The sequence below is a fragment of the Emys orbicularis genome, chromosome 10 (assembly GCF_028017835.1).
Source record: "Emys orbicularis isolate rEmyOrb1 chromosome 10, rEmyOrb1.hap1, whole genome shotgun sequence".
Lineage (NCBI taxonomy): Eukaryota > Metazoa > Chordata > Testudines > Emydidae > Emys > Emys orbicularis.
The window spans coordinates 9,744,927-9,888,806 of record NC_088692.1 but is presented as its reverse complement, the minus strand read 5'-3'; the positions used below and the strand labels follow the sequence as shown (position 1 = coordinate 9,888,806).

Sequence of the window (143,880 nt, the reverse complement as noted above, 5' to 3'; positions counted from 1 at the left end):
GATTTTAGCCAACTCACTGCCCACCTAGAGGCATGGTAAACTGTTGCTGTATGGACAGAGCTTAAAAAGGGGACAATCATTTTTATCTACACCAGGGTGTAGGGAAGTTTTATTAATGCTTAGAAAGAATTTGAAGGGTGTTATAGAAATGATAAGGAATAAACAACTCAAAGGTACAATTTGAGTTTTTTTCACTGCATTTAGGGAAAACATATTGGAGCTGTTCAAAAAATGGAAAAAATCCATTTTGTGGGAAATTCTGAAGTGTTCCATTTGTTTCCGTTTGGCAGGGTTTGGGGCAGAACAATTTTTTGTTTTGTTTTCTAAAATTTTCACCAACTATTTTTCAAAACATTTTGAAATCTCAACATTTCAGAAATTTTGGAATTTCAAATTTTCTGAAGTTTGCAAATTTTCATTTTCCCTCTCTCTTACAACCCTGTTGCTTTTTTTTCTGCTTTGCCATTAAGTGCAATGAAGTGAATAATGTCCAGGCTCTTTTCTCCACACTCCCACACTTTTTCCTTTTTCTACTCTGTAACTCCTCAAAACTTCCTCAACTTCTGAAATGCAAGAGTGGCAAAATTACCATGTTTCGTTTTTTCTTTGTCCGCTCTTTCATTTTCCAGAGTTGGAGAAATTTTGAAACTTGCAGCATGGGAAAACGAAAAAAGAACTCTTAAAGCCCTGGACATCATTCTTTCTGTTGCATTCAGTAGGAAAGAGGGAAAAGGAAGGAGAAGGGAAAAAACATTTTGAAAATTTATAATTTTCAGTTTTCCAAAACTGAAATAAAGCAAAACTTGTGATTTAGTATGAAACAGAAAATGTTTTGTTTCAAAATTTCCTCATTGGAAAAAAAAAAGGCAAGTGATATTTTCTGGGGAGGAAAAAATTATTTTCAATAAAACACCATTTTTCAGTGGGAAAATTTGTTGATTGAAAAAATTCTACCAGCTCTAATTACTATAGAATCATAGCCTTTCCCTGAGTGCTTAAATTGTTTTTAAGGAATGATAAAGTGAGTCCAAAGGAAAGGTCAGAGTCCCTTTAACTTTTATAGATATATCCTTTAGTCACGAAAACTTAGACAGCTGAGTCGCTAAACACACAGTCCTATCTTATGCAAACAGTAAAAGAAGATATGAGCGTATAAGAAAACAGGAAACGATAACTTTTCTCACTTCCAGACTTAGGGCATATCACCCCTCCTGTAGAAATGCCCTGGGGAGGACATCTGGATAGCAGAGAATTCCATGAGCAGGGGCTCCCTGGGATTCACTAGACTCCAGGGCCCGTCATTCACAGGCTCTGTGTCCCAACTCCTGGTTCAGCTCCCTGGCATTGAGCTTTCTTTGAAGCCTCACTGTCAGGGCTTCCCCCCATTGCTGCTGCCTCTTGGAATCCCCCTTAAAGGGGATCCCTCAGTGTAGAAGGGGATATGGAAGAGTTATTGTAATGTCAGGCTGTGTTAGCTCCCTGTGCCCAGCCAGAGTTTCCCCAACCACACAGATGGGGCACCACAAAGGCAGAGACTGGGGGAGTAAGTGTTGTGAAAATATGACTGCTCACCATGGAAAGTGTGTGTGTGTCGGGTTGGGGGGAAATCTACAAGGAAAGTACACTCTGCCCCTTCCCCCAGCCTAATACTGGCCAGACAATCTGGTCCCTTTTGCCTTATTTCATTGGCAGAGGGACAGTGATCACAATCCTTTGTGCATTCATGATAAGACACTTGCCTCAGGCTAGTGGAGGACCGAGAGTCACCATTTTGTTCCCTGAGGTGTAGAGTTCTCCCATGAGGGGGGATGCTCTGGGATTTCTTGTTTTCAGACACAGGACTCCAGTTTTAACAGTGCAGAAACTCAGTGATTTATGCTAAGAAAATGAGAGACCAAACTGAAATTCTCACTGCTTCAGAGTTTCCCACTTCTCCTTCATCCCCACAGACTGCCCCTTCATTCTGCTCAGCCACTGTAGGTCGGTCTTTATCCTGGCACTTTCAGCACCATTGAGCGTTTTGATACACCCCTCTCTTAACAGACATTTTCACGCAGGTTTGTATCCTGTCAAAGCCCAAGTCTGAAGTGCTTTTAAAAGCCATACTTTACAACAAATTTCTGGAGAGACTTGAGCTGCCTGCCTACCACTAATACCTTGAAGCTGCTCAGGCTAATATGATAGTGTCTTTCAGAAAAGAAAAATAATACAGCATTAAAGTGTCCTGAAAGCATCCCAATTCCCAAATAACTTTTTATATGCTAATTTGTATATGTGTTAAGTTGCTTCCATATGCTTCACTATCTTCCCATACTTAATTGGTTCTCTCCAGCCAAGCCATAATATGGGATTCAGTTGCTGCATAGGCAAATGCTGATGGTTGGGAGGGGAAGCAATTGATTTTCCCCTGGCCTCCGCAAAGTTTTGGTGAGCCATGGTAAAATATTTCATAATAAAGACTAAATCTTGGTTTAAGTGATAAAAATATACTGCTTCTGGACACAAAGGAAAGGAAAGTTGCTGTATATCTGAGGGTCTTTAATGATAATATATGATCTTCTAGCTTTAGATAACGTCAGTACTCCCACTCAAGTATACTTCCTTGGGTTTTAAATCCTCCCTGAATATGCAGCAAAATGTAATGAAATCCCCTGGACGCTAAGGACCACATCCTGAGCTTTGGAGCTATGTAGAAAGTAGGACATTTGTCAGATGTTTTGCCAGTTAAAGTCATAACTCTGAAGCTTACCAACCTTTTTTCATTTCCTTAAAAGATGTAATTATATTCTCTCTTATTCTTGAAACCATACCATTCTCTGGATAATTCAGTAACTGTCAGCAGCACATTTTGCTGCCCAATCCAGTACAAATGAGTGTTTCAGAGTCTCCAAGTTTAGCCTAGTAGAATTAACTGAGAGTAAGTAAAAGAAAGAATTTGTCTCCTGCTATCTCTGCATCTGAACACCTAAGGTATGATACAATAAAATACAAGGTGCTCTCTCAGAAGCGAGCAACTGGAAATATCCTGCACATATGCAAAATAGATGAGATCACCAACAGGGATGTTAGGTTGATTAAGCAACTGTGGTCATATGTTGGGTTTGTCTAGTCAAAAATGCTCACAAGGCAGGTTTTCTTAGTAGCCACAGAACCAGACCATGTGAATAAGGCATGGAAGAGTGTGAACTGTGAGGTTCCCAGGATATTCGTGGAGACTGGTGGTTCTATGGTACAGCATAGGGTCATCCGTTATAACCAGCCTGATTTTTTCAGGGACGATGGAATACCTCTGTCAAACGCAGCAGCCGACATCTGGCTCTGGAATGTGAGGGGCTGGACCAGGCAGGCAGGACTTCTGATACCAGGCAGTGTGGGTGGAGGTGCGACAAATCTAATTACTGGCACCCCCAGTGGCCAGTTTCCAGTGTGGTTAAAAGAATAAAACGAAAAGTTCCCAGAAGTAAAAGACCTGGGATTTTGCTGATGGGCTTTGTGCCCATGAGATGGGGGAGATCTTGTGACCTTCGTGGACCGAGGTCCCCCTTGCGGGGGATGGTGGTAGGACTCAGATAAGCAAGCTGGTCCCAGGAGTAGGCTAAGGGGAGTCTACCCTGAGTTATGGATAGGGCCCTACCAAATTCACGGTCCATATTGGTCAATTTCACGGTCATAGGATTTTAAAAATAGTAAATTTCATGATTTCAGCTATTTAAATTGGAAATTTCATGGTGTTGTAATTGTAGGGTTCCTGACCCAAAAAGGAGTTGGGGTGGGGGGGAGGTTGCAAAGTTATGGTGAGGGAGGGTTGCGGTACTGCTACCCTTACTTCTGCACTGCTGCTGATGGCGGCGCTGCCTTCAGAGCTGAGCAGCTGCAAAGTGGGGGCTGCTGGCCGGGTGCCCAGCTCTGAAGGCAGCGCAGAAGTAAGGGTGGTAATACTGCGACCCTCCTAAAATAACCTTGTGACCCCCCCAAAAAAAACCTCTCATTTGGGTCAGCACCCCCAATTCGAGAAATGCTGGTCTCCCCTGTGAAATCTGTAGAGGATACTGTGAAAGCACACAAACGACCGGATTTCACGGGAGGAGACCAGATTTCATGATCCACGACGCGTTTTTCATGGCCGTGACTTTGGTAGGGCCCTAGTAATGGATTATGCGATAGGAGCCCTATAACCTCTCTGCTGGAACCACTTAAAATGCATCATATGTGAGAATATGGGTGACAGGGCCAGTAGTGCCCCTCCCCTCTGTTAAGTTTAATATAGTTGTGGTCTGCTGCTTAAAATCCATCCCTGCATTTGTCCTCATTCACTACCATGTCCAGGTCAAGTCTCAGCAGTATTTCCCAATTCCAAGATCTTCATTTTACAATCATTGTTTCCAGGCAGTGTCATCGTCCTTCCCAGATGGAGAGAGGGTGTCAGCCAGGAGGGCTAGGCTATTATTCAGATGGTTATTGCTTTTGGGTGTATAGGGCCATAATTTCAGCCGTGGAAGCAATTATGAAAATGCTTTGTTGTCATTACACAAAGCAAACCTCTTCATGTGTATGTTAAAATCTGGTACAGTGGGTGCACGTGAATCATTCAAAATGGTGGATCTTTTAAAGGGTGCCAATTGTAGTTGCTCAAATCAGATAGTTAGGCATGGGATTGCCCAATTTCATATGCAAAGGGATGTATATTTTGCCCAGAGTATGAATAAACCAATATCTTCAAGGATCTAGGCACAAATGACTATGCGTTATTATTATTCATTTTCCCTACCATAATTCCAGTTTCCCACAGTATGGCTCACCATACTATAACCATAGGGGAAAGGTTAAATTTCCATTCAGTCATGGTCACAGTTCTACTAGATAGTAAGGGTTGAGTGATTTTAAGGCTTTATAATAACAAATAAGTCTGGTAATAACTGTAATAGGTGGGATTTTAGGTCACAGATCACTTTTATATCTAGTTTTGCCAATATTTTTAGCTCCTTTCTGCCTTTTGTAAATGTAATGGCTGTGGGTCACCACTGCCCTCTGCTGGATGAAATCAGACCTGCACAAGGGATTGTAATCATGTCACTCTCTAGCGGATTGCTTGGGGAAATACACACACACACACACACACACACCACTCAGTGGAAAAGGCATGTATGGTTTGTTTTTAAAGTGAATGTTCAGAGGGGTATTCTGTCCTATTTTGTTCAATTTAGCTGATAGCAATGGTTCAGTTATGCAGAATTTTGCAATCAGTGGCCATTTTTAAACAAATTCATGTGCTAGAGAACAAAAATAATTACTTATAAAGTATACACGCACATGAAGAAAGCCAAGCTGAGAATCCTGGTGGTCGTGCCACTTCGGAAACACTACTCTCTACAACCTGGCTAGTTGCAGGGATAGGTCTCATAGCTTCTCTGTGGTCCTGCCACTAATGGGTAACCTCACTCACTCGTCTGCACAAGGCCAGTACATTACAATATCCTCCACATATACAAGGAAGATCCAGGTATGCTGTACCCTCTCCAGCAATGTGTGATTCTACATGGCTTAATACACCACTGGAGTTATATATCATCCTTCTATCCTTTTGGGGCCCAACCTTGCAAACCCCTTACTGCCAACCATCATCTCACTGAAGTCAATGGGACTGAGTATGGTAGTAAGTGCTATGCTCAGTAGTACAGGTTTTGTATTGTGTGTCACTATCACAACAGACAAGGTAGGTTCATGTGTTTACTCCCTGCCTCCAACTCTTTCCTGGTCAGCTACCTAGGTCTGCCCCCATGTACAGGTAATGTGTACAGGGTTATTTCAAGGCATTTTCCATCACACACTAATACATCCTGGCTGATCTTTTCTTTAAATAGCGCTGCTTCCGTGTCTACAGTTCTGTGCAGCTTTAGATTAGATCCTCTTTTTGTATTCAATTTCATTTGGGGGACTCTAGCCTTGCATACGTTTATTTTATGGTAGTTCAGGTAATTCAATCTATGTGGACTGTTATTCAGATAGCCTATAGTGGTCCCTTCTATAGCATATATTTATAGTAAGGTGGCTATATTGTAGGAAGAAGGCTGCGTCTTGGCGATTGCAGCTTATGAATGAGTCTGAAAGTTCAAGTGAGTTTGTGAGTACCTGGACAAGTGACTGCAACTCATTTAACCTCATGGACCCAGTTCATGAGGTCTCTGGAGTTTATTTATTTTAACCTCCAACGTTTATGTAGTTACTGTGTCCTGTTGGAGATCAAAAGTGCTGATCTGATCTCACTTCTATCAGTAAGCACATGCCTTGCAGCATGATGTGCCTAAACAGCCTGTTTCTTTGTTTAATATTTCATTGGTAACCAGAATGGTCAACAGTATTACAAAATCATAGAGGGCGAGGGGGAAAAGATAAAATAGCTTTTGGCTGAACATGCCAAAGGATTCCGAAAATAGAGATGTCAGAAAAGATGGAAATGTCTACTCAACACATTATAAGAAATGAAAAATCATACCACTCCAAAACAGTAGCATTGTTTATGGGATCCCTGGATTTGGCATTTCAGGCCTGTTTCTAGATCTGTGTCCCTCCAATACTCCCCCACACCACCACTATGCCCACCTTTTGGCTTGGTTCCCTGGTAGAACAAGCAGCCCTGTCCAGGCTACAACGCTCTCAGCAACAGAGAACATTTGACTGTGGTTCTGAGAAAGTCCCCAGTTACTTCTTCCTCCCAAAGGAATAAAGTCCACAGATCTTTCGGGCTCTCTGAAGAGTTTATCTCTGTGGTAAGGACTCCTGTGCTGCCCCCAGGTTGAAAGACTTTTATTGCTGTTCTTTTAATTTAAAGAGAAGTGTACTTTAGAAAATTGCTCACTGTGTTCTCACCAGAGAGCTGTGGAGTCTTTGCTGCCTGAGGCTGGAACTATACATTAGCTGGTATTGATGCCTCTGAGGTGAGTTCAGGTGCAAATCTGACAAGACAGGTATAAATGGCAAGAACAGAAATAGAAGCTTTAAAGCAGATTTAGTCCCCCAGGTTGACGCTTGTGCCTGTGTGCCCAGCAGCGGTCAGGCTTTCGGGGCGGGGGGAGGAAGCAAAGCGGGTAATAGTGGCTTCAGAACCGTTCTTTGCAGTTTAAGGGCCTGATCCTGTAATCCTCACTCCCATGAAGAGTCCCACTGATGTCAATGCAGCTGGGTACTTGAATGAGGATTTTGAATCAGGCTCTAATTAGGGAATTCTGAGCTCATTCATTACGAACAGTATCAGATTTTGCACGGCTATCATCAGTTGCCTCAGGCAGCTCTAAATTCACCTTGACGTTGATTTACCCATTTTGAGAAGCCTTTTAAAAAAATGTTGCGCTTAGTAGCTCTCATATCCTGAGTCAAAGGTCCATTTTATTCCTTCCCTATGCAATCAAACTCTAGAGTGGGCTGTCTCCTGTTATCTACTGTTTTCCAACCAATCAATGAATTTATTAATGCTGAGTTCCATTTCAATTTGGACACTGTTAGGAGAATGGACGCTTATTCCTTCCTGTCTCTCGCTGGGCTGTATCTACAGTCCCAGCAGCAATCCTCTGCCCTGTTCGCTAACTCTCAGCTTCCTGGGGCCAAAATGTATGACAAAGACCTTTATAATCTAGGACAAAGACCTGAACTGAAGGGCAATGTGATAAATAATGGCAGAAGAAGCTTGACATGATGGGGCATTCATTTCTTCAATATGAATTATTTTCTGTGCTTTTCTTTTTGGAATTCATCATTTTACCCTTTCTCAGTGATAAACGGTGAAATATAACATTATCTGTTAAACTCTTCTAATGGGACATAAAACTAATGATGCTCTGGACAGCTTACAGTCAGAAGCATAAACACAGTGAAGACAAGACACACTGGAAGACCCAGAGGAGGGACTTAATTTTCAGGCGTTCTGTCTGTCTCTGTAGTTCGTACTTCCCAACTGTCCCACATTTTGAGCAATGGAGTCCCAGAGTTATTTACACAAATTTGGGGTCCCCTCTCTTTTAGGGTGCAAAGTTGTTTCCGTCAGAAATGCAGAATCACGTCACTGAGGTTATAGAAAGAGTTATTTGCACTGAAGGAATTAATCCTACAGCATATTTAGTTTCCTGAATGAAATTTTGGGGGGACCCTTATTTTGAACACATTGCAACACACATTTGGGACTTGGCAGCATGAAAGGTATGCTTTAGTTACCCAACTAAACTTCACTTCTCAAGATGCAATAGAAAGGAAATTTGATGTGGGTTAGGGCTTCTGGGCTAATTGGAAGCGGCAATCCAACTCCAGAATGATGTGGATCCCAAAGGAACCATGTGCTGTTGAATCCACTTGAGTGGAATAATATGAAACTCTCGGTTGTCCAGCGGAATTGCTGCCTCTGGAAATCCCAGCACTGCATGTCAGGAGCAGCAGCCCGAAGTTGATAGAGAAGTGAATAGAAATCAATATTATCAATATCTGTCAAAATTATAAAGACTAAGAGGTTCTGTCAGCAGTAACAAATAATCAGCAGGGAGTAGGTATGCTGTCTTGTAACACCACACATTGCAGTCTTAAGTGCAGATTCATCCCTGTGCTGCTGTGCAGTGACAGTGAGGAAATTGTTTGCCCCTTCTCTGGTCTGGGGAAGTAGGGAAGCCCTGAGACTCTCCTAAGTTATGCCCCTCTTTGAAAGGGCCTATAATGCTTTATGGAGGAGCAGAGTCACTGAGGCATCAATCTGCTCCAGCCATGTCCCCATTTCCTTGCACTTAACACCCCACTGCTATCTCCATCTCGCATCCACTCTGGGGATCCCTGGAGGTGGCACAGAGCTGGGCAGTGGAGCTGGGTCAGCAGATGGGTCTAGAGGACCCCAGCCCTGGGGTAGTGATGGGGGCCTTACTCTTGCCTACCTTGAGCAAATGGCCACAGAGCAATCAAGAATCAGCCCTGAGAGTTTTGCCAATTATTTAAATGGGAGCGGATCCTGTCCATTAGAGTATATTGCAAAGGCGCAATGACGTGTTTTAATCACCCTCGCTCTGTCTGAGATATATAATATCATTGCACAGTGAAGTGCACTTTTAGTATGAGAGAGTGTTCATTAATCAGGTCTCTGGAAAAGCTGAATCCACTAACCCTGTAATTTTCCAAGCTGGGAAGTCTCAGGCTGGGGAACTAACTATTCTTAGATTTGCTTGTAACTGTTCAGCTCCATTTTAAGGTAACAGCGAGCAGAGGAGAGAGAGAGAGTTCTCTCTTTTAATAAAATAAAACTTGAGCAAATATTTTAGTGCTTCATAGTTCACTCCATACCACTGCACAGGGCTGCTGTCCTGTAACCCAAGCAAGAAGCTTGGAGCAGGAGCAAATCGATTCATATTATAAAACGGCTGTGTTAGAACCAAACAATGCTGCGAAGTGCTGAGGGACCTCCATGCCTCATTGACTTCAATGGGAAATGAGGATGCTCATACCATCCAGAAGGAACTCAGCCCCTTTCTGGATCTGGGACAGATGTTGGTGTTTGTTGCCTAGATGAATTAAAGGGCTGCAGAGGCAGAGAATATGATTCTCTTCTTATCTCGTTTCAAAGTCCAGGTAATAGCTATATTGTTTCAAAAACCAAATGATTTTTTTTAATTAACAGTAGTAGAGTTCTCATTATCACAGCCCTAAAAATAAAGCAGACAGGGGAAGGGTAAACACTAGTAAGAAAACAGACTTCTCTTTCAAATTTGCAAGAGATTATCTTAGGCAGTGAGAAAAAAGAGAGTCTGAAAAATTACCCCAAAAAACCCCCTTTTCCAGCCTCCTCTTAAAGGTCTGGTTCCCCCTTGCCCTCCTCCTCCCCCCCCCATGTTAAACTGCTGTGAATTTTTTTTAAAGGTAATCATCTGAATGTGGAGCAGTGTCTTTCAAAACAGGAAGCCAGCCAGACCAAACACTTTGGCCTAGATCATCTTGCCCACTCCTGTCCACAAGGGCAGTCCAGCTGCTTTGGCAACGCCGTTCCTCTACCAACATAATGGTACTCCTTGGGTCCACGCAGGGGGAGGAGCAGAGGCAGAGTGGGCCCCAGGGGAGAAGTAGACGGACCATGAAGGATGCACATAATCCCCTCTTGGCCTTGAGAACTGAGATGGAAATGATAATACAGCATCCTCTTTTCCATGTAGCTTCCCACCTCCCCTAGGGATCCAAGGGAGTCCCTGGTAGTGAGGCCCCCAAATAATTAGCAATGTTGACAATTGAATCGACATCATTAGACTTCAGAGTAAACGTGCCTTTGAGATGAGTGGAGTAATTTACACCTCTTTTAGGGGCAGATGATGCTGTCCTTTACCCATCGCATGCAAAGGCTGAGTAAGTGGACTTTGCACAGAAACTCGAATTCTTCACTCCACTGCTACCCTGGAACTCCTGGGGGTTTGGACAGGGTAAGACAGCTTTTGCTGTACAGTCAGGGCTCTGCTGAAGCCCTCCTTGCAAAAGCCCTCCGGGGGATGTGGTGAATTGGTGCATCTCCTACCAGATCAGAACTGGTCAGTCTGTGGGCTCCAGGGCCATGGGCATAGTTTGGAGGGACATGGGGGGGGGGGGGGGGGGATGCCCTCCCAAATGACAAGCCTCCGGCAGGCGTGGAATTTGCCCCTCACACGCAGCCCAGTTGGCCTAGCTGGAGCTGCCCCTCCCCAGATATAGAAGTCAAACTATATGTCCAGGGCCCCATGTTGCAGTGGGTTTCATGCACATCTTCTGCTGCTGCTCCTTCCGTGTGGCAGCTTTAGGGCCACGACAATCCCACGGTCCTGGTTGCACCAGCTCAATCCCAGTCCAGGTTGTGACTCAGGCCCAGGATTTTAGCATGTCAATGTCCCTTTAAAATTGGCATAAGTTACCATATGAAGCAGTGAGGTCAGTGGAGTTGACAGCGATAAACACACCGTCACAAAGGGTAACACAGTTCAGAACAGACTCTGCTCTTTCTTATCGCAATGAATCCAGAACAGCTCTGAGTCAGAGCTGGTTTTGACTTGAATTCCTGACTTCCTGAACAAAGACTGGTGATGCGCCATAGTGGCCTCTATTAATCTTATCCCCCCGGAATCCTGAAAGGCTCGTGTGAAAGGCATCTCTGTGTTTGTGCTCGCTCGCTTTCATGAAGGTGACAGTGAGAAAGGAGTGACAGTCCCGGCGGAAAGGGCCTTACTCTCTGTTACATTCCATCGGTATTTAAGAGTGAATTCTATGAAACCCCAATACATTTCTCTACAAGCCTATTGGTTTAATGCTTATTTCATGTGAGGGGGCTTTTCCATGAGAATGGTTCTCATTGTCTGTGCTTGGACAAGATTGGTGGTTTGGGCAGCGCTTCCAGGTGATCAGGAAAGGTGCCGCTATATCTGCGTTTGTACAGCGTCTAGCACAATAGGCTCTTGGTCCAGGGCTGGGGCTCCTAGATGCTACTGCAGTACAAATTATAAATAATAATAATTAATAGCAAAGCCTCTTGCATTCTTCAAAGAATTTGGCTTTCTGCTACTTGCTGCCCCGTCCTGGATTCTCTAATATTTCTATAGACTTTTTGGACCATTAGCATTTTGGGGTAAAATCAGCCTCAATCACACTTGGGGAATGACATAAAAAACTGGATTCCCAGCCCCCTGCTCTCATCACTAGCCCCTGCTCTGTTCCCTGAGGAGCAAGACGTGGCAATACCTGAGTTCGCAATAATAGGAAGCTGTGGAAATTAGTTTTCTACAGAACCTTTCATCCTCCCCATATCAAAACCCTTTGTGAAGTCAGGATCTGTGGGAAGTGTGTAGGGAAGCAGCACTGCTATGATATGATCAATAAAAAGTTTTACACATAGACCTGGATGTTAGCAAAAGATGGCTAAGGAGTATAGCCGAAACAGCTCTTCACATGAAAACAAGATGTTTATTGGTAGTAGAATACCCTGCTAAGCTGCAGTCAGCGGCCGGGTCATGTAAATTGAAGCCAACACTGTTTTAGCTTGGAGTAGGGGGCAGCAGGTTAGGGCTGTGCATAGGATTCGCTGAAATTTCCCTGTCCCAGTGTGAGATCACAGAACGATAAACGTGCAGCATCACAGGACCCAAGATTGTTGATACTGGATCTAAGAGTTAGAGCCAATAACATTTTATATTATCCTGTAATACAGATTCTTCACACCATGAATTAGTTTTCCTGGATTTTTATTGAGGCAATAGACAATAAAAGGAAACTAATGGATAAGAAACCACAGAAGCAAGATAGCTAAGCTCCCCTCCCCCTATTGCATTACAGTCCTCACTGTCTTAGCGCAAAATAGCACCACCACGTGAGGCGTGACAGCAGCAAAGGATGTTCACGGAGAGTAAAGCTCACTAGATTGCAGCTAGATTTTTTGACACCCATCAGTATGTTTCTCTCTCTTTGCACTAAGGCTCACCATTGGGCTATCCCATGTAATGCGACACCGCTGGGTGAGCCATCAGCAGTGGGGATCAGATCTGGGACCTCTTGAAGCATGAGACTCTACTGTCAGAGCTAAAAGACCCAGCTCCATTAGTCCAGTCTGTAGCAGGAGCATCACTCTCTATATGTGGCCCAACCACCACTAGAGGGTGACAGAGAGCCACATGGAGTAGATGTGAGTTATGTGGTATTGGGGTCTGTGCCTTTGAGGACTCAGCTTGCCAGAAAGAAGGGCTGGATGGGGCACTGGCTACGCACAGCAGTTGGAACGGGACATGGACTAGCGCCAAGCTCATACAAGCACCTTAAACACGAACAGATCACTGACCACCACAGGTTACGCTCAGAGGAGGCTTAGATGATAAGGTGGTTGAAACACAAGTGTCTGGTCTATCTAGTGGTCTCACCATTGCTAGCACCGTTGGAATTGCACTGGTGCTGGAACAATGGTAGGAGAATTCCTGTAAGTCCTCAGCGTAGCCAAGACCAAAGAGCACTGAGTGGTCCGGTGTTTGACTAAGGTTTGACTCACCCCAAGCTGAGATGCCTCTTACAGAGAAGCCAGTTTCTTATCTGGTGGGGATAGAAGTAGGTTGAGTGTAATGAGTTTGCAGCAGTACTTTTCTGATATACCATATAATAATTCTGTAGTATTGTGCTATGATCCTCCTTGTGTCTCAGCAGTATCATGAACAGTAATACAGATTAATAGGCTGATCCTGCAACCCTGACAGGTGAATGAATAATCTGAGTAATTGCCCAGTAATTGAATTTGTCCTGGTAAATTAATAACATTCTAGCCAATGTATCAAAGAAATTATATAGCTGTCTGAGGGTCATGCTGGCCATAGGTGAAACCTCAGAACTGTAAATCTAGGGAGAATTACCTTCCAAGACTATCGTGTAGATAGAATGAGTTCAGGCAGAAATGCTTAGGCCATTCTCAATGCTCTAACTATACAGGTAATGACTAGCAAAGCAGCCATTTTGCAAACAAATATTTTGCTGGTTTAACAAGTTACTGCCCCTGTTTGTTCCTTCCCCAGGCCCATGGGTTCGTGGGAAACTCAAGTTATCTCTTCTAAAGGGTGTTAGATGGGAAAGGTCTGTCCCTGGCTGGGATGGTTTTCCCCCCTCATCCCTACGTCTAGTTCTTAGTAGTTTCCTTTCATCCCTCCTGGGCCTTTGTGAAGACAACTTTTAACATGCAGTGCATAGTGCTGGTTATAGGGCTTTAATGCACAGCTTTGGGCATGTTATTCCCCTCTTTAAATCCCTTCACTGGCTTCTCATCCCCTTCTTCATCAAAGCCAAGCTCTTCACTTTCAAAGTTCTTCATAGCTCTGCTCCAGTCCAGGGCCGCCCAGAGGGAGGGGCAAGTGGGGCAATTTGCCCCAGGCCCCGCAGGGGCCCCCACGAGAATGTCGGAGGCTCCCTCCACCTTCGCCTTCCCCCATCCCCCGGCGCCTCAGCGTGCCGCATCCAGGAGCGGCCCTGGACAGCGCTACAGCCACGTGGCCTGAGCTCCTCCCGCTCGGAGCCGCGTGGTAAGGGGGCAGAGCTGCGAGCTCCGGTGGGCTGAGCGGCAGGAGCTCCTGGATGCGGCTCGCTGAGGGTCTGGGAGGCGGGGGTAAGCGGCATAGTAAGCCCCTCTGAGCCGGGCACCCCCCGACCCCATCCCCCCCCCATCCCTGACCCCCAGCTCCAAGCCCAGCCCCTCTGAGCCGGGCACCCCCACCCTCCTCCCCCCCACAGCCCTGACCCCTAGCTCTGAGGCCAGCCCCTCTGAGCCGGGCACCCCCCGACCCAGAGCCCAGCTCCTCACCCAGCCCTGGGCAACAGTAGTGCCACCCCCAGGCAGCGACAGCCCATTGGCACCAACCATCACCATCACCCAGTGACAGCCCATTATGTAATTGCAAATGTATACATACCATTAAAGCATTTAATGTTTTTAAATAATGTATTTTGTGTATTTTCAAATTACATTCAAAATTTCACTGGTTATTTTTTACATTTCCAAATACATGTTACTATAGTATTGCAACTTTTTTTTTATGGAAGGGGCCCCTGAAATTGCTTTGCCCCAGGCCCCCTGAATCCTCTGGGCGGCCCTGCTCCAGCCTACACCTTTGTTTGCCTTTTCCTCCTGCTTCCCTTCTCATTGCCTGTACCACACTTCCTCTCTGTTTGTCTCTTCACACCTCCTACGATGCCACTCTCTATGCTTGGGATTTATTTCCCTTGCTTGCTAGGATCCCTCTTGCTCCACATTCAAATCCCTTCTTAAAACTATGTCTTTCTCCATGAAATGAGGAGAGACTATTTCTCCAGCTTATCTCCTGCCTCCTGCCTGTGCCCTTATTATGTCAGGTAGGGCAGTTTCAGACCTAAACTTCATTCCTGCTGATGATGTCTCCCTTTCCTTACTACAGCTTACTGGCCTCAGAAACGTTGAATTAGCAAACCCAGGCCTCCTGCACACAGAAGACATTATTTCCACCTCATTTGAAGTTTACTGCTCCACAGATTTTTGCTGTGCTCCTTCCAGATCCCTAGTAATTTTGCTCCATAATGATTGGAGCGGTGCCTTGTAATTAGTTTGAGCGAGGGTGCCATTTCCTAGAAAATGAGTTGTTTTGGGAAGGTACTGACTGTTCTCTATTCCTGGGAGACATTAACCCCTGAATTTTCAAACTGGTGCTTGGGGCTTTAGTTGTGCTAATCACAGTGAAATTCAGTGCTTTGAAAATGCATCCCTAAGTCTTATACTCAGGTGCGCCCCAGCATTGTTCTCACAGGGCAATTTATGCTTGATGCTGCAAGTCCTTGTGAGGCACCCAGCTGCATACACAAAGCAGTTGTGCTCCAGTGAAAGTATGAGTGAAGTCCAAACATGGGTACAAGTTAACGTAGGTGGTAGGCATGCTACTGTACTATGAGCAACAGCTAGTCACAAGTCCCTTGTGCACTTAATGCAGGGGCGGCTCCAGGCACCAGCGCAGCAAGCGCGTGCCTGGGGCGGCAAGCCACGGGGGGCAGCCTGCCGGTCGCTGTGAGGGCGGCAGTCAGGCGGCCTTCGGCGGCTTGCCCGCGGGAGGTCCGCCGGTCCCACGGTGTCGGCGGCAATTCGGCGGCGGGTACGCCAAAGCCGCGGGACCGGCAGATCACCCGCAGAAATGCCGCCGAATCCGTGTGACCGCGGACCGCCCGCAGGCATGCCGCCGGAGCCTGCCTCACTGCCGGGCTTGGGGCGGCAAAAAACATAGAGCCGCCCCAGACTTAATGCGTGATCCAAAGCCCATTTAAATCCTTCTCTTTGTTTCGGGGGGGTTGGGTCAGCCCCTCGTACCCTTAACTCAAAAATGTGCAGGGTGAAAAAGGCACAGGGCAGGGACAGGCTGTGTCTGAGCAGATATAGGCTTAAATGTGACCCTCACCATGCTCATGAGGTGTGTAGCTACATGTTCTCCCTTCTGCCTCACTGCTGCTACTAGGCAGGAGTAGCTTGGCAACTGTGCAGCGTTGTTCCCATTAATGAAGGCTCAGGCTCCACTGCACGCTTTGTCCCGCTCACCACTTTTACCTTGTGCTTATCCCCTGCCCTTTACACTGCAAGCCCCTGGTGTTGCTCATGATTTCACGCTTTACTCAGCCACAAACTTCCCCACTTCCATAAAGCTCTTTAGGAGCCTTGGAAAAAGGGCACCATGAGAATATAATGTATTATTGACATTTACGTTAAGAGTAAGAGCGTGTTACTTAAAAGTCAGAGGATGCAAAATTAAGGCCGCCTGTGTGACTGAGTGCCACCCCCTTCTGCAAATGCACCTCACTATCATTCTATACGCGATCCCATTCTATTTCTCAAACCAAACAATATTTTCCTACAGCCTTAGGGTACATCTATATTGTAATCAAAGGTACGATTGCCGCTCAGATAGACATACCCACTCTAGCTTTGATCTACCTAGCGAAGATAGCAGCAAAGCTTCACCAGCACAAGCTTCAGCCTAGACTATACAAACCCTCCAAGAACCTTCGGGACGTAGTCACGTTCCTAGCCAATGCCAAAGCCCATATTGCCACAGTTTCGCTGCTATTTCTAGCCGGGCTACCCAGATTACAGCTAGCATTGGTATGTCTCCCCAAGATGCAGTCACACCCCTAATTGCAGTGTAAACATACCTTTGGTACACCTGTAAAAAGCAACAGAGAGTCCTGTGGCACCTTTAAGACTAACAGAAGTATTGGGAGCATAAGCTTTCGTGGGTAAGAACCTCACTTCTTCAGATGCAAGTCGTACCTTTGGTACACCTGTGTAGTTTCTTGTAACAGTTAATTCTTGTCAGCTCAGGCTATTTTTATTATGATGATTCTATAATGCCGTTTCAGGAAGGTGCGCAGGGACTGACACAAGGGCTATACACCTTACAAGGAGGGAGCCTTGCTTCAGTCTGTTGCAAAGTTACTGTGCATTTTAGCTTAATCAGTATGTGGATGCAGGATGGAATTCACCCCATGCAAATGATGTAAGGGCCGGTTTGTGTCCTGCCCTGTTTGTCATGTATTTAGAGCTGTGCCATAAGTTCTGCACATTTGGCTGTGCTTTATTTCAAAGTTACATCTATCTAGCAGTAGGGCTTGAGAACAGATGCTAGGGTGGTTTTTTGGTTTTGTTTTTTTTAAACACTGTAGAAGAAAAACACACTCATCTTTCAGAATTGGGAGTTCTTTTGACAGCAGAATAGAGTGATGGATATGCCAGGGCATCAATTCATCAGAACATCAAGGCATGAGGCTGTCTAGTGCCATTCATTCTTGTCGTTCGAATCCTCTTGATGTGTAAGATCATATTAAAATCCTGTAAAAGAGAGGCGCTGCGTGTCTTCTTGTCAAAGATGACTACCCTGGTTCATCCATCCAGCTCTGGTACACGGGAGGTGGAGAGGGAGCTGTTAATTGGACAGTTTGTTCAAGGTGAAGCAAAAAGAAAAGTCTGCTGGCCCTGGGTTCCAAAGTAGTCCCATTCTACAAGCTGTGTATATAAGATGTGTGGCAGTGAAGACACCTTTCAGTTACCATTGGATTAGTCGTGCATTTTAATGGCATTTATTGTATGCAGTTTCCCCCACCCAGGTCACTATAGAATTTTGCGGCATCTTTCTTCATCTTGGTGATGACAAAACAAATTTGCCTTTCTCTGCCTTTTTGCTGTTTTCTGTCCCTGATTTTTTTTTTTAAATGTATTGAATAGTGAACCCAGGGCTAGATTTTTTAAAAAAGGTATTGAGCTGCCTACATTGCAAGTAGGTGCCTAATGGGATTTTCACAAGTGCCTCATTTCAGTTGGGTATGGTATTTTTCACATCCTGTCCCAAGCGGCTGGGCAGTGTTGCTATTACTGTGAAGTAGATTAAATGTTTTACTCCAGAAGCAACTGTTTTTCAGTGTTCAGTTAAATTCTTCCATTGTTGTTATTATTATTAATATTACTACTGTAGCACCTAGGAGCTGTACAACCACCGAACAAAAAGACAGTTACGGGTTGTTGGTAATGTTTAAGTCTGTAAAGGCTTTGGGATCCTTGTGGATAGCAGTGGTGTTGGTAGAGGTGGTGCAGGGAAATCCATGCCCCCATTTACATCTGTAGAACCCCCAATATAAGTTAAAATGTATTAATATACATACTCTTGTTACAAGAAAGATATAGATAAATCAGCTACTTGATCCCTTTATGATACTTCTTATATATTAAACCCCCCAAATTTACCAGTGGATTTAGGTCTTCCATTTATTTTCTTAATATGAACAGTTAATTGTGGTGAGAGATTTCTCAGAGGTTTTGGCACAGTTGAGATTATATGGTTGCTATAAGCTCCAGTGGTTCCACTGTTGTTATGGTTAAAAGTCAAGGTAAAAAATGTGAGAGAAATTTTAGTCAGATCGATCTGAAACTAACCATGTTAGTACAAGGCAAATAGTTCTGCAATTTTCATCCTGTGCTGCCATCTATGGTACACTGCTGAACACAGCAAAATGATCAAGGACTAAAGAACTACATTAGTGAAAGAGTGTAAAAGACAGAGTGAAATCAACAAACTAACTGCAGCCAGCAAGTTCATTTGTGGTTCCTAAAGATTCCTGAATGTTATGGATGAAAGTGTTGATTCACCAACTGTTGCTTTAACACTATGATTCAGTTTTTGTTGGACTCAAAAATGCTTGGGATTCACTTGTGGCATTAAGGCATAGGCCTGGATAGGGGGTGGTGATGTGGAGATGCACTGTCCCTGTGAGTACTCCAGGATGTGCCCAGAACTCCCAAGCATGCAGTGGGGAGCAAGTCAAGCAAGTCTGTGACAAGTCAGCTCTTCCATCTCCTCCCCAGCATCCTCACCCTCCCAACTCATTGGGATGCTTGGTGCCGCTAGCCAGGAGCAGTCCTTGATTGCAGTTGAGGGGAAGTTCTCTTGGCACTTCCCCCCTGTTCACCAGGGCTGGCTCCAGGGTTTTGGCCACCCCAAGCAGCCAAACAAACAAACAAAAAAAGCCGCGTTCGGGATCGCGATCTGCGGCCAGGGCCGGCTCCAGGCACCAGCTTAACAAGCAGGTGCTTGGGGCGGCCAAGGGAGAGGGGCGGCACCTGTGGCAATTCGGGGGCGGCAGGTCCCTCACTCCCTCTAGGAGCAAAGGACCTGCCGCTGAACTGCCGCCGACGATTGTGGTTTTTTTTCTTTTTCCAATTGCCGCCGCCGATCGCGATCGCGGCTTTTTTTTTTTTTTTTTTGCTGGGGGCGGCAGAAATGCTGGAGCCGGCCCTGTCTACGGCGGTAATTCGGCGGGAGGTCCTTCGCTCCGAGCAGGAGTGAGGGACCGTCCGCCAAATTGCCGCCGAACAGCTGGACGTGCCACCCCTCTCCGAAGTAGCCGCCCCAAGCACCTGCTTGGTAAGCTGGTGCCTGGAGCCGGCCCTGCTGTTCACACCCATGCAGGCATGGCCAGATTCAGCCCTTTGCTGTTTGATGAGTGCTTCCAGCAGGAAGGAATGTGCTGCAAATACTAGCTATGCTCTTGTGCATGATTTTAGGCATCCCTAATTTTACTTTGTAACCTTAGTTCTTCCTCAGTAAATCAATAAAGCCATGGCCTGCATTCTCCAGGCAGGGCTGTGTATGCGCCACATTAGGCGATATAAACCAAAAGCCATTTTTTTGACTCTGATGAGCAAAGGGGGAAAAAAAGTGGGAATATTTTTTTTTAAAACCAGATGTTACTTTCATGCTCTGATAACTCAGAAACAGCTGAATGGGTTTTCTTCAAACTTCTCTCACACAAAAATTTCACCTTTAGCCTGAGAACAAGCATGAGAAATTGCAGCACATCGGGGATTTGTAGTTATTTATTTATTTGGTTTTTTTTTAAAGTTATAAGGATCCCAAAATAGTCAGTTCAGTTCTCACTGCTGCCTTAGTGTTAACACCAGCGTCACTGCTCTGACTCTGTAATGATTATTTCTTAAGAGCTTTGGGGCCTGTATTTCTCACAGTTCTACCTTCAACTGTGGTTATAATAACTGTATGTGGCTACATTGTGGTCCAGTTTATTTAGTACATGATCTCGGGATAGAGTTGCCAGGTGCCCAGTTTTTGACTGGAAAGTACAGTCGAAAAGAGGACCTGGCAGTGTCTGGTCAGATGTACTGACTGGACACCAAAAGGCCGGTTACCATGGAGTGGGGGGAGGCGCCAGGTCATTATCCTGCACCAGCCCCTGCTCAGCCAGGGCCGACTCCTACATTCAGGCAGGCTTCTTGTCAAGCTGCAGCAGCTCCTGTCCTAACCCCGGAGCTGGGGAGAGGGAGGGAGGTGGAGACGTGGAGACGATTCAACGAGCGACGGGGGAGGGGAGTGAGCTATGGGGGTGAGGACTTGGGGGGAGAGGCGGAGCCTTGGGGAAAGAGGCACGGCCTCAGGGCCCGGTTACTAGGAATTAGAAAGGTGGTAAGCCTATCTCAGGATGGGGCTTTGCTAATGCACCTGAGAGAGTGACATCCTTTGGTGAGCCCAGTTTAAGTGTTGCCAACTTTCTAATCGCACAAAACCAAACACCCTTGCCCTGCCCCTTCTCTGAGGCCCTGCACCGCTCATTCCATCCCCACTCCCTCCGTTGCTTGCTCTCCCCCACCTTCACTCACTCGCTCATTTTCACGAGGCTGGGGAGGGTCCCTGGCAACCCGCTATCTAACCTAGAAAGCCGGGTGGGGGAAGAGGACTGATTTGGTAGGGTTACCATATTCAAACATTTAAAAAAGAGGACACTCCACAGGGCCCCGGTCCTGCGCCCAGCCCCGCCCCAACTCCACCCCTTCTCTGCCCCCGGCCCCACCCCCGGCCCCACCCAACTCCGCCCCTTCCCCACCCCCATTCCAACCCTTTCCCCAAAGTCCCTGCCCCAAATCTGCCCCCTCCTCTGAGCACCCCACATTCCCCCTCCTCCCTCCCGCTCTGATTTTGGTTGGGGGTTGCTAAGTGCTTCCCTGCTACCCACTCGCCCTGCAGCCTCTGCACCCCCCCCGCCCCTGCATCCTCTGTGACCCCTGCTCCCCACTTGCCCTGCAGCCCCTGCACCCCCCCCGCCCCTGCAGCCTCTGCGCCCCCCACCTGCCCTGCCCCTGCGCCCCCCTGCCCCTGCAGCCTCTATGCCCCTGCCTGCCCTGCTCCTCCTCGCCCTGCAGCCCCTGCACCCCCCCGCCCCTGCAGCCTCTGTGCCCCCTGCTCCCCACTCACCCTGCAGCCCCTGCACCCCCCCCACCCCTGCAGCCTCTGTGACCCCTGCTCCCCACTCACCCTGCAGCCCCTGCACCCCCCCGCCCCTGCAGCCTCTGTGCCCCCGTCTGCCCTGCCCCTGCGCCCCCCTGCCCCTGCAGCCTCTATGCCCCTGCCTGCCCTGCTCCTCCTCGCCCTGCAGCCTCTGCACCCCCCGCCTGCCCAGCTCCCCTGCTCCCCCGGCAGCCTCTGCCTGGCGGGGGCTTCAGATGCTCAGTGGCGACCAGGGCAGCGCGGGTCCCTCCAGCCCCGGCACACGCCGCACTCCCTGCCCCGCGCTGCAGCCTCCTTCCTGCCGCGCGGGGTGATGGGGCCACAGGAAGGGTCCCCCAGTGGCCGGGGAGTCCCCGCCCGCGAGGGAAGCCCAAGCCGTTGGCTGGGCCCGGCCTCCCCGTGGTCCTGTGGGCTCGGCTGGGGCGCGTGGTCCGCCCGGCCTCCGGGGGCAGCAGCGGCCCCTTCGCCGCCTTCTGCGGCTGCGCCCCCCCTTCCCCCGCCCGAGCTCGCTACAATGTAGCCGGGCGGCTGGGCTGCGCTGCGGACCCGGCGGGTCGTGCTGGGGCCAGGCGGACCCTGGCTTATGCTGCCTCCCTATTTCCCCGGACATGTCCGGCTTTTTGGCAATTCCCCCCGGACGGGGATTTGAGTACCAAAAAGCCGGACATGTCCGGGGAAATCCGGACGTATGGCAACCCTAGATTTGGGAGATAATCAACTGCTCCTTCTCAAGGAGCTGATATGGCAGCCAGCAATCACCTGGCCATGACGGAATCCCAGGTAGCAGAAGGGGCAGTGTCATAGGAACACCAAGACAGTTCTAATCCACTGGATGATCCTCCTGTGGCCAGTAATGTTGACTTTAGGGCCACTTTGTACCAGTGGTTTGGTGCAAAGTGGCAGCACATAATCTAGGCCATAATTCTTAGTTTTTGCAATTAAATGAGCACTTCACTCCAATACTTCACAATTCTGGTGAGAAAGGAAAAAGTCCCAGTGCTACTAAACACATATTTGAAGCAGATCCAATGAGATAGAGTCCCAAAAATTTATTACTTGTATGGCACCAACATTGTACCGGATACTTTAGCATGACTGTTTGAGATTGACGTGCTTAGCATGCTCCTAAGGATACCGAGGGACACAACAGACAAAACACCCAATTTGCAGACATTAATGGACAAATAAATCTCAGACTGTTTGATTTCAGGAACTCAAGCAGGCTAGAGGAGATATGAGAGATAAAAGGGGCACCATGTTGCTATGTAGCCAGCATACCTGTCCTCAATTACTTCTTTATGGGAACAAAGGACAAGAACGCCAACACCATGGAAATCTCAGACTTGATCCTTATCCATCATTCTGAAGCTCCTTCCTCTATTTTCCATTTTAACAGTTCCAGTGAAGAGCAGCTGGCAGGGCTGAAGACCTTTCAAGGAGCCTGATCCTAGCACTGATCCTAAAACAGCATGAGTTAAATAAATGCCTCTCCACTCTCCCAGCTGACACTACACCTGTCTGACTACATTTGTTGTTTATAGAGTGGCTAAATCTGCTGGACATTTTGTTCTAGTAAAATACCCTCATCTCCAAAGTAAGGGCCCAAATCCGCGAGCCCTTGCTCCTACAAGTAATTCTCACTCATGTCAGTAGCCCCATTGGTCTCAGTGGAACTACTTGCATGATTAAGGGCTACTAATGTGAAGAAAGGTGTGACCACTCGGGCCCTACATTGGGATGGGAAGAGAGTGGGTTAATTACTCAGATAGGCCATGCAAGTGCCAACTGATTTCTGGAGGCCAGGAGCACCAGAGGTTGAAAAAGAGCTGTTCATGACCTCTGCAAATGTTCTGGTGAGAGCAGCCCTTCAGTCCATATAGCGCCACTGAAGCAGGTCAGACTCTGTACAATATGATTCTTAGTCAGGCTGGCTGTTAACTGTTTGAATAGAAAATTATGTGCTAAATGAGACACTGGGAAACAAATTGTATAATTTTAGTGACTGGAGTGCCAGGCAGTCATGCTGTAGCAGTGTAGTGTGATGCATGCAATAATGTTATCACACACCCAGAGGAAAGCACAACAGACACAGGTTTTTTTTTACCAATAACTAGCACAAGCCATTTCCTAGGGACTAAGGTCCAGATGCTCAAAGGTATAGACTCTTAACTTCCAGTGACGTCAGTGGAAGTTAGGAGCCTGAATACATTTGTGGATGCAGGCCTAACTGATTAGTGAAGATGAATAGTCTAAGTACCTTTTGGGGAGGTCCCAGTACTCAACAGTTTCACCATGTACATGTTTGTCTTAATGCCCTCGAGAAATTAAAGGGAACGCGCCAGAGAGGTCACACACTAGTCACCAAAAGGTGAAGGTTCTCGGGGTTTTCCTGAGGGTGGAAAAGGAACTCATGTAAGCAGTTTGGGTGGAAGCTTTGCTTGGAGTGAAATCGAAGTCTCAGCCTTGTCTGGGGAGTGGGCTGAGGGTCTGAGTGCTTCCTCTTAAAGGCTTAGTTGGGCCATCCAGGGTGTAAATAGCGGGTTGGGCTATGACTGGCTAATAAAGCTACAAAGGAATAGCATCTCCAAGTCTTGAGCTGGAGACTGGGGTGAAAGCAAAACCTGGGTTATGATTTTAGCTAATGATGTTAGCTATAAACATTTCCTGTTTACACCTACGGTAATTCCTCTGCTGTTGTTCTCTCAAGCCTCCTTCAATTTTCCTTTTACATTTGTATATGTATTTGTAAACAGCCAATTACTAGCGTTAGACTCTGCAAATAAATTGTGTTGTTTTTGTCTGTTTTGCCTTCTTTACTGAGGCTGCTTTATCTAAAGTAACAGTTGTAACATACAAAAGAGGTTGGGGTGAGGAAATGGAGGCTAAGGTGACGCATGCTACTTTCAAGCATACCACTTATTCTTACAAGAGGGACCCAGGGAGATGGCCCTTACCCCTGGAAAATGTAAACAGTTAAAATAAGGGTAATTTGGTGGCAGTGAAAAACCTCATTTCACTTTGCCTTCTATTGAGAAGAACCAACCAACTGCATTTGATCAGCCAGCTGATCGGTCCGGGATTAGAGGCAGTCACATCAGCTACCACATATGTATGTATTTTTCCATAATAATTATTTCTTCCAAAAGAAAATCAAAATCTAAGTGTAGCTAGAACTAAGAAACAAGAATCCCCGCACCCTGCTTCTCCGTCTGACACTCTGACCCAGGCTTGATATGCTCACTTAGGCTCCTTTCAGTTCCCGGCATTCTTCTTGGTTGCCTAGCAATCTTTTTTATAACATATTTTATGAGACTTTATTTCAGTGGTTCATTTTACTAATACTGAATTTCTGTCAGAAGCTGCAGGGGAAGCATGGAGGGGGCCAGAGATAATATCGTAGCAATTCATTACAGTCAGTAGTATGGCAAGAAATATAATAAAACAATCATGATGGACACTTAACAACAAGGACTTAAATTGGATTCCAGGGAGCCAGCACAATGCTAGAGATAGTCCCTATTCCTCGAACCAGCAAAAGCAGTGCCAGCAAATATTTGCTAATACACTGAAGCTCAAAAGCAAACAATTAAAAAAAAACCCACCCCAACTGTCTTGCCCACAGTTGCTACAGGCCCTGTGTTTGTAAGTTGAATATTTTTAAATACCTGAGAAAAAAAGCAATTACGAGCAAAACTGTTTTTGGTAAACGGGACCCAGTAACAAGGGATAGATACTAAGTGACCACTTCAAATCCAGTTTAGGTTGGTAGTAGCCAAAAGTTATCATCTCATGCTTGTTTAGTGGCCTATGCAAATAAGCGTAGAAGTTTCAGTCAAGTCCCGGTGGACACGTGGACACATCACAAAATACAGCACCAGATGGCTCCTTTTGTGTCAGTCTCAGTGGAAAGGCGGAAAGTTGAATAGGGTACAAAGGCTGAACAGCCTTGTCCCTTCATAGGGCTGGAAAAAAACGCTGCCTCCCCTCGGGGAACGCTTGCTGTGTTCTCCATGGTACGAAGTGAGTTCCTGTTCCCGTCACTGGGATTTCCAGGTGCCCTCCAGCCCCTTCTACGGGAAAGCTGTGCCCCAGGGTGAAGCCAAGCGACCTATGGAGCTGCAGGGGATGGTATAATCGTGCCTCCTGCCCCAGCCATGGGGCAGCGGTGGTCCCAGCCCCAGAGACCCCTGCCAGGAGAAGGGGACTGCCCCTGCAGGAGCTCCCAGAGGGCATCAGTGGTTATCTAAGGACCGAAAGGGAGCAGATGCTCTGCATCCTCGCCTTGACGGGGGCCTTTCTTCTGGGGCCAGGTGCAAGGAGGCAGAACTGGCGCGCCAGCTGGGCAGACGGTGACCAGCCAGACAGGCTGACTGACCCCAGACGGCCAAGGGTCATGGCCTGCCTCGGCCTTGGGCAGCCCCGTCCGCAGTCAGCCGGGCTGCAGGGAACGGGGTTGCAATGGCAGCCTTTGGCCACCAGAGGTCGCCGCGGCGCCTGGCCTGCAGGGAAGCGAAGCAGCCGTGAGGACTCTGGTCTCTCTCTCTGCGCGACGCTCCCCCTGCTGGGTCGCAGCGCGGAGGGAGCCGCTCCGAGGGGGAGGAGCCGGGGGTGGGGCCCAGGGCGTGGGCTGCCCCCTCCCCCAGCCAGCGAGTCCTCCTCCCTAGTCCCCCCTCCCCCGACAGCCCTTCCCAGCCCCCACACTCCCCCTCAAACAGCCCCCCCAGCCCTTCTAGCCCATAAAGGGCTCCCCAGACCCAGGGTGGCCAACATTGTATTTCAAAAATAGGGGGCTGTTTTCTTAGCCCCCCCTATGGGGGAGGAGTAGTGCCCTGTGCCCACCGGGCCGTGCCCAGTGCCACAGGAGGCCGGGAAGGAAACCAGGTGGCAGTGGAGGAAACCCTGCGCTCCCTGCCGCAGTCAGGCACGACCCAGGCAGGGCAGTGCGGAGGCCGGGGCTGGGGGCCGGAGGCGAGTGGAAAGATGGATCCGGGAGTGATGGCCCCCTGCTGACTCAAGCCCTGTACACGGCCCGTCTGCTTCCCCCACGCAGGCTCTGTCTGGCAGGGGAAGTGGACCCGGGACGGGACTGTGTGCCCTGGGGCTGCGCTGAAGGGCCCCCCGGTCAGGAAAAGGCTCTGGCTAGTACTCCCGGGGTGCTGCTGGTACAATTTGTAGCATGGGGGTGCTGAGAGCCATTGAACCAAACTGTAAACCCTGTGTATAATGGAAACCACTTCACGCCCGGGGGTGCCTCCAGGCCGCCCACACCCTTAGTTCCAGCACCTATGTGGCAGAGTCTCTCTGCCAACATTCCCAGCAGAGGAGCATAACGGCTGGTTGGTGGCTGCTGCAACAGTGGGGGAGCGAGGCGGGCAGGGAGCCTGGTCCTGGCAGCTGAGACCACCTGCAGAGTCCCATCCGCTTCCCCTGTTGGATAGAGCCCCCACCTGACTCCAGCCTTTCAGCCTGGCCCCATCAGATCCTCATGCCCGCTGAATAACCTTGTCACACACCCCTGAGGGAACCACACCCCATAGTTTGGGAACCTCTGTGCCATAGGGAGAGGGGTTCAGTAAATCATGGGACCAATTTTGTGTTACTATATTGTCTAATTTTACAAACTTTATAGCATTGGAAGGTAAGGTCATGAGAAAACTGGCTTTGCATAATGATGATATTTGAATACGTTGAAATACGGGATAAAAGGCGTCCCGTACTGATTTTGTATGGGATAGGCAATTTCTATTTAAATAAGGGACGCCCCTATTAATACGGGACTATTGACAACCCACCTGGCCCCCCACCCCAAACAGCCCTCCCCAGCCCCCAGCATACCCCAGACAGCCCTCCTCAGCCAGTATACCCCAGACACTCAGCCCTCAGTCTGACCCACAAATTGCCCTCTAGCTGCCAGTTTCCCCAGACAGCTCTTCAGCCATGAGATTCACACACACACACCCTCCCCAACAGCCTCATTTTCCTCAGGACACCTCCACCTCCTCACCCATCCCTCCATCCGCAGACACCCAGCACCCTGTAACCCAGGACCCTCAAACACCCATCAGCAATTCCACTCCCCTCTCAAACCTTCCCCTCCAGTCACTCTCGAACACCCACCGATCTACACTCTCCAGATACCCTCCAGTACCTACCCACTCGTTTACCCTAGTTGCCCCCAGATTCCCTCCCACCTTTCCCAGCCACAGCTGGCCAGCTCTGAGCAGCTACATGTCTTGCCCATGCCACTGTTTGGGGAAAGATTTGCTCACTTCAGGCTGGTGTTCATGGTCATATGCAAATCTGTTTCAAATATGCAAAATAGCTCAGTATATACTTTGCATAAAATATCACACCTGGACCCTAACAAAACTTGGCAGCGATGTCTGACCTGTAGTCAAACTTAGCAGGGCTTCTAAGCCTGCCCAGCATTTTCCCTGTTGCTTTCTTTATGGGAGCAGCTTGTTTGATATGTGGCCAATAGGTCAGCTTTAAGGGTTTGATCCATGGAGGTGCTGAGTACTCAGTCCCCAGTTGAGCAAAGCACACAAGCAGGTGCTTACTTAGTCTAATTGACGTGAGTGGGAGTGCTTGCATTCTTAAAGTTAAGGATGTGCGTAAGTGCGTTGGTTGGGGACAGTGTGTTCAGCACCTCTCAGGATCAAGCCGATAGGTAGCTAGAAAGTAAAACCTGTACAAGGGATCATTCGGATTTGGTGCCTTCTGTCTTAAAAGGCCCCCTTGAATGATGAGTCCAGTACTGCTAAACCTTTATTATAATTCACTCACTTCACTGCCGTTAAGTGGCTGATTTGTGTCTCTCCTTGGAGAGGTAATTTAAGACAAGTTCTGTACGTCGATCTAGCTGGCACAGGTTTTTTTCTCTGTATTGTATTTTTTGGTGAGCATGACACGTATTTTGGATGCTACTGTAAACTAGAGGGTCACATGCTTTGTAGCTCCTCTAGGCTGAGCTCACTGCACACCCCAGGAACTCCTTGCCTCCCTCCATTCCTGCCCACAAGCTTTCTGGGTGCCACCCTTCCTTCCCCTTCTATTTCAAGGACTTTCTGCAACTCCTTCCCCCCAACATGCCAGGGCTGTGGATGTTCCTTGTGTCCCCTTCCCCGCATACCAGGGTCCCCCATTGTTCCCCTGCTATGCCAGGGGCTCTTTGTGCCCCCTCATTCCCCTCTTCTTTCCCTCCATGGCTCCCAAGCCCCCCTTCCCCACCTTGGCAGGGGCTCTGTGTGCCTCCTATTCCATTCTCCACCACATATCAGGGGCTGAGGTGTCCCCAATGTCCGCCTCCTTCCATACCATTGTTTCTCATTCTCCCGCCAAGCCAGGAGTTCTATGTGCCCCCCCATACCCTGCTATATCAGTGTCCCTCATTCACCACCACTCCCATGCCAGGGCATCTGTATGCACCCAGCATTCTTCTTTCTTTGCTTTCTCTCTGGCAGATAACTCATTCCAGGTGTCAGCATTTTAAACTGTATGAGGATAAGCAGAGCTGAGATTGGGTGGTGGGGGGTGTTGTTGTTGTGCTGAAAGGTGTTAATGGCTGCCAACTACCAGGTTTTTGGTCTCTAGACAATTACAGAGGTGCTTAAAGCTGCAGGGTCTGCAAACCAGATGCAAAGGGCTCCATGTGCGGTCCCCCACCCCCCGTTTTCCCTTTCTATTTTTCTGGTTTTCACCAAAATAAATAGGATTCTGGCCATTGATGCCTAAAATATACCCTGAAGTTTTGGAATTGATCATATGCAGTATTCAAAAGTGATGGCATTACAGACAAGCAGAAAAATGCCATCAAGTTGAGTGTAGAACCTTGCTTTGCTCAGCCAATAAATGCATCTGAAACTTTTGGGATTTTTTTGGATTCTTGAAAACCATTGGCCTACAAAATCATGTTATGGTCCACTACCATATTCCTTTTCAGCCTGATATATACAAAGAATAAAGGCATTAAAATACACATAGCTGTTTAAAATAACATTCCCTTTGAGTCCCTCTCCATCCCTACGTGAATGCGTGACCTGTTCATGGGATTGAATTGACAGTGTGGGAAGGATGTGGAGTTCCTGATCTTTGTTTAGTTTTGTTAATACAAACTTTTCCAAGAACAAATCATTGTTTTAAATGTGAAAAAGATCTTTACCCTATTTTTTTTTAATTGAAAACCTAATTTTGCCCAGGATTCTTAAGTAAGGAAGCCTACTGTTAATATATCTTGTATTAGATTCAGCCTATTTGTTAAACGTTTATACAGTGTCTGTCTCAGTGAGGACAGCTGCTGAGCAAACATTTAAGTTTTATAAATACAAGTATTTGTTAGAACAACCAATAGAAATGTTTCCCTCGCTTTTTAAAAATTCCAATGTCATCAGTTGTTTGGGAGCAAACAAGCATTCACCTGGCCTGTCTGAAAACCAGCCACTGTAGCACTAACGACCCTGAAAGTGAAAATGACTATAAACAAAAGTGAAACGGACGTCATTGATTTTTCGTTGTTCAAGGTGAGGGACAAGCAAATTGGGTTTTTAAAATCCTTTAACTTTTAATACTATAAGGGCTTGTTAGTAAGGTAGGTAAATAAATGTGTTTACTATATGTGACTTTTAAGTGGACAGTGTGCCTTTAAAGTGATTATAAATCATTACAAGTCCAATACTGTTTCCCAGCATATGTTCTTATTGCATTAACTTCTCTAACCAAAATAATTGAGGAGGAATGGAAAGAGAATGCAGAATGGAAAGAGAAAATGGATCAACCATTAAACTAGGACTGAAGTGGGAGGACTTGTTAGTACTGTAAGTAAAAGCAATGTTTTGGATTGCCCCTCCCATGGAAATGCCCTCAGGAGGAGAACCAGTAGGAAACAGGAGTCTCTCCCCTATGGAACAAAGTCCACACCTTGCTAGAATACTCAAGAGGTTCTTCCCCCAGTATCTAGAGATTCCAAGGGATTCTCAGGATGCCTGGGCCCCTTTGGAACAAAATTTTTAATGCTGCCTTTGCTGCTCCCCAATTCAAGAACAAACTGGGGGCATGGGCGGCATGTGAACTGCCGGCTCTGGGAGGCTAGCCCCCGGCCTTGCCCCTTCTGCCCGAGGCCCCTCCCCTGCCGGAGCCCAGAGGCCCCACCACCACGGCCACCGGGCCTTCCTGCCCCAGCCCCAGGCCACCTAAGCGCCCCCAGCCCCGGAGCGCCGGGTAGGCAGTGTGGCCTCCAGCCCCGGAGCGCCGGGCAGGCAGCATGGCCCCCAGCCCCGGAGTGACGGGCGGGCAGCGCAGCCCCAGCCAACCCAAAGTCCTGGGCCACAGGCTGGTCCTCCCTAATCCCAATCCGGCCCTAGGGGAAGAACGCCAGCGGGAAGCAGAAGGGAACCTCGAGGCGGAGATTGGCCGGGGCCACACAGGGCTGTTTGGGGAGGATCAGCCCCGCCCGGCCTGCAATACCCGCCGCCCATGACTGGGGGCCAGTTACCTCCTCTGACTTAATGACACCCAGCAGCTGAGGTCTAGAGATGCTCCAGCCATACCCCCTTTCCAGCCTGGATCTGTGCCCCTTCTGAGGGCTCTTCATGAGGTTCAGGCCAGGGGGAGGCGGCTGCTGCTGCTGCCGCTGCCTCCCCAACCGTGTGGGACAGGGGAGATGGATAACATGGATAACACCCACCACATTCTTCCTCTGGGTCATAACCAGGCCCCCAATGTACAGTATACAAAATACAGACTTGTGGGATCCCTGAGCTGGAGAAGATGGGCTGTGTATAAAATCAGATAGTAGTAATACAGACACTCTTTTCTTAACCTATGTATTATATAATTTTAACATTCGCTTTACTGAAGTTTTTAAATTTGTTTCATCTGAAGGGACCGTTGTAAGCCAGCTCTAAGGCATGTTGCCCCAGTGCTCAACAGAGGCTTCTCTCAACATGACAGCTGAGTGGAAGCAGCAGAGGAGCAGAGATAAGAAATAGCATGTGTTCGTGATCTTCCCTCATGGCCAGTTAGTGGCGGATTCTTCTGCTTTCAGTGAGTCCCCCCACATCTACCCTCTGCAGCCCTGCAAGCCTACCCGGTTGTACAGTCTGCATATCTTACTCATATGGTCACGGGCAAAACATTTCCATATGGCGCCAGAAGTGCACATCTATTAGGTGAAGTACACACATAGTGCAGCTGCTGAGAATGGGTCAGATCTTGCACCTCCGAAGTCAATGGGAGTAGGGCCTGGCCCAGTGTTGACTTTTCATCTTTGTAAAGCATCTTGCTTATCATAGACATGTTGACAGTGGGACGTGGAACATTTCCTACCAGACTTATGGCATACAGTCATTGGCTCTAATTTCGAAGCAAGCACTTATAGAAGATGAATGAGATATCTGAGCTTATACGGGGGCATAGGCACGGGCTTCCTCTGGGCCTGAGGGGTGTTCAACCCCCTGCTCTGCCCCAGGCCCCACCCTCACCCCATCCCTTCTCCCAAGTCCCCACCTTGTCCCGCCTCTTCCCGCCCAGTTCCGACTCCTCCCCTGAGCACGCCCCGTCCCCGCTCCTCCCCCTTCCTCCCAGAGCCTCCTGCATGCTGCGAAACTACTGATTGCCACAGGCGGTAGGCGCTAGAAGGGAGGGGGAGGAGTTGATCGGTGGGGCTGCCGGCGGGCGGGAGGCACTGGCGGGGAGGAGGAGAGCTGGCTGCCAGTGGGTGCTAAACACCCGCTAATTTTTTTCCGTGGGTGCTCCAGCCCTGGAGCACCCACGGAGTCAGCACCTATGCCTGGGGGTAGGCAGAGGTCTTCGAGGAGGTACATCAGCTCATCTAGATATTGGCCTACTTTTACAAAGGCTACATAAAAAGCACTAGCGAAGTCAGTACTAACTAAAATTTCATACACACGACTTGTTTATACTGCTCTATATACTATACACTGAAATGTAAGTACAATATTTATATTCCAATTGATTTTTTGTAACAATATTGTAAAAATGAGAAAGTGAGCAATTTTTAAGTAATAGTGTGTTGTGGCACTTTTTTATGTCTCATATTGTGAGCAAGTAGTTTTTCAGTGAGGGGTAACTTGGCGGTACGCAAGACAAATCAGATTCCTGAAAGGAGTATAGTAGTCTGGGAAGGCTGATAGCCACTGCTCTAGAGAAATACTTTGCACTCACATAGCATAGAGGTTGCTATGGAAGTAAGACCCGTGAGGAGGGGAAAATGAGAAGAATGAGCAGGCAGCTTTCCTTTCTGCTCCCAAACACTTGTACTTTTGACCATAAGAAGAATGGGAAGTTCCTGTTCATCTGCAGTCATAGGCGCTGACTCTGTGGGTGCTCCAGGCCCACGGGGGAAAAAAAATTAGCAGGTGCTTAGCACCCACTGGCAGCCAGCTCCCACTCCCTCCCAGCATCTCCCGCCTGCCACGGATCAGTGGGAGTTTGCTAAAATAGCACTTGCACGCATACCACATGTAGGCTGTCCATTAAGGACCTCCAGATTCTGAGAAAACGGAGGTTTGAGGTTGCTAGTCAGAAACTAATGGCCAAAAGATGATACAATAATGAAATATCATTTTTGCTTACATTATCCTGGCTTGGATTATGGGTCTGATTAGAAACTTTGTGTATCATTTACACTCGAAAAAATGAGAGTACCATCGGCAGAAAACACTACCATTCTGATTTGGGTAGTGTTTTACACTCCCTTTACACAGGTATAAATTACAACTCAAGGTGCAAGGCAGTGAACAATCAGGCTGTGTTTTCACTTCAAGTGTTTTGTAAATATCACATAACAAAGTGTGTAGTTTTACTGGATTCTCTAACTTCTTGAGGGTGTTGTAAGGCAAGAGGCTTAAGATCAGCTGCCCTCAACCATCCAAACAATGCACATAGCTAGTTTACAGTAGCAGATGGGCAGTGTATGCCATAGTTGGGTTGAGTTTCAATTTCAATTCTAACTGCCTTTTCCAGTTGTTCCTAATAGCCTCGAAACATATTCCTTTTTGGCTGAGATTTTCCAAGTGTGATCTCAGCCCAAGGAAGAATGTTATTTCAATTATTTGTGTTAGATTGATTCATCCATTTTCCAGCTCTGTGTTGTAAATAACACATCGTATGCTCTGATCAGAAATGTGCTCTTATAATTTAAGAATGACTGAAACCAAGAACTTCAAACTGGGCTTGTTGTATTTATCTCACTGAGATCTAAGTTTCAAGCCAACTTTGAAGAAAATTGATTCAGTCGTTTTAAAGCTGCAGATGAAAGGGGCTCTATAAATGCTATAAATTATTATAAACACACTTCTTGAAGTGCTGTTGCTTTTATAACATTATTTTTATAATAAATAGGCTTGTCCAAGACCATCTATCATGGGATGTGCAATTCATCAGTCTCTGGCACAGGTTCTAGTAAATGGCCAGGGTATCTGCAATGGAAATGCAAACAACAGATCACATAATGTCTTAGGAATTGCAAGGTTTGAGCATTGGATTCTTCCAAGTCTTTTTTTTTTGGTTTCAGAGAACCTACTGTGATAATATATTCTTGGTAAGTGTGATTACCACACACACAGAGGCCATGAAACCTACACACACAGAGGCCATGAAACCTAAACAAACTGTGACAGGAACATTTTCAGCATGCCAGATTTTATAGTAAACAAGCTCACAGCAGAACATTTGTAAAATAAATTGCTATGGAAAGAGTAGGCTTTCTGGATGGGTGAAGTTCTCAGAGTGGAGTTGGAAGAGCAAGCATTTATGTTAGCTTTACAAAGTGTTGAGGATGCTTGGCAGGCACCTTGTAGGAAAGGAACAGCCCCTCGCAGGAGGACACTGCTAAATTTTAAATGATCTTTTTCGTAAAGATTCTGAGCAAGTCCGTGAAGAACTAACCGATCTGAGGGGACTGGTGACATTGCATCTTTCTGGCATCTTACACCAGAAATTGTCTACATTCCTTTCTTTAACTCTGCTACTGACTGTTCATTTTAGCATGGCAGGAGGAGGATTACATAGCTACTAGAACAAATTTTTAGCATTTCTTGCAGACTTTGGGAACCCTGGTGCTCCCACCTACAGTTCTTGAATCAGTATCTGCTGTTTGAGCAACATCAAACATTTTTTAACCTCTGCCGTTTAAAAGTGGTAGGAAAAGTCAGTGTATTAACATTTCACTCCTTTCATAATGTAGCCTCTGTCACATCTACTATTGGGTTCGCACCAATTTTAGGTCACAAGTGAAATAGTTTTGGTGTTGTTATGATTTATTATTTTTATTCTTGTAGTGCCTAGAGGCCCCAAACTAGAATACAGGGCCCCATTGTGCTAGGCATTGTGTTCTCGATCTACTTTGTAGAGGGCATTTGTCCACACATCATACAATGAGCACACAGGTTGGCACAGTCACATTCTTTGCTCAGGAAAGAGTCCACAACTGGAATAGTATGGGTTGCTGCAAGTCAGGACTGAGGTGCATTCGCAAAGAATATCAAGGAATTCAGGAGGACCGAATGCATTGGCAGAAATTCTTGGGGCTGCTTGTGTGTTTAATATATTAATAGAGTTGTAGGTGATTCAAAACATAAATAGCAACAATAAGTAGGTTGGTTGCATTTAGTGCTTGCATGTTGTTTATTGTGTATGTATTGCTTGATTAAAAAAAGTACCAACAGATGATTATATGATCAAAATCTTTGCCTTTATTTCAGGGTTGTGTAATTTCACAGATGGATGAGAAAACCCGGAATTAAAGATCATCCTTCTGGAACAAGTAATGAGGCTACCTTGGGGAGCAGGTCAATTAGGAAAGTAGCTTCACCAACACAGAGAAGGGTGTTCGTTTTTTACATCTGGTTCAAGTGCATCTGGGCAAAAAGCACAAGAGTGTGTTTGAAAACAACTTGGGGATGGAAGAGAAAACGAGAAAGGTAGTCTGCTGTATGTTTAAAGGGGCAGCACTGAACCAGTCAAAAGATTTTTTTTATATTGTATCGGTGTGTTTGAGTGCCAGGCGGTGTTGTTGTAGCCGTGTTGGTGTGCGTCTTGCAGTCTCAGCTAAGTCCCTAATAATCTACAGTTGAGCTGTATCACCTAAACCCATCAGAATGGCACTGTGTGCTCAGGAGAGAAGTGGGACTGATCTACCCTGGAGACAGCAGAATCTCTTACACTTCGTAATTGCTTTCTTTCACTCTTCTACTCAAGCTCCGTCACTAGGTCAAGGCTGTGCTCATTAGGATAGTTTTCATTGTTAGCATCAGTGTGTTGTCTAGCTAGTGGGTAAATACATCAAGCAACCCACACCCAGCATGCAGTTCACATCTTTCCTTTCTGTCAAGGCTGCTTTTCAATTCTGCTTTGTTTGCGGATTGAGCAGGTTTCCTGCGGTGCTGAAACCAGTCATAATTTTTTGCTGAACTGGGACTTGATAAATATGTATTCAGTCCCATACACCAGAATGGCTAGAAACAACTTGGCAAAGAGCTGTAGAAATGCACATTTAACCAGTCTGTGCTACTTATCTGGCAGAAATGGAAGTTAGTTTGTTTTTTAAGCAAACACCATACACCCAGATAAATGCAGAAATGTTCTCTTTATCACTGTTCAAAACAGATTTTTATTTGTCCAGCGTGGTGGTATCTGGGTGCATGATGCTAAGTAAACATATCAACACATTACATTCAGTTGTCCACAATAGATAGCACAAAGCAGCCACCCCCTGCAATATTCCACCCCACCCAACTATATCAGTGATATGTTGTCAGACAAACACCTGACCAGAAAGATGTGCCTTGTACCACTCACTAAACCCAGCATAGTATGGCTCTATTCCAGCCTCCCGTCCTGTTTGTTTTAACCTTTGCTCCTTCCCCACTCAGTCATCCTATCATGCTGACAGTCCCTGTGGAGCCCATCAAATAAGTATCTGTCTCAAAGTGGCCAGAGGTGTCACTACAAAGCAGCACTGCCTGGTCTGTATTAGAAAAGTTGCACAGAGGTAACTAAATCACTTTAAAGTCAATCCAGCTACACTGAATTAAACTAAGCCTATGTAAGTGAGGCTTAATCCAATTTAAGTGCATCTGCATGTGGGGTTTGCGCTGGTGTAACTAGACTGATTTTAAATAGGTTTAGTCTCACCAGGACTACTTTTTTAATACAGACAAGCCCTAAGCACTCCTTCCTCCCAAAGGCTTATGGTTGGATCCTGTGGCGGTGAAGATGTGGGTTGTGAGAGAGCGGTGGCGGTGCTGAGGCCAGAAGGGATGCTGAGCATAATGCTCTATTTACTCACTACCCACTAAGGTGAGTGGGTGCTACAGGCAGACGGGGTGGTAAGAACACCGTGCCCAGCATCACCATCAGGCATTGAGCAGCTGGCTAGGCGGAATACTGTTTTAATTTACCTCCTTGAACACATTTTATGTGAGTGCGCTTCCTACTCTTGCCATTCTCACTGAATAAATATATAATTGCACCCCGGAATACCTGAACATCCTAAAACTAGCCACTACGCATGTCCTTTGAATTTACCGGATAGATATAAACCAGGCCCATACCTGGTCTCCGCCCATGCGCGCACCTCCCGCTCCATTCACCATTTCTCATGTTAGATTGGATGTAGAAGTTTGCTCATTGCTGATGCTGAGCAAAAACTGAGTGACACTAGTGCTTTGTCTCTCTGTAGTTCTTACATCAATGCTTAGCAGCTTGCAGGATCAACTCCTTTGTGCTAGGCCCATCCAGCACTCCCATCCCTGGTGCTTCAGGATGGAAAAAGTAAGCTAGAACCCTAGACTAGGATCTCAGATGTGGCAGCATATTGTGCTGTGTCTAAACTACTGGCCGGACACATTCATGACTTTTTGGTAATAATCGTTTCTAACCTGTTATGAATAATGAAAATCCAGAAATATCTATTCAAAAGTCTGTCATCAGGGTAGCCCATCTTGGTGCTTGTTCTTGAGAGGCTTTGGGGCCTGACTCTGATCTCATGTACATAGGTGTAAATCAGAAATCACTCAATTGAAGTTAATGGAGTCACACTGGGGTAAAACCAGTGTGAGAACAGAATTAGGCCCCTGCAGCCAAATCCTCAGACTCCACTCCAGCTCGTTTGTGCCGCTACAGTGCAAGATGCCAGAAGGTTGTCCTAACAGAGCAGCTGGGGATTCTCCAGCCCGGGGGAATACCTGGCTGGCACAGAGTGGTTGCAGTTGGTTCTACACCATCCCCTCTTAGTTCTCTTCCCAGGATTGAGGTTGTGCATTTCAGCAATCCCCAGGCTGCCAATGGCTGCTAGGGGATAGTTGGTGTAGGTTAGAGCAACCTTAGGGCTTCTCTAAGATGTGCCGTTAGAACTAGGGGAGCACAAAGGTGGTTTAAAGCCACCTTTGCCCACTCCCTTAATTCCTGCACTGAGTTTAGATCATCTGAGTTTAGATCATCTGGTGTTTTGCTATTCAGGTGGGCAAGGCTGGCAGCACTAATGTTTGTGCATTAATTTATTTCCTGTGATAGGGTGGCAATGTCACAAAAGATTAGCAGAACCCTAATTCAATGACAAGGTGACTCTGGGGTGATAAGTGGGATGTACTTAACTGGCTCTTTAAAATGGGTAGCCTCCCTGTGATGGAGAAAAGAGAGGTATATATTCTGCATAGTAGAAAGAGCGTGACATTTTCTTATTACACATGGCCTGTAGCTATATTACATTGAACTGTGGTTCTATCGCATCACATAAACAGGGTTAGGTTTGGTTAGGAGACTACCAAGAAACAGCTCTGTAGTGTAGGAAGTGGTGGTGATGATTCAACAGGTGGTATTTTTTCTTTTTCTTTCTTTTATTCTTTCAGTTGGTACTGAACCAACTACATAGTGTTAGGGAGCACTGTGCTGCTGAAGGTGGTGTCTCAGATGAGATGTACAACGGAGGTCTTGACTGTTCTGTAGTCATTAAAGATCCCATGGAACATTTTCCAGGAATAGGAGTTTGCTTGCTGTCCTGGCAAAATTCCAACTCAGATAATTACATTCTTTGTATCTGAAATTCACTCTCAACTGGTTATGGGATTTTTCTTCACCTCCTATTCCCTGTTGTGTACTGGTGCTATTAAACAGCTGCTACATTCTCCACACAAATGGGTGACATTATTTCTACCATATTTAGTTTGTAGATCATCTTACCAGATTTTTTAAACCCTTAGGAATTAGGGCTCTCAAGGTTTCCAAGATCATTCTGATTTTTATTTTTTTAATACCACAAGCAGTTCTTAGGTCTAGAAATTGCTATCAGGGTCTATGGGTCATCGTCATGACATGTTGTTTAACAGCTTGTCTACATGGGAAAGTTTTACCAGTTATACCAGTATGATTAAACAGATATAGTTATATTGGTATAACTCCCTGTGTGGCTCTGATTTTGGAATAAATATCTTTTTTTCAGGTTAGTATAAACCACTTTCAAAGTGACAAAACTAAACTGAAAAAAAAGACCTCTTATACTAGAAGACTGTCTGCATGTGGATTTATGCCAGTATAATTGTAGCTGTTTAAATTTACACCTTAGTTTATCTATATAAGAAGATTTCAGGATTGTCACTCTGAAGCCTAGAATGTCAGTTGAGTCAGTTTGAAGTGATGAAGACAGCTACAAGCTTGGCTGGGAGCTCTTTTTGTTCAGAATATCACCAGGTTGAATATCACTGGGTTTCGCCTTTAGATGCAATGCAATGATATTTCAATGCAACAATTTCTTGATATGATATTATGATTTAATGGGATGATGATGCAGCAAAACATCATGTTTCATTGGGATGTAAATGTAAATGAACCTAAAAAGCTGACTGCCCTATGTGGGAATTATTTTATTATATATATTATGATAGTGCCTAGAGCTCCCAACCAAGATTGGGACTCGTGGCAGGCCCTGTACAAACATAGTGTGAGAGACAGTCCCTGCCCAATAGAATTCATAATCTAAACAGACAATGCAGACAAAGGGTGGGGGAAATGAAGATTATTCCCATTTTACAGATAGGGAAATGAGCTAAAGAAATGTTAAGAGTAAAATTTTCAAAAGCACACAGATGGTGCTTGAGACTTAGGCTCTTATGTCACTTTTGAAAATGGCACTTAGATTCCTAAGTCACATAGATATATTTGAAAAAAAATCCCCAAATTACTTGCATAAAGTTAGTCATAGAATCGTAGGACTGGAAGGGATCTCGAGAGTTCATTTAGTCCAGTCCCCTGCACTCATGGCAGGACTAATACACATTCTTTGGACGACATGTTGAAGCATGAGTTTATTCAGTGCAAAAATACATCATCTGCACAGTATATGCACAAAGGATCAGATTTTCAGAAAAGAAAATGCAGATCTAATTTGCATACACAATGCATAAATTGGGTAATTGCACATAAAAATTACACCTAATTACAGTTTGCATATGGATATGCACTGCAACCGTTATAATTATGTGTGCAAAGTATTTACACTTTTTGCCTTCATTTGCATGCTAACTTTTTTGAAAATCTGGCCTAAAAAGTACTTTTTCCATATGTAAAGTTCCACAGTCAGACATACAGGCATTTCATAATTCATAATTGCTGTTTAACAATTGCACATGCATACACACACACGTATGCACAGTTACAAGAATACACGTATACAATCCAAGGCACACACAAGCATGCAAACAACTGCACACAAATACTCGTGCCTAGTTACACACATGTGTAGTTGCGTGCACACATACAGACGACAGCTGCCTATACACAATGACACACACAGATGCAATGGCTGAGTTGCACACACAAGCACTTTTTGCGGATACAGACTAACACGGCTGCTACTCTGAAACAAGCACCTTTGCGCACAACACTGCACTACTGCACACAAATGCAATGGACTGCTGCATATGCACAATTGCTCCCATCCACAAAAGCACCATATGCACAATTGCTCCCATCCAGACATGCAATGGACAGATTGCCTGTGAATGCGCGCGCACGCACACATACACACAACTTGTGTACACACAGACTTGTAAGGAACAGCTACACGTGGTCCACAGCACACACATGCCTAGTGGCTCCCACGCACATGCCATTGACCGCCGCATAAGTGGACGCACACTGACAGCTAAGGGACACCTGCCTGTGCACAGCAGTTGCGCGCACACGCAGCTACCCCCGGTGTACACATCGCAAGGCCGGTCCCTCGGTGGGGAAGAGAAACGCGGCGGATCCGGGCTGCTCCCCCGGCTCCGCCCCGCTTCCCTCCCCCGCCGGCTCCGCCCCGGAGGCCGGCACGCTGGCTCGCTCCCTGCCTGGGAACATGGCTGAAGTCGGGGAGGACAGTAGCGGGGCCCGGGCCCTGCTGGCGCTGCGCTCGGCGCCCTGCAGCCCGGCCGCGGCGCCCCCTCCCGGGCCGGCGCTGCCGGGCCCCGCCGCCGCCCCGCCGGGCCCGGCCCTGGCCCGCCTGCAGGGCCGCGAGTTCGAGTTCCTCATGCGGCAGGCGGCGGTCACCATAGGCCGCAACTCCTCGCAGGGCTCGGTGGACGTGAACATGGGGCACTCGAGCTTCATCTCCCGGCGCCACCTGCAGCTCAGCTTCCAGGAGCCGCACTTCTACCTGCGCTGCCTCGGCAAGAACGGCGTCTTCGTGGACGGGGCCTTCCAGCGGCGGGGCGGCCCGGCCCTGCAGCTCCCCCCGCAGTGAGCGTGGGCAAGGGGGGGGCGGCCCCCGACCCTGAGGGGGCGTGGGCAAGGGGGGGCTGGGCACCCCACCCCGTGGAATAAAAGAGGGACCCCCTATCCTGGGGGGGCGTGAGCAAAGGGGACACCCCGTTCCCACAGGGCAGGGAGGAGGGCAACCTCCTCTGGGGAGGGGGTAACTCATTCCCCCCCCGGGAGGCGTGGGCAAAGGGGACAACCCCACTCCCTTGGGGTCAGGAAGGGGCATCCCACCCTGGGGAGGCATGGGAAAGGTGGCACCTTCACACCCATGGGAGCGCCCCACTCTCAAGAGAAGGGGCATCCCCATCCCCATGGGAAGGAGGGGATATGGGGTATCCCTGTGGGGGGTAATAAGTAGGGGAAGGAAAGGTAAAGGGGTGCCCTGACCCCCTGGGGAAGAGTGGAGGGGTGTTGGTCACTTCCACACGGATGGAGGGGGATGCGGGGCATTGTCCGCCCCCTCTCTCAAGAGAGAAGAGGTGTCATGTCTCAGGGTGGGGAAAAGGGGAAGGGGGGTTGTTTTTTTTCTGAGAGAGAGAGAGAGAGAGAGCTTCTTCTGGGAGATGTTGTCCTCCCTTAGCCCAAGGGGTGTCTTTGCTGGAGGATGCCACCCCTGGCGGGGGGGCCGGATGGGAGACTGCATGACCCAAAGGGTCTAAGGGAAGTGAGGCAGATAGTTGTCCCTAAGAAAGCTGTGTTTCATTTCCCAGGAGAACTCTGGGGAGGTGAAAGGAAATGGGGAGTGTTTTACCCATTGGGAGGGGACAGGCTAGTTGGGGAATTATTTTCTCAGGCCTGGTCTACACTTATCCCCCAAGTCGAAGTAAGGTACGCAAATTCAGCTACGTGAATAACGTAGCTGAAGTCGACATACCTTACTTCGAATTTACCGCGGTCCACACGCGGCAGGCAGGCTCCCCCGTCGACTTCGCGGTACTCCTCTCGCCGAGCTGGAGTACCGCAGTCGACGGGGATCACTTCCTGGTTCGATTTATCGCGTCCACACCAGACGCGATAAATCGAACTCGGAACTTCGATCCGCAGCCGTCGAACTACCGGGTAAGTGTAGACTAGCCCTCAGACTCCAGGGGAACAGCAGCATGTTGCTTTATCGCCTCTGGGAAATGGAGGAGGCAACAGGCAGTGGCAGAGGGAAGCTACAGGGCTTACTCTCTCAGGTGGAACGGACGGGGTTCTCCCTCCTGCGGAGGAGATAATGATTTTTCACCCCACTTTCTGCTCTGAAAACATTGTGTTTTGTGGCTGAGCGCTATTAAACAGCTGCCATGTTCTACCCCAAGGTGACAGCATATTAGTGGTGGGTGAGGTAATCTCTCTGTGTATATCTGTGTAAAGCTGTACTATACACACAATATATGTAATCTCTGAGACTAAAAAGCACTATATAAATGCAAGAGATTATTAATATTTTATTTATTATTCTCCACTTAATTTCACCTTGTTTGTATGGGCATCTGATTTATTTGGTAGTTTTTGGCCTTCGTACCATTCACCTCCAGCAGCAGGGTCCCTAAGGGTTATCCCTCTTTCACCAGCCTTCTGCTCAGAAGAGAGTTTTTTAATTACTCACTTCCTCTGCTTGCTGTTTCTTTTTGTATTTAGTAATTTAGTTATAACTCCCCAGCCGCTTGCTCTCTGAGGCGTTTTGGTTTTGAAACATGTTTCATTTTCTAAGGAGATGTCCTTTGACTGTCTGTTTAATTAATCTTTCTTTGTAAAACAAGCCCCCTAAAGCCTAGGGCATTTCTGTTGCATTGCTCCCTCTTGGTTCTGGATTTATTTGTGTGAGCTTCATCTCCTCCCTGTCATTATGTTTCTTCATGTAGTTAATCATAAGTATTGTGCCCAACAATACTCTCAAGCAGAGAATTCACTGTTGCTTTTCCCTCTACTTGCTCGTGACTTGCGGAGTGGAAAAGGTGATTTCCCCCACTCTCCCTTCATCACTTGTAGGGGAGGAGTTTATTTACTTTTTTCTGTACAATTAGGAGCCCTGCTCGGTAAGACACCTTCTCTTCTGGGCCACTGTTTATGATCCATGTAAATGAACTCCATGCCCCTCCTTTACAAACTGTAAAGTAGATCGATGGCAAAACACTTTTCTAAGGGAATTTGCCCTCTTGTTCATTCCAGGTAAACAACTTCCATCTTCCCCATGTCCTCTACACAGTCAGGGGTTTATCACTCAGACATAAAACAAAAAATAAACAAAGAACTTGCCTGAAGCTTAGTATGCATGGTCTCAGTGAGACATAAAACTGATCTTCTGTCCACTTCTTCTGTCTGTGCTCTTGACAAAAAGAGAACTTTAGGTCCTGGAACCAGTAAGAACCATGCACACCTACTGCTGTCTAAATAATATAGTCAGCAATAAAAAATGGAGATAATTTTAAATATTTTGTATTGAGAACTTGCTGTGCATTTTATTCTGAAATATTATTTGATATGAATTTCATTATCAGGTCTGGCAGTACTATGCTGTGTAAATGTGGCAGAAGAATCTATACGTTATATTAAGCGTTATGATCTAATGGAAGTTCCGTCAAATGATTTAAATTAGAGTTCACCTATGGTGGTTCAGGGAGTACTTGTGGAGGTTTTCAGAGCGCTGGCTAGTCATATGGTGCTGACTTTATTACCTTATTTCCACCTGACTGAAACACAGTAAAAGACTGATTAAAAATACATTGCATATGTTTAGAAGAGTATTTCATTGCTGCTGCTGTTACAGGGATGTTAGGGGAGGGAGGTTGTCCATAAATGGGAAGGAGGGGTCCAGGAGACAATTGCTATGTTCAAAAGTCATCCACACTGTGGAAAAAGTTTTAAGAACTCCCTGTTTTAAATTCACCATTTGTCATCATTGCACTTCAGAAGTTTCCTGGAAAAATGAGATTATACCAAATACCTTGCCTTGTTAGAAACTCTCTTCTGAGCTTACAGTGGGCACGCTTAAAGCACTATGGAAAAACTCTACCGTTTCCGTCAGAATCGTCCATTATGAAGACGGGGAATATCTCTGGAAACGGTATCTTTCAAACTTGTGGAATTTGAAGACGCTGCATTGCCATCCTACGTCATGTGCGTATTCTAGGCTGCAGTATTGTATTTCACAGCTGTGTCATTATGGAAGGTTGTATTTTACAGATGTGATGCCACAGCTATGAAATATTATTAAGCAATAATGACCAACAAGGAGAGCATTTCCTAGAGGTTAGTGATCAGCTGGAACCAAGCTGGGTGGAAGAGCTGAGGGCCTGAAGTAAAACTAAAGAAGGTCCTTAACCAGTTGATTAACAGGAGAGCCAATCCAAAGATCGTTATTAGTATTCTAAACTGTGGCAAATGGCTTTCTGTAAAGTAGGATGGAACAATGAAATCACTTGATGTAATAAAAAAAAAAGTTTAAATCAGGCTGACGCTGTGCAAAACTAATTTGAAAATTTGTGGTGTTGCATCTCTAGGTTAAAATTTATAATGAACTAAAATATAAATGCTGTTGTTTAACATAGCCACTATCTAAAGGGTATTAAAAACGGCTATAGGCAGAAAACAAAATACTGAAAATTAAGGCCCAGATCCTGCAAACAAGCAGGTACATAATTTGACTTTAGTGGGACTACTCATGTGCTTAAACTCAAGCATGCATAAGTGTTAGCAGTGTCAAGGGTTAATTCTATTTTTATTCCAACCCTTTTTCTTTGTGGCAAAAAATCTTTGTAGCTTCAAAACTTGTTTCAGTTTTAAGAACGAAAATTTATTTAGACTTCCAGTTCCTTGAGAAGGGTATTGTGACCTTTTTTTATGCACATAGGCTAACATTTTCAAAACCAGATGCCTAAAGTTAGGCTCCTAAGAGTGGGATTTTTAAAGTCACCTAAGTCACGTAGGTTTGCAAGACCCAGGGTACGTCTATACTTACCTCCGGGTCCGGCGGTAAGCAATCGATCTTCTGGGATCGATTTATCGCGTCTTGTCTAGACGCGATAAATCGATCCCGGAAGTGCTTGCCATCGACGCCGGTACTCCTGCTCCGCGAGAGGAGTACGCGGAGTCGACGGGGGAGCCTGCCTGCCGCGTGTGGACCCGCGGTAAGTTCGAACTAAGATAGTTCGACTTCAGCTATGTGAATAACGTAGCTGAAGTTGCGTATCTTAGTTTGAAGTGGGGGGTTAGTGTGGACCAGCCCCCAGTGACAACTGCAAATGCTGATGGAGGAGTGTAGTCTGGTCAAAGCACTTGAGCTTTCTCAACTTGTGGGAATTCAGTATATTGGAAGTTGGTGATGGTTGCAAATATTGTATAGGCTATTTGTTTATCATTTTTGTGTTTTGAGTTTTTGGTGTTCTTGGGGTAAGGACATTAGTGAAGTCTTGGACTTGTGTTTTCATCACAGATGAGCATTTTCGGTGAGGGGCTTCTCAGAAAAATTTCTGTTTGCTGAAATTCTCTTAACAATTAGGAAGCTAAAGAAACTAGTAATTTAAGACTATAAAATGGAAAGACAGTAAAGAAATACAACATATAAATAAAAACCCAATTAAATGATAAGATGAATTTAAGTAAAATTGGCTTTTAATTTTTTAATTATTTTTATCAACCCTGCTATAAATTGAAAATCTAAATATTGGACTACACGTTGCCAAGAATCTGCTGTTCTGTTTATAATATTGGGGTTTTCCTGTTCAATATATTTTGGTCTGGTTTATTAAGTGCCTATCTAAAGCTTTAGGCTTCATTAAGGCCCTGATCTTGCAAAGACTTATGCACGTTGCTTAACATTATGCACTGTGAGTAGTCCTGTTCACTTCAGTGGGACTACTCATAGTGCATAAAGCTAAACACATGCATAAGTCATTGTAGGACTGGGGTTTAAAGCATTAAAGGCTAGTTTAGTAATTCATAAAAGAACAGGATTTTATTCCCAGCATTCTCTGTTTATAAACATTGTTGTATAAAGGGGGGTGGTGGAAACACAAGGCAATTTATAAGTGCTAGCCAGTAGGATTGAAGTATGTGACTAAAGTAAAAATCAGCACGACGTAGGAAAACTGATATGCACAAATTTCAGGGTTTTGATGACCTCATAAACCACTCAATCTCCATTCTTGTGGTTAGAATGATGCCATCATGGTGTATGAGTGTGTATAGTGTTATAGCTCAGAGGGAACTGTGAGCTATATGTACACATACCAAGGAAATGCTTTGACCACATAACCACGACTGCAAAGCTAGAGTTGTTTCTGAAATGCTGTAGGTGTATCTTCAGTTCTGATCACTCTTTTCCTATGAAGTTCTAATTCTTAACTATTGCATAATTAGGGCTTCTGTTTTTGGGGTATATTTTTAGCAATTTCTGAAGTTGTTGTAGATGTCCAAAAATTGGAGTCTTTTGAGGCTGTGTCATTGTAAATACTGTTATGAGTAAGGTATATTGTATGCGTCTCATTACAATAGTAAATACTGTAATGAGTGATTTCTTTGTAATTTTCCCTATTACACTTCAATGTAGTACTGTTTCAAAGAGCACTATATTAAAGCACACTAAGGAACCTTTACTGCACACTAGCAGGGTCTACATGGACCGATTAATGTGAAACATGTTAGTGTGCTTTAGCAATCACATCCTGTAATCTACATTACTCCTCCTTCTAAACAAGCCCTTAGAGACAAGTAACCATTGCTGGTATTTACAGTAGAACCTTAGAATTATGAACACCTCCGGAATAGAGGTTGTTTGTAACTTTGAACAAAACATTATGGTGGTTCTTTCCAAAGTTTACAACTGAACATTGACTTAATATAGCTTTGAAACTTTACTGTGCAGAAGAAAAATGCTGCTTTCCCTTGATTTTTTTTTTTTAGTAATTTACGTTTAACACAACGTATTTGTTTGTGTGTGTCTGCTGCTGCCTGATTACATACTTCCGGTTCCAAATGAGGTGTGTGGTTGACTGGTCATTTCATAACTCTGGTGTTCGTAACACTGACGTTCTACTGTATTTGATAAACACAGATTTTTTTATTTTTTTTTTGTGCACCAGGAAAGTTTTATTTCTGTTTATCGGTTAAAACAGACCATCTGAAGCCCATATATAATGCATACTTTTAGCAAGAAAGATTTTGATCCGTAGTTATGCATGCCCCTCTTTCATCGTTTATAGTTAAATTTCCATTTAAGATTTGTTAGAAAAACTCTATCATCTGAGTGTTATCGGACTACTTGATGCTGTACAGTGTTTTTCACACTTATGTTTGATTCCAAAGTCTGTTTTGGAACAGTTTCTTGGAGAGTCTGTAATAGCAGATAACTTGACTTTTCAATATACAGTTCATTTTGTACCCAGGAAGTTTTTTGGCTAAGCTACTGTACAAATTTGTTTTGGGATTTTTCTAACATTTAAAAAAGTTGATACTTTGTGACTCTGATATGGAGGGGCTGTCTACAGAAGAGTCACACTGGTGTAATTTAAGGACTGAATTTAAACTGATAGATAAACCTGCACAGAAGGCTGTGTGTGATGCTCACTTCTGTTTAAATCAGGCTTATTTCAGTTTAGCTGGAGAGAGTTAATTAAATTATTATTCTTAGGTTTGGTCTATACCAGGGGTGGGGGACCTGCGGCCCACTGCTTCATTTCATCTGGCCTGCAGCAAGTTTCCATGCCACGGGCCGGAAACCCCGAGCGGGGCTGGAGCCACAAGTGCCAGCTCGCCGCGTTGCCAGAAGTCCAGTCGGCTCCACGCAGCTCCCAGAAGCGACCGGCTTGTTCCTGTGGCCCCTAGGAGCAGGGGTGATCAGGGAAGCTCAGCATGCTGGCTCGGCAGCTCCCATTGGCCGGGAATCGTGGCCAATGGGAGTTGCGGGCGCGGTGCCTGCAAGCGCAGGCAGCACGCACCGCACAGAGCCCCTGACCTCTCCGCCTAGGGGCCGGACACGGTGGCCGCTTCTGGGAGCAGTGCGGAGCCCCGGCAGGCAGGGAGCCTGCCTTAGCCCCGCTGCGCCACCAATCAGGAGCCACCTGAGGTAAGCGCTGCCCGGCTAGAGCCCGCATCCCGAACCCCCTGCCCCAAGTCGGAACTCCCTCCTGCACCCAAACTCCCTCCTGAAGCCTGCACCTCTGCCCCAGCCCTGAGCCCTAGGGGAAGCCCCGAGGCTCCATTACCCCCTCCTATTCTCCTCCCCTCCCCCCCATGTGGGGCTGGAGCCACGAGCGCCGGCTTGCTCTGCTGCGGGGGGAAGCCCCGAGCCTCCGCGCCCTCCCACGGGGCTATGTGTGGCCCGCGACTGATGTATATATATTTTTTCCTGTGGGTCAGGGGGCTCTGATAGAAAAAATGTTCCCCACCCCATGTCTGCACTAGTAACTTATGTCGGTATAACTACATTGCTCAGTAGTGTGGATTTTCCACACCCCTGAGCAATGCAGTTATACCAGCCTAACTCCCAGTATAGACAGCGCAGTGTCGATGAGAGGGCTTCTCCAGTCGACATAGCTACTGCCTCTTGGGGAGGTGGAGTATTTAAGCTGACGGGAGAAGCCCTCCCATCGGCGTAGGTAGGATCTTGGCTGAAGCGCTTCAGCGGTGCAGGCAAGCGCCGAGTAACTAGCCTCAAATAACTGTTTGGCAAGCTGTTCAGAGAAATGCCAAATTCCCTGTGGTGGTTGGCACAGTAGTTTTATGGGGAACTGTGCTGGCAAAGAACAGGAAACTGCTTAACGTTACTACTTCCACCATGCAACTGCATGATATGACTGATCTATATGTGGCAACTAGTGTCTAGCACAGAGGTTCCCAAACTTATTTGGCCTACCGCCCCCTTTTCAGAAAAAAAATTACTCAGCGCCCCCCTTTTCAGAAAAAAAAATTACTCAGCGCCCCCCTGGAAATCTACCTTCTTTAAGCGAACAAACAGAACGATGCAGTGACAAATTTGCGTTCTTTTATGTATCTATATTTCTACCTACGTCCTACAATATAGTAAAGAAATATGTGTTATTAGAATATCACCCATGACATCAGGTATACAGTGGTTTTTGCGTAAGACGGCAAAAGACAACCAGACTAAAATATTAATGAAACTAATAAACTGGGTTTTGTTCTTTGCTCAGCATTAGATATATGTATTTGATATTAAATTGTCAAATATCAAACTAAATTTATCAAGAAATTATTAATTTAAAAAATAATCAATATGCAATTAAAAATCAGTTAATAGTTTTAATTTAGTTTGTCCTTATTTAAATAATTGTTCCTTATTAACACACGCCTTATTTACCAATTAACACAGATGATTCGATAGATATAAATAAATGTTAATAGTTAACAGTTTTTTTACGATTTCATTCCCGTTTTCGTTAATATTGTAATAAAAAATATGACAAATATATTGACTGTACACTTCAAATAGTACTGTACCGACACAAGCCTGCTACGATTTTATTATTAGTAAGCACTAGAGACACAGAAACGTACGGTAGATATGTAAGAAAATGTATAAAAATACTCACGTGTAAATTGCTGTTTTATTGAAACAATAATACAATTTGCTTTGTATGTGATCCGTAATCCGTAAAGATCGAAGGTATCGAATATGAATAAAAAATTTTAAATACTTATTGCACTATTGTTAACTGCTTTTTATACAATTCAGAAACAATCTAAATTAGATTTCATACATGTCGCCTATTTATAGTATCGTATTGTAAACAAGTCATTACACGCACATATTCCTGCCGATGCATGCTGGACTTCCCGACAATGCGCGACACGCTCGCCTGCCAACACTTGCTTGTTAAGAGCTGTTGGCGGACTTGACACCTGATCGGTTATAATTTGTGAATTTATTTGGAAAATAAAGTAATCACTACAACTTTAACTCTATGTTACACAACAGATGAAACATGTACGAACGGTTTTTCAAAATTTTCTTATATTCTCTTCTTTCTTTATGCTTCCACCACCCCCTTATTTTTATTCAACGCCCCCCAATTGCACCCGAGGCTACTACTTGCCCCCCTGGATCGTTCCAGCGCCCCCCAGGGGGCAGTATCGCCCACTTTGGGAACCTCTGGTCTAGCATGAAGGACAGGTTGCCACAGCTTTTGAAGACTGTGGAACTTGAAAAGTGTGCTAAGCAATGTGTGTTCAGGGGAGTTTGTACTCTTACATTTTAGGGTAAAGTAAGCAACATAGACCCTAGCGTGGCTGTTAAGCCATTGTTTGAAATTTGACAGTTACCTCCAGCTGACTTTGATCTGGAGTGGATCTCTTCAAGTGCTTGGCTCCACATCAAACCTTCTGATGTGCTAATTTATTTTCTGGGCAGCTTCTACCTCCAATAAACGTCTGAGGGGGCAATGTCTGGGTGTTCTGTGTTCAGAGCCAAGGGGCACTGTAACGAGAGAGGCATAACAGACCCAGCTTTAGGTTTACAGTTGCATAGATGCGGTGCGGGTGGGCCAGTTTTTCCTTTCCAGACCAAGTGGAAATGTGGCAGATGTGGTTGACAACACATGCTTTAGAGCATCACAAGTGAATTTATTTCCCTCTTAATTACTTTGTATACCTAAATAATGCTTTCTGTCTGTCATCCTTTGGGACAGAACTTCATAAACTTTTTCTGTAGTACTCCCTATAAAAAAGATATTTGACACGCAACAATACTTTTAACCAACTGTATGCGGCTTCTTTCTTTTTTTGGTGGTACCATGCCCAAGCCCCTAGCTGTGTCCTAAAGATATCATTAGGACTGCAGACCCCTGGCTAGGATATTCCCTTGTCTAGCACAGGAGCTAACCATGCTGTGGACTTATAACCCAGGACTTCTTCAGTTTTGGAGTGAACTGTGGTCTGTGGAACCTCTGGTGGTCTGCAAAATAGAATAAACCTACTGAGAGCCAAGTACTTGGGGATTGGAGGAATGGGAAAGCAGATTGGATTAGAAGATCTTTGTCTTGTGAACAGATCTGCAGAATGAAAAAGCTGGAGGAAAAACTGGTTTATCTAATCAGTGTTGGCCACAAAAAGGCAACTTTTACTGGTCCATTGGATTAATGTTTCATCTACTATTTGACAACACAATAACATGTACTATCTTCATGCATGTGTTCATTTCAATATTTATATTTCTTAAACCAGCTGAAATAGCAAGAAGCAATTACAAATGTGGCAAACTAACATTGCTTATATAAAAGCAAGTCTGTCTAGTGTTTTTCTTTTAGATATGTTTATGTAAATTGCTTGTTTCATAGTGCAGATATGACTTTAATTAACGTCCATTCACTGTTGTCCATGAATGCCGTTGCAAATCATTCTCTTAAATTGCCTTTAGAACAGTTCAGTGGAATGTTTCAGTGCATTCCTTTTGAATGGGAATTAATTTGTATGAAATACTTACTTTTATTTGACAACAGCATTAAAAAACTTTAACAGCCCCCTGTAGCTGCTTCACTGCCTTGTGTGCCTTGCCCTTTGTAGCACTACTGTTTCTTTCCTCATGTCTTGGTGCATTTTATCACAGTACAATTTCAAACATGCTGATAGCGTTATAGTAGAAGCCTACACTTAATCTTAAGCTATAGCAGTTGCATATTTATGTGACTGAAAAATGTCAAACAACGTCTTGTCTTTTTTATTTAAAAAGAAATTTTAAAAAGCGTGTTGTTTTTGGATAATCCTTTTAATTGTTGTAGTGTAATGGATTTTTTCTTCAGTGGAAAGTGTCCTCTGTGTACCTGCACAGGATTTTTAAACAATGGAGGGTTTGCTTTTCTTCCATTTTTGGGCTCATTTATGATGTATAAAGAGAGTGTGAAGTTTTAAGTTAAGAAAAATCATGTATGTAGGTCTGTTCTTCTCTGGTTTTGTTAGAAGACTTTCTTGGTTCTCTTAGAGAAGTGCATTGTGAGCTCTCCTACCTTAACTGAGAGAGTTGGGATGTTGAATCTTTACCAAACTTTTCTCCCGTGTCCATTGCATTTAGGACTTACATAGGTGTTAACAAAATCAGACAAGAACAATTTGACTAAAATTCCTGTCCCCTCCCAGTTGCTCTCAGCCTGTAGTGATATCTTGATTCCAGTGGCCATAGAGTCTTGCAGAGTAGATAAGACCTGAATTTTTAATGTAAACCAACAAGCAGAGACCTCCCATCCCAATCTGCTTTTTAGTTTGGAAGGAGACAAAACTCTTTCAGGCTGCCTTCACATATAATTAAGAAGCACACCACCTCCCTCCCCAAAAAGAAAACAAAAAACAAGCCCAGTTTTTCCTCTCTGCCTGTCACCTTTAACAGAGCTAGGAATTCTTCCCACACAAGCCATTTTAATCTTCTGTCTCCCTCAAGGCTACATGCTGCAGCCACCAAACTTCTGGCTCAGCAGGACTGGAGTCCTTGCAGAGTCAGTTTGTGCACTTGTTACAGGGAGTGCTGTTGAGCAACCTAAGGAACTTTCTTCTCTCCAGGGCATAAGAAATATGAATTCTTCAGTGTGCAAACCCCTGGCTGTTTGGGAGGAGGAAGAGACCAGGAATAGAAACTGATCCCAGGTGTCAGCCTGGCAGATAGGCATTTCTGATTTAAAAAAAAGAAAATAAAAAGAAAACCCAGCCACATAGATTCTTCTGTAGTCTTGTGAATATATGTGTTCCTCATATTCATTCATTTCAAGACCTAGACCAGACCTCTGAGAACAGGCCATCAGTGTGGAAGTGTTGTGCAAACTAACACTTGCATATTGATTACAATTGTCTTGTGACAGAGTTCCATTGCCTCCAAGCCTGCCTTGGATTGGCCTCCAGCCCACTTCAGGTAGGTGGACGTTTTGATGCCACTATCAAGTTTGATAATTGGGCAATCCTTGGCTTCTGTCTTGTCTATCCGGGTGTTCATCCATAGCATTCCTGCTTTTCCATTTCCCCTTCCTCCTCCCCCGATCCCTATGTAATGAGGCAAGCCATGATCGGTGTGGAAATAATTCAACAAAGATCAACAGGGGAGGTTAGAGCCTGGAACATATTAGGCTTTGTCTACACTACGCAGCTTTTAGTGACACGCCGTGTCGCTAAAAGTTGGGCAGCGTAAATGCTGTTTGTCAGCACTTTTGCCGAAAAATACTTCCATCCCCAACAAGCAGGGTTTGCGTTGTCGACAGGAGAGCGCTCCTGCTGACAATGCACTGTTTACAATAGTACTTTCTGCGGCAAAACTTTTGTCTTTTGGGGAGGGGGGTTTAGCACCTCTGAACGACAAAAGTTTTGTCGCTCAATTGCCCGTGTAGACATAGCCTTAGTTATTGTGTTGTAATGGAATATTAGGGCCAGAGCTGATGCCCTTTTCTGCCTGTTCAGGTATAACAGTATTACTTAGGCTATGTCTACACTGGCAAATGAATGACAAAACTTTTGTCTTTCAGAGTTGTTTGAAAAACCCCTCCCTGAAAGACAAAAGTTTTGTCGACAGCAAGCGCCAGCGTGAACAGCGCATTGTTGGCAGGAGCGCTGTCCTGCTGACAACGCAAATGCCGCTCGTTGGGGTGGAAGTTTTTTGTTGGCAGGAGACCCGACAAACAGCGGCTACACTGTGCGACTTTTAGTGATACGGCTGTAGCGACACAGCCGGGTTGCTAAAAGCTGTGTATGGTAGACATAGCATAAGATGGGAAAAGGATATTCCCATCCAGGGCTTAAGTCATGTCTACGTTTGCCGTTTAAAGTGGAAAAAGTCCCTTTTTTGCACAAAAACCATGGGAGCGTCTATACTTGCCAATAACTTTTTGCGGTGAAACTCAGAAGTTTCATCACAAAGAAAACCACCTCCACGAGAGGCATACAGCTCTTAACGGTGATGCTTTTGTGGTGATGTGCAAGTGAAGACATGTTCTTCCTGTTTACAGAGCTTTTAGTCTCCGGAGGATGTCCCACAGTGCCTAGGTGACCACTCTGGCCAGCAGCTCTGCTGCTGTGACACTAGGTAAACAGACATCCACTCCTCCCCCTGTAAAGCCCCGGGAACTTTGAAACTCCCTTTCCTGTTTTCTTGGCAAGTGCTCACTTATCATCTGGCCAGGTGACAATGGCTGCTCCACAGAGCAAATGATCCCCTGCTTGGAGCCATGCTGAGCTACTGGAGGCTGTGCAGGGACCCAGGATGCCCCACGATCACACCCTCTTCCTCCCTCCACCCCCCTTTTTCCCAGAAGACCTGTCGTCAGAATGGAGAGAGCTGCACTGTGAGATAGCTGCCCTCAGTGTGCTGCTCTAAACACTCTCTGACGCCTGTGAAAGTGAGTGAGTACACAAACCAGCATTTTTCTTTCACCGGTTCACTATCGCCGTTGAAACTAACAGTGTAAAAACTCTGCAAGTGTAGACATAGCCTAAAATAGAAATCTATTTCCAACTATCTTTGTACTCCATGAGGTGTAAACGAGGCACTCATAAACTGCCTATTATAAATGGCTACACAAGTAGTTTAGGTCTAGACTTGATCTGTTTTAAAATTATCTGAATGTACTCTAGATTATTCTGTTTTGTGGCTAAATGAACCAAATACCCTCTTGTTGTGTGATAAGCCAAAATCTCTGTGAAGGGCTCTTTTCTGCAAGAGGATAAATGCTCTTTCTCCAAGCGGTCCCTTGTTCCTTTTGATCTACCTTGTGCTTCTAGAGCACAAAGCAGAAAGTGTTGCAAGCAATGTCTGGTCTACACTTAAAATTCTGACCAACATAGTTATGCCAAACTAAGCGTTGGTGTAAATGCGTCTAGTTCGATAGAAGAATTCTTCTGTCAACCCAGCTACCTGCTCGGGGAGGTGGATTGCCTACATTGAGGGGAAAAGCCTCTTCCATCCCTGTAGGAAGTATCTACACTACAGCAGCATAGCCATCCTGCTGAAGCATCCCTGGTGCAGACATGGACTAAGAATTAATTCATTTTTTAAAAAGCTAGAGAAGAAGCTTAGTGCCTTTTTCCTTAGGGAGCTGAAGTATTAACTGTGAAGTTCTTCTAACGCTTCCAAATTAAATGAGTATTAAAACTCAGAGGAAAGTTTCCTCTATTTCCATGTACTGTAGTGGATTGGAGGGGTGAGGGTAGGAGGAAGAGAATGCATCAATAGTTGAGTAAATTATCTCAGTTTCATGGCTTAAAGGTAGTGCATGCATGCTGCCATTTTGGAAAAGGCAGAGTTGTTCTGTCTTGGTAAACTATTTTCAGTGAAAAAAGCTCTCAGCACAATAATAAAAACAGGATGAGTTTAAATGTGTTAAACCTCTTTCTTGCTTACTGGCTATAACCTGGGGGGGGATAGTTTTGTTTTGTTCTTTGACATCTGAACCCTATCCTGCTATGCAGCTTTTCAGAAGTTGATCCAGTGAGCTCTTCCCTTACAGAATACCGTGAGCCTGGAATTAGCCTCTTTAATAGGTATGTGAGTTGAGACTAACCAGCTCAGAATTTCTGGGCCCTCTTCCCAAGCCTTGTTTTGAAGTTCATCTTAACTCTGGATGCTGTGGGTATGCATATGTAATATACACCATGTATTGCCCTAAGCATTTATGTGGCTTGGAGTCTGGAAAATGCCAGCAATCAGAGGGTTTAAATTATATTTTAAAGATAGCCTCAGAACAACTCTTTAAACAGTAATCCTGGCTTCATCTGCTGGGTATTGAATGGATTATGAAATGTCTTCACAGGGAGCAGAATGGACTTGAGTGAGCATTTCATGAAGTCTAAATCCATCTGGATAGGTTTTTTATAATGTACATAAATAATACATTAGTTCGCTCCAAGTAGCTTTCCCATTGAACTGAACCAGGCTCAGAGGAAAACCTATAATGGTGGTGCATTGTGTTAGAATCCTCTTCGTGAGTGTGAATGAATGTAAAAGGTTAGTAACATCCTGTGCTTAAGTTTCTCCTGGTAGATGTATGTGGGAAGTAGAAATGTTCTGTGAATTTCACAGATTGCTTTGTTTTCCACAGCCTGTGCTAATGTGAGAGGAGTTCCTCAGTTTTGAAAATTTAAGACATTTTGAGATGGATTGAGGGACCTTCAAGATCAGCTGGCTTCTTCAAAGAAAATTAGTGATGAATGGTCCATTAGGAGAAAGTTGATGGCATAGCAAATGTAATTTGTACGACAATTAAACTAATCTAGTGTATTCAACAAAGATGCTAAAACAGTGCCTCTCCCAAGGAAATTGTGTTATTAAGGTATTTTATGAATTGGTCTCTTCAGATGGGTAATTCTCCTCCTCCTCCTCCTCCTCCTCCTCCAGGGTATAAAAATACCTGAGGAGTGGGATATTTGTAGTAATGGGAAGACATTGTCAAGAGAAGTTCATAGAAGAATTCATTGAAGGCCCCAAGTGTCCATGGCGAGTTTGACCAGATTTCTTCAGTGAAAGGAAGGGGCTAGGTTTCATGGCAGACTGGAAATTCTGTAACAGTTTCAGATAAGTTTTTAAGAATGTTGTATTGTGTTAAATATGGAAATGGATAATCAGTACTTTGTGGAGTTTAATTTTTACAATCAATTACATTTTCTGTAAAAAGCAACAGAGAGTCCTGTGGCACCTTTAAGACGAACAGATGTATTGGAGCATAAGCTTTCGTGGGTGAATGCCCACTTCGTCGGATGCATCTGTTCGTCTTAAAGGTGCCACAGGACTCTCTGTTGCTTTTTACAGATCCAGACTAACACGGCTACCCCTCTGATACTTAAATTTTCTGCTGTCTCTAAATTTTTAATTTTCAGTGTAATGTATAATTTCTTACTAAAAATATAACTGCATTTGTAAAAATTGTCACGAGGAAGTTCCTTGTGGGTGTGTGCAGCTGGGGCTTTTCTGGCCCTGAAGTAGGTGTGTATGGTGGTTTATGATTGAAGGAGAAGCATGTTAGCTGGCTGTGTCTACCAAAATGATCTGTAATAAACGAACTAATAATATTAACACTTTAAATTATGACCATGATCAGCAATCACTTCTGGTTACTTAAATCTAATTTTAAAGCTAGTCATAGTAGTTCTTGAAACGAACCTCACGGCTACTGGGGAAATGTGAGAGAGATGTAAGTGGTGTTCATCCCTTTCCGAGTCCTCTTTAGCAATTACCTGCTGTGGTAGATTTGCAACCTGATTTAGCCTTGTGTTGTCAAGCAGGATCTTGTAGAAAAAATTGGGGGTGCATGTCTCCAGGAATATTAAGTGGCTAAATATTCTAGATTGCAGAACCGGTATCTGCTATTTAACTGACCTGCGTCACTTAGCATGTTGTGAAATGGACTTTAAAGGGGAGAGGCAGACTCTCCATCATAGGCCAATGGAAACCTAACAGTTTTGTGCGCTTAAGCTGGGCATTTGAGAGAGCGCTCAAACAATGGGCTCAATCCTGTACCCATTGAAGTCAATGGTAATATTCCTTTTGACCTCTGAGAGTGAAGGATCAAGCCTTTTGAATGTGATCTTTCCTTACGAGAACTTGTATGTTAAATGAGCATCACTGTGAAATTGTGCAGAAAAGCAAGATCACAGGACTGTTGTGTCTCCAGAAGATTTCATAGTGACTTTGCCATTTGGTTGCTTGTGGAGTACAGATTTAGATAAGAACGTGAAGTAGCTGAACACATTTCAAGATGGTTGATGAAAATCAGGAAATAGATAAGAGGAGAAATTACTGAGCTTTGCCTTGTGAACTGTTGAATTGCCTTTTCTCCACCAGAGGGTCTTGATTCAAATGTAACTCAAGTCTTGTTTAGTGATCTTGAAGCTGGCATTAGTTTGTATTGCAGGGTGGCCAAATCTGGACAGTTGTGTCTCTGATGTCTCTTTTGCAGCTCTCTGACAGTGACAGGCTTCCTTCTTGGTAACTTAGCTTATGATGGAGTAGAGATGCAAGGGAAGGAAAAAGATCTGTATAGTATGTTTGTTAAAAAATAAATTAATTTCGCCCTCCTTTGTTTCAAACAGGTAGTGCTTCATTGTATAGTGGTAGTCACTTTGTCAGGCCAGCAAAAGAGGGAGTTGAGAAAGAAGGAAACCTTGTTTGCTGCTGTTGTAACCCTCTGCAGTAATATACCTAATCCATTATTAATCATGTTGGTGCTTATTGTAAGGGGGCATATAAGTAATAGGAATTTTTTCTCTCTTTGATGTTGCCTTTGTTGAACTTCTGTTTTGCCCGTTCTGTACTGTTAGCTTTATTTAAAAGGATGTTACCAGGTAACTTTACATGCACGTTTGATGTTTCTGAAATACAGTAATCCGTTTTAAAACTAAACAGTAAAAATTATCAATCCTTTTTTTTTTTTTGGTCAAAGGTGCCAGATTGACAGCCCTACAAAGTGAAGTTCTGTGACACCAGGCCAGGTTCAGTGCTTGGCTATCTGGCCTTTCAGTGTGCCTCCACTTAGCCTGAGGGAAGACACCCACTCAGTCAATGAAGTCTCTGCTGCTACACTCACTACCAGCAAGAGTGCCAATTCTTATGGTGACAGGTTTCAGAGTGGTAGCCGTATTAGTCTGTATCCGCAAAAACAACGAGGAGTCCTTGTGGTACCTTAGAGACTAATACATTTATTTGGGCATAAGCTTTCGTGGGCTAGAACCCACTTCCTCAGATGCATGAAGTGAAAAATACAGGAGCAGGTATAAATACATGAAAGGATGGGGTTGCTTTACCAAGTGTGAGGTCAGTCTAATGAGATAAATCAATTAACAGCAGGATACCAAGGGAGGAAAAATAACTTTTGAAGTGGTAAGAGAGTGGCCCATTACAGACCAGAAGATGTGAGTAACAGTAGGGAGAAATTAGTATTGGGGAAATTAAGTTCAGGTTTTGTAATGACCCAACCACTCCCAGTCTTTATTCAGGCCTAATCTGGTGGTATCCAGTTTGCAAATTAATTCCAGTTCTGCAGCTTCACATTGGAGTCTGTTTTTGAAGTTTTTGTTGTTGAAGAATTGCCACTTTTAGGTCTGTTATTGAGTGGCCAGAGAGATTGAAGTGTTCTCCTACTGGTTTTTGAATGGAATCCTAGAATATCAGGGTTGGAAGGGACCTCAGGAGGTCATCTAGTGTAACCCCCTGCTCAAAGCAGGACCAATCCCCAACTAAAGCCCCAAATCCCTAAATGGCCCCCTCAAGGATTGAACTCACAACCCTGGGTTTAGCAGGCCAATGCTCAAACCACTTGGGCTATCCCAATTCCTGATGTCAGATTTGTGTCCATTTATTCTTTTGTGTAGAGAGTGTCCGGTTTGGCCAATGTACATGGCAGAGGGGCATTGCTGGCACATGATGACATATATCACATTGGTAGATGTGCAAGTGAACGAGCCCCAGATGGTGTGGTTGATGTGGTTAGGTCCTATGATGGTGTCCCTTGAATAGATATGTGGACAGAGTTGGCACCGGGGTTTGGTTCCTGGGTTGGTGTTTTTGCTGTGTGGTGTGTAGTTGCTGGTGAGTATTTGCTTCAGGTTGGGGGGCTGTCTGTAGGCAAGGACTGGCCTGTCTCCCAAGGTCTGAGAGTGAGGGATCGCCCTTCAGGATAGGTTGTAGATCCTTGATGATGCGCTGGATCGGTTTTAGTTGGGGGCTATAGGTGACGGCTGTGGCGTTCTGTTATTTTCTGTGTTGGGCGTGTCTTGTAGTAGGTGACTTCTCGGTACCCTTCTGGCTCTGACAGTCTGTTTCTTCACTTCACCAGATGGGTATTGTAGTTTTAAGAACGCTTGATAGAGATTCTGTAGGTGTTTGTCTCTGTCTGAGGGATCGGAGCAAATGCGGTTGTATCTTCGAGCTTGGCTGTAGACAATGGATCGTGTGATGTGGTCTGGATGAAAGCTGGAGGCATGTAGGTAAGTATAGCGGTCAGTAGGTTTCCGGTATAGGGTGGTGGTTATGTGACCATCGCTTATTGGCACTGTAGTGTTTCCTATGTTGTGGATACCGGTCTAATAGGAGGAGCATGGAGACCACCAACTTATTCCACATAAAACACTAAATAGCTGTTTTCACTAAACCTCTTTCAATCAAAATTAACCTGACCTGTATTTTAATGTGTATCCTAGAGGCTCCTTATTCTATTGCCCAGTCCAAACAGGCATCCAGTCCAGCCCACAACTTTACATATTTAAATTCTTGCAAAATGTCCTCTGACTGTCCATTCACCATTTATGCAAGGTGAACTCCCCTTGTAATGGGTAACTAACCACCATTCTTACTAGTGCTGTGCTTGCTCCATTGATTCTAATGCAGAAAGTAAGCAAAAAAGGACAGGTTAATTGTAGCTTGATTAGCAACAGAGAAAGGAATAAACATCACTGTATCCCTACTGGCAGTGGGACCAAATCAGTGAGAATAGTTTATTTCCATACATCTGAGTGGGTGTTCTAAACAATTTAGAATTCTTTTAAAAAATTAGTATATTAAATAGCTTACACAGTTTGTTTTTGTTTCTGGCTCCTGAATGCCATGTCTCTGATTAGAGAGATGAGGTGGGGGAGGTAGTGGTTCAACTTCTGTTGGTGAGAGAGACAAGCTTTTGAGCTTACAAAGACCTTGAAAGCGGCTCTCACCAATAGAAGTTGGTCCAATAAAAGATATTACCTCGCTCACCTTGTCTCTTTAATATACTGGGATAGACATGGCTACAACACCACTGCATGTTTCTGATTGTAATTTTGAACTCTTCTAGTCTGTGTATGACTTTTAAATGAACATCAGGTTCTGACACATTATCCCTAATGGGTTTTCCAATTCTTTACTCTGTTCATTGCTTAGGACCCAGTTCTGCAGCGGGTCCTGAGCACCTCTCCGTATCAGGCTCTTTGGGTACATCTATACAGTAATTGAACACCCGGGTCAGCTGATGGGCTTGCGGGCTGTAAAATTGCTGTGTAGATGTTTGGGCTCAGGCTGGAGCCTGAGCTCTGGGATCCTGTGATGGGGGAGGGTCCTGAGCCCACACATCTACACGGGCATTTTTAGCTCCACGGCCAGAGCCCCCATGAGCCCAAGTTAGCTGACCTCTTTTATTTCAGTGTCGATGTACACGTTCCAGTGTAGACTCTCTCCCCACTTGCAGTGAATGATATTCACCCCTGTTTATATTCCTGAGCTTGTTTAAATCCATTTATGATTAAACACTGCTCAAACAGCCAGGTTAAGATTTATTGACATAGAGGACGGTTGGGAGGGACTAGGAGGGTCACCTCTCTACTCTGTTTGTTTCCAGCTGAGCAGAGACTTAATGTTTATTTAAATTGTGCTCATATCTACATGACAACTGTGGAGCCTCAAACAGAATTCTGCTTGAAAAATATGGTGGGAAGGGGCTAATCACTGCTGACTTCCTGGAGCTACTTCGCTGAAAGACCTCCTCTCTCCCCTATATCCCACAGCTGAGTTCAGCAGGGGTGCTGAGCTGGGGCTGCACTTGTATAGAAGGACCAGTTGCTATGGCATTCTCAGCTTTGGAGCTCACGCTGACTGGGTCTGAAACCGTCCTTTATTGACCTTCAGAGCATGCTGCAAGGCCCACTTGCTTTCCTAGCTGTGAGGGATTGGGAGGACTCCAATAAGAGAGATTACAGGCACAGACCTGTTAGGCTCGTCTATGGTAGGGTCTTGTATTATGTGTGTAATTACATTAGATTTTCTAGTGTTTCACTCTGTACCCACACAATATTCTCCTCTTCATCCTGTTGGACCTTGGTGGTTGAATCCCTTTAAAGGAACAGCAGCACTGAATATTCACCACGGGAAAAGAAGCCTATCCTCTGATAGCAATGAGCCCTGTGTGGTTTGGAATGAATGGAATATTTGGAAACTGACTCCAGTGTTTTGAAATGTAAGACTTAGTGAGACACAATTATAGCACTCCCTTTTTGTTTCCTGCTGCTGATGAATGGGCACTGAGTAACTGGCAAGTTTTATTGGCATGCATATTTTAAAGGGTGGTATAATGGACTTTAGTTGAGTCATCGGCCAAAGTACAAGGGCTGTGTCTCGGTGGTTTTAACCACTGGTCTCCTAATAGAGTTCTTTGAGAGCTGTGATTACGCTGTACATTGGTTTTGGAGATCGTCTTCCATGGTTTCATTCCATCTGGAAACATCTGTCAGACCACATGGCTGTGTTACATTCAGCAAATGTTTTACACTTTTCCTTCCTTGTAGGATGCAGTTGTTTGTTTAATCTATAAGTAAGTTTGTCTTAATTGGGTCTAGAACAGGGGTAGTCAATTATTTTTTGTCAAGGTCCAAATTTCTTGGTCAAGGTATAGCCAAGGTCCAGACTTCAGAGAAAATAATAAAATAGTAACAATAATGATAATAAGTAAATAAAAAGATTTCGGGGTCCGTTCAAAAGCATCTGGCAGTCAGGATTTGACCTGCAGTCTGTCTGTTTACTACCCCGGTCTAGAATGTTAAGTGTTTATGAAGGCTCATAAATGACTGAGATTTTGATGTGTGGTATATACTCTCTTCAACTGCTTGTAGACAATGATGCAAATTAAGGTAAAATTCTGGCCAGCTGGCTCACAGGTGTCAAAACTGATATGGGTGGATTCCCAGAGCTGCAAACACTCTCTCACTCTTGGATCTGGGAACATAGTTGGAAAACAGTGTTTCTCTAGGGGAGCTTTTTCAGTAGGTTTTCAAGTATTGCATTGAGCTGAGTTGCTTGTATCTCATTAATTTACAAAGTAAAACCTTGGTGCCTTGGAAACTAATTGAACTGAGTTATCTAAAAAGTTACTCTGCACACCTGAGTCTGGACCACAGGGAGCCTCCAGTCTGCCAGTTTCAATGCTGGTGTTAAACCAATTGCTAGGTTCAATCTGTGGAAGTTCTCTCTCGCCCATCTATGAAATGCACTTGAGATACTTTGGAGAAATTAGATATTTTCATGAACTGTGGCTTTTATTTAGAAAGCATGGCTGGACTAGGTTTTTGCTCTTCTCAGTTTTGAGCAATATAGCATAGTAAATAAGACTGGTAAAGTGAAGATTCAAATGGCAGAATAAAAATGAATCTGACATCCCTAGGCATTTGGGAATGGCAAAACCAAAACAGTACTGAAGAAACCATCAAAAGGTATTGAAAGGCAGAATTAGGCATGACACTTGATTTCATCTAGGTGAATTTAGTAGAGAGAAATAAACAGTCTAGCATCCTCTTATTTGAGACATTAACCAGTATTTTTTCTTGATAGGAACAATGTCGCTCTCATATTCTTTATTTTTGTTTGGATTTATCAATTGATGTGTGTGCTGTTGATGGTAATTAAAATTTGTCTTCTATACAGCCAACAAGATAATCTGGTCAAGATATCTGTATAGAGAATGGAATAGCTGATTTAAATTGCAACAGCATTATTTCAGTATAAACTTTTCTTGGAAGCTATGCTTTCTCCCTTTCAGTGTTGAAGTGTTCAAAGAGCCCTCACCAGGCTCTCTCAAACTTTTAAAGAATATATATTGCCAAAGTAGCATTTTGCTGTTTTGTGATGTTAGGTTTTTTTTTTTAGTATTTCTTTTCTCAGACTTGCTGATTATACCAAGATAATATGTACACAGACTGTTTGCTCTGTTCTAATCTGTGTCTTGCTGACTTCTTTTGTGATGTCTAGTGTTTGGGATATCACTCTTCACTAATTCAGTAATGTGTGGTGTCACACATGGATTGGGACATCGCTGAGTAAATATATCAGGAGAAGAAAGAGTCATTTTTGTGTATGTGTACACATGGTGTCAGGATGGAGAATAGAACCCCGAAGTCTAGACCACTTGTCTCCTGCTCTAAACTCTAGACCAGGGGTTCTCAAACTTCATTGCACCACGACCCCCTTCTGACAACAAAAATTACTATACAACCCCAGGAGGGGGGGACCGAAGCCTGAGCCCGCCCGATCCCTGCCACCCCTGGGGAGGTGAGGGAGGGGGCAAAGCTGAAGCCTAAGGGCTTCAGCCCCAGGCAGGGTGCCTGTAATCTCAGCCCCAGTGCCCCAGGCTGAAGCCCTCAGGCTTTGGCCCCAGGCTCCAGGAAGTCTAAGCCAGCCCTGGTGACCCCTTTAAAATGGGGTTGCGACCCACTTTGGGGTCCCGACCCACAGTTTGAGAACCACTGCCCTAGACCACATTTCCCACTAAATGGGAGTTTGATCAAAATACCTTTTTAAAAATGTGCCTCTATGTGGAAAGGTCTGTTAATACATTTGTGAGCTTGGATGAAATGTCATAATATCAAGTGGAGCCCTGTGCCACAGGGCTGAATAGAAAAGGTTCATTAGAACTAACTTACTTATTGGTGTTTTTAAGAGACATTTTTGTGTATAATTAGTGTTTTGCCTGATAATGCAGGTAAAGTTTGTTTTAAATAGACACAGTTGCACTAGAGCACGTCCTCCGCCTGTGTGAAATCCTGTCTTGCTGTGTTGGAAACACCGCTAATACATAGTAACATGCAGTCCCCAGGCAACCTGTGGTGTGTTCTCTTTGAATTGTACATAGATGAATTACATATGGTAAATAACTTTTAATCTATGTAACTGCAATGAGAAATGTTAGTAAAAAGTTTCATGTGTGAAAATGAGAAAGGGCACTTGTTTTAATTTGCCTTTCTGAAACTTGAGAAGTCTTGTATCTATTGAGCCCACTTAATTTGCATCCTTTCCTCGCGGACTATCACTGAATAAACGTTGGGAGCTTGAAGCACATTAAAAAAACACTTGTGTTGCAGCATATAGGGGTTGCACATCCCAGTTGAGACTACATAAAACCTACTTGTGCTTCTTGTAAACACGAACTGCTGGTTGCTATGGCAGGATTACCATGGGTACAGGACAATTGGGAAACACTTGTTGGAACAAAGAGACCATTTTCATTTTTCTCCTTCGTTCCTTTTTTGTGTGTAAATTCAGGTTTGGAATAATTGGTATTAATTAAAAAAAATTGAGTGATCTTACATTTTCTTTATATTTCTAGAGGCTTTGATATTTCAGGTCCTCAGGTGTCTACGTCGGTGAAATGATTAACCAGGTTAGAAAAGGCCCTTTTTTCCACAATGAATGGCTTGCATTTCATGTTACACATATGCGGAAAGGGGGAGGGGGGGGGTGTTTGGATGATGGGACATAGTTTTAGTTTGGATCTGAAGTGGAGTAGTGCTCTTTGGTAAATAATTAGTAGATTTTAAGCCCATATGGGACTATTAGATGATCTAGTCTGACCTCCTGTATAACAGGCCATAGAGTTCTACCCGGTTACCCCTCCAGGATGAGGATGGGTGAAAATTCTTAAGCTAATCGTGAAATTGCAGCTTGTTCAATCAATAGTATGGAACGTTGGCTGTGGAAGAAGTGCTTGGCAATTTCCAGGAGCGTTCAGCTAGTCCAGACCGAGCTGCTCAATAGGAGGCATTGTAGACAATAGTGCAAGGACACTGGTTATGGGGTAGCTTTATGCAGCTAGTGTAGTCACAGCACATTCAGTATTATGAAGCTTCGTTACTTGTGGCTTGGGAAGGCAAGAGAAATAACATCTATCAGAGCCTTTTCTAGTAAGAAGCACTGTAGGAAAAACATGTATAGTTGTAATTTTAAGTCAGCTCTGGGGGAGGTAAATGTGTCTCTCTGCAACTGAAATGTTAAGTGTGGCAGCTCACATCATGTAAACTGGTCTTCATGGGAAGCACACCAGGCAAGTGATTGATAAAATCCTGTTCATTGTAATGCTAGTTAGCAGGACTTGGTGCCACTCTTGCTACATCTAGACTTGTGTTCCATAGAAGTTCAGTCATAATTTCTGTAGCAAAAATCTCTCAATGACGTTTTTATTAGCATAACGATGGTTATATTTAATATAATCTATTTTTTATTTTTATTTATTGGTAGTCTCTGCAGGCTCTGATACTAAATCTTCATTGGTTATATTGGCTAATGGTTCCAAGTGGCGCTTTCCGTACTTCTTCTGAATAACAAAAATGGTTGTTGGTTTCATCAAGCTTTTTGCAGGCAGCTGGAGTTTGTCCCTATATAGTCTGGCATTAAGCACAAAATCCTTTGCCAGCTATGGACACACCAGTGCCTGCTGGCCACCAGCAGGTTGGGGTAGTACAGTTTTCAGATATGTTCCTCTGTTGCATGCTGAGATGCAGGCTCTCTAGTTCTCCAACGGCATGGGCTGAAATATCAGACTGCCATTTGGCAATGGGAAACCTGTTTGCTTCCAGTGGGTGAGAGAACTGCCCATGTTGTTGTTAGATTTTCCTGCCTTTACCTCCTGGACTCAACTGTCTTAGTCCATGCTTTGGCTGAGAGCAGTGAAGATTTTCCAGAAAAGCCAGTACTCTGCAGTGCTGACTCTTCCTCTGTCATCATGACTCCCTAACTATGGAGATACTCCATTCCTCCATACTCCGCACCAGAGAAACAGCCACAAGATGCTGGTCAGAAAATAAATTTGTTTTTAAGATCAAAATCTTTTTATCAAACAAATATATAACATGAGGGGCAGCAAAATTTCTGTGGTTCTACATTTGTTTGATGATAAGATTTTTGGTCTGAAAAATAAATTTATTTTGTGGATGTTTCTCTGCTGCTGAGTGTGGAGGACTGGTAGTAACTCCTTACAGACTGGGAGCATGTGTAATTCCCGGGGTGAGTTAAAGGTAAGGGAGATGTCATTAGATTTCTAAAAATCTATAGAATCATAATTTCAATGTTGTCACCCTCTGTGGCATGGCAGGAGTCACTTGCTACTACACCACCATCCTCCTGAAGCCCCACCCCCCCAATCTCCAGGTCCTCTGGTTGGTGGAATTGTTGATAATACAGTTTTGTTGGAAGTGGGTTGAGTTGGGTATCATTCAAAAGCCCTTTTTCCCATGAATGATACCAACCATGACAACCTAGAACAATTAAGTAGTTATATATATTTGAGAAAATGTTTAAAAATCAACTTTTTATAATTAAGACAGGCATATCAAACACGCAGTTGTCAGAAAAATTAAATTGTGGTTCTAGACTGACAGGGGAGGGATAGCTCAGTGGTTTGAGCATTGGCCTGCTAAACCCAGGGTTGTGAGTTCAATCCTTGAGGGGGCCACTTAGGAATCTGGGGCAAAATTAGTACTTGGTCCTGCTAGTGAAGGCAGGGGGCTGGACTCAATGACCTTTCAAGGGCCCTTCCAGTTCTATGAGATAGGTATATCTCCATTATTTATTTATTTATTTATTTTATTTATTAGTTAATGCTCAGAACATGATACCTGATTAACTTTTTTAATATTACAGATTAATGTAAATGGAAAGGGTGCTTCAAATTGACTTGTCATCATTGACAAGAGTGGTTCACTGGTATTGATTATCAGCTTTGTTTCAGTAATGAGGCACTGGTTAAGATGTCAGCATCCAGCCAGGAATTACTGGAATCCCTCTGCAAACAGTATGCACATAATTACATAACATAATTAATTACAATCTCACAATAATTTATTACAAAATTCTTGTTTTTACTTTGGTCTTGATGATTTTTAGGCCTCAGAAGGGAGACGAAGTACTGACACCGGTTGCTGAATCTTTGGAGAATACCATGGCAGAGGACCTGGTTAAATGCAATGCTTGTTGGCACCTTACATGCTATAAGAAGTGCACCCATAAACTGAATTTGGCAAGGTTGAAGTGCATCGGGCATCAGGAAAAAGTTGAAGATGCCGGGACACGTGCCAGCTGTAGGCGAGACATGCCTTACATTAGGTCCCATGGAATGCATTTTGAGAACACCTTTTACTGTGGTAATCCGGAAGCTCCAAAGTGTCCATTAAGCACAGTTTTAACATGTGAGACACATGAGAAACTGTATGAAGCAGTCACTGTTAGTGAGAACTGTTGCATGGAAGTAAAGTAAGTAGGTGCATTGACCCAAAAGATGCCCACGCATATGACGTTGCATATCACATCACATTGAGTGCTATACCAATAATGTATACAAGTGTTGTGTCAAAAGGTAAAGGCAACAGAAACAAATACTAATTTTATTACTGCAAACTGAGTGACTTGGCGGAAATTCATAAATTGTCTTGAAGAAGCTCTAAGGGATGGGAAAGTGGTGGTGATGGCTGATGCAGAGTCTAAGTACAGAGAAATATGTGCTTTGAACAGGATTGAAGAGGAACAAATGCTTAGCAGAAAGGCTCTTAAAGCACTTATTGAAGATGAAGTGTGGGATATGGATGTGTAATTTTTAGCAATCCTATCCGCAGAAATTAATCACAGTGCATATCCCTAAAAGCCGCAAAAGACATGGCACTGTCAAAAGTGGAAGAAAGCACTAATGTCAACAGTAATATGAAGACCATTTGCAGCTGCTACATTTTTACAGGAAGCATTTTTTCCCCCCCCTGCAGTATGTGGGAGTTTCAGGGATCCATAGTTGATGCCAAACCTAAAAAAATAATACTGCATGATCTGTACTGCTTAAAGTGGTGCATCTGGTGGTCACAGTGACTTCAGCACCAGCAAGTCTGACAATAAGCAAGTGGAGCACAAAACTGCCATTTCATTGCAAAGCCTCATGTATGAGTGTTTGAGTGAAAGAAAGGTTGCCAGCACATATGCTGCACAGTTGTGGTGTATGAGTAATCTACCGCTACAAGTGGCTGTTGCTTTAACAGTTCATTCTAAACCCTGTAACAAATTCCTTGTGCATCTTCTGCACAGCATTGGCTTCTCCATTGACTACAACAGAGTACTCTGCCTGATGACTTCAGTTGCAAACAACGTTCTTCACTGCACGGAACTGAATGAAGGGATGTACATTCCCCTAGACCAGTGGTCCCCAACCTTTTTGTGGCCAGTAGCACATTCATGTTTTCAGAAGAGTGTGGCGGGCACCAACAATTTTTCAAGGCTTATTTTGTATTTGTACATTAAATAATACGAAAAACATCATATTTAATGTTACATAATATATGAATCCAGAGAGAAGAGAGAAGCTGCGAGGACAGAGAACACCGGCGCCCGCAGCCCCGGAGTAGTCTGTCCCCAGCAGGTGCGGGGCCCTGGCTTCTCTCCCCTGCTGGGCACTAGGCGGGCCCCGTGCCTGCCAGGGACAGAGAACACCGGCACCTGCAGCCCCGGAGTTCTCTGTCCCCGGCAGGCGTGGGGCCGCGGCTTCTCTCCGGCTTAAGCCGTGGCCCCGCGCCTGCCGGGGACCGAGAACACCGGAGCCTGCAGCCCCAGAGTTCTCTGTCCCTGGCAGGCGTGGGGCCGCAGCTTCTCTCCTCTCCTGGGCACTAGGCGGGCCCCGCGCCTCCCGGGAACAGAAAACACCACACCCACAGCCTGAGTTCTCTGTCCCCATCAGGCGCGGAGCTGCGGCTTCTCTCCCCTGCTGGGCACGAGGCGGGCACACATAAATGCCCTGGCGGGCGCCATGGTGCCCACGGGCACCGCATTGGGGACAACTGCCCTAGACCTTGTCACGGCTGGATTTCTATTTTGTGCTGCCAGTAACTTAGACTTCCTTGAAAATACAGCAAATGCTAAAGGGTACCTTTCACGCTACTGTTACAGTCTACTAGCAAAAGCATATTAATGGTGACTAATTCCAGCCTCAAGTGCTGTCTGGACCAGCAAAGAACCATTCTTTGAAGGAGCTTCCTGACTTCATGACTAACTTACATTCCTACCAAGGTCCAAAAATTTTGAAGCCAAGCAGTCTAGTTTTCACAGACGCAGCAGTTAAATCAACAATTGTAGAGCTTTCTACACTCACTAACCTTGACCTCACTTGTTTACTGTGCAAAAGTGGGATGCACTCCAGAGGCAAAATATCAAGTACAGCTTCAGCAGAAGGGGGAGAAGACGTATGCTCAAATAATCCGGGCATGCAGGATATACCATACCACACCACACCATTTCAGGAGAAAGATACATCTTAACAACATGGCACTACATGAGATGCCAGATTGAATGACACGTGTATGTATCCTGCCAATCATACCTGCTAGCCCCACTGATCGCTCAGTTCCATTAACATTCCTTATGTAGCTGGAACGCGTGAACAAATACATTTTGAATCCGTTCCACAGGTGTATCCTGACACTGGACATGGGCTTTACAGGCCTCTTCAGCAGCTAATAATGTCCGGTGATGCGCTTTGTGGATGGTGGAATCTACATCCTGGTGAACTGCACACATTTTTCACAGCGATGCATGCAATTGACTCCTTTGTTGATGGTACTGATATTCCTGAGATCTGGGGGATTTTGTAGACCAACAATACTGTGAACCGGATTCTTTCATGGAAAAAATTGCCATGGTCTAGAGATGCACACAACTGAACTCTCATTGCTCTTCTAAAATGCTATTTAGGTGTCTCCTTTGAAAAACATGTGTGTTTGTTTGAAGCCATTTCCCAAAGGGTACAGGACTTGAGAGACAAGTTCCATGCATCCAATCCACATTCTGCTCTCAGTGACTTATCATGCATGATGGAGAGTGCAATATCTCAGACAGGATCAAGCAATTCAATGAAGTTAAATGATTGATAAAACCCAACTTTCAGGGTGGTGTGGAGATACATGAAGATGGTTGAGTCTTTACTGCTCTTTAGTTGATCTGTCAGGACTGCTAATTGGAATTTGCATCTCTCAGCCCTGGAAGACAGGTCATAAATGCACTGGAGTGGTTCATATGCTGAGTTTACCATTTGAAGATCAACATTACAACACTTGGAGAGCTACATTGGTGGAAGTAGACAACAGAAATTGCCACAGACAAAGGGTGCATTTATGCCTGCTATCAAGGGCAAATGATCAAGCGCACCCAGAACTACCCTCACCTCTTGGGCATGGATAGGTCTTGGAGGACGGACTTATCACACCAGTTATATGTGAAATACCATACAATCTCAAATCAGCCAATCAAATGCTCATGTGCAAAGACCAGATGCTTGCCACCTTGCAAATGTTTGGTCAGTAGCCTGCCTTGTACCGAGAAATGGTAGTGTGATGAAGAGAAGTATCAATGTGACATTGTGTCTAGCAGTGGTGCCCTAGACCGAGACGATGACTTTGATGAATATAATGTTTTCCGTCCTACATGTCAGGGCTAACTTCCCTGGGATTACTCTAAGCAATGCATTCCTGTGTTAAAATATAATTTAAAAGGTTGATTTTTAAACACTTAGACATATATCTACATAATTGTTCTAGGTTTGTCATGTTTGATAGCATTGTGTCCATGGGAGAAAGGGCTTTCAAATGATACCAATCTCGACCCATTTATGACAACATTGTATTATCCAAATTTCCAGTAACTGGAGGGCCTGGAGCTGGGAGCCAGGGATGGTGGAGAAGCCATTTATTTTGCCCCCTCTTCCGAATCACAGAGGGTAACACCACTGAAGTTATGATTCCATTTCCTATCTGTCACTGACTTACCCATGGAATGAGTGTTTACTTCATTATGCTCTCAGATGAATAGTTAGGGTTTCTGTTTAAATCTGGACATGAAGAGTTAGGGAATGTGAGTGAGAGTGGAAGTAGTGGTAAAAGTCTTGGACCTTTGCCTCTGGGTGTTAATGCATTTTGACTGCTTCCACAATTGTGTTAAGTACTTTCCAAATCCAGAGGATGACGCTGTCGCTGCCCTGAAGAAACATCCAATATAAAAAAACACATGGGAAACAGATACCGCATACAGGTAAATTGATCATGGTAGTGATAGGCACATGCCTTATTTATTACATTGGGTTTATCTGTAGTTAAATACACACAATGGTCCCTTGTCTTTATGCTTCTCCATCCCAACATTTGACCCCCTGTCTATATACAAATGAGCTTTTCACTCAAGAGATAAATTAATTAGTTAAGTAGGTGACTTAGTTTCTCAGAGGTATTGCAGATGACATGAGTCTTGGGAACAAAATGGGTTTTAAGAAAAATTTCTGTTGGAGAAAAAACCCAAAAGGAGTGGGAGGATATCTGTGTAAAATCAAAGTATAAAACCAGGTGTTTGAACAGTATTCTCCCCTATATTACTTGCTGCAAGCCTCTGAAGAGCTATCCTGCTATGTGTTTGCAATATAGTTACCTACTAACATTCATTATAGTGTCCAACTAAAGAAGCTTTATTTAAAGTTGAAGAAGGGGCTTCACTGCACCCCTCCTGGTTTAAAACCGCTATAACTTTGACAGAAATAATCCTTTCCGGGATGATGCTATCCATGCTTAGACTCAGGCTGACAGCAAGTTTATTTTTGCCAAGTTAGACAAAATTTGGTTTGTCTGAGAGAATTACTGGAATACAAAAAGTTTGACCCTTTTTGGATTCAAATATTACAAACTACATTGGGTTTTAAAAGCTGAAGCTTGGATGTACTCTAGTCATAAAAAGGACAAATTATTTTACATATGCAGAATAAGATAGTTGTAAATCAACAGACGTCAATTATCAAATGATGTACTGAGCATGCACAGTTCACTTTTTTTTTTTTTTTCTATTCTAATGATCAAAAGATTGTTACAATCTAGTTTCAGCAAATAATGTTAATCTGAAATATTAGTTCTCTTGTCAAAAATGGTTCCCCTATCAATTTGGAAGCAGCACTTCAAGGGATAGGTTCATACTTGGGCCAAAGTGAGGCAGATCATTGAAGTTTCTACATAGTCTTAAATTGGCACTGGGCATGCTGATGCCTAAATTTTGCCAGTAGTTCTTCCGTTGCATTGATTGAGGCATCTCCTTTTAGATTGCTTCTTTACACTGTGGGAACAGGGAATGAATTGCTATCTCCTAATTTGTGGGGAAATTGATTTTCATAGATAGGCCTGACTGAATTTTCCTGCTTTTCACTAGATTATTATCTCAAGTTATTAGATTGCCAGTTATCTTGTAGTGTTTAACACCTTTGTAAAAGCTGCTGGGGACACTCCCCACATGGTTGTTCCAGGCTATAAAGGTTGGTTTTTATACTAGGGATGAATAAAGGAAAATCGTTGGTAGGTTGGAGTAAATGTGCGGGGACTGTCCACACCAACCTGTAAAAGTGTCAGGTATCTCGAGGTAACTTGGAATAAGTAACTTGACAAATAAAAAGTCTAGTGAAGACGAGATCTTTGTTTTGTTATAGTGCCATAAATGTAAGGGGTACCTTAGGGGCTTGTCTTCACTACCGGGGTAAGTTGACCTACGTTATGCTACTCCAGCTACTTAGGTAAGGTCGACTTACTCTGGTGTCTTCACTGTGCTGCGTTGACGGAAGACGCCCTCCAGTCGACTTACCTTACTCTTCTCGGGTAGGTGGAGTACTGAGGTCAACTGGAGAGCACTCTGCTGTCGATTTAGTGGGTCTTCACTAGACCCGCTAAATCAACCCCTGCTGCATCGACTGCAGCAGTGTGGATCTCCCAGTAGTAAAGACGAGCCCTTGGATATAGAAATAAAACAGCGTCCTTATGCCGGGAGTTTATGTTCTAACTAGTAGCTGAAAGCTCATGTTGTTCTATGGGTGCAACTTGTAAAGTCAAAGTCCCAAAATTTAAAAACTGGATGGTAAGAGACAGCAAAACCCAGTGATGATTCAGCCTGGTGATATTCTGAACAAAGAGCTCTTGAATGAAGAGTTGCTTCTATCACTTCACACTGACTCAACAGATATTTTAGGCTATAGATTAACATACAGACACATTCTTGGAATCTGATTATGTAGATTGATGGGGTAAAACGATTGTGGTCCTTGGACTGAGGGTAGGCACAGTTATGGAGGCAGAGTTAAGGTTGTTTTTTGAATGACTGACTCTAAGAAAGCTTGTAATGAAACCCTTGCAACTAGTTATGACAGTGGCTCTGTTCCCATCCCAGTTGTTGCTGTGATTGGCACACTGGCAGTGCCAATATAAACTGAGGAATTGATCAGTTCTAAAGACTGTTTACCCCTTCATCCTAAAAGGTGGTCCTTCAACTCATGGCTAAATCTCATTGGTGGGGTAGTTAGAGGAAGATTGAATGGCTGCTGCCTGTATTGCTCATGTTACTTGAATAAAGGGAAGATTTTGGTCTTCAGGGCTATAAGCACAGCACTGTTTGCAAGCACTAAAATTCTCCCCATTTAAAAAAGCAGGCATGATCTTCACTCCCTTTCCTGCTATTTTAAGTGAACCCTAGAAATAACATTATTACTTTTTTTGTGATCCCATTCCCCAAAGTATATTTATAATGAAGCATTGCATAAAATACAATTCGACCTCAACCCCATCATTGCACCACTCTGAAATGCAGATGCTGCTAGTGTGCAAACTCTTTTGTTTCTGAACCTTCTGAGTACAGTGGGATCACGTGCTATGACAAGATAAGGAGGATAAGCACAGGTGGCACTGACTTGCTGGTGATGAGTATTGTATACTAGACCTACCTACAGTTTATTTTTTTTCCCCGTTTTGTATTTTTCCTACAGTGCCTACTATCTGACAAACTGTAACACTGTTCTGTTTTTTTTTATCTAGAGTCCTTCACAGTCAGTATGTCTTCTTCATTTTGTCATCTTGCTTTTCTGTGATGGTTTAACTTGAATTATTAATGGTTCTATTAATCTTTACTTTCAAACGTTATTTCCTGGCCCTTTTAACCTCTAATGTATCTTCCCTTTTCCATTATGCATCCGAGCTTAGCAGGAGCTGTTGGGGCTTGAATGCCACATAGTGTGCTTTAAGAAAGAAACCAAGGCTGTAGTATTCTCTTTCTAGCCTGTGTAAGTGTTTTGTCTAATGTCTCTCAGTTCAGTATAGGATCATGTAGTGGTAAAGACCTTTCATTGTGGTTTCTTTACTTTCAAACAATTTCCCCTACAGTCTGCTTATTTTTTGGGGGGGAGGGGGGATGTTTTATGTAAAGTCTAGTGTTTCCTAGCATTTTATTTGCAGATCTTACATAGATGAAATGCTTGTGGTCACTATCGTTGGTTCACCACATGAATGTTGCCTTGATGTATGCTGTGTTGTCCAGGGTGAGGAGGATGGCTAGGAAGTTTTTGAAAAGTCTTGTCCTTTCTATGTGGTGAGACCAGCAGCACCCACACCTCTGCAATCAAGGGCAGGAGCCATCTCCATGATGCAACCATTGTAGCCTATCTGTTGCCTTGTGCAGCAGGGGCATAGCAACCACTCTGGAATTTAAGCAGGCAGTGAACAGTCAGTTTTCTTCAACTTGCTTTTATGAGTTTTCTAGAGGTGCAGTTAGATGGAGAGACCTAGCTGTTTAAAAAAACAAAACTAAAAACCCACAAAAACCAACTGTCGGTCATTGCAAGGTGTACAAACCCCTCTCCTACAGGAAATAAAGGTGTAAATTATGATGTGTGTTGTAACAGTCTGCCACTAACTGGCAGATAGTTACACCTCTACCCCGATATAACGCTGTCCTCGGGAGCCAAAAAATCTTACCGCATTACAGGTCTGTCGCATCTTACGCGCATTTAACATGCGCAATTTCAACTTTACGCGGTCGGCAAAAACAAAAAAAAAAAGAGAAAAACAACGGTTTTAATACTATACCTGTAGTGCGGACGATTTCGCCCGCCATTGAACTCAATGGAGTTTTGGCTATACGCGGTTTTCGCTTTACGCGCTAACCGCGGAACGGAACTCCCGCGTAAGATGAGACAGACCTGTATAGGTGAAACCGCGATCCACCGGAGTGCGCAGCCCCTGCTTTACCGTGTTATATCCGAATTCGTGTTATATCGGGTCACGTTATATCGGGGTAGAGGTGTATATGGCCAGTTATTACTGGACATAACTACTGCCAGTAGCAAGTGTCGAGTAAAACTTAGTGCTTTGTAGAGCACTAATGTGGTCTGCAATCATATCAACTGGGAATTCCAAAGGCATCTGAAGGAGGCCACTGTTACGTTGTGTCTAATCTGTGCTTTCACAAAGTGGTCTCCCTTTTGATGGAAACATTAGAGAATATTGGCTGGTAGGAGTCCTTGAAGAGATGTGCAGTATGAATCAAATACTGTAACTTATTTGAAGCTTTTAACAGATTTTTTTTTTTTTTTTTTTTAGAAATAAACATGCAGTCCTGATTTAGTGATGAGTGTTCTGCCCTGTTATCTCTTCCTTTGCAAAAGCATAAACCCAGGCATCTGCAAATCCCACATTGGTGTATACGCCCCCCTCTCATTCTCTGCCTTCTTCTCAAATAAATGCACCTCGTATCCTAAACTTCAATGTAGATTTAGGGTGGACTTTTTTGGTGTCGGGGCGGGGAAGAAAAGTAACTAAGAGAACGTTGGGGGGAAAAAGCTGCATTCAGTCGCAGCATAATTGGAAACGCAGAGCTTTTGCTGGCGAAAACTTAAGGAGACCCCATACGTTTCTGATAGGGTTGCTCTCCAGCAAAATAGCCATCTCCGTGCTAGCTAGGGAGACTATGCTGAAACTGGTTCTGGTTCTCAGGGTCCTGCTCCAGTGGAGAGGGAAGCCTGCAGTTCTTAACATGAAATCATCACACAGCAGCAAATGGATTGATCTTTAGCTCATGCTATAGGTACAGTGCTCCTGTTTCTATCCCTCCCTTCCAATTTGAGGGTGTGGCTAAGACATGTGACTGAATCAGATTGCTGCAGGTAGGGCTAGAGAGCCAAAGCAATGTTAAATGGTCTTCATCTAAACATACCTTTATAGTGGGATAGTTCATTCTCTGTAACTCATATTTATTTGTGACGGGGAGCTGCAGCATTAAAATACAACAGCAATCGAAGCAGAGTTCTCTAGAAAGCCTAAAAAATATAAGGCAAACCAAAGGAGTATGGTAAAAAGGAAACAAGAAGGGCATGGGGTCCCGCTCAAGGAGCTAAGAGTGACTAAAATACACACACTACTGATAGAGTAGCAGTGTTGAATAGTGGAGAAGCTGTGTGGGGTGAGTGAAGTTCCTTATTCTAAGGACCATTCCTGCAGAAATGAGGTGAGACAGTGGAATGGATTAAGTCGTGCTGGCACACAGATGCCCGTTGAGATGAGGCTGAAGTAGAAGGCTGCATATACCGCTGCTGTTCATATATACCTGTCCTGCACAATGATGCCATCGGGCCTTGTGCAGTTAAACCTATTAAGATCAGCAACAGCTTGGAACCACTAAAAGCTTTGGTAACCATGTATTTCTTCAGTCTTGACACAAATGAGGGGACCGACTGGGCATCTGGCATTATAATAGAGAATTCCATAACACTGAAATAAAGGGCGGTCTGTCCTCATTAAGGAGTTTTAAAAATGTCTAAACATTGCATTTACTAGTTTAAAACCTTAGTCTGTGATGCTCATTGCAGCTTGATATTTTTTTTTCTGTGAGGAAACCCATGGTGCCTGCAAAAGCTTAACCCTGAGTGTTCTCTCAAAAGCCTGTTGTGGGTTGGTCATGCTGGGCTTTGTCCGTTACATCCCTGCAAGGTTGTCTGGGACTAATAGTCTGTTGTGTCAAATTGCTCTCTCTCAGCAAAACTGCAGGGGAGCCTGCCTTGAAAGGTTAAATAAACATGGCTGGGTTTTATTGCAGGTGCTGATTTTCTATTTAATGCATTGCTGAGTGCAGGTGGCAGGGCCTCTGAAGTGAATTCGATACAACACAAGCTCCTGCCATATTCAGCAGAGCCATTGTGCTTCCAAGCTCCTGAATACTGAGCAAACTCACTTGGGAGATGAAATGGGGAGGAGCAGGAGCTTCATGTCCCTGAAAGCTAGCTCTGCACTACTCATTGCTGATTCCTTAAAAACACCCTGGGGAGAAGTGAGCCGTGTCTTCAGTGAAAAACTGAGATAAATCTTCCATTTTGGGTCTAGTAGAAATTGTTCTCCTGCCATCAGCACTAGAAACACTAGTGTAAATCACTCACGGGTGTTCTTGCCACCATATCCTCTAATTCTGCAGGGTTTAATAACACCAAAGTTACAATGCTGGTGCCCAATCTACTCTAGTGTTCTGGCTTTGCTAGCACATGTGAAGCTGCAGCAAACTGGTGCTAGAGAAATGATGGGAGGTTCCCTCTTTTTCTCACTGTAGACAAGACCTCCGCATAATTATATTCTGCTGACTTTTCCCACTCTGAAGCCCGCTACCCTGTGTTTCTCTCCTGCCTCCCTGACGCTGGTACAAGCAAAAATAGTCATGCAGTGATCCGTGGACTGCTCGTATTGATTATACATTATTGCCTAATTAGAAGTGCGGTAAGGTGGAATGTGCAGCACGCTAACTTTTACAGCCTGATATATCTTGAAAACACTAAATTAAAAAGTTCCATTTTAAACATGGAAAATGCCAGAAAGTTTACTTCCCACTGAATTTCCCAATGCTTCTCTAGGGCTGTACTGAGGTTTGTGACAAATTTGTACTAGATAAAATGAAAGACCACTACCACGGTCTTGGTGGCTTACTGGGTGCTGTTCTGGCTGCGTTAGTCACTTCCCTTTGGACGCATAGGTTGGAAGTGACGGAGGAGGAGAAGGACCTCGGAGTCCTGGTTGATCGCAAGATGACTATGAGTCGGCAATGTGACGTGGCTGTGAAAAAAGCTAATGCGATCTTGGGATGCGTTAGGCGAGGTATTTCTAGTAGGGACAGGGAGGTGCTGCTTCCGTTATACAAGGCGCTGGTGAGACCTCATTTGGAGTACTGTGTGCAGTTCTGGTCTCCTATGTTTAAAAAGGATGAACTCAAACTGGAACGGGTACAGAGAAGGGCCACTAGGATGATCCGAGGAATGGAAAACCTTTCCTATGAAAGGAGACTCGAGGAGCTCGGTTTGTTTAGCCTAACCAAAAGAAGGCTGAGGGGGGATATGATTGCTCTCTTTAAATATATCAAAGGGATTAATACCAAGGAGGGAGAGGAATTATTTCAGCTTAGTAGTAATGTGGATACGAGAACGAATGGATATAAACTGGCCGTGGGGAAGTTTAGGCTTGAAATTAGACGAAGGTTTCTGACCGTCAGAGGGGTAAAATTTTGGAACAGCCTTCCGAGGGAAACGGTGGGGGCAAAGGACCTCTCTGGCTTCAAGATTAGGCTTGATAAGTTTATGGAGGGAATGGTTTGATGGGATAATGTGATTTTAGTCAAATAGGCATTAACGGGCCATCGCGGGTAAAATGAGAGTCCGGCTGTAGAATCTTGCCTGTATGCTCGGGGTTCTGCTGATCGCCATATTTGGGGTCGGGAAGGAATTTTCCTCCAGGGTAGATTGGCAGAGGCCCTGGAGGTTTTTCGCCTTCCTCCGCAGCATAGGGCAGGGGTCGCAGGCTGGAAGATTCTGTTGTGGGTGAGTCAGCTTTTGTGGCCTGCATCATGCGGGAGGTCAGACTAGATGACCATATTGGTCCCTTCTGACCTTAAAGTCTATGAGTCTATGAGTCTATGACTGTATGGCTTAGTGTCTGTTACTAAATAAGCTCTTCTGTTGTTGATCAGAAACCAGTTTGATCAGTGATAACCCATTAACACAGCCTCGTGCAGTTTATTGCGTAAATTTTGCTTAATGTGCTGTGGTATGAACAGAGAGATGTTACTGACTAATTTTCACATTGCATATAACAGTTGTCCAGGTTACACTGTGAAGGCTTTAAGTGCATATTGCTCAGTCTTTGGTCCTTATGGCTATTCTACTTCGTATTGATCGTGATTAGGTATTTTTGGTAACTAGGGATGTAAATACCATTAAAAAAGTTAACAGTTTAAATGATTAAAAAAAATTTGTTTAAACAGTTAACTGATTAAGTGGCTGGGCCAATCCTGCCGGCATGGCTGGGGCCAATCCGGGCGGGGCCGGGCGGCATGGGGCTGGGCAGCGCAGGGCTGGCCGAGGCCGGGGGTTAACGGTTAAGGCAGGTTAACCAGTAAGACTCATGCTTACCGGTTACCAATAGGGATGTAAAACGTTAACCTGATAAAAATTGTTATTGTAAGAAACTACACCCAACAAAGTAAATAAGGAAGTGTTATGTACTACTTCCTGTAACACAAGAACTAGGGGCCACCAAATGAAATTAGTAGGCAGCAGGTTTAAAAAAAAAAAAGGGGAAACATTTCTTCACACAATGTACATTCAACCCGTGGAACTCTTTGCCAGAGGATGTTGTGAAGGCCAAGACCATAACAGGGTTCAAAGAAGAACTAGATAATATCATGGAGGATAGGTCTATCAATGGCTGTTAGCCAGGGATGGGTAGGGATGGTGTCCCTAGCCTCTGTTTGCCAGAAGCGGGCATGGGTGACAGGAGATGGATCACTTGATGATAACCTGTCTGTTCATTCTTGCTGGGGCACCTGGCATTGGCCACTGTCAGAAGACCGGATACTGGGCTAGGTGGACCTTTGGTCTGACCCGGTACGGCCGTTCTTATGTTCTTATTGATTCACTGCTTGGCCTAAGGCAAAGTCACTTAACTTTTCAAAACTCAGTTAATGTATGTATAAAATGGGCATAATAATTCTTATCCTCACAGGGGCGCTGTAGGCTTCATGAATGTTAAAGTGTGGTTTAGGATTCTGGAAGGAAAAGTGCTGTAGAGAGGTATAAACTCTTACCGTATTAATTCATTAGTGCTACACAGATTAATGAGTACCTCTCTGCATGGACTTGCAAGTTCCATCCAGTTGGTTTATGCGCAGTACACTGATCCTTTCTCTCTCTTTCCCTTTTGCAGGTGTACTTTCCGATTCCCTAGCACAGTCATAAAGATCCAATTCACATCTTTATACCATAAAGACGAAGTGAAGGAGGAAGCTTCATCACCTCCCCTTCGGCCGCTTTATCCTCAGATATCACCTCTGAAGATACACATTCCGGAGCCGGATCTCCGGAGCTTGGTCAGCCCCCTGCCCTCCCCCACTGGCACTATCAGGTAAGGTACCTGGGATACAGAGTGCAGAGAAGGTTCTGGTCTTCCCTCCTTGTTGTCGCTGGAGATTCCATCCACATTCTCCAAGCACCAACCTAGCATTGGTTACCCAGTACACTTAATACGTGAAATGCCCCATTAAAAATAACTTGACTGTGTGATATTCCAGATCATGGAAGCTATTTAAAGATGAATTGAAAAGTCCTGGGGGTGAGGGATAGAGATTTAAGATCTCAAATCATTCATATAATAAATGCGTAGAACTAAAATTAAAGAATGAGAAAAGGGCATAGAGTGAAACCTCTTTGATGGTCTAGGGATGATCTGTTCCATTAAGTGTTCCCTAGATGTGCATAAATGTGTTTGCCTGCTATGTTGCATTATTTGTTATAAATTTTATTTTCATTTCCATAAGTTATATTTTGTTAATTTATTTTTTATTTTTTTTTAAATTGGAGCCAACGTGTTCCCTGAAGCTAGGGAAAAGGTAGCAATCAGTAAGGATAGGGAACGATATTGGTCAGACACTTGGTCCACTGATAGACTTCAGAGATTTGAGACTAAATAAATGTGTATTTTCTATTATGTAGATAATTAATAAAGCTTCAGAAGCTTTGCTAATCAGAAAATCAAATAATTATTTTCTTGCTTCTCAGCCAAGAGTTGATAGTGAAGAGCCAAAGTGAGATCTCCTAATGCTAACCTTCTTTACTTGCACAGAGTATAATACAATACATTTACTGTTACAATAGGAGATATTCTAGTTGTCAAAACAACCAAAGTATGTTTGATGTAATTGCCTTGGTTTGTTTTTTCTTATTCACCAATTTGTAAAATGTGGTAATGCACAATGGATCTCCTACTTGTTAGTGCTAATGCAGTTAGTATTAAAACTTGAATGACTTGGACGTCATGAAGGCAGTGTTTGGCTTTGCCTGGGATTGGAAGCACATTGCTTGTTTGGGTAAGCTTTTTCCTCTTTGCTAAGTTGCACTGCTGTGTAGTATAAATACTCAAGAAGGAGGGGGCTGGTGGTGGGTGTGGTTTGAGTCCTGGCTGCATTTTTCGTTTATATTCAGCTTCTTTTAAATGAAGCTAGTTGCAGCAGGGAGTTGGAGGTGGGTAGTTTTGTGGTCCGTTTCCATTGTCATTTTGTGTCAGGCAGCACAGTGTGGCTTACGTTCCTCACAGAGGGTGCACGTTTGACTCTGGTATATGTCTGCAACTGATACATGACTCCACTAGGTGGTTTTTTTTTTTTTTTTTTTTTGGCATAGGGAGAGAGTGGAAATAGTAGTGCTGAATTTTGCTCTGCCCCAGCAGAGATGATTCACCAAAGATGATTGATGTTTGCATCCGTTTGCCTTAGCAGAAGCAAATACAGCAGAGTCTTCAAAAACCTCAAAAGACTTCTGAGGTTTTGCTTGCCCAAATGCCTTTCGTTTTGTGTTCCTCTTGATGGGGAGGAGCTGACATGTTTGTAAACATCCCTGTTCTGCTCCTCACCCCCTCCTTCTCTCCACCCTCATATCCTGTCTTTCGTGTTTCAGGAAGTGAATGAGATCTGCGTTGTTTTTTTTTCCTTGAGAGAGTGAATGTTCTTCGCTGAGCAGATAAACTGGATCTCCAGAATGCGAATCTCAGTGCGGCCTTCTCCCAGGCCTCTGTCTCCCTGTGTTGGGTTATTAGCTGCAGCAACTGCTTTTGTCCCCTTTCGAAGAATATGTTTTTGAGGCCTGGAGAGAGCTCAGAGCTTGAGCCCTCCCCTGTTTATTCCCTCCGTGTGTTGGGAGGAGGTTTTCATTAGCTCAGCTCCCCTCCCTCTCTCCTCCCTTTCCAGTATTAACTTTCCAAATTTGGTGTGCGTTTGGCTTGCCCTTTCCTGATTGGTCGATGGAAAATTGTTGTAGTTTGTAGATCCTAGGTCGGGTTTGTTTCCTTTTTGGAAAGTGGCCCCTGCTCCTCCCCCTCCATCCTTCCCACACTTTGTGTTGGCTTGTGGTACTGTACCTGCAAGAACAAACACACCGGCACTGCTCAAAACAAACAGTCCCCACCCTGCCTTCCTGACCCCATCTCTCTCTGTTTACATTTTAGCTTGCTTCTCTGCAGGTTCTCCACTGCCGGCCTCTGGTTTTTTTCCAGCCTATTTATTTTCTCTCAGAGAAGTGCACCACCTAGAGAGGGAATGAGCTTTATTTAAACAAAATCAAATCTGCCAACCTCAGCAGCTCTGCAGTGTGAGACCTCCTTCTTGCTTCTAGGAGGAAATGAGTCCACTCTTTGCTTAGTCAGGGGTACTTTGTCTCCAGGAGTTACCATCTGTAAATGTGGTTGAATCCTGTTTTTGAAGTTGTATGGCTTCAAGGAAAAATGTATTGGCTGGCAGCAGACTCTGTGAGAGTCTGAGAGACAGACCCTGGTGCTATTTCCTCCTGTTTGAGTTCAGAATTCCTTTAAAAATCACTGCTGTGCTCTGCCTTGCTGGTGCCAAGATGGAAAAGAAACCCAGATAGGTCTCGGTCAATAGGAAGCTGATAAAACAGCCTGATCATAAGAACATGGCACTCAGAGTCAGGCAGTCAGGCTTTTCTGTTGATTCAGGGCACTGAATAACTTCTCTGTGGATGAGACCATGTGCTGTTAGTCTAAATTCAGTCTGTGAAATACACCTAACTGTCACAATAAATCTCAGGAGTTATAGGACTACCTTTGATGCAGGGCTTTCAAGCTCTGGTGCTCCATTACAGACATCCTCTTTTAATATCACACACCTTATTGTAACCCTTGAATTCCTTGAGTGTACTGCAAAATACCACTGAATCAGAAGACCTAGTTATGCCATAGATTACCCTCATTCATCATGAACACATTTTCAGGATCATGTAACCAGATCTTCAGACTGGATTGTCTTTGTAGTGTAGACAAGCCTTAGAGATGAGGTTTGGTGTGGAGTTACTTCCCAAGCACCTACTTAGCATCACTTCGAGGCGCAATTTAAAATGGTTTAAATCTTTTATTTTAATCCGGCTTTGTTACTGATAACCCAGTAGTAACTTAACTCTGTTTTTTTGAAACTTGGAATTTTATCAGCATTTCTGAAAATGGGGGCAGTTCTGTTAGTACTTCAGGGTCAACAGTGAATCAGTGTAGGAGTAACAGTAGGCTCTGGCATCCTGTCTTGTACTCGTTTACTTCAGTTTCTGAAGTTTAAAAAAAAGAAAAAGTGTATACAAAATCTAATCAGTGTAAATGGTCATGAAATTTAGGGAAAATACTGTTTTGTTTTGTTTTTTTGTTTTTTTTTCTAAGTATTGTCTTGCAATTTTTCAAACTCTCTTATTATGTTGTCCACTTTCTTAAAAACAGACTTTATCATGGACACTTGACCTTCCAATTGCAAGTCTTCCCCCTTGTAGCCGTTATTCTTGGTTACAAACTTTGTCACAGTTGAAACGTTACACCCCAAATCACCTGACATGAAGAATTTGAAGCACTACTGGATGAAGAGTGGCATGAATTTTTCAGTTCACTTGGTTGAAAAGACTCTGGAGACCCTAGGCGATTGGGCTATAGCGAGCAGCAGATATCCTAGCCTGTGGGTTTAGAAGAGTCTCACCACTGTTTCAGCTCTGCAGAGCAGCCTTTGTAAGTTCTCTGTGGACCACAGTTTGAGAATTAGGTCTTGTCGACATGGGTATAACCTAAGCTGTGAATTTAAACCAGTATTTGTTAAACCAGTGAAAAACCCTGTATGGACACTTATTTTGATAGAAGAGCGGCTTATTTAAGTTTAACTTAAACCTGGTCCCAATCGACTTAAGCTAAACCAAAAAAAGCCACTCTTTTTATACCAGAATATGAGTGTCCATATGGTGTTGCAAGTTTCTGTGTAGACAAGGATGTGCTGTGTTATTGCCTGAGGACCCAAAAATGTAACTGTAAGATGACTGTCAGCAGGAAGGAAAACTGACTAGTCTATTCTCGTTGTCCAAATTGAGTGAGTTAATGGCATAAGTCAGGGGTGGCCAAACAGCGACTCATGAGCTGCATGTGGCTCTTTTACAGTCAAAGTACAGCTCCTGGAGCCCCCCCTCAAGTTCCCTCTAAGCTGCGTGCCCACACAGCAGCCTATTAAGTGCCACGCAGGCGCTCAGGGCTGCGGCGGGGAGAGATGCCTCTCCCCTAGCCCTGGACCTGCTGCAGTGGAGAGAGGCGCCCCTCCCCAGGCCCGAACCTGCCACGGACGGGGCAGAGGCACCTCTCTCCCGGACCTGCTGCGGACGGGGAAATGGCACCTATCCGGTGGCCTCAGCCCCAGAGCTGCCATGGTGGGGAGAAGTGCCTCTTTCCCCCCTCCCCCCCCCCCAGCCCAGGTGCTGCTGTGGGGAGTCCCCTCTCTCTCTCCCCATCTTAGCCAGCACCCTCAGCCTCTCATTCCCAGCCCCACCCCAGAGCCCACACCTGAACCCTCTGCCCCAGCCCTGAGCCCCTTCCCGCACTCCAAACCCCTCGGCCCCACCCCCACCACATGAATTTTGTATGTGCACCAATATGGAGTAGTGTGATACACACCACCTCCATACTGTTTCACATAACAAAATTCATTCCGCATCTGCGTAGGAAAAATTAGAGGGAACGCTGCCCCCCACACCTCCCCATTTTCCGCCTACCAGACTGGTGGAGGGAGCTCCGGGCTTCTGCCCCGTGGGAGGCACCTGTCGGGGCTCGGGGCTTCAGCAGGAGAGGGGCTGAAGCCTCGAACCCTGGCTGGCACATCCTGTAGGGCTGAAACCTTGAGACCCTCCACCCTGCAGGACTGAAACTCCGAGCCTCAGCAAGCGCCTCCCGCGGGGCTGAAGCCACAAGCCCTGGCAGGCGTGCCCCAGCTCTCAAACTTCTGAAGGTTGTCGTATGCGGCTCAGAGGGTCAGTAAGTTTGGCCACCCCAGCATAAATAATGAAAGGTAGGATTTTAAAAATGTATTCATTTTTAATAATATTGGATGTTGCTAGTAAAGTGGGGAACTTGAATGAATTGAATTGCTAGATCTTCAGAGATTTGCATATTATGAAGTGTACTGTGCAAATACTAAAGTATTATGGGCAGTACAGATGCTTTTATTCTGGTCTGATTTTTATATTTTCACAATGCAATGCTAATGATCTATGCTATTGGGAGACAGTGTGCTTTAATAATGGAATAAGGATGAGGGTAGAACTCAGGAACTAAGTTCTAATCTTGGCCCAGCCACTGACTTGCTTTGTGGCCTTGGGCAAATCATTTAAACTCTCTGCCTCCATTTTTTTCCCATGTGTGAAATGTGAGTAATGGCTGCTTCCTAAAAGTGTTTTGTAGATTAAATTGTATATGGTTCTTCAAACATATGAAGTGCTGTAGGAATGCAAGTAGTAGTATGTGCAATGTTGTATTACCTGTGTGAAAAGTGCTTGATGTGCCTTGCTTCCAATTCAAGCTTAGTAAGAGCCTGGTTGCCTTGGACAGAATATAGATCAGCCCTACAGTTGATCTATTTCAGGTCACTTGGGATTTAATCCAAATTAATGTTTTATTCCAGTATGTGTGTGGTGGGGAAACCTAAGGTAACATCAAGTTCAATTGTCCAGTTATTCATCCTGTTCTAGTCATTATACCTATTCATATACCCCATAACCATATATTCCAGGCTCTCCTGTGAGTTTTCCATTGCTCCAGCACTATTAACAGTTTGCAGTCAGTGAAGTACTCTGAGATGGGTATTTTGTGGACTTCCTGTGTTGTCTTGGTCATTCAGTACTCTGTGGGAACAGAATATTCAGCATGGTGACTTGGTGATTAAAAATAGCAGGTGTTCAAGCTGCAAGCCAAATAACCAGACACGCACACATCATATTGGCAAGGTTCACCAGGCTTGGGAATTCCTGTGCATGGTTTATTTCAGATGGAGGCCATGTGCTAGAGGAGAAGCTGCAGAGATGTCACTAGCAACATAGGCACTTCCTCTTCCTTCTATCTCTCCTGATCAGTGCTGGAATAAAGACTTCATTGATTCCAAGGGCAGAGTGATCTCACTTCTTTTTAGAAGGGGAGCCACTGGAGCTGCGGACGTACTAAGAGATTGAGTCTTTGTGGGTAGTTTAACTTCCCCTGGTTGTGGCTTGTTTTGATTTGTTTTTCTTCGATATTTAACCAGGCAGACCTGTTCTGAGACACATCCCTTGCTTCAAAATCCAGTCTGGTTTGGCAGCCTCACCATTCATGATTACATTTCTGAAGCTTGTCTAAAACATGCAGCATGCAAGGACCTGCCTTTCTTTGAGTTACATTTTCGGGTTTAGGCTGTGTGAGGCTGGGGAGGGAGAAGCTGATGGAGGATTCCTTGCCCCTTATATCTGACTGGTGTAGCATGGAAACTGTTGGTTCTCAGTTATTTTGCAAGCCAAAGCACTGTACTTTGACCCAGTGCTTGCAGTGTAGACATAGACTTAGGGCTGGTCTACACTAGGAACTTGCATCAGTATAGCTACATCTCTCGGCGTATGAAAAGTCCACACGCCTGAGAGACGTTGCTATACCGACCTAACCCCTGGTGTAGACAGCGCTAGGTTGCCGGAAGAATTCTTTTGTCGACCTAGCTACTGCCTCTCTGGGTGGTACACTACACAGATGGGAGAGCCCCTCCTATCGACATAGGTAGTCTCTACTCTGAAGTGGTGCACGTGTGCTGCTGTAGTGTTTTAAATGTAGACATACCTTTAGAGAGAGACAGGAGCAAAGCAGATTGCCAGCTTAGCATGGGGGAAGATTGCTCCATTGCTGTCTTTGCTGTATCTGCTTTGTGGATTTCATTCTCTGAAATGTCTGTCAGGTTTCTTTCACAAACACTGCACACATGAATATACATATGTATATGTTCATGTTCGGTTCACCTTATTTCAACCAGTTTTTCCCCTCTCTCTTAGCAGTGCAGGTGCCAAGTCTAGCAAACAGTCATGTAGGAGCCCAAGATGATATTTTGCTCTGCTCCCAGGGAAGTCAAACAAGTGCTTTATCCATTGAATACCTGACTCAAATAAATATTTGTAGGGCTCAAGCTTCAGAAGCTATCTTCATGGAAAGGAATGGCAGTAAGCACCAGCATGGCTTTGTTACGTTCTCTCACTGCCCATACCTTGGGTCACAGGTGTCGTTGAACTGTTCCTCCGCGATAGGCAGTTCAGAGTCCATATGGGGGAGAAGACGAGTGCTTGGAGACGACATAGCAATGGGTTACCCCAGGGCTCTCTGCTTTCTCCAACCCTATTGAACCTTTACATCAATGCCAACAACTGAGTCACGAAAATTCATTTACGCAGACAACATCTGTTGCGGTACCCAGGCCCAGACATTTCACGAGTTTAATGCCACCTTAAACTGGGACATAACGTTAGCTGACTACTATAAGACTTGTCGCCTCCAGCCAAGTGTCATAAAAACAGTCTCCAGTTTGTTCCATCTTCATCACGCCTGCGTAACCCAAGAACTGAATGTTTATCTGAATGGTCAGCAGGTGAAGCATGAAGTAGAACCGGTCTATCTAGGTGTGACCTTAGACCGCACACTGAGTTACCATGCCCACCTGACGAAGACAGCTGCTAAAGTTAAGACGCGGAACAATCTTCTTAGCAAACTGACAGGTTTGTCATGGGGTGCTCGTGCTCCAACTTTGTGGATGTTAGCCCTTGCCACCTCGTATTCGGTGGTGGAGTACTGCACACCAGTTTGGAATCGATTGTCACACACCAAACTGGTGGATACGCAGTTACATGCCACCATGCACATCATCTCCGGTACCCTGCATCCGACTCCACTCCCTTGGCTTCCAGTTCTGAGCAATATTGCTCCTCCTTATATCAGACGAGAGGTTGCCGCTGGCAAGTTACCGGAGAAAATATGTGCCAACTCAAGCCTGCCGCTGCACAATGACCTTCTTAAACCATCAGCTGCATGTTTGCTGTCACGTCGCCCATTCTGGTCTCATCCATCACGCCAGGATGTTAGGGTGGAAACACTCTGGCGAGAGGAATGGATCTGTTTATAATCCCTAGCCAGTCCCTCGTTGCCGACCCCACAATCTGCCTGCTTGGGTTTGACCTGCCCCGTCGCCAATGGTCCCTGTTGAACAGGTTCCAGACTGGGCAAGGTCTCTGTGCAGCCAACCAGTATCGCTGGGGCCTTTGTGACAGCCCTTTGTGCAGCTGCGGCGCAACGCGGATGACGCACGTTGTCGAGGAATGCCTGCCGACTAAGTTCAGCGGCCTAAAGGACCTGCGTCATGCCACTGAGGATGCCATCGCTTGGCTAGACGACTATGCACACGCTAAATAAACTGCCCGTACTTTTGGGAAGTATATGGCATTGGGAGTCAGGAATATGTTCTGTTCCCAGCTTTCCAATAAACTTATCTTTTCCGTGCTTCAGTTTCCCTATCTGTAAAATGGGGCTAATATTTAAGGGGGGGGGGTTGTGATGCTTAATTCAGATATAGACTTTCCATCCGTAGATATTAAAGTGCCAAGCACATTTATTTATTATTTATATATGACAGATTTAAAATTTGCTCAGTACTTTAGTATCCATGGATGAAAAGTATACAGTAATGCCAGCTGTTCTAAAGAGTATGCAGTAATATGCAAGTTTATTTTATTGGATGCTAGAAATCGTAAATGTGTAGGCTTCTATAGACATTTAAATAATGCTACTAGTAAAAATGTTGACTTTGAGATTTTACACTCACTGCAGCCTGAAATGAGTCCTACACTTAAAAGGTATTCTGGCCATTACAGGGATTAGTGTGACCTACACTCACACCACATCAGGATGTCATCTCATTTGATCTTACAAGTGAAGTAAGATTGGGTCTAGTAGAACTTGAATAGAAGATTTGATACAAAGAAGTGGGGTTTGTGATTCAGTAGGTGGTGATCTGACAATTCTACAACAGTGTCTCAACCTGGTATAAAGGAAACTAAGTTGCTGGAGGTATGGTCTGTGATAATGATATAAAACTGAGATTGTGAGAATTTATGGTTATTAAAGGGTCACTGGTGGTCTGTGTAAGAGTGGGGGCATTAACGCCTGGTATCCTGGCCAAATTTCAGCTTGGGTCTACGTAACTGATATACTTAAATCTTCCATGCAGTTTCAATTGGATATACTGTTTACTTCCTTCCTAAATTGTTAGAAATGCTGCATTTCACTGGTGTTTGAATGATACATGTCTGTAGCTCGCATATCAATTTCTGAAGTGGTTTGAAATGAAAGCTACAAGATTTATTCTACTGCCCAAGAGGTGTATTCCAAATTTTCTTCAGTAGCAATGGCCAAATGTAGAACTGAGCCAGATTAAAGTGTGCCAAGTTCTATTATCTGTAGTTTTTATCAGTAAAAATTACAGTAGTATTAAAATAGATCCAGTGTTTTTTGTAGTATTTGCTTAACAAAATATTTATATCCTGCACAGTATTATCCTAGACCACATGGCTTTGGGTTTTTTTTTTTTTTTTTTTTTGCATCAGTCTTATAATACGAACAGCTATATGTTTGGGAAAATAGCCTTTGTTTATCTCTGGAGCTGTTTTTTTTTTTTTTTAAGGGTGTGAGCAATTCCATGCTTCCCCTGGCCTGTTGCTGTTGGGGGGTAGTGAGGAGAATTCCAGGAACTCTAGGAAATCGACAAGTCACTGCATTGTGTTTGCTTTAAACTATACTGAACTCTAATTTTGACTTAACCCTTAGGACACTTGTCCATGCTGGGTATGTCTACATGGGGGGAGGGAGAGGGGGGAGTGGCAGAGAGTCTCTCAGAGCCCAGGTCAACTGCTGCAGGTTTTTTTTGTTTTGTTGCATAGACATACCCAAAACCTTCTCTCTCTCTCCCCCTTCCCCTCTTTCCTTCCCACCCTCTTTGCAACATGAGTTCCTCCTCCTTCGGTTGTAAATTTCTTGTTTTCTCAGCCCCTTCAGCTCCAGCAGCACTATGGGAACTCCCCAAAAGTAAGCTGAGAGCTTGCTTTACCTGATAGTGCCTCTGGCCCCCTGCAAAGAGCAGCTCTGAGCTTGAGTTGCATGTTCCTGATTCTCCCACCCACAACTCTGAATGTGACTGGCCTTCCCTGGCCTAAAGGAGCTGTTGAGAAGTGGCAAGTTTATGTCTGGAGGAAAGGGTCCCATCATGGTAGAGGCAGGTTGGGGGAAGTCACTATTCCCAAGTTTCCAAGCGCCATGGCCACTCCAGGTTACCCCCATTACTGGATAATTTCCTGTGACCTCCACAGTGGGGCTGGCTAGTTTCCTTAGAGTTAATAACATTTTATTCTGAAGCGGGTTTGCAAGCACAGCCCAGTTTAGTACAATGTTGAGATGACAAGATATTCTCTCTGAATTCGGGGGCCAGGTATTTGCTAGTCTTTTAAAAAAAATATTTCTGTTAAGAATCAAAATGCTGCGGAAGCTGCAAATTCGTTTCTTGATGGCTTTTTATAAAGATGGTCATGAGTTTAAATGTAACCAGTAGAAGCCCAAACCTGAACAGCAGGAGCCACATTTTCTCTGCTTATCTTCAAGAATCAATTCGTTACCTGTCTGAATGGCATGAGCATTCTGTGTACAAGCCTTGAAATTACACCGCCTCGTAGTAAAAGCACAAAAAAGATGCACCCTTGTTAAAGTGCACAGATTTATTGGAGGAGCTCTGGCCTCTCCACTTCTTCTCTGGCTTGGTTTTTAACAGTTTTGTTTGTGGCATACTGATATGGTGTGATCACAAATGGTTAGCAATATCAACACAACTCTTAATCCTTAATCTCTTTCTAGTCTGCATATTGCCACAATCCTAATCCCCATATGCAACAATTAAAAGAAGCACTACTGCTGCTTGGGAATGAGCGTTCTTGTCTCCCTTAATTAAGTCTTCTTTCTGTGGATCATACCAGGAAGAAGCTATTCAGGGGCCATTTGGTTGCCTCCTTTATTGGGGGAAGGCATGAGCAAAGAGTTGCATCTTAAATTGCACTCAGAGATGAGACAAGAACTCATCCTGGTCTCTGGGGTCAGGAGTTTCATAACCATGGGTCCTTCACCAAAAACACCTTGCTCCTTAAAAGCTTCAGCCTGAGCTTCTGAATGGTGATGTTCCTGTTGAGCGTAGGATTCAGAGTGGATGCAACAGGAGAGGTCACCCTTGAGTTATCTTGTACTGTTGAAAACTTTGAGATGCTGTGAGCCTGTTCAGTCTGTCTGTGTGTCTGTCTGTCTGTCTGTCTTCCTATCCCAAGGAAACTTTCTGTAATGCATTGTTAAAATAAATCAGCCCGATGCTGAGTTTAGCAACACGGCCATTTTCAGGAAGCAGGAGTGAGAAGCAGTAGTTTTCAGTTTACATTGATAGCTGCATTTGAAAATTGTTCTTTATAATTGGCACTTAAATTTACTGCTGTTGGTGGCCATTTTGCTGAGAGGAGAATCATTTGTGACAGCAGTACCTAAGCCCACTACAGGGGACTAGGCGTCTTTTTCCATTCTCCTCTAATGCCGTTACAATAAAAAAAAAAATCCTCTATCTCCATATGTAAATATTTAAATACCATTCCTCTTTCTTATTGTTCATCCTGACTGTACTTTAATGGGAAAGAAGTAGGTAATCCTGTGATTGGACTGTGGTCTATTTCACTGTGCTGCTCAGCCCTGGAGAGAGAAGGGACAACACATGAATGATGCTTCAGACTCGCCATCTCACCTGCCAAGCAGTCTTGTTCCCACAAATCAAGAATGTGTGACCCCCCCCCCCCCAGACTAGTTTTGCTAATTAATTCTCATCCTGCCGTATGTACTCGTGTGTCTGAGTGGTGCTGCAGACTAGACCCACCTTCGTTGTTTATTTGTAACCTTATACCAGTCTTGGTGTGGCTTTCCTTATTTCATAACTGTTCCTAAAGTGCCATCTTGTGGCAGTCCTAGAACTCTTAGTTATTTTTCTTTCCTCTAACCAATCTGCAAAAACATTGATATGAAGGGCACTCTACCTGTATCTGCAACTCCCATTGGTTGTCAGTAGGGTTTGTATGCTGGTAGGTTAAGGAGATAAGTGGCCTTTAGAGGTTGCTGTGGTTTTAGCTACTTGACATTAACCTTTGTGTTGTTGAACAGCCCTCTAAAGCCCAGTGCTGCTGCACCCAGTGTTGCATCTGTCATTATGGTTTTAACAGTGATACTGTAAAAAATAAGTAGTCTTTTTAAGTAGAGAAGTTAAGCGATCAACATCTATATCTTAGACAGAGAATGGTATTGGCCAGATTTATGATTGAAGAGTAAGGCTTTTAATTACTTGTGTAACTTATTTACTCCAGAAAGACAAACTCTGATACAATATTTGGTTTTCAGTGGAGTCCCATGCTGGCTTCACAGAGGAGTGATCCTGCTTCATGCTTTGAAATTGTGTGTTGTCTAGGGACTACAGCAGGTGAAAGGAAGTCAGAACTTCTGGAAGTCAAGTCAGGACTTCTGCAACTGACTTATTTCATGATCTTGGGCAAGTCATTCAACCTCTCTAAGTTTTGGGTTAACCCATGTGGAGAAAGAAGTTCAGTACCTACCTACTTCTCAGAGATGTAGGTTCTTGTTTGCCAATTGCCTAGAAATCCTTGGATGGTAGGAGTTGTATGTACACTTGTTGCTGTTAATAAATAACTGGAGATGGACGTCTCTGTCTCCTCTCTACCCCCTGCAGTGTTCCCAACTCCTGCCCGGCTAGTCCACGTGGTGCTGGATCCTCAGGATATCGCTTTGTTCAGAACATTACCTCGGACCTGCAGCTGGCAGCAGAGTACGCAGCGAAAGCAGCATCAGAGCAGCAGGCAGACGCATCTGGCAGGGACAGCCCAAAGGTTCAGAGAAACATTATCTGCCCAGCAGTGCTTGGGGAGGTTTTCAGGCCTGGCAGTATACTGTAGTTAAACAAGTCTAAAGATAATTTATCCATTGTACATGTGTGTTACGTATTTCCATTGGGATACTTAACACCCCTGAGGGTCACTGGGTCATCCCCCTCCGTGTCAGTCACTGGCTCATGGATATCACCGCTAGGTTAGCTTCCCAAATTTATTTTCTGCATTCACTTAAAAGGTCAAGTTACAGGAATCTGCCTTTTTTGATGGACCATGCAGCCTGACATGCAGGTGTTCCCCTAAGAAGCTATATATTGGAAGAGTATTAAAACCAAGGAGTTTTATTTTTCTTCTTTAATTAACAGCTCTACAGATGTAAAATACACTGGGGAATAAAAGACAGGGTCCCCGCCTTGAAGAGCTTGCAGTTTAACTCAGGCAGAATACACAGGCCTGCAGTTCAGGGACAAGAGGTGAGGAGAGCAGTGTAGAGAGGATTCGCTTTTAAAAACATAACGAACAAAAAGTAAGTCATAGGAGGGAATTCAGTCTTGATGAAGTGACCTGATACCCAAGTTGAAGCTGTAGTTTCTCTCTTGGTAATGCTAGGTTTGGGATCTAGCAAGGGAGCACAATACTGGATAGCTATGAAGATTGAATTCTCCCCTAAGCCAGGGTGGCTGTTCTTGGTGGAGATGCACTGATGGAGCAATGTGAGGAACTGGAAATAAACCTTTCTAGTGAATTTCTTCAAATTCTAGAAAGGAGGGGTCCCTCCTGGAGATGGTGGAGCAGGACCAAGTCATGCTTGGTGCTAGTGCCTGGAAGCAGAACTGGGTGGAAAATTTAAAAAACATAGCAAACCTTTGGAACTTCTTTCCAACAGAAAATATTGTTTGGTAGAAAGTTTAGCTATATCTAGAAGGCATTTAGTATCTGGCTTGTGTGTAAACTCCAGCGTAAGAATCCTTACTCCTGAAATTAAGCTTCCCCTGTTGTGTCCTCTCTTTTAGGATGAGTCCAAACCACCATATTCCTATGCTCAATTAATTGTGCAGGCCATATCTTCAGCCCAAGACAGGCAATTAACACTAAGTGGGATCTATGCCCACATCACCAAGCATTATCCATATTACAGGACTGCTGACAAAGGCTGGCAGGTGAGTTCTTGACACCTACAAATTTTGAAATTCCTATTAAAGTGCTTATCCTAAAAGGAAACACATTTGGTGAGGGATCAGGGCACTGGGGTAGTGGGAAGCTGTTCCAGTCAATTTAGGGAATAATCAGTTTAATAACCTCACTTAAACTTTTTGTTTGTGGGCAGTGTTTGTAAAGGCTATTCTACGGAAACATTCCACATGGCTCAGGGGCCTCTGGTTTTCTAATGCCCATCCTTACCACTCTTGTCACCCACCACGCCTGCATCTCTAGAGACATCTCCGACATGATTGTCACCCCCATTTTCATTTCCTTCCATGCCCTTGCTACCAGCAGCCACTTCATCAGTCTCATCTCCTCTGCTCTCACCCCATACCTCTCTCTCTTCAAATCTTCCTTGACCCCTGAAAAATCTTGACTATGTCCAGTTATTTAGGAAAAGGATGCTCTACGGAACTCTCCCTTTGCGATTGCACCACTTCAGCATGGCTGTCTACAATTCTGTTCTCTCCCTGCTTTTAATCACAGTAACCCTCCCGCTCTCTACGACTATTGCTTTCCTTTCCCAGAGTATGGTCACTCTACTATAGATACCATCATGGAGCACTAAGGGTCTGAAAACTACAAGCTGACCCCTTGTGTTGCATGTCTGTGCATTTAGCATACTATTGGGAAATCTCACCGGCTTCTCTGTACAATTTGTCCATAGCTGATAATGCTATGTTAGACTTGAATATTCAGCTGCTTGAGTGTTGCTTTTAATGTGTCAGTAGCCAGGGCTTCAGCCACACTCGCCCTTTCCCAGTGCCACACCTCTGAACTGGGTGTTGTCACTTCCAGGCACACAACACTGATGTATTGGAGAGTCACGGGCAGCTGCTGATTCCACTATCCACAGCTGGCTGGAGCAGCATGGCTGGTCGCACTTGACAGTATAATCAGAATAAGTACATTCTGCCTGCCCAGTTTTCCCCTGCCCTATCAGTTGGTTATGGAATTCTTCACTTCCCACCTTACCCTGCTCCACGGTGTTACCGTGCATTGTTAACCAGCTGCTGCATTGTACTGCAGAGACTGCTGCATTTCAGTGATGGGTGAAGTGGTTTCTCTATGTCCCTTCCTTCCCTACCAGCAGCGTTGTAAGGCTCTGTTTGTAAAGCACATCTGTTGGTCTTTGAAAGCTGCTAGAGAAGCACAAAAATGGGGTAGGGAGGAAGAGGAATTAGAAATGATTTTATGCAATTGTGGGCTCACTGTGCCTTTCCTGCAACATAGCGGTGCTAAACCTAGTCAGTGATAGGACTGTTCCCTGGGAAATAGTTGTTGTTTATATAGATGGGTAATCTCTACAGCACCCTACAGTGCTAGGTCTGTGCCAGACAGCTAATGGGTCCCTCCCAATATCTAGTCAGTCTAAAAAAATTCACTGGCCTGCTTTATGATTATTGTGATGTGGTGTGGCCTCTAGTGGTTCATGTTCGCACATGTGATCAATTTGCTGGTAGGCAATGCAGCCAAGCCTGGCAGTTTTCCACTTGAAAACAAAAAGGCCATTTTTGAAGTGTGTTCTAGAAGTTTACAATACACATCTCTTTTGTTTATGCTTTTCCAAAGCCCCCACTTCCATATCTTGCAGTGGAAGAGCTACTGCCCTCACTGGTTCGAGGAGTTGTTTCTAAGGGGCCGGTAACAGTACAGTGCCAGGCAAACCTATCTTCCTGCATAGTTAATGGAAACTCTGTATTTGTAACTTATGTAGCCAGATTTTTTTCTTATCACTTCCATTCCCCTTGTGAGTCTTGGTAGCTGAGTAGCTTGTTACTGTTGTGGCAGAGATTCTGAAGGGGATGGATGTTACTCTTCTGGTCTGTGAAGTCTAGTTTGTCTGTCTTTGGTGTTTCCACATTGCATAATAATCAACTCATTCCTCTGCTTCCTGCAGAACTCCATTCGGCACAACCTCTCCTTGAACCGTTACTTTATCAAAGTTCCACGCTCCCAGGAGGAGCCCGGAAAGGGCTCCTTTTGGCGAATCGACCCTGCCTCAGAAGCCAAGCTAGTCGAACAGGCATTCCGAAAACGGAGACAGAGAGGGGTGTCCTGTTTTCGAACCCCTTTTGGGCCCCTCTCCTCCAGGTAAGTTCAGGTCCCTTTTTATTTTTGTTCTAAATCTGTGTAATTGTGAAAATCTGTTTTGGTGTCATTTCATAGTGATGCAGAACTGTTCTCACAGGAGTAAGTGGCTTACTGTGCAAAGCCCTGCCATTCATTTCTGAAGAGCTGGGTCCACATGTGGATTAGGTCGTAGGAATGTGATATTTAAACTAGTCTCTTTCAGAGAACATCACATCATTTGACATGATTCTCAGCAATCTCAGCAAAGGGATGTAGCATGGGACTAAATGAAGCTGCCTCAGCCAATGGTACGGGTGTGGAGGAGAAGCTTAGCACAGAGACTGTCTGGACTAATTGATTCTAGCTAGTGCTGTGTACCCTTTGCTCTTGCAGGGACCAAATTTTGTCTAAAAGTGGGTGAAAATAAGAGAAAATTAATAATAAAAAGGTGGCATCCACAATAGGGTGTGAGAGAGAAGGATATTGTTTGTTGAATATTAAGGAAAATGTGAGTCCTGTAGATAATACAGTTCTGTTTTATAGAAGAGGTTTGTGTGTGTGGTGGTGTTTTTTGTGTGTGTGTGTGTGTGTGTGTGTGTGTGTGTGTGTGTGTTAAAATGAATGCAAATAAAGTCAGGATCCCTCACAGTTCAATGATATCTAGTTAATTTATTCAGCGAGATCCTATAGCTAAACATCACACCCAGTGAGTATAGTGTTAGAAATAACTTAAAAGACCCAGGAATTAGAAATCCATAAACCTCTCTGCTAAAATATTTATGCTAGGCTGCTAGTCCAGTGTACTGATAAGGGGGATTCTAGGAGTGACTTCAAAACTTTGTCGCTTTGGCTAGCTGGGTTTGGGAGTGTTGTGGTGGTAATTGCTTGAGGATTCAGTGTTCTTTGTACTCTTAAACTTTTCTAATGACTCAGTCCAGAGTGTCAAAGTGTTCTCATTTAAGCCTGGTTACTTTCCCTGGTCAGAGGGGAAATGCAGTGCTTGTAGCTGGTCCCTGGGTTTATGAACAGTGACTCTCTTAAATGGTGTTTGTAATCTTGAGAATTCTCAACCTTTGTCATACTGACAACTTGAAGATCACATTTGCATGAAAACTTTGTATCTGCTATAATTGCAAATAAAGTCTGTGATTCCTGTTACTTAAAATTAGCAAAAAATACATTTCTGCAGTGTACTTTGTGCATTGGCAGCACTTAGTGGAGTTTCACTGTTTTCCCCTCTCTCAGGATAGAAATAGTGGGAGAGGAGCCTTGGCTTCATCCCCCACATAACAGAAGATCAGAAAAACTCTCATATTAAACGTTTCATGTTTTATTTAAATTGTAGCACGTACTAATCAAAGGGACTGTCAAAAACAGGATTGAAAAACAAAAACCAACCAACCAAAACGTATCTTTTTTTTTTTTTTTTAATCCATTTGAATGTGCCCATTTAGATTCAGATTTCGCCCTACTAAGAGTGGCATTGCTGCAAAGATGCCATGCTTCTGGCTTCATTGGAGGAAGTAGGACAGTAGAAACAGCACAAGAATGGTTTCTTAGTGCTGTGGAAGAATAGAAGCTCTTCTACTGAGGCAGTAGATTTTGGAGATGCCTTTGGTTCTCTGCTACTGCTTTCTTGGCCAGCATGTATTCTTTTTACTCTGTTTGCACTGGTTTGTGTTTCAGGAGTGCCCCTGCCTCTCCTACTCATCCCGGCCTGCTGTCCCCTCACTCTAGTGGCCTACAGACTCCAGAGTGCCTGTCCAGGGAGGGCTCACCCATTCCACATGAACATGATTTTGCATCAAAGTTAGCCTCTGTTCCAGAGTATCGATATTCACAAAGTGCGCCTGGTATGTAGCCCCTATTTTGCAGGAGAGTATGTTCATTGTGGTGGGAGGGTGTTCTATATTTCAAATAAAGGCCTCATCTCTCCATACTTACCCTTTTCCCAGCCTCCAGTGGCTATATAGCTTTAGACTGTCTCTTTTTCTTATTAGCTTCAGCTTCATGGCGATGGGATGGGGAGTGGAGGGAGTCAATCTGAATGGGGATTTGGATCTGTCGTCTCTCCTCTTCAGCTGTTTAGGTTGGTTGCTCTTTGGGGCTGCTGTCTGCACCCAGAGTTCCATGTGACCTGATAAGTTAAAAAGCACTGAGCAGAGGTGGAGTTTTTCACTCGTATGCTGGGAAAGGTGAAACTGCTGGGTGGTGATGTTAGGTCTGTATGAACCCCATGATTGTGCAACCCATTTAAAACCCTGCACTGTGTGTACACACATTGCATACAGAAACGACACTCAAAATGTTTAGATTGCACAGCCAGCCACTCAAAAATTAGGAAATACAAGATTGAATGTTGTCTGAATAACTTTAATTCTTTTGCAAATACTGCACTGCTCAGCATTATGTATTATTAGAAATGTCTAAGAAAATGAGTGCTCTAAGATGCGTCTCTCTTCCATTTCAGGATCACCTGTCAGTGCCCAGCCGGTGATCATGGCTGTTCCTCCCCGGCCATCCACTCTAGTGGCAAAGCCGGTAGCTTACATGCCAATAGTGACTTCTCAACAGCCTTCTGGTCATGCAATCCATGTAGTGCAGCAAGCTCCCACTGTTACAATGGTCAGGGTTGTAACTTCCTCCTCAAGCTCCGCTAACGGATACATACTGACAAATCCGGGCCCAGCAGGCGGTGCTCATGAAGCAACAGGAACAGTGTTGGATTTGGCTGGTGATCATCGAGGTAGTCTGTTTCATTTCCCTCCCTACTTGACAAAGGAAGATTTGTCCGGACTTGTAGGGTTTTTCTGCACACCTATTGCACTCCCTGGGTGTTTAGCCCTTGACAAAAGAGGTCAGTCATAAGATACAATTTAAACTGGGTAAGAGCTTTCGCACTAGGTCTGCCTAGCAGTAAGCAGGAGAATTGAGCCATGTGTGGACTTTAGTTAGTAAAAATCTAGCTAGAATTTTACTGGTGACCAAAGCTGCATATATGGCTGTGAATATTTATTCTAGTTCTGGTGTTCCCCTACAATATGCTTGTGGACTGAGGCCCATTCTGATCAATTGGGTAAATTACCAAAAGGTATCTCTATCCCAAACAAAACTCCCACCATCCCAAGGTATGCTTTTCCGTTTTGAAGGCTGAAGCTGTTTGTTTCAAGGTGACATTAATGGTAATTGAGACTCTGTGTCCTTTTTCTGTGGGTATGTAAAATTTATTCCAAGGGAGGAAAGGTGTAAGCCTCTGGAAATGAGTTTTGTAGAAGTGCATATAGTGTTTGGGATTAGAAGATTCTGCAAAAGCAAGTATTATAAGGATCACTTTATATCTTTCTAAACTGGCAACTCTGGCCTTAGTGAGCTAAACCCTGAAAATACCTAATGTTCTATAAAAGGATCATTCTCTGTCTGCTTTCACTTGGGCAGTACCTCCTTTTCTGCAGCCCTTCTCATAATTGCATTATATTATTGTACAAATGTACAATTACTGTACAAGCACAATAAGAACAGTGAGTTTCATTGAGTGTTTGTGCAGAAGAGTGATTTATTTGCTTACAAGCTGGGATGGGGAGGGGAGGGAGAGATAAAGACCCTCCCCAATAGTAATATGGGACACTCAGCATTTGCTTTGGTGTTGGCTTGTTTTTGACCACCTTCAAACTCCCCTGAAGTTTTTGACCAGATCCCCTCTGTGCTTCTCCAGGCTTCCCAGCAGCAATCTCTGGGCTTGCCTACACTTGTAACGGTACAGTAGTACAGCCTCAGCAGTGTAGATGCTACATGCGCCGACAGGAGGGGTTCTCATGTTGGCTAGGCAATCCACCTCTCCAAGAGGTGGTAGCTAGGTTAGTGGAAGAATTCTTCTGCCGACCTACCACACTCTACACTGAGGGTTAGGTCAGCTTAACTGCGTCGCTGTGGGGTATGGATTTTTCACACCCCTGAGAGGTGTAGCCAGGTCAACCTAACTTTTTAGTGTAGAGCAGGTTTCTGTCTCTCTGACCCTCTGCCATCCCTAGATCCTCTTTTTTTCCCCCTCTCCCCCTTCCCCCAGCCTCTGCCTTCCCCAGCTCCACTCTTCATTCCAACGTTCTGAAACCCTGCCCGAGCTCTCCTCTCCTGTTCTGCCATGTCTCCCTTGTTTCTCTAATGTTAAGATGGGGAAGAGAAGGGGGATGCTGGGGTGGTCCTACTGAATCGGCTTCTTCACTTCCTGCCTGCCTGGGCAGGCATCACTCCTTTTCTCCTCCTCTCAGAGTTGGCTGGAGAGGTCAGGCAATGAGCTGAGTCAGCTGCAGAGAGAAATCTCAGTTGCAGCCTTCGGCTGGCCAGTAAACGGACACGGTTGCTCCTTGAGGCAAGAGGCTTCCTGGCAGCTTCTCCCTGCCTGTTGAGCAGATCAGTTAACGTGGGGGAGTGAGGAGGAAGGTTTTAAACACTGCCACACTAAAACAGCAGCATCAGTCCAGGCACTGCCCCCTTTCTGCTGGTTCCTTCCCCTATCCTTCACAGCTAGTTGAAAGTTGTGCACGAAGGCAGGTTAAAATTGGAGGGGACTGCTTCCTCTCCACTCCCCTGTGATCTCACCCAAGTGTAGGCATGAGAGCAAGCTGTCCCTAACTCCACAAACACTGGGGCTGTTTGATACTGTTATGGTTCCTTCCCTGTTGTGGTTAGCTGAGGCTCAGGGTGGTTGATGTACAGGCAGGGAACTCTCATAGTCTAGTTTTCACTGACTGTCTCCATGCCATGCCATGTTATGTTATGTAGTAACATGCAGATAAGGAAAAGAATGATGGGGAGAACCTTTTTATGCCTCAGAATGACATGTTTATAACCTTGTTTCTTAGTTGGCCAGCTTGTGCCTTAGAGGAAGTCTATACCTGACATTGGTAAATAGTTGTGTAGATATTTTTGTGTTAGGTAAGGTAAGAAAACTTGTGGAGTTAATGAAAAATCATGGCTGGATGTCTTGAAATGCTTCAGAATAACCATTTGTTCCTCATAGGCAGAACCCTTCCCCATTCTTATATCGCTGATTGCAGTGTTCTTTCTCTAATGAGCTAGGTGAGTCAGTCATTCCCTGGAGAGCCTGATCCTGCATAAAGATTTCTGGGTACTTCACGTCTCCCAGGAACAGGCCCATACCAGTCAGCCATGTCCTCAACCCCTTCTTATTTTGAAGCCCAAATGTGTTACTCTGAGACTCCTCTGCATTGACCTGAGAAATGATGCTTCCCATTCCCATGAGAGATTGATTTGTGGGATTTATCAAACGCAAATGATTTGGTTGTGTCTGGATACTTTGGCTGTATGTGCTTGGGTATTTTCATTTTGTCTAATCTTGGGGTTTGTATTATTGCTAGCATATTAATGAAAATGAAGCCTACTCATGGTGAATGAGTCTCCTTTCTGTTTAATGTCCAAACAGGCATGGATGAGAAACCAACAATTGCGTTTGCCACAATACCCACTGCCAGTCGAGTCATCCAAACAGTTGCCAGTCAGATGGCTCAAGGTGTCCCAGGGCAAACTGTTACCATCCTTCAGCAGGCAACTCCAGTGACCATTGGACAACACCAACTACCTGTTCGGGCAGTAACACAAAATGGGAAGCATGCCATCCCCACCAACAGCATCACCGGCAGTGCTTATGGTATGGCTTTCCTTTATGGCTGTGTGCTCGATCACCTGATGTAGTTTCACATGCACTGCAAACTCTACAGTTATACTACACATCTGAGTTTTCCCATACATCCAATTTGAAATGTGTGTGCAAGATGTGTATTGCACAACATTTTGCACCACTAAATAACAAAGTTTTTCTTCCCCAGCCTTAGTGCTCTAAGTCCTTGCTCCATTCTTTCTCTTCCACCTCCAGTTCTGCTTATTTGCCTCTGTGGGGGAAAAAGCTCTGCCATCTTTAACAACATAGAACCATAGAACTGGAAGGGACCTTGAGAGGTCTTCCAGTCCAGTCCCATGCACTCAAGACAAAGTCTAAGTATTAGCTACACCATCTCTGACGGGTGTTTGAAGATTTTTAAGAGCAGGTTAGACAATAACAGAGATTCTACAACCTCCCTAGGCAATTTATTCCAGTGTTTAACTACCCTGACAGGAAGTTTTTCCTAGTGTCCAACCTAAACTGCCCTTGCTGCAATTTAAGCTCATTGCTTCTTGTCTTATCCTCAGAGGTAATGACATTTTATATACTTGAAAACTGTTATCATGTCTGCCCCTCAGTCTTCTCTTCTCCAGACTAAACAAACCCATTTTTTTTCAATCTTCCCTCATAGGTCATGTTTTCTAGACCTTTAATAATTTTTGTTGCTCTTCTCTGGACTTTCTCCAGTTTGTCCACATCTTTCTTGATATATGGTGCCCAGAACTGGACACAGTACTCAAGTTGAGGCCATATCAGTGCGGAAGAGAGTAGAAGAATTACTTCTCGTGTCTTGCTTACAACGCTCCTGCTAATACATCCCAGAATGATGTTTGCTTTTTTTTTTTGCAACAATGTTACACTGTTGACTCATATTTAGCATGTGATCCACTATGACCCGCAGATCCCTTTCCACAGTATTCCTTTCTAGGCAGTTATTTTCCATTTTGTGTGTGTGCAACTGATTGTTCCTTCCTAAGTGGAGTACTTTGCATTTGTCCTTATTGAATTTCATCCCATTTACTTCAGACCATTTCTCCAACATCACCTCTGCAGAGTCCAGTTCCTTTTTATGTCCTTGGCAATGTATCTGTCTGTCCCGTCCCCATCTTCCTCTAGTCTCTGTTCCATCTAGGGGGTAGCATCTTTTCAACAAATAAATGTGGCCTTTCTTGAGCCCATTTTCTCTTACTTTGGAAAAAGTAGAAATGTTATGTAATGTTTATGAATTCTGCACTTGGCATTGCTACCCAGTGGAGGCTAAAGGGTTAGGTCTGCTCTTGGGACAGAACAGGAGACATGAGGGGTATGAGACACACCTTGGGTCTCGGTGGAGAGAATGGGGTATTAAAAAAACTGATTGATTGATTGAAACCATCCCAGCTCAATGGAGGATCCAGAGAGACAATGAGAAACCCCAGCAACTGAACAATCAACAATTGACAGCAAGCAGCTCCAGCAGGTGGGGTATGTGACCTCAGCATGGCTCTGCCTGAGAGGCGACAGGAGGGGGATAAGAGTTGTTTTTTGGAAGAGGCCAGACAGCTCTCACCTGGGACTGACAAAGGGACAGAGACCCTGAAATGGAATCCAGAGCAGCTTGGCTGGTGGATAGCACTGGCTTGGCCAGATGGACTATGTCTTAACCTTTTTCTCTAGGCTAACCTAGGGACTTGCAATGCTTTGTTCCAGTTGACTAATAAGTCCTACTCTGTTTTGGAAAAGCCTCCTGGTGTCACTGCAAATACATGCTGAGGTGCATTAGCCTGCGAAGAGGCTCAGTCTTGGAGGCAATGAGGCTGTGTGGCCTACTGTGAAGAAAGAGTAGGATCAGTTGGAGGTCTGGCACACTGAAGGGTTCCTCCTGTGGATCCGTGACATTTGCCAGTCAACCCTTGCCCTCAATATTGCATAATAAATCTTCCCTGGTGCTCTTAGGACACCACTAAATCCCCAACTCTGTTCTCAGAAAATCCTTTTCTCCATAGCTAAATGTCTCACCTCCAGTCTCTTCTCACTCATCAAAGTCTTGGGGAAAGAACCAGTACTATGGTGCACTGGTGCACGGTTTTGTCTCATAGAAATGGAGAGGGCCTCCTGGATTTTCTACATCAATGCAGGATTGTTTCATATAGGATATTTTCTAGTAATTAGTCCAGTCTGGTTTCCCTTGGGAGGATATTCTTGTGCTTCCTCAGGACATTAAGTATTGTCACTTTAAGGGTAATGACTGGTGGTGGCAGAACCCTAGCACTTTGAGTTATTGCCTTCCCTTCTTATGAAATCAGAAGAGTCCCAGCACCTCCACCCTGCCCCTTCGGGCAGTCAGAACGGAAGACTTTGTCTGGATTTATGTTGGCTTTCTTACAGCATCTTTTGGGTTGTCCTATGAGTTATTTCTTTGTTTTAGTCCACTGCTGGATGAAGGCTTCCCACCACTTTCTTTGATTTTTTTTATTTATTTTTTATTTTTTTATTTAACCTTTCCCATCAGTGTTCTACCTAGTTTTACCTTGTCCAGTAATGGAAAACTGTAATGAGTAGTTGTAATGTCTTCGATGTATAAAACTGTTAAATAAGAATAGACATTAAAAATAAATGGAGCTGATATTATCCTGCAGTAGCATGAGACTGATGTAGAGTAGGACATTTGATTGCTAATTATTCTTCATTGATGTGTAAGGCACTCTGAAATCACTAACATTTGTTTTACTCTTTTTTGTAATCAGATGTGATTAGAATCCTTCCGATGACACCACAGCTTTCCGGTTTAAGTGGTGCTAGATTCTCTCTGCAGAGGATGCAGCGCTTCTATCTTTCTGACGCACTTCACTATGCGCAGCTGAAAAACATAGTTTCTTCCCTTAGGCTGTCTCGGTTTTTAACATTGGTTTCCCAGTCTGGGGTTTTCTCCTCTTAGAATACCGAGATGGCTTTTCTGAATAGTGGTCAGCAGTTTTCTCTCATCCAACCCTGACAGTCTTCTCTTTTCTCATCCTCTTGACCTTACTGGTGCATGGCATTCTTTGCAATGGCCTGGTGTAGTTTGCTGGACTCCGAAGGACATTGTTCTGGTTCCATTATTACTTACCCCTCATAGACTAAGGTCAGAAGGGACCATTATGGTCATCTAGTCTGACCTCCCGCATGATGCAGGCCACAAAAGCTGACCCACCCACTTTCCCTTAACTCAGCTGTTGAAGTCTCCAGATCGTGATTTAAAGACTTCAAGTCGCAGAGAATCCTCCAGCTTGCGACCCCTGCCCCATGCTGCGGAGGAAGGCGAAAAACCTCCAGGGCCTCTGCCAATCTACCCTGGAGGAAAATTCCTTCCCGACCCCAAATATGGCGATCAGTAGAACCCCGAGCATACAAGCAAGATTCTCCAGCCGGACCCTCATTTTACCAGCGATGACACATTATTGCCTAATTGACTAAAATCATGTTATCCCATCAAACCATTCCCTCCATAAACTTATCTAGCCTAATCTTGAAGCCAGAGAGGTCTTTTGCCCCCACCGTTTCCCTCGGAAGGCTGTTCCAAAATTTCACCCCTCTGACGGTTAGAAACCTTCGTCTGATTTCAAGCCTAAACTTCCCCACAGCCTGTGCTCCTTTTTTGTGCCGCTAACAGTGGACACTCCTGTATTGTTAACTCTTACCATGTTGATGTCCCTCATGGTTTGGCCGTCTTTATCAGTGTGAAGCTATTTTACACTTTTGCTAAGGTATAAGCATATTCTGTTGCTGTGACTTTAAACTGTAGAAATTTCTACTCAGTAACAGAACTCTTGAGACTTTGTAAACTGGAAGTAGGGTTACCTTATTTGCCATTTCTTTACTATTGTGAGAGTTTTTGTCTAGTTCTTGGAGAACAGGGCTGGGAGCCAGGAACTCCTGGGTTCTAATCTCAGTTCTGACAGGGACTCCCTCTGTGGCCTGAGGTAAGTCATTTAACCTCTTTGCCTCAGTTTCTCACCTGTAAAATGGATATAATACTCATCTACCTCCCACATTAATATTCTGGTTGTAATTCAGTTCCCAGTAGACAGGGTGTTGGCTTTCTTGTTGGCAATCTCAGTAGAGGCGCCCAGCTTTGAATGGGCCATGGAGACTAAACTACCCACACGCCCCTAGCAGTGGTCCGTCCAGGTCAGGCTTAAGGCATGCTGGTATGGCAGCTTGGGAGAAGCTTTTGATTGTGGTGCTCCATGCAGTAAGTACAGAGCTTCGGTCTCATAGGCCATGGATGCAGAATTTTTCAGTCATGGGTTAGGGGTTAAAACACAAGAGTAGGAGCTTTCCCAGCTGGAGGCAATTCCTTTGCTCATTGGTGTTCAGGTTTATTTATGAAATGATGTATAAAGCATTTTGAGAACTTTCAATGGAAGGTGCTAGGGAAGGAAGAGCAAGGATTAATGTTCTTAAATTCACACAGGAATTAAATTCAGAAAAAGTTAGTTAATGTTTGTAAAGCACATCTGAAGGTGATAGTTGCATATCTCCAGTATGATTGCTCTCCAGGGTGATTTACTTCTGTCTTTTCTAGACCTGCAAATGTTGTTTAGATTTTTGGCTGAATTAACACTTTTTTTCTCTCCCACTCCCCAGCTCTCACAAATCCGCTACAGCTCCTTGCAGCCCAGGCTAGCTCATCAACTCCCGTTGTGGTCAGCCGGATATGCGAGGCAGCGACTGAAGACCCTGCACCACCCTCGGGTGAGCCAGATGTAAAAAAACCCCGGATGGAAGAGTCCAGCGGAGCAGTCCAGGCTCAAACTGGAGTCATCACGTCCACAGCGCCGCAAGGACAGGCAACCAGTGAATGACGAATTGGTGGGAGGATAGTAGGAGTGTAGGTGGGGCAGCGGCATGAGCCTCGAAAGCAATTTTTCAAAGAAAAGAAAAACCACAACTGTAACAACAGCTTGAAATTTAGAGAATTACGAGCTCTTTTTAAAATTACATTTTAAAGGGCAGGTCAACAACAATTCTTAGAATTTCGAGATGCCAAAAAGAATGAAAAAAATCCTCCCAACTACCTGTACCTGGAACTCAGTTCTGCCTTTACTTATGGGATATTTTTCCTCTTTTTAGATTAAAAAAAAAAAATACAGACAACTGATTGTATGACTGCTGGGATTTTTTTTTTTTTTTTTTTTTTAAATCTCCTTCCCTTTGGGATGGGAGTTACAGTTCAGCATCTAAAGGAATGTATCACAGACACATCTGCTCTCTGGGAGGAAGGCTGATCATCTCTGATGCCTTGCTTTTCTGCCTCTCGGAGCTTCAAAACATAAGACCATTTAAAAGGGCCACCCAAGAAGATTTAGAAGGATGGGCGCAGCTTCTCGTAGGAACAGCATTAAAGTAACATGATACCAAACTGGGGGGAAAAGGCAGACTTTTTTTTTTTAAACAAACCCACCCCTGCAAAACATCATTATATCCATGTTTGTTTATATGGGGATTTGGGAGGGGGGGCTACAGGGCTCAACCAGATGGATCTTCAAAATATGGTTTCTGTCCATTCCCTTTGAGGGAAAGTGAGAAGATGGACGAGCAGCATTAATCTATTTCTTTTAAAGAAAAGCGAAAAAAACAAAATGGGGTGGGTTGTCCTCACACTGATTTCTCACAGTTATTCATCATCCGCTTCTGAATTCACGGCAAAATATCATAGTGACTGAACATGTGAGAAAGGGCATCTTTGAAAGGTTCTGTGTATATTTGGTTTTCTAGTTTTTCATATGTCCCTCTGCTTCTGGGGCAATATGGTTTATTCATAACATCCTAGAATGAAACTACCATCACCTTTCCTGTGAACCCAAGGGGCAAATGGTTAGCCTTCTGCATCAAAGTGGTTTTGTCAGTCCTTTCTGGCAGTACGACCCTCTGGCCTGAAGACCAGATGGCTTAAGGTCAACAACCCAGCGCCAGACTGAAACTTGGAAGTGGATTTCAGCAGGTGTCCCATGGTGTGAAGCTGAGACAGTGAGGTTAAATTCCAGGGGTGAGGGCCAGTGGGGATTATAGACAGTATTGAGAATGAATCTCATAAACTAATGCAAACCAAGAGAACAGAGGCCTCGCATTTTCTACATGAAAACTGTCAATTCCTGTTTTTAAAACAGGATTTTGAGGTTTTCCTTTGCTCCCCAACACATGCCCTCCCAATGATATAGTTAGACAAAGGACCAGGAGTCAATTGCATTTGTTAGGACTGGCCAGTAGTCAAGCTAATTTCCTTTTAAATATATATTTGTTTTAATTTAGCAGTTGGATAAATCATGTTCTTTTCATAATGTACTAAAAAAAACAACAGTGCAGACCCAGTATCCCTACAGATTTCTGAGACACTTGAAGCAGTTGGGGAGTGGGTGCTGTGCATGGCATGAATTGTGGTTGAGGAAACAGGATCACCCTCTTTTCAGCCTCCAGTTAATCAGTTGTTAGTTTTTACAATACAACCCCCTTCTGCTATCTTCTGTTTAAACACCAAAGACATTTCTTCACTTAAAGATCCTGATAGCTTTGGAAATGGGAAAAGTAAGCTAGCAATAATGGAGCATGTGTCTTCTTTCAAGGGATCTGTCTGTCCTTTCTGCTTCCACTGATGTAGTGCAGTGTTGTCATCTTGCTGTTAAATCCAAACTGACAGTGCTGTTACGGAGCAGAGTGCAGTCAGCAGCAAGCTCAGTGTGGAACTTTTAATGGGACGGATTTCCCCAAGATACAGCAAAGGAGACCATTCATACCCTGTACACATGGCAGATCACCGGTGTTAAGGAGCAAAGCAGAGCTGATTAGTTTCTTCTAGCATCTTAGGGAGGAGGCAAATGTAGTAGTAATGGCTAACTGCAAACAGGTGACATTACTTCTCTTCTAGGTTTCCTTTCTCTTTGCCAGTCCCATTCCCTGTGACTGAGATCCACTTTCTATATGAAAGCTGAGCAAGTTTGTTTTTGCCTCACGAAAACAAATTTCTCGCAGTTTATAAAAGAGGAGAAAATTCCTGGGGGACATGGTTTAGGGTTACACCTTTAGAGGAACAGACAGCATTGAAGACAGTGATGCATCTACAGCTTGACCATTCTAATTTATCTGTACGTTGGTGGCAGTGAGTGGACAGATTCTCTGGATTTTAGTGCATTGAATTGATTTCTGAAATCTGGTGGCGGCTGTTGTAATTTGCCTAATAGTCGCAGTCAGCCAATCAGCAACTTTGCACCTATTCTTCTGGTAGGTGGCTAAGTCTGGGTTTTTGACAGTAGTCAGCTGATGTAACGGTTTGCTCAAAGCCAGGATTCTAAGAGGAGACTATTAGCACAGACTAAGAAATAGGGCACAATGATGAGAGTTTGTGCCCCTACAGCCAGTCAGTAATGTCAGGTGAACGGTACTTTGAATTTCAGCAAACCCCCAGAAAGAACTATGAGGCTGGGAATCCTTTGTTTAAGGAAGGCTTTTTAAGTCTTGTAACAGGTCAGGTGAGCAAATGCTGGATGAGTGACAAACGAAAAACATTGTTTGGGCTCAGATGGTTGCTTCTCCTTGAAAATGTCCATAAATAGGACCATACCATAAGCTGCTGTAAATCACATAGATCTATTGAAATCAATGGAGACTTGCAGACTTACAGCAGGTGAGTGTTTCCACAGATCAGTTGCTGGGTTATAAACATGCCTTTTAAAATGTACAGATTTTAAAGTGTACATATTTGCCCCTCCAGCATGCAGGGCAGTGTAACGTTTTCCAGACTCTCCTTTGTGGCTCAGAACACCTGCTGGTCAAGTTGCTAGTTGAAGATAATTGAATGTACTTATCACCAGTTACATGTTCACTGGTTCCACTTGCAAAACCCCAGAATCTTTAGTTTATCCAAGTAGTGTTTTCTGCCTCCTCCCTCACCAGTCTGGTATATTCACCTTTCATTCTAGGAAGCAGCCATGCCACTTTCCCAGCCTTTTAGTTGGCGCTTGGCTAGTGTTGGACCCACACTAAGAAAAATAGCACTTCTTACCCCAAATCTTGTAGTGCCTATGGAAAAGTGTTCTCCTTCCTTATTTGTAGCAGCTGATAAGAGTATTTATATCTACTTTCAGGCCTCCCAAATGGTTCTCTAGCATGCTGCCAGTTCTAGAAAGCCGCTCAGCTAAAACACTGCTGTTACTAATGAAAATTCCTCTGCAGAATTTCCTCTTAAAAAGGGCAAATTATAGATATTGGCGATTGAAACAACCTAATATGTTGTCTAATCCATCCCTGACAAGGCAAGATTGTTGCAAAGCCAGAAGCAAGTGTTCTTCCCTGTTACATGCTTTTTCAACCCTTAAAAGTAAGTAAGTAAATAAAAAGGGAAACTTAAATGCATGAGTAAGATAAATTTGTCCTGTTTACACACACTAGAAACTAAGCTTAGGAAAATATCCAGCTTTATTAAAATAAACCGTATTGGATTGGAATAGCCATTTATTAAAATCCAGTTTGTAAACAAACTTAAGAAATCAATAACAAAAATAGGGATGTGGTGGAAATAATGACTATCTGTCTCTGCTGTTCAGTTAGTGGTGATAAAGTTATGCACTATTCCATGCTTGCAACTTCACAGCTATAATTTCTAAATGAAATATGCATCGATAACCTAAATTCTTGTAGTGGTTGTCCTCTCTCTTGCTGTCTTTTCCCCCTCCTGTTGCTAATCATAGTCCATACTCAGCTGATGGGGTATAACCAATATGGAGGAAATGGGTTGTGATGTTTCTTGGTTATTGGAATGCAGAACTTGGGCTGGAAATGTTTGGTGATAAGATGAACTGAAACCATATCTGAGTTCGAGGCTTGTTGACCCTTCTTTTCTAGATGAAAGTGATTTCATTGGAGAATATTTTCCCTGCGCACTCCAACTGATGCCGTATTGAAAACAACAGATGCTCTCTCTCTTCTTTTAACAACCTCCCCTTTTTGGGCGGTTTGTTGCTAGTGACTGTCAGACCCAGGCCTAGTCCCATGAATTCTCCTACATTTTTGCACCAAATTTCTGTTGCTTTTCAGACTACTGTGATGACTGTGCTGTCCCTTGGCTTCAGCAGGCATCCTTGGAGATGGAATCCAGTGCAACTCCAAGGTCATTTGAATTACAAGCAGCCATTTCATTCTCTCCCCCTCCTCCCCCCCGCCCCCCCCCCGGTCTGTCTATGTGAAGGTGCTCCTACATTCTGGTGTACTTGAATGTGACCTCCCATACTTGGGTTACCTTTGCAGAATAATATTGAATTGTTTTAGTGATTGACTTGAAACTAAGAAAATGTTATCCCCAAAGAATTCCCAGGAATCATACAAAAAACTGTATCTGCCTTTTAAACTCCCCTTTCTATTTGAAAATGGGAGCTACTAATTTTTGTGTAAGGTTGCAACATTAAAAAAAATTAAATGAATTTTTTTGTTGAAACTTTTAAAAAGTCTGTTTACATTTCAGCCCATTTTTTCTTGTTTCTTCCAGTTGCTAGTTAAGCCACACCACACGTTCTACACAAGGTATTAGTATTAACTCCACAGGCTTTCTCTCCTGGGTATTATAAGTGACTATGGAAACAACTGGGATAAGGATACAGAGTAAGGTCTTCAACTAAAGGGACATTTAAGTTTGATTATCTGAAACTCCCAGTTGTTCAGAACAGGGTCATATCCCCCTTCATCTATTAATTGTATTGAAAAACCCCTTGATTATTTTCCCCAAAACTTCAGTTATCTGAAATTGAGCATCTCTCACAATATTTGGCTAATGGAGATTGTACCATATGGTTGTTGTGTTTTTTTTAAGTTTCTTTACCTGCTATAACCCATACCTTGGGATAATCTAAAACTGGAAAAAAAAAAAAAAAAAATTAAATCTATTGACTGTTTCCTTTTTGCATTTTTCTGAGCTTGGCCAGTGATGAGAGATGAATCAGTTTTACTTGATTTATAGGCAGTTTATAGCTCCTTTCACTCATGCTTTACTAGTGTGATGCCTGGGTTACAAACAGGAAAGGGATTGTTCTTGGTTTTATTCCACTGGAATTATTTTAAATTCACGTTTCTCTTGATCTTGGCTTTGTAAAAGCGTATTTTTGCAAAATGTCAATATTGGGGGGAATTTGATCTGATATAGGGACCCTTTCAAAGTGGTGTCAATTTGGCCTGATTCCGTGATAGCCCATCACGCTGCCCATATGTGGGAGCAAAGTTCATGGCTGTAGCTCAGTCCCATTTTTCTGGGCCAGGAGAGACTGGGTGAGCTGTAGGGGGCAGTATGGTGAAGACAAAGTACTTACATTGAACGCTGCCCAACACAAGGCTGGGAGAAGACTAAAGGATAACACATTTGGGATCCGCAGGCTCTGAGGGGGACTTGGACAGGGGTCATGTTGACCAGCTTATAAAAAAAATTCTGCCATGTTTCAATTTTTTGTCTTTTAGAAATTAGCTGCCGGTTGCTACATTAGCTAATAAACTACTGAATATGAGTAGCAACTGTTAATTTGATTTTGCACATACCCCAATTAGATGCCTGTGCATGTATGGAGTGACCTAGAGACACAACTGCAATTGAGTCTGCTTCCACAACCCTTTTCTTTATTTTACTGTTTCATTGTTAAAAAAATCATTTAAGGTTGGGGACTTAAATCTACCACAGTGAGAGCTGCTGACCTTAACTGGCGACCTTAACTGGCATGTAGTGTGATGTGGAACATTGTTCACTAGGTCAACTGGAGGTGTTCAGGCTGGAGCTATAGCGTTACCTCTGAGTTCATGGGAGTTTTTCCCCCCGAGGAGACCCTTAGCACCTTGGATGTACTGTAGCATGTACCTGAATATTAGAATGTGAGGAAAAAGGAAGAAAAGAACTTTCTGCCATAGCTATGTCCATGAAAGTTGGATGGCAGATGTAGTGAAAGGAATTAAATTATAAATAGATCAGGTTTTAACTTTTGCATATTTTACTTTGTGACCAGAAGCTCCTCATTTAAACCCAGACCTGTGTTTGAATGATTAAATCCTCAGGTGGGGATTGTTCGCATCTTTGTCTGATATGCAGTGTCCCAGGCAACAAACAAGGCTGGATAGTTGTGAGTTGCAGCATAGGGAATCGTAAAGGTTCTGACAATGCCGGTTGTGCGGATGGACTCTACCTTGTCCCTCTCTGCGGAGCTGTTCTGGCTTGTGGCTTTATGAGCATAGCAGGAAGCAGTGTTGGGGACCTTGGCCAGCTTTAGAAATGCTTAAGCCATGCCTTGGCTTGTTTAATCAAACAGTGGCTTCAGTTCTATGTGCAGCTTTACATTAGATCAGGGGTAGGCAACCTATGGCATGGGCGCCAAAGGCGGCACGCGAGCTGATTTTCAGTGGCACTCACACTGCCCGGGTTCTGGCCACCAGTCCGTGGGGCTCTGCATTTTCATTTAATTTTAAATGAAGCTTCTTAAACATTTTTAAAACCTTATTTACTTTACATACAACAATAGTTTAGTTATATATTATAGACTTATAGAAAGAGACCTTCTAAAAACATTAAATTGTATGACTGGCACACGTAACCTTAAATTAGAGTGAATAAATGAAGACTCGGCACAGCACTTCTGAAAGGTTGCCGACCCCTGCATTAGAGGAGCCTTTTTTATTTAATTGAATTCTCTTAGGTTTCTTAATCCTGCTGCTAATAAACTGGAGTTGGGCATTAAGAACCAGTCTGTAAAAGAGACGTGACCAGCTTTGTAGATTTGCCATTATAATGCAGCATATTGATCTTTTGCTTTGTGAACGTTCGTGAACATGCAGCAACCATCTTTCTTTGTTGGCATCCAAGCCATGATCCAACTCCCATTTCTGCTCCCATCCCCCCCCCCCCCCCCCACACACACACACTCTGTTGTTTTCTTCTGCAGTTGTTTCCTTCAATTTCAATGAGTCTCTGACCTAAATGCTCGTTTATATGCCTTGGTTTAAAGGTCTGCGTGTGGTAAGACTGTTTGTGCCCAATACTTGTCGCTGCAGTTGGACAAAAGACATCAGTTGTGTGACTTTTTGTTTCTGAGTAAAAAAAAAAAAATTCCTTTAAAGCTGCTATATCTCTAGCATACACTACTGCTGTACTGTGTAAAATGCAGTGGAGCCATTTGAAGAGTGTTGTGCTGCAGGAAATCTGATTACAAGATTGTCTAGTGTGAGATTTGCTGAGCTACTAGGGATGAGACGCACACTTCCTTGTACATACAAGATCTTAAACCATTTGCATAGCCTCATGCTGACCACAATGTAGCTGTGACTTTACAGGGAAGAGTTCCCCTGTTATACATAGCTGTCTAGTGAATGTTTCTGGTTAGGTCAAAAGTCATTCTCTTCAATAGGTGGGTTATATTGGGGGAGGGATAGCTCAGTGGTTTGAGCATTGGCCTGCTAAACCCAGGGTTGTGAGTTCAATCCTTGGGGGCCACTGGGAGATCTGGGGCAAAATCAGTACTTGGTCCTGCTAGTGAAGGCAGGGGGCTGGACTCGATGACCTTTCAAGGTCCCTTCCAGCTCTAGGAGATGGGATATCTCCATTAATTATTATTATTATATTCAGGATTGTGTGTGTGTGTGTGTGTGTGTGTGTTAGTTACATCATATGCACCTAGCACCACTAGTAGTGGCAAACATCTAGCCATGATGGTGTTTTTCTATGAAAATTCTGTCTTTTCAGGGTGTTGTAATGTGGCTGTAAACATTTGCTGCGGGGTGAATAAACTTGGGCAGGCTTTGGACTCTTGCCAGGAGCACCATTTTTAATTTAATTTTTTTTTTAAAGATTTGACTATTTAAGTTAAAAAGATGACAAATACAAATCCGCTTTGTGGGTGCTATTTCATTTTAACTACACTGTATGAGACCTTTCAGCATGAATGGCAGGATGTTTCCTTACAGCTATGGAACTATAGACTTTACTCACCACTATAGCTCATGAGCTAGAGCCTAAGTGGGCTATTGGGCTGAATCCACTCCCCAGCTTCCAAAGTGGCACATCACAAGGAGAATGACATCTAAGAAACAACCCTTTTAAAAATACTTTTTTCAGAGTATTAATTTAGATCTATGTAAGTATACATTTTATTTGTGTGTGTGTGTGTGTGTGTATATATATATATATATATATATATATATATATATATATATATATATATAAAAAAATGGTCCATGACTATTCCCTTCTGTTAAGAGTGTAAATGGTACTTTACATAGATATTTTAGTAAATTCCAACTGCAGGCACTAATTCTCGGAGAATGATATCCCTATTTTAGTACAGAGTGGGGAGCGGCCTGCAGAGGTCGCAATGAACCCGCTGATTCATTCCTCTTATGGGGCACGAGGACCAGTTTAGGACTCTGCTCTCCCTCTGGGATGAGTCTCACTTCTGGCACAATACTGGGAAACTCTGTAGCAGCAGCACAAGCTGTTCTATTGGCAGGGAAGTCCCCAAATGGCACTAATAAGAATTAGAGAATGAAAGGGATTCAAGCTGTCTCCCAGCCGTGGTTTGAGAAAACCAGGCCCCAAGATCCTTACACATTCTCATCCTGCCCTGTACATAATGGAAATGCCTCCCTATAAATTGGAAATTAATTAGGCTGGTAGAAGGGTGAGCTTTATCTGCATCATGTTCAGTTTTCCCATCTGCTTTGAATTACCAAAAGGTTTAGAATTGGGATCCCCCAAGAATTCTGTGGAGGAATGGAAGTTCCCCCGGGTGGTCACTTTAGCATCTTGTGTAGTATAGGATATTACCTCCCTAAAGACAATGACTTAGGATACAAGGCTAGTGTGTGTGTGTGTGTGTGTGTGTGTGTGTGTGTGATATTTTTTCTACCCATCTCTTCTTTCTCTTTGATTCCCACTCCCCAAACATCTGCATTTGAATCTCTGCACAAAACCTGCAGTCAAGAAGGAAACATGCTCTTGACAAGCTTGAGTGCTGCTTTCTGGCTGGCTGCTATGGTATTCGGAGGTGGTGCAGCCTGTCTCATTCTGTATGAGAATACCTCCCACCGGCCTGAGGCGAAGAGTCTCCTAGATAACATATATCTAATAAAAATATGCCTGCAATTAGAATTCCTCCTTTCCCTCTCCTGGGTGTGCCAAATTCATTCCTAGCATAACTCCGCTGAGGTTATTGGACTTGCCTTGGGATGAATTTTGACTTATTTTGGCCTTACCAAAGTTACTCATAGCATTAGGGAGCCAGAAAGAAGCTGCTTCTGTGAGGTCTCTCAAGTAATATTTCATTGCATTTCTGTGAGGACCTAGAATACAAGCTTCTCCTAGGTTTCTGCTGGTTGATTTTCTTGGGAGGGTGATTTGGGCTGAAGGTTGTTCAAAAGAGAGTAGCCGTGGTGCTGTGGGCAGTGAAAGAAACCACAGCTTTTCTTCTTCCCCAAGGGAGAAAAGCCACTGTGAAATCCAAATTTGACCCTCTCTATATTATGGCTCTTGCTCCATATCCTCTCCAGACATGACCTAAAGGTTACAGCAAAGGCCCCTGGGAGTCAGCATTCTGGGGTTAGTGTGGACTTCAGCTGCTTATCCTAGGTCATATGAGTAAGTCATGTGACTTCTTGCACTTCATTTGGCTTCACTGAAAACTCTCTAAAGCAGAACCATCATTAAAAAACAGATGCAGTGTCAGGATATTTTCTAGGATTGGCTGGAAGAAAAGGATTTAGATCAAGTAGAACAGTGGTTTACAACCTTTTTTTCATTTGCGGACCCCTAAACAATTTTGAATGGAGGTGTGGACCCCTTTGGAAATCTTAGACATAGTTTGCGGAACCCAGGTTAAAAACCACACTGAAGTAGAAAAATGCAAATCCCCTTCCCCATCTCTGCCTCACTGCTAAAAATCTGGTGTAGAAGATCCTATGTTACACTGACTTAAGTGCTACACTTTTGAAGTGGACAGGTTGCTGACATACACAACTGGGTCCAACAGCGAAGGAATTAGTGTAAACTTGAGCACTCTTTTTCTGTTGATTTCCCCCCAAATGTTCCTGCAGTCACAGGGAACCAGGGTAGTATTAGTTTTGAAGAGACTTTATCTTATGAAAAGTAAGAGCAGGAAAAAATGTAAAAGTGTACTTGAAAATACTACAAAATGGCAAAGCTGTACTACTTTTTTGATTCCTAATGTAGCGTTCTTTATCCCGATGAGACTAGAATTCTCCAGACTGCCAGGAAATCCAAGCTTAAGAGAGGATGTAGTTTCCAGAGTGGTGTTAAGAGCTGTTTCAGAAGGATCAGGAAATTGCATTACACATGCAGAAAACCCGATCTTAATTAATCTCAACAGTAACTATAAGAAACACCAAATAACCAATAAGAAGGCAGTAAAATCCTGTTCAAATTTTGAAGATCTATTAGAAAACTCTTAAATCTCTAACTAAGACTGTGAGAGTTTATTCCTGCGTGTTTTTTAGGGGGGTGGGTGATATGTATAACAGAGAGTAGGCCCCAGAATATCAGAACCTTGATCCTGTTCCTTATACACAGGTATGTAGAGGAGAACCTTGCCCCCTCCGCATTGCAGTTTGGCACTTAGTTGAGAGAATGGTATGGGTGGGATGTAGCTATGTTTGCATTTTGGCTTCTGTTCTTGGCCAGAGAAGACATCTGCCATAACTCTTTATAGAGTCCTTTCTGATGTAGAAAGGATTTTTCATGACCTGTTTATTAATCAGTGCTTTAAAAAGCAGGTTGTATCTCTAAAGTGGAAAAGCTAGGTCTATAGCATTGGGTGTGAATTTCAGCTTCTCTCCTGGTTATGTTGCAAGTGTTGCCATCTGTGAAACACTTAGTCTGCAACTACCGAGTATGTGGGTACAAAAGTGGTGGGTACAGATTGGGATGGTGGGGAGAGGACTGTGTTCACCAAGGGAGGGGAAGGTGTGGGAATACAACATCCAAGGGTGGGACCTGTGTTTTTGTGTCAAATGGGATCCAGTATTTTTTTTATAAGGAGCCATACTTTTTTAAAGATAATTTGAGATCTGAATGTGATTTCTAATGTATCAAAACATTAATATTTTAAAGCTATAACAAAGTTTTAAATTTCTACTATTTTTTTCATTTATTTTACCTGTTCTGTTATCTATTATCTTAAATTGATGTATGTGGTTGAGGAGTATTGCTTCTCCTCTTAGCATTTTGTTTCTATAACCAGAAATAAAATTATATATTAAAGAGAAGGTGCCCTGAAATTGCTTACTCCTTTTGAGTGGCTAAAGGATATGCTCTTAACTGCCTGCATAGCATTGTGATGAGTTGGAAGATTTCCTCAGCAGCCTGTGGTGTGGATTTCACCATTTTCTTGGTATAAACTGCTTGTGTTTAGGCCCAGTTTGTAATCAATTGTGGTATGGCTGGCTCTAAACAGGATCTGTCTCCACATGATTAATGTACAGTTAGTAACTGTGACAGATAAGTGTTTCACTGCTAGCAGAGGCCTAGGCTGGCACGTTTGTCTTCTTTGTAACAGTTATTTTTCAGTGTGGTCAGAATCACTTACCCATGTCTATGGAACCAGAGAGGTTGACTGGGCCTGCCTTCCTTCCAGCTCTCCCTATTGTAGAATATCCCAAAGGGCTTTGTTGCTCTGTGCTGCTGGTGTTATTTTGTGTGCCTGTCTTCTGGGCACTCTGTCTCATGCATGGCTATAAACAGGCAGTGTACATTGGGGGATGACAGAACCTAAATATTTCTTCCTCTCCATTCTTGCCCTTGAATTGTGTGCAGAACATTAGGTGTATGTTTGTACATCTTCAGGGTTCAGAAAAATCCTAGCTGTGAGCTATCAATTCAGCTCTGGTATTTGGAAGGTACATTTGTGAAACATTAGCTCATTATCATATTGTTGGCAATAAATAACCTGTCTCTTTTCTGCATCAAGATCTATAATCTTTTCCCTGTGGATTAGCCCATCATCCCTCAAACTGGCTGTAGACTCAGGATCAAGTTTTCACTTACCCATTAGGATTTTCACCAGTTCTGTGCTAAACCATTTTAACTGCTGCTGTAAATGATAGACAGCATATTGTGAAGCTTAGAAGTTTTACATGGGCTGAAAACATTTCCAAGTCCTACCGTTTAAGGCTAGATAATTCTTATGCCCTGTTCTTTCCTTTGACACCTTATGTCATCTGCACCATCCCTATTCCAATTGCTCATTTTAGTTAACCAGGTCACTGGCTGTCAGTTTCAGAATTTAATGTGAATGCCATGAAGACCTCAGTGGACCTTAAGATGGGTTCTCCCTGCCAGGTAGCCATAGTCTGGCTGGCTCCTTCATGTGTTAAAAATCCTGCCCAGATCAGCAAAAATACTTAGCAGACAAAGTCTGTAGAGAGCTAGATCTGGGCACCTCCTTTAGCATTTTCCTTTTTAAATGTAGCATCCGTGTTGGACCCGTTTTTAAATATAATGGACAAGCTCCCCACTATATTACATTTGGGAAAAGCTGAACCTTTTGTCTCTAGGCCCTCTGTTTTCTCTATGTCTGATTTATGCTCTACGATGACTTTATCGATAGCTACAGCAATGGAAGTTTCTGGTTCCAAGGGCAGCATGAGCTGGCACACAGATGGCTAATGGAAACTGTTATTGATTAAGCTCTTTAAGGAACTTTATACCAATGAGTGGCTCAAGGCATTCAACTCCCAAAGGTAAAAGAACCAGCAAACTTTGCACGGTAATATCCCTTCCTGCTGAAAGACTGATGGTAAGTGCAGCTCTAAAAGCTACAGGCTTATTAGCAGTCAAAAGGGATATTTCTAGGAAGGAAATGTTGATGTCTTTTAACCTTTTGGAACCTATGAAGACAGCCTGCTGGGTAGCTGTTTTTATCTTGGCCTTTTCAAAATACATTATTTTCAAATGGGGCTGAGGGAAGGCTAAGAGCTTCTGCTAATGTCACATTTTCCAAAAATAAAAATGTAAAATCTCTGCTCCACAGACACACTTCCACACACAGTGCCGTGACTGTCTCTGTGAGAACCTGCCTTTGTCCTATACGTAGGGGTAAATGCCTCACAGCCATGCTTTGGCTTTGACTGTGAACACGGGGGGGGGGCTGAACTGCTAAAAGGTGATATTTTCAGGGAGGTCAATTCTCCAAATGTACCTCCCCCAGCGTGGCAGCTCCCATGCTACACCTCTGCCACCTCCATGGGCAGCTGCCATTTTAAGTTCCTGCAGCTAATGGTTCTTCCAAGCTTTGCTTTGGGAGGAGGGTCTCAGTAAGTGTTGCGGTGATGCTGACTAAATTTCTGTGTCGCAGGTAGCTGCTGTGCCAGACCTCTGGCATGGCCTGCTCGTGCGTAAGTTACGCCTCTGCCCACAGGCTCCATGCCTCAGTCATCACAGCTCGGGGGGGGGTGGGGGGGGGCGTGGCCCGGTGTCAGGCTGGTTCACCATGGGAGGGGGCTCTACAGTTGCCAAACCTCCAGGAATTAAAGATCGCCATAGGAGGAAACCTCCAGGAAAAGCTGGGGGCCTAGCGCTGCCCCTTCCCTTTAGCAGCGTTAGCCCCTGCCAGAGCCTGGGGTGCACATGGAGCCTGCGGGGCCTAAGTGGGGGCTGGGCCCCTGGGTGCCCCTTCCCTTTAGGAGGGTTAGCCCCTGCGGGCTCCACGTGCAGCCCAGGCCCTGGCAGGGGATAAGTGGGGGCTGGGCCCCTGTTCATCCTGGGGCACCTAGCAACAAGAGGGAGTGCAGGAGCAAAGGTGGTACTACTGCACGGCCTAGGCAAGCCCCTGACACTCCCGCGGGGAGGGGAAATGGGGGGGACGGTACATGAATGACCCTTGAACTGAGCCTTCAGCCACGTCAATCCGTCCCCTCTTCCCCTAAGAATTGGGGGACTATTTCTCTTACCGCTCCTGCCCCCTGCGTGGCGGAAGGATACTGTTATGTTGCGCAGCGATCCATCAGAGCACGCGGGAGGGGAGGATGGCAGAGCGGCTACTGCTCCCGGAACTGTTCGTGCGGGGGCAGCCGCGTTCCCCACGAGCTCCCATCTGGCACGGACCCGCCTGCCGGAAGTGGCCGGGGAGGGAGCGGAAACAATGTGGCTCCTTCCTCCGCTACCCTGAAGTCCTATTATGCCCATTGACTAGCAGCGGCGGGATGTTCACGCTGGGGGCGGAAAACTTCCTGCGGCAGGCCAGGTACGGGGGGAGCCGGCTTAACCAGACCTCACTCCGCTAGCGACGCGGCCCCGTGTGAGGCGGGGGTCGCTGGTGGCTGGGGAAGAGGCTCAGGTCAGCCGGACGCCTGGGTTGCGTGCCGCGCGTGGGGAGAGGGGCAGCCGGACGCCTGGGTTCCCTGCCGCGCGTGGGCAGATTGGCACCAGGACGCCTGGGTTCCCTGCCGCGCGTGGGGAGAGGGGCAGCCGGACGACTGGGTTGCGTGCCCCGCGTGGGCAGATTGTCACCAGGACGCCGGGGTTCCTTGGGTTACGTGCCCCGCGTGGGGAAATTGTCACCAGGACGCCGGGGTTCTCTGGGTTACGTGTCCCGCGTGGGGAGAGGGGCAGCCGGACGCCTGGGGTGCGTGCCCCGCGTAGGGAGAGGGGCAGCCGGACGCCTGGGGTGCGTGCCCCGCGTAGGGAGAGGGGCAGCCGGACGCCTGGGGTGCGTGCCCCGCGTGGGGAGAGGGGCAGCCGGACGCCTGGGGTGCGTGCCCCGCGTAGGGAGAGGGGCAGCCGGACGCCTGGGGTGCGTGCCCCGCGTAGGGAGAGGGGCAGCCGGACGCCTGGGGTGCGTGCCCCGCGTGGGGAGAGGGGCAGCCGGACGCCTGGGGTGCGTGCCCCGCGTAGGGAGAGGGGCAGCCGGACGCCTGGGGTGCGTGCCCCGCGTGGGGAGAGGAACAGCCGGACGCCTGGGGTGCGTGCCCCGCGTGGGGAGAGGGGCAGCTGGACGCCTGGGGTGCGTGCCCCGCGTGGGGAGAGGGGCAGCCGGACGACTGGGGTGCGTGCCCCGCGTGTGGGATGTTGCCTGTCCCTGGTTCTGCTCAGGGCAGTGATCGCTGTGGGCGGGCAGGGGACGGGGGTTGTGTCTCGGTTGGTGAATTGAGCAACATAGTTCCCGAGGCTGTGAGTGTTCCCAGAGCTTTGTGCTCCCACACTGAGGGCTCCTCAGACACTGACATCTGCAAACCCAGGGGGAAGGGGAGTGTTGTTCTCCCCACTGTCCAGCCAGGGAGGCTGAGGCAGGCGTGTGAAGTGACTTGCCTAATCTATCGCCGCTAGAAGGGGACACTTCAGACAGGAGGCTGCCTCTTGGAACTGGTCTCTACTGAGAGGCTTCCCATTGCTGACAACAGGCAGTGGGAGTGGGTGCAGCTGCAGTGCAACTGGAAACGATTCCAGATTCAGCCTTCTCAGAAGCCTTCCTGAAACCTTGCTCCCAAGGATGCGACTAAAATACTGCGCTTTCAGAGGACTGCTGAGATACCAGCAGGATGATGTGTTCAGAGGAGAGTTGCAGACATCCCTTGGGTCTTCCTAGCTTTGGCTTTGTTTTCATTCTGGCAAATGAAGGGATGAATGGCTTGTTTTGAGGCGATATTAAAGCTTTTTCCCCCTTAAAATTGCCAGTTTAGCAGCCATAGCTTTGAAGTGGTAGTAGCTATTTATTTCCTTTCTTTAACGACACTTGCCATTTGAGAAGAGGCTTAGAAATTGGCTTCTTGAGCTTGAAAAGCAAATAGAAACCGCATAGCACAAAAATAAAGGGGAAATGGTTTTAAAGGAACAAACATTTCAGACAGTTCAAATCACAGAAATAGGTTTGATACCAGTATTTTGGCTTTGAGATTAACAGAGCAGTGGAATGTGGATTTATGTGTTTTTGTTTTAGACCATGGAATTTTTCTGGTTTAGGGCTTCCTAATTCCTCTGTTGCTCTTCTTCATTAGGGAGATCCAGGATGAAGAACTGAGGAAGTTTAGTTCCCGAATCACAAGCCTTCTCCAGAATCACGACCTGGGAAATGATACCATTGACTGTTTGCAGAGACTTTTCCTTATTGTTTCAGCCACAAAATATGGCCGGAAGTGAGTGAGAGGACATGTTAAGCCCTGTTAGGCAGTCACTGTAACAGGGTATTATCAAGAATGTGTTTCAGTATTCTGTAGATCAGTACTACTACAGATCTGCCCTACTTCCTTTGTGGATTGCATTTGCAGGGACCAGAAATAGTTAATAGCTTTTTTGTATTTTAATGTATCTACCAGTATGTCACTGTACCCAGGGGTGAGTGCTATGCTCTTTTAAATCTATTACTGTCTGTTATTATATAACATCTGTATTTCTGCACCTTAACCATGAAAAGTAAATCTTGTGAAGATGGAATTTGTGTGTGTGTGTGGTTGTGGGTTTTTTTGGTCTTCTGTTTCTGTAACAGAAAATATTTTCTTAGCATCCTCTTCAGTGTATTAATCCCAGCAGCTGTGTTTCTATTAGAATATAAAATGTTGAAACTGAAGCTTGTGCTTCTCCAGTACACAGGAGATGCAAAGCATTCTGTGATTGACAGATCAGAAATGAAGGCTGGGTGACCGCAAAAAATTCCCTTTACTGAAAACACTGTGCTAGTTGCAGATGTTGAAATCCAGTCCACTCTCTTGCCCCTTGCAAACTAGAGATCCTGTCCAGCTCCTTTTAAAGTAAATGGAAAAAATTCCCTCTGACTTCGTTAAGAATTGGATCAGGCCTTATTAAAGGAGTGAAATTCAGAGATGCTCAGACTGAAGAGGTTGAGTAATATGAGATTACTTAGGGCCAGCTTCAAAGAAGACACTATATCAAGACTGTCAAATAGGAATATAAGTAAACGTTCTTATCCTCTTGTTTTCTTTCAGTGATGCCTGAATGACTGGTTTTTGTTTGTTTTATTTTATTTTATTTTTATTTATTTTTTTGTAGGTTGGATGGCAAATTTGTAGAGCTGTTGCAGAAAGTACTGTGTTTGCCCAAGTGTCCTGAGCAGATTCAGGCTCTGTGTGCTGCCATCTTGAGAGAGATGTCACCCAGCAATTATCTGATCCTATCCTGCGATGAAATCCAGGATGCAAAGCTCTTGAGTCTAGTGTCCTCCATCCTCTTGGCTCAGGTAGATGGACTGTGCTGTCAGGAATCTTGTCTAGACTTCATCACCCCTTCACTTAACTCAAGGGGAGTAAAATTTACTTACATGTGTATAAATAAGAACAGAAGGAACTTCAAGTAAGTTAAGAAGAATAGTTTATGCCTTGTTTGGAATCAAATGGTAAAGTTTTCTGTGTATTCAAGATATGATAATGAGCTATTTAAAATCAACATGTGCATAGCGTGAGGGGATGAGAGCAGTGGGCTCTGTGACCTGGGGAGCGGGAAGGAACCTTTCAGTGCAAGCTCCTGTAATAGAGTTCAATCTATTGCTGCTCATGCCTGCAAAGGAAAGGATTGAAAAGTGAATTTATTGTGGCTTCTAACCTCTTTATGGTGCTGGTTTTTCATAACATGTAGAGGTCTGCTTGGCCTAACTTTAAAGCCTGAGCCAAGCACAGCTGATCCCAGCCCGACGTTAGAGTGTTGAGTCGTTGTCAGAATTGAACCAACCTGAACCTACACTTCCCCCGCAACCTGTGTAAGTGCTGCCACTGCCTCGTCCTTGGGACTTGGCTTAATGGTGGCTCACCGAGCCCACTATCCATCTCTCCTGCCCATGGTGGTGAGGGGTGATCGGTAGCAGTTGCATGCCATGTTCCTGCTGGCCATCCCCAACTTGCTGCGCTGTGTGTGCTGCAAAGTGAGAGGTGCTGCAACTCCTTGGCCCGCTCATTCTGCAGCGTGCACAGAGCGCAGCAAGGTGGTGGTGGCTGGCAGTAACATGGCACACAGCTGCTGCTAACCCCAAGGGCAGGTAGAGGTGGTCAGAGATGACCCAAGGCGGAGGGGAGGGTTGTTTTCACTTGTTGTCAGGTTCGGGTTGTGTGCAAGGCTCTAATGTACCTTTACTAGGGAAAGTAACTTATTTATAAAGCAGAAAGCAGTTGCATAGTTTCCCCAGAAAGCAGTTGCATAGTTAAAATGTAAAAATTCCAAAATCTAAAACTGGCCTGTCATCTGTGTATTTACCCTAGAATTAGAAACCAAACCATAACGCATTTTTTGCTCTATTTTGATGTTGCTAAAGCTTTGATTTGGCAGATTTAGTGCTGCTACGGCAACTCATTGTAGCAGGTGGCACTAATGAGCAATGTCCCACTTGATGTAATGAAAGTGGGAACTGTTCAGCAGAGCCCTTACAAAAAGACCCTCCTATCTTTCGTTCTTGCCTGTCAATGTCTCCTTTAGATGGGTTCTTCCTCTAACTGCAAGGAAATGAAGTGGATGTGGGAAGTGAGTCACTCATTCTATTTGCCTACCTGTCATTGCAGCTCTGTCAGTCCCGCGTACTTTGCCTGAGACATGTAGCTTTCCAGAGCTTGTAGCTTTACTGTTGCCTCAGAAAGAGGCAGCTGCAGCAACTTTCTTCCCTGGCTTCTCTGCCTCTTGGTCTTCTGCTTTTGGGAGAGTAGACTGGCAGATGTAATTTTAGACATTGGACATTTCTAACAGGTGAAGAGCAGATCCTCTAAGTGGCATGTAAACTTGTTAAAAGCTGGAAATCTGCCACTGATCATAATTCATTCATGCTTCTCTCTAGAAAGCAGGCAGGGCTCCTGGAGGTGCATGTCAGCAGCATGACGACATGGTTCCTTCAGTTCCCTTTGTGTCACAGCTTTGTAACCCAGGAGGGATGGAGTGTCCTCGTACCATTTTCCTTTACTGTAATGATCCTGAAATCATAAGCCTCTTCTTTAATGTGTTTCTTTGGTCCATCTGTCCATGTGTGTGGGGAGGCGGGGAGGGGAGGAGGGTGTATGTATTTGTATGTTAACAGCATTACTAGCCTTGAGTAGGGTTCCCAAGTGCATCTCCCTCACCTCTAGAAAGTTGTGTAGCTCAACACCAAATCCCTTGCTTTTTCCTGAGTAGGGCACACATCTGATAACTAGTGGACAAGGTGATGCCACAGGTTGGTGTTGATTTACATCTTTCAGACCAAGAGGATGAGGCAGCCAGCTGGGGAGACTGTCAGAGACTCTGAATACTCGAATGGGTTTCAGTTTCTCTAGCAGGATGGCTTTGGAGGAGGAAGAGAACCATTTTCTACCACTAGGGCAGCCTCTCGAAAGGTTTGGTATCTGCCTGTCATCCCAAAGGAGGGGTAATCTTTGTGGGAGACCCAGGTCCCCTGACAATTCAGTCTAATTATGTATCTTAAACCACATCAAGACTGTCAAAACAGAGAGTGTTTTATTCTCCTTATAGGTGCCAGCTAACTAGACATGTTGGAACATGTTTCATCAATCTGACTCAAAGCCACAAGCCTTGCGTTTAAAAATCATACTGGCAAATTCACCACTAGGGATTATATGGAGTTGTTAGCTCTGTTGTTTGCCTCTCCATCCATGCTTGATGAATGTAGCATTGTATTTGAAGGGTGTCCGCTAAAGCTACTTTTGACAAATAAATTCAACTTTAAATTGTGGCTGTCCACAAACTTGTTGCTTCATCCGATGTTTTCTCCATTGGGAACTGTGGCTTCAGCTTGTAGAAGAGATCTGTGGACTATGGTAAAATAGATGCACTCAGTACCAGAGCAGAGAGGCTCTCATCTAAGCGTTTGTAAAGCTGAAATCATTAAAATCTCAGTTGCAAATGGTCATCTTGTTTTAATCTTTGCTTCATTTTAAGGGAAATAAAAAGGCTGAGGTGTTAGCAGTGGGGCAGCGTGTTGTAAAAGTCCTGGAAGGGCGACTGCCTGAGGGTCACAGTTCACGGCACCTTCTTCCTCTACTTTCCAAGATCATCAGTCTATCGCCAGCAAGCCTAACTGAAGGTAAATGCAAGAGGGTCCTAGAGACCCACAGAGAATGAACAGATCACAATCACGCAGCATGGTGATAAAGAGAAGGGTCTTTGAAGGCTTAGACCAAGAGTATGACTTGGGATACTTACAAATTGCCATTATAAATGGCACCTATATCCCAGGGAAAGTGAAACTCTGATCCATTGAGGATCATTATCTTCTTTGTTCGATGCTCTCGAGTGTGCTAGGCACCTCACGGGACAGAAAGACACTGGCTCTTTAGGCAGAGAGATCTTTGCTATAGCACTGGGGCCTCTGAGTGCGATTGCAATATAAATATGTACCCTGAGGAGCTTGGGGTGGGGGCGGAAAGGCTTACATGGCTCCCCAGTTTGCGTCTCTCTATTTCATGAATACAGAAGAACAGCCAGTTCACTTTTCATAGGTTTCCTGGTAGAGTGGGATTTGGAGTGGCAGAGAATTTGAAAGGTGGGGATGATGAAATCTGGGGGGGGGTGATGGCCTGATGAGTAGGCTTTGGGAGAGCACTCCAGTCATGGAGGGCTCGATGGAAAAAGGTGCAGAAATACTCTTTTGAAAAGGAGATGCTGCACTGTGCTGCGACAAGGTTCAGGAATTTGCTCAGAGATTTGCGCTCCTTGGACAGAGACTGGGGGAGGCTGGAAGGAGGATGCTGGAATGGAATATTTGCCTTTGCCTGGGATGCAGCACCACTTCCCTGGGCTTCTGCTACATTCAATAGGATAAAACTGTATAGGGGATATGCATTTTCATGCTACAGCCTCAGACTAATCACAACTCCCTGAATTAGGGAAAAAACATCCCCCACAGACAGGTTATTCCATTATTGTCCGTTACATCTCACCTTCTGATACTATCCATCTGATAGCTGTTGTTGGAGACAGGACTTGGGAATAGATGTACCATTGGGCTGATCTGTATTACAAATCCCAGGTGCCTGTGCTCACTTTCTGACTTCAGGCTGAAGAATTGTGCAGAACATTGATGAAATTAAATATAGCATTGAACAGGAGTGAGGGGTGGGGGAAAGGCCAGGGGGTGGGAATCGTATACGGAGCTGTGAACGGAATACAAAAGATGCTGGTCTCTGAGCTTGTGTAAAAGTAGAAGAACCAGAGTGTGTGTGTGTGTAAATCACCTACAGAGTTTGACTGGGGAAATCCCTTTGCTCTGAGAGTTGCTAAGAGCTGGACTAGAGTTCTGCTGGCAGTCTTGGGCTAGGTTTAAAGTATACCAGTTCGGGAGCAGTTTTTAGTGACTAGTGTGCTGCAGAGGCCTCTTGCTATGATGAGTCTAAACCTTACCTGCATTGCTTTCCATCTGTAGATCAGACCAATCTGGTCAATAAAAGGATGGTGGACTGGCTGAGATACGCAAGTGTTCAGCAAGGAGTTGCACAGCCCTCTGGAGGCTTCTTCTCCAATCCCAGGGCAAGGCAGGTGAGTGATGAATTCCAGAGACCCTCACAAAGGACCTGGACCATGTCATGTCACCTCCCCACCCCACCCTTAAAGGCTCCTGAACTCAGGTCATTTTTAGGAAAGGTGATCTAGAAGTGCTGCTGTTCTTAGCCAGCTGGACAGCCAGTGGGTGCAGCAGTCAGGCACCTTGGGCATCAGAGTTTGGATTTCAAACTCCTAGGCTAATGGAAGTACAGAGACAGAAGGTTTAGCCCCAGGGAGAGGTGGAAGAGAGCATCTTGCAGATTTTGGTGACCACACGGACATGTGTTGAGAACCATTTATCTTGAAACGGAAGGTTGCTGAAATGTGGCTTTTGAGGGAGATGGGAAATAAAAGGACTTTGAGGGCCCCTCCCATGGAAAAAGACCTGCACCTTCCCATCCTGGGCCTCTGGTTGTTATGGAGGGCCCCATCTTCTACATACATGTAAACATACAAACCTGTTCACTGACTCAGTTCATGTGTTTGGTGAACTCCACTTCCCCTCTCCCCAACAATCTCTACCTCAGGAAGTCCCGCCACTTCACCCAGTTTATCTTCTAATTCCCAGCCTGGCCCTATCACAGAGGTGGATGGTGCAGTTGCCACAGACTTCTTCACAGTGCTCTCAATTGGTCAATATTACACAGAGGACCAGTGGCTCAACATGCAGGCCTTTTCCATGCTGCGCAAGTGGCTGCTGTGCTATGGGAGCGAGGGGGCAAACAGCCCTAATTCAGGTACTGGCTTGGTGCGCTGGGTGTGTGCCTAGAGGCTGGGGTTGGGTATTGTATTACATCCCGAGTGGGACGTGCTTCCTGATCTAGTCCTGAAAGGGCATCTGGTGGCTTCACCATGAAACCACCATTTGGTTCAGTGTGTTTGGCACTGTCTCCCCAGTTGCTGCCCGAGTTGGTCCAACAGAGGGTTGTGGGTTGGAATTGAGGGTCCCTGAATTCAATAGCTGGGGATGCCAGGGCTACAACTGTTGTGAAGGAAATGTCACAGTGGGCCTGCTGAATGACCATGGTCTGATATGCCAGAATGAACCATTTATGTAGGCCCTCAGGTTTCAGGAGAAATCCCTCCAGGCTTTGTGGAAAAAGAAATGAAGGGCAGGCGTGGAGATAGCATCCCCTTAGGTGCTGTCGTAATGTTCCCACAGAATGTTCCAAGAGAATGTTCCCCTTGGACTGGAATCAGATACCACTTCCCCTCTGTGACATACCAGGGTACAATCCAGACCAGTGAGTAGCTGTCACCCCTGTCCTGCAATCCGGGGTGTCCTTTACAGTGCCTTGCTGCTGTAGCCTCCAGCCTGGACTGCCCCCAAACAGCCTCCAGCATGTAAATCACTCCCAGCTGTGAGTGTGTGTGTGTTGCAGTCAGCCAGTCACACCTTGGCTCTGACCACCTTTGGTTATGCTGCAGGGTGACCCCAACACCCCCCCGGTCCCAGATCTTTACCCACAAATGTATATCCTCTGCTGCCCAGCCCTCTCCTGGGCAGTACAAATATGTGAAGTCCGTTATTCCTTTAAGGGAGTGATATGCACATAACTTGTTACCCCAAATGGAGTTATCCTGACACTTCAATCTGAACTCACTGGATTAGATAAAACAGTAAAACAAGTTTAACAACTACAAAGAGAGAGATTTTAAGTGACTACAAGTAATGAGGCATAAAAGTCAGAAATGCCTCTGTTTAAACTTCCTTTGTTTTTCCTCTCTGCTTGCTGACTCTGTTTACTTTTTAAATGGAAATGAAGACAAGCACACATTTATTTGCGTAGGACAGACCTGACTTCTGGCTGGGCAGGGCTGTGGGGTTCGGAACATGTGCTGATAACATCATACAGGGGAATCTTATAACTTCACAAACAATGTTGCCACACATATTTTACAAGGACAATACTGATCAGCGAATTGTGAGTTTTCAGACGATCCCTTACAAGGCATGCTTTGTACAAAGATTATTACCACAGTATGTAGGGTGTGAATACAGGGGTGTATTCCATTGTACCATCTCTTCCCCCATGGTGAGCTGGGCAGTTTGTAAAGCCTCGTTCATAGGTGAAACTCTCAAACAGTACCATGCAGTGTGTGATCTGCGATGATCTCTTCTCTGCAGATGACAAATCAGAGGTAGATGGGTCTATCATGTCCATGGTCTCTGCTACCTCCACCTCCAGTCGCCTGCTTCCTCCAAAGGAGCGTCTAAGAGAGAAGGCTTTTGAATACTGCCAGCGGCTTATCGAGCAAAGCAACCGGCGTGAGTTGTGGTCTGAATATGTAGGACTCTCGTCAGAGCCCCTCAGGGTCATTCTTAATCATCTTGCTCAGTCTCCTGCTGGGCCGGGGGCACAGTCTCCCCACTGGTCTGAGACTAGGCCCAAGAATCTATTCAAGCCGCCTGCTAGGCCATGGCTCTGGCTTGGAGTCACTAACTGACTCCCTAGTGTCTGGGGAAGCGGAGGAAGGGATCTGAGCTGAGACTCCCTAGAGAGATTAGCTGGGGATGGGAGAAGTTGCTTGCTAGCTCTCAAACATCACCTGGTTCTATTGCCAGACTCTGTGTTCTACCTCGTGCTGTTGATTTGCTTTTAGAAACTGTTGACACTGGGGTGTGGATTCTCTTGACTGTAACTGCTCAGAACTACCTGAGTTAGGAGGGTCCATGGCTCTTCCCCACCATCCTTAATTCTGGGCCGTCTCTTCCACACGTGGAGAGGGCTGCTGTGTGTTCGATAAGGATGCACTGTGTTTTGGGGAGGTCCAAGAGGGCTCAGTTCATCACATTGGTTTTGCTGGCTGAAGGGAGAGCTGCCACTGATCTAACAATGGACTGGACAGCATTAAGCCATTCCCAGTAGAGCCCATGCCAATACCAGCAGCATTGCCCAGTTTAACAATGACAAATACCCAGTGTGGACCAGGGGACTGAGTTTGATTTGTTTATCTGTCAGGGGCCCTGAAGAAACCAGATGGGGACCTGCAAAAAGCCGTAAGTACACAAGGGGCAGGGGGGAGGGTTGGGGGGAGGATTTGTTTGCACAGTTCTGATCTTGCTGTACTTTCTCATGCAGTGTCTCATCGAGGCTGTCACTATCATGGATATTATCTGCAGGCAGGACTCCTCCTATGTGTACCGGACGCTCTCCTGCCTGAAGATCTTGCATGGCAGAATCAGTGGGGACCTTGCTTATGCCAGGGCACTGCTGCCCATTGCTCAGTTCTTCCTGAACCACAGTAAGCTGACAGTGCACATGTGCTCTCCTCTCTAGAGCTGCTCAGACAGGGATTGCTGGGGGTTGGGATGTTGTTTCTGTTGCGCCCCCCACCCCCAGCCTCCATAAGCTTTGGGAATCTCTGCGGTACCTGTGCGCTCACTCAGGCCTCTGTTTGAGAGGCAGGATTGGATCAGTAGGCACAGAAATACTCTTCCTCTCCATGGCTTCCTGCTACTCTCTAGCTTTGACCATGTGTTAGGCTAGTGTATCTAACGCTGCACTGTCTCAGCAATACTGGACCGGCTTTCTTTCTCTGTGCCTCCCCAACAGCTTGCATGGCTTTGAACATGCTCTCAGCTGGGCTGCCCAGTGCTGGAGATCCAGGAGTTGCACTACCGCCCTCTCCTATTGCTCTTGGTCTTGATGTTACAAAAGCCACTCTGTAAAAATCTCCAGCCCTTGAAGGGTGGCTGCTGGGTGGGCTGAGGTCCTGAGTGTGCCTTCCTTCCCAGGTGAGACAGCAGCGGTGGATTCAGAGGCAGTTTACAAGCACTTGTTCACCAGGATTCCTGCTCAGCTCTTCCACAGCCCAATGCTGGCCTTTGAGTTTATACAGTTCTGCAGGGACAACGTCCAATTCTTCACAGAGAACCTCAGCATCTTCAGACGGAGCTTCCCAAACCTCTTCAAGGTACAGGGGCTGGGGCTGGTTCAAGCACTGCTCTTCATGCACGTGTGTCCTTGGAATGGAAGCCCCTAATGCTCAAGGAGGTGGCTGTACACCAGTGGTGCCTAAACCTGTCGCATGTACACCAGTGGTGCCTAAACCTGTCGCACTCCCCCTTACCAGTAATGGAATCTGTCTGCGCCCCCTCTCTACAGCTGCACAGTTGGCTCAGCGGAGGAGCTGGGGATGGGGGAGGAGCCGGGACTAGAAGTGGAGCTGCGGCTGGGGCAAGAGCTGAGCTGGGGGTGGAGCAAAGCTGCAGCTGGGGACAGAGCTGGGCCGGGGTGGAGCAGGGGGTGGAGTGGAGCTGGGGCAAGAGCTGAACTAGGGGTGGAGTGACTCCTGGGGGAATTCTGCCTCACTGCGTATGCGCAGAATTCATGGCCCCCGCAGATTTTTTTGCTTCCCTGCAGAAAAATTACTTCTGACAGGGAAGCAAAGGGAAGCTGCAAGAGCGGTCATGCACCCCTCTCTAGCAGTGTAGGCAGGTTGGTTTGGGCGCTCAGAGTAGCTGGTAGAGACGTAAATCGCCACTGGGGCAGGGCAGTCATGCCTGTGTCCCTCTCGCTCACTATTGCGGCATGCTCGGCGTGGAGGGGCAGGGCTTTGGGATGTTTCTGAGGAGGTAAGTGTGGGGCAGGCTCTGTCCCTCAGGCAGAGCAGCATGTAGCAGCCTGCCTGCTTAGTGAATTGTTCCCATTCTTCTTAGTGAATTCCCCCAAGATTATAAAACAGGTGTAAAAATTTTAAGGCTCTTTTACTTTGCCAGAGTGGTGTAAAGGAGCCTTATTATAAAGGACAGTGTGACCTTATAAATGCTTATGGTGCTTTAGTGATTAGAACTAGTCTAAATTTTTGCACTGAAAAAATTTCCTATCAAAATGTGCTCTATGAACTGTTTGCTACTGACCTTTCTGGAGATGGTCAGTAGCCAATGTGAATTGCGAGTTTGAGTCCCCAGCCCTCACTTGCTCTTCAGTTGCCTCTGATGTAACACTGAGCATATGGCTGCATATATTTATTGACTAATAACTAGAAGTGAAGGGTCAATACTAGCTACGTTACTATTAGACAAAGGGCGTTCAGGGATTTTCTCCACTCCCATTCTCCATCCATTGTATTATAGTTTAAATAAATTACCAAAATAATTGAAACTAGCATGATTATATTGCATTATTTTAACAAATAAGATATGCAGAATTTAAAAATATTTGTGTGCAGAATTTTTAATTTTTTTGCGCAGAACTCCCCCAGGAGTATGAAGTGGAGCTGCAGCTGGGGCCAGGGCGGAGCAGGGGGTGGAGCGGAGCTGCGTCTGGGTGATGCTCCCGCCCTGTCCCCCGTAGGGGCTGGCCAGGCTCTGCTGTGTGCCATCCCCAACATTTCTCCACACGCCCCACAGTTTGGGGCCCATTACCATGCACGTATGACAGACAGGCTGAGGCATGGAAGGACTCACCAGCAGTTTAAAAGCATGTGTGTGGTGGGGGATTAGTTCTGGCTATGTTTACATGGTTATTTAGGGCATGAAAGGCTGTGAGTAGCATCTCTGATCTGGAGGCATCAGGGTGTGTAATACAGTAGTTGGGGGTGGGCAAGGGAGTAAGGGCTTGGCAACCAAACTGCAGCAGAAAGGGTGTCAATGGGCTCTATCCCAGGGGAATGACTGTTTTGTGGGATGGAGTACCTAGTTTGTCCACAGCACCCTTTAATTCCCTCATTGGAGTCTGACGACACCCAGGGCAGCAGGGCCTGGTTGGGGCAGGGGTTAATTCTCCTGCATTAAGGCTAGGGACTCAAAATTGCTAGTTCTGAGATCAGCCCCAGTGCAGGTGGCCTCTGGGAGCTCCTCTGTCATCTTTGCAACCCCCCTTTTTGGAGCCTGTGGGGTCAATCCAGCTCTCTGCTGGGCCAGCCTGAGCGCCTTTCGAAGCAAATGCTCCATGCGGTGAAATTTGCTGTGTTGGTTTGTGAGAGACTTGGATCATCCGCTTCTAAATGTTTCGCTCTGGCTGTGGGGTCTCAGAGCTGAACTGCCCCGGCACTCCACAGTTCTGTGCATTTTGTTCCTCTCCCTTTGCCCCTGTAACTTCCGCTGTGACATGCTTTGCCTTCTCTGAGGTGGGAGAATCCAGCCCGGTTATGGGGGGGGAGAAGCAGCCCTACTGCTAGCTGCTTGTGAAAGTCCCTGCCTGTTTTTCCCTGCAGCTCCTAGCATGGAATAGCCCAGCCTTGATCTCTGAGTTCATGGACCTTCTGCCAGCTCTGCTTGGTGCAGACACAGCCATCGAGATCTTTCACTTGCTGCTTGACCTGCCGTGTTTGGCGGCTGCTCTGGACATCCAGCTGAGGTGACATCACCTTCCCCTCCTCACTCTTTAGGAGGGCGTTGACATTGGGCAGTGTCCTGACCCACTCTTTGAGCCAGAACTAACTGCTTGAAATGGCTGCCCCACACCCAAAGAACACCCACGACCGCATCAGTTCAGAGCAGCAGCTACCGTAGCTGGATTTATATGAGGCTGCGAAAGCACCTGACCAATAGTATTTGTAGTTCTGCTGCATGTGCAAAGATAGGGACAGTCAGGTCTCATGCTTCTGAGCAGTAGGCTGACTGTTGTTAGGGGTCAGGAAGGAATTTCCCTCCCTTCCCCCATGTCCACCTCTGAGCAATTGGTAGGTGTCCGTCCCTCTGGAGCACGTGGTATTGGCCACTGGCAGAGAGAGGATGCCAGAACTGTTGGTCTCGGTTAGCCAGTCTTACATTTAGGCTTGGAAGGATTCGATTTTTATTGGTAAACGTTGATTTCATCATAGACACAAACTGATGAAAAAAATATTTCCATCGATGATGATTGAAATTTACAGATAGGCAAGGTCAGAAAAATGCCCCTTGATTAGAGTTTAAGGATATTTACAGTGTATATTTTGTGTTTTGACGGTTATAACGCTTTAACTTTTTGAGCCTCCAACATGTCAATAAGTAATTATTATCTGGCCACCACCCATAATTTCCTGCAACTGTGAAAATTTGAATGGATAAAAATAAAAAAATTAAAAAAAAACGCTTAAAACTAAACACTGATATTATCCATCTCAGTGATTAGAAAATAAAAATTCTGCCAGGCCCACTTATGTCCTGCCCTGTTGCCCTTGTTAGCTTCTCGGGCAGACATGAAGTTCAGATTCTGTCCTAGGGGGGTCATGTGAGAATGGAAGGGAACTCTAGGGAGCTGGCTTCCTGCAGAGAGGGAGCTGGGGCTCGCTACCCCACACATGCCCTAGGGAGGCTTAGAATGGAGCTGTGTGCTGGCAGAGGGGACTTCGGTCATTATGGAGCACTGGGTTTGCTGGGCATTACACCGTCCTCTGCCAGGGCATACTGCTGAGCCAGCTGGAAGAGTAGCAACATGCCTAGCTGCTGAGGGATGGTGCAGTCTGCCTGGGCTCCCGTCTGTTACCCAGCATTTCTTATACACAGGTTCCTGCTTTTTTACCCTTTTGCTGTTCTTGTTCTGAAGGCCCGAGAACCATTTCACTGTTGGGAACTATTTAAATTAAACCTGAAACTTTTCTGGGGGGTTGATCAGCTATTGGGGCCCTTCCGCCTTGACATTCCTCTAACTGCGACCTAGCCAATTTGCTGCTGTGTTCCCATTACTTCAGTTTGTGTTGTGTGTGTCCGTCACTAGATCTGCCTCTGCTCCCATCTCGGAGAGAGCCACCTGGGATCCTGCTGCCAAGCCAGCCAGCTGCCTGGAGGCCTTCCGCCACCCGCTCTACAGAAGCACCTTTCAGTATCTCCTCCGGATTGAGACCGCCCCCAGAGACTCCCCTGAGCGGTACGAGGCTGCAGCCAGCATCCGGTTCAGCTGCATGGGGGTGCTGTGACTCCCCGTCTCACAGCTGCCTCAGGTCTGTGGGTTCCAGGAGGCGGAAGCAGCCCGGCAGTCAGGGCTCTGTGCAGAGGAAGGGCTGGGGTTGCTGTGCACGGCTCGTGTGTACGATCACAGGCTGGCTCCTGGATACAGGCACAGCTGGAATGTGGCACACGTCTCCCTCTCCTCTTCAGTTTTGCCAGGTGTTCAAAAGCTGAAGGACGTAGTGAGGAAAAGGGCGGGGCTGGGAAGCCGGGATTCTTCAGGGAAGCTGCTTTGATGGTGATATTGGGGTCTGTTGTCAACAGGTTGGCTCCTCTTCGCCAGCTGCTGGGGTCCATGGCCAGCTGTCCCCGGGTTGTGCAGTGTGCAGACACCATCCCTGTCTTACTGCAGCTCTACTTCGGTGTGGTGGCAGAGGTAGGGCTCCCTGCAGGCAGCTAACTGGGGAGTTCACGTCCTGTGTGTTGCTGTCTCTGATGTTCCCTTTGTCATGGGAAGAATATCCATGGGAACCAAAGGGTTAAACTCCCTCTGGCTTGGGTTCTGGCTCACTCCGGGAGGGTGCCCTCTTCCCTTTGCTCTGGGCCTTAATGGGGGGTGAAAATACCCAGGACCTTGAATTTCCCAGAGTGGGTGTAAAGGGAATTCCTGGGATTGTGGGGCTGTTTCTCTAGGGAGTGAACCTCGGAACAGGCTGTGGCTGGGCAGGCTCCTTTCGTGTTAAAGGGCCTTTGCTGCAGCAGCTCAGCATGGTTTGAAATCCTTGCCAGGCGGCTCCCAGCAGCAGCTGCTGACCAGTGAGGCGGCTCCAAGTGTGGGCAGCAGCAGGACAAGTGCAAGGCTCTTGCCCAACACCCTGTGTCACTCGGGTCAGGCTGCCAGGCTCCTCCAGGCATCCCCTCTGGAGTGGCTGGGGGCTGTGGTGTTGCTGAAGGAAATGCTTCTCCATCTCCAGTTTGCAGACGGGCCCCTGATAAACCAGCTGGTGTTGGTGCTGCTGGAGAGGAGTGAGCAGCTCTACGAGATCCCGGCGTTTAAGGCCGATGTCCATAGGCGAGTATGGGCGCCTCTGAGAAGGGGGGAGAGTGGATGGAATTGCCAGGAGGAGGGTTACACAGCACACAGCCCTCAGCCCCGGTCTGGCTTTCCAAGGGTAGCCGGGAACCAGCCGTGGCACGATCCCTGCGTGGCCTCTCTTCGGAGGGCACGGTGACATGGTGCCCTGCGGCTGGCACGCTTGGAGGGAAATCAACTCCCTCTCTTTGGTCACGAAAACCATGTGGGTCACAGGCACTTGGACACCAGAGTCTTGGGGATGAGCCCTCTGGACAAACAGCTGCAGGGAGCTCCCACCCCTGACGACAGTGACTGGAGCCACTGGGCACTGCAGTCAGGGCTTTGGTGTCATGCACACCCTGATCACAGCACACTGAGGCACTTGTTTGCCATTCACACACGTGCACTCACTGGTCGTCACTGTGCAGACTCTTGTCTGGGGGAGGGTTCCTCCCTTACTAGTGGGCCACTGGGGTTACCTAATCTGGTGAGCAGCCAGCTCTGATCTCTGTGGGTGCCAGGCAGTTGGTTGAGCCCAAACTCTGGGGATGGAACTCGTGCTAGGGAGGGATTCTGTGTAACTCTGTCCCTCTGTCTGTGTTGCTGGGCAGGTCACTAAACTGAGGTCTGCCTAGTGCAATAGGGCTTGATACTGCTCGAGGCCCTGGGCGCTGCCATAACAGAAATACTGAATCTCGCTGCTCTCCTCCTCTGTCGAGCACTTTCAGATCTGTGGGTGACAAGTGGTCTGGAGGTGGTGTCTGTGTTCCCGAGCTATCGCCCTCTCCCTTCTTCCTGGCAGAGTGCTGAGCTCCCAGCTGGTGCTTCTGTGTAAGCTGCACCCCTCCCTGGTAGTGGAACTGTCCAAGGAGCTTCTGGAGTTTTCAGGAACTGTCAGCAACATCCGGAACAAAGAGGATATCTTCACCTACGTGGTAAGGAGCCAGCCTGCCTGCCTCTGATACCTGTAGCCCCCTCTGCAGGCTACTGGGGGACTCTCTTCACGAACTTCCTCCTTGTCCTCTCTACCTCTGGTGCAAGCTAATCTCATCTGTCACGTCCTTAGACTGTTCTCCATGGTGTCTATATACCTCTCTGCCTGTCTTGCTGCAGGTCTGGGCTATTGGAGAGTACATGTCTGTCTCATACGACAAAAGGTGCACCGTGGAGCAGATCAACAAGTTCTTCGAAGCCCTGGAGGCCATGCTGTTTGAAATCACGCAACTCCGGCCCTCGGCCAGCATCCCCAAGTATTCGCCACGTGTCATCACGGTTCTCATGACGACGCTGACCAAACTGGCATCACGCAGCCAAGATTTGATCCCCAGGTGTGAAACAGGGCAGCAGGTCAAGGTTAAGTGTGCAGTTCAGCCAGGTTACCAAGCAAATGTTTGTTGCTGTATTCCTGTTGGCTTAATGAAAAACCCAGGAACTGAAACAAGGCGAACTGTGAAAGCAATAGAAAAGTGTGATCGGGGGAGCCCAAATTATAGCTAGGCAACCATCTTGTGCATGTGTCTGGGTAGTGGTTGGCGAGACTAGTGTACTGTAGGCAGTGTGTAATCCCAGCCACTCCCAGTAGGAGGCACTGAAGGGAGTGAGGTGGCACTGTTACTGTTGAGGAAGCCCTCAGCTGTTCCCATCCAAGCTTTACCCAGCAGGTGTTGGTGACGGAGGGGATGTGGTTCCGGCTGGAGGGTGCTTTCACCTGTAGGCTCTCTCTAGGGAGTGATGTAAGAGTGGTGGTTTTGAGGTAGGAGCTTTATGAATCTAGAGCTGTTCTCTTGAAGCTCCTGCTGGCTCAGGGCTGTGTCCTTCCCTCCTGCAGGATGTCCCTGTTCCTGTCCAAGATGAGAGCGTTTGTTCAGAGCCCGGCCATGGCCTCGGTGTACAGTGAGGAAGACAATGAGGAGATCCTGACCCGGGCCGCTGAGCTGATGAACCTGTTGAAAATGCCCAGCGTGGCTCAGTTTGTGCTGACGCCATCAGCGGAGGTTGCCAGCCCACGGTTTCACCGAGACACTAACGTGTCCCTGCCTCTCGCCATGAAGACGGCCAGCCGGCTGTTAGAAAGGGGGACTGGCTTCGTGCCAGGGTGAGGTGATGGCAGTTCTGAGTGTACGCTGCAGAGCTCTGACTGACGAGACCTGGCTGGCTCTGAGCTGTATTTTGACTAACCTGCTGCTGCTGACTCTGCTTAACGGAACATGGGGAAGGTGGAGGGATGAGGCTGTGCTCCAAGCTGCACCTTCCTGGAAATGGGCAATAAAGGACGGCAAAGAGGAATAACCAGAGCCGACAGTTTCTGTCTTCGAGCCTGACCATGTGGTTTGTGTCTTTCCTCTCGTGGGTGGCTGTTCTGCCCTCAGCCCCTGCAGCAGGAAGTGTTTCCACGGACTCCTCTCGATGTTCCCGCAGTGGGACTCGGGTCCTGGCCCACCCGGGGAGACCAGTGACATCACCCCCATGAGACAGGAGCAGCTCACTCACTCAGCATGCACCCCAGACAAACCCAGGGATACAGGGGAAGGGCGCTGGCTAGTGTATGTGAATTGGGGTTTTCCTGAGGGGCATCTGCTGGAGGGGCCCAGCCTGCTTCCCTTCGCAGCTCATGGAAGCAGCCAAAGGAGCTCTGGGCTGGAAGGGTCTGAAAATCCAGAGGGCCGTCTCCAAAGCAGGTCCCTTGAGGGGCACTTTGCCCTGTCCTACCACTCAGCTATTATGTGTCGTCTTTTCCTTCTCCTTTGCTCTGACTGCATTGTGACTCCTCCTGCTGTTCCTACCCCACCTGCTCTGCTCTCCCTGCCTGTAACAGGTGCTTAGAGCAAGACGGCAAGTCCTGTGGCCAGGAAATGGTGTGAAGCATAGGTAGCTTGTGGGAATGATTTAGGTAAGCGAGGGTCTGCCCCTGTTCCCTTTTTGTTCTAAAGTTAAATTGAACCTGGCAAGGCCTAAACAGGCTCCAAACCACTGCCACCAGAATGGAGCTTAGGGAGGTTTTATTGGATCCAGTTTATTTTTCACACCAAGAACAACTCCTTGAACATAGCAGCCCTGTAACCAGGGGGCACTGATCTTTGTTCCAGGTCTGCACTAGAACTATATACATTGTAGAGATGTACAGTATTAACAAGAATGGGGGAGTGGTCATGCCCCTTTCTGCTGCTGGCAGCGAGCATGTGCCCTCCAGGGGCCCCTGTCTTTGCACTCAGGCAATAGGAATAGAGTAAGCAGTGCTGACTAGAGACAGTTGGGGACTGACTGCTTGGTGCTTCCCATCCAGCTGTGGAGGCTGGCTGATTCTCCTGTGGGGTGAGTTATGCTATTCTCCTTAGGGGGTGGGGGGGCTGCAAAGCTGGAGAGCAGTATGTGTGTGGCCTGCTTTGATACTGCTGAATCAAGCCATAGCTGGGCCTGCTTTGTCATGCTGCAAACTCAGGCTCTTGCTCCCTGGGCTGGGACAAGCGGGGCTGCAGGGAGGATCTACATGATTCCCTGGAGGCTCGAGGGCAGTTCTTGTGCCTGTCTCTGCAGCCCTCAGCTGGCAGGGGCATGGACCGGGGGGTGCTTCCAGGGCTCAATGGAGGAAGGTCAAGCTAATGGTCACAGTTCTTTTGACCGTTAATAAGGCAGCAAGAGCCTTGAGCTGTCTTCCTGCGGTTACCTGCTTCTGTTCCAATTAAAGGGTATCTCTAGTCACTGCTGTCCAGGTGGCCTAGCCCAGGTGTTCTGAGTATGCTGCAGCACAGAAGCCAGACACTCACCTTCTGTGGAGAGCTGCAATGGGGGTTTAGATGCCTTGCCCATGAGGCTGCACAGAACCCTGTGGCATGGTGGGTGGGCTAACCCCGCACTTCCACCTTACAGTGATTAGTTTGTGGTTTTACCATTGGCTTCAGAGGGGAGGGTTTTCTCTCTCTGCGCTTGCTAACCCACACACACAGCTCATCTCCAACAGCCTGGAAGAATATACTTGCAATTAAAACATTTCCCCACGTGGTAGAGCAGCCGCCTTGCTTTGCGGTTGGCAGGAGAGAGCGGAGTGATTTGTGTGGGCTCTTGGGAATAAGCAGTTCAAGCTGTGACTGACTTTCCAAAAAGGGGGAATGTCTCTTTCAAGGCCAGACATTGTTTAACATCATCGGCATGGCAGAAGCAGGCAGGTCTGAGCAGCCGAGGTATGCAGAAGATGGGATGGTGCATGGGAGACAGAATCAGGCCCGTGGCGCACTCCCCAGCTCTGCCTGTATGTTACAGCACTGGCTACCCCTTTTAAAACTACCTCTGATTTGGCATCCACATTCAACTACCCCCAGAGCTACTTTTAGTTCGATTTACATACCTGCTGCAACTTGGCTACTACCCATCTGACTGCTGCCTTTTCCACTTAGTCAAGTCCAGCTGCAAAAGTAGCGGTGCCTTCAAAAGTATGACCTTAGCTTTATGTGGGGGAGGTTTGACTTCTTCGCTTACTAATGAGCTACAGGCTGCCTGCTACGGATTTCTGGCTTATTCCACCAATCTAACCCTCTGCCCCATTTTTGTCCTATATGACTACAGGGGTGTTAACGGGCTGCTTCCCCTTGAATGGTTAGAATATGTGGTAAGTACTTATGCTAAACTGTCTGTTGGATCTTGTAGTTAGCAGTGCCCCTCCCAGACCTGAAGCAGAGCTCTGTGTAGCTCAACCGTTGTGTGTGTCTCTCTCTCCAACAGTAGTTGGTCCAGTAAAAAAGATTGCCTCCCGCACCGTGTCTCTCCAATAGCCTGGGCTTGCCCCTGCATAGGATAAGGCATCACCCATGCAGCCAAAGAGACCACGTAAGAGCAGCCACTCTGCCTGGGTTGCAGCCATGTCTCCATTTTGTAATGGAGCGCAGGTTGTACCCCTGTGAGTACTTTACCAAAGCAAGAGGTCATATTAGTTCACCTGGGCTGAGGGCTTCACAGGGTAACAGCCTTTGCCCAGGCCAATGTTGCTGAAAGCTGTTCAAGCTTCAGTGACACAGAGAAGATTTAACACTAGCTCCCCTGTGCAACAGGGCCAATGCCAGAGCAGGGGAGCGGCCCGCTCCCTGGTGGGGGACGGTGATGAGGAAAGGAGAAGGACCCTTCCAGCAGCGCCCTCTTGCCAAGCCTGGGAGCGGTTGCAGCTGCTCTCACGCTGTTTTCTCTCTGCTGTAGCCACTTTCCATCCCCAGTGCAGGGCCCAGGGGTGATGGGCCTAGTGTAACAGCAGCAAGGCACTACACTAGGGCAGGGTGAACTGACTCTCAGGTTGTGGAGGAAGTGAATGTAACACATCAGTTCCACCATGACAGCCCCACACGTCAGTTTACGGTGCTAAAGCCTGTCTTTGTAAAGTCACAGCTGGGCCTGCTACTGCCTGTGCAGCCCCCCAGTCATTTCCGGCACCCAGGCTGTTCTGTCATTTCTTAGTACGTAAAACACCCCCAACCTCGGGAATCCAGCTTGAAGGGTGAGAGGGGGACATTCTGCTGCCACCTTTCGCAGCCCAGCCACCCAGGAACCTCAGTTTGTAATAAACGTTCCCTGGCAGTTCTGGCCTATGATAACTGTAATTGTTATGTTAATCACTAGGTGTTCAAAATCTCCCAGGTGCCAGCGCTAGGTAACGCAATAATTGCAACAGCTGCCACTAGGGCCCCCCACTCCC

General features: G+C 45.3%; 2 protein-coding genes across 3 annotated transcripts; both read left to right on the top strand.

The window, feature by feature from the left end:
* Nucleotides 1–40,653: 40,653 nt before the first annotated feature.
* FOXK1 (forkhead box K1) lies at nucleotides 40,654–107,942 on the top strand. Of its 2 annotated transcripts, none has more exons than XM_065411849.1 (9): nucleotides 40,654–41,033; nucleotides 80,793–80,990; nucleotides 93,754–93,910; nucleotides 94,924–95,070; nucleotides 97,014–97,207; nucleotides 98,873–99,039; nucleotides 99,657–99,932; nucleotides 102,627–102,851; nucleotides 107,472–107,942. In XM_065411849.1, the coding sequence occupies exons 1-9, from the start codon at nucleotides 40,654–40,656 to the stop codon at nucleotides 107,687–107,689; spliced, it is 1,962 nt and encodes a 653-aa protein (XP_065267921.1). In that variant the 3' UTR covers nucleotides 107,690–107,942. The 2 variants fall into 2 exon arrangements, with proteins under 2 accessions (XP_065267921.1, XP_065267920.1); XM_065411848.1 differs by having other exon boundaries at nucleotides 99,657–100,043.
* A 14,083-nt stretch (nucleotides 107,943–122,025) lies between these two features.
* AP5Z1 (adaptor related protein complex 5 subunit zeta 1) lies at nucleotides 122,026–140,459 on the top strand. The gene is made up of 17 exons (XM_065412222.1): nucleotides 122,026–122,092; nucleotides 123,843–123,980; nucleotides 124,852–125,038; nucleotides 127,711–127,855; nucleotides 129,194–129,306; nucleotides 129,881–130,049; nucleotides 131,441–131,581; nucleotides 132,276–132,313; nucleotides 132,396–132,558; nucleotides 133,052–133,230; nucleotides 135,475–135,617; nucleotides 136,959–137,108; nucleotides 137,453–137,564; nucleotides 138,103–138,200; nucleotides 139,006–139,138; nucleotides 139,317–139,531; nucleotides 140,032–140,459. The coding sequence occupies exons 1-17, from the start codon at nucleotides 122,052–122,054 to the stop codon at nucleotides 140,300–140,302; spliced, it is 2,436 nt and encodes an 811-aa protein (XP_065268294.1). The 5' UTR covers nucleotides 122,026–122,051; the 3' UTR covers nucleotides 140,303–140,459.
* Nucleotides 140,460–143,880: the final 3,421 nt, after the last annotated feature.

Bases quoted from the DNA above. Each gene is read 5' to 3' on its own strand.
- FOXK1 (XM_065411848.1), top strand. From the start codon at position 40,654: ATGGCTGAAGTCGGGGAGGACAGTAGCGGGGCCCGGGCCCTGCTGGCG. The intron at 80,991-93,753 runs GTAAGGTACCTG...TACCCCCTGCAG, and splicing joins TCCCCCACTGGCACTATCAG to TGTTCCCAACTCCTGCCCGG. The intron at 97,208-98,872 runs GTAAGTTCAGGT...TTTGTGTTTCAG, and splicing joins TTTGGGCCCCTCTCCTCCAG to GAGTGCCCCTGCCTCTCCTA.
- AP5Z1 (XM_065412222.1), top strand. From the start codon at position 122,052: ATGTTCACGCTGGGGGCGGAAAACTTCCTGCGGCAGGCCAG. The intron at 131,582-132,275 runs GTGAGTTGTGGT...TTTATCTGTCAG, and splicing joins TATCGAGCAAAGCAACCGGC to GGGCCCTGAAGAAACCAGAT. The intron at 132,559-133,051 runs GTAAGCTGACAG...CTTCCTTCCCAG, and splicing joins TCAGTTCTTCCTGAACCACA to GTGAGACAGCAGCGGTGGAT.